This window comes from Chiloscyllium plagiosum, unplaced genomic scaffold (assembly GCF_037043375.1).
Source record: "Chiloscyllium plagiosum isolate Xiang-an unplaced genomic scaffold, Cpla_swu_hap1 HiC_scaffold_16, whole genome shotgun sequence".
NCBI classification, from domain to species: Eukaryota; Metazoa; Chordata; class Chondrichthyes; order Orectolobiformes; family Hemiscylliidae; genus Chiloscyllium; species Chiloscyllium plagiosum.
Window position 1 is genome coordinate 37,539,958 of NW_028270154.1, and position 131,064 is coordinate 37,671,021.

Genomic DNA, 131,064 nt, shown 5'->3' on the forward strand with positions numbered 1-131,064 from the left:
CCTTTCACATTTGCCTTTGAACTAAATGGCTTGCTCAGCACTTTTAGAAGGTAATTAAGAGTTAATACTTTGCCACATATTAGTCATATTGGGTACATACTCCCGTCACCAAAGGAAATTTAGACAATAGACAATAGGTGCAGGAGTAGGCCATTCTGCCCTTCAAGCCTGCACCACCATTCAATATGATCATGGCTGATCATCCTTCATCAGTATCCTGTTCCTGCCTTATCTCCATAACCCTTGATTCCACAATCCTTGAGAGCTCTATCCAACTCTTTCTTAAATGAATCCAGAGCCTGAGCCTCCACTGCCCTCTGGGGCAGAGCATTCCACACAGCCACCACTCTCTGGGTGAAGAAGTTTCTCCTCATCTCTGTCCTAAATGGTCTACCCCGTATTTTTAAACTGTGTCCTCTTGTTCGGCACTCACCCATCAGTGGAAACATGTTTCCTGCCTCGAGTGTCCAATCCTTTAATAATCTTATATGTCTCAATCAGATCCCCTCTCAGTCTTCTAAACTCAAGGGTATTCAAGCCCAGTCGCTCTAGTCTTTCAGTTTTGCCATTCCAGGAATTGACCTCGTGAACCTACGCTATACTCCTTCAATAGCCAGAATGTCTTTCCTCAAATTTGGAGACCAGAACTGCACACAGTACTCCAGGTGTGGTCTCACCAGGGCCCTGTACAGCTGCAGAAGAACCTCTTTGCTTCTATACTCAATCCCTCTTGTTATGAAGGCCAGCATGCTATTAGCCTTCTTCACTACCTGCTGTACCTGCATGCTTACCTTCTTTGACTGGTGTACAAGAACAACCAGATCTCTCTGTACTGCCCCTTTACCTAAATTGATTCCATTTAGGTAGTAATCTACCTTCCTGTTCTTGCCACCAAAGTGGATAACCAAACATTTATCCACATTAAACTGCATCTGCCATGCATCTGACCACTCACCTAACTTGTCCAGGTCACCCTGTAATCTCCTAACATCCTCATCACATTTCACCCTGCCACCCAGCTTAGTATCATCAGCAAATTTGCTAATGTTATTTCTAATACCATCTTCTATATCATTAACATATATTGTAAAAAGCTGCGGTCCCAGTACTGATCCCTGCGGTACCCCACTGGTCACTGCCTGCCATTCTGAAATGGAGCTTTTATCACTGCTCTTTGTTTCCTATCAGCCAGCCAACTTTCAATCCAAGTTAGTACTTTGCCCCCAATACCATGCGCCCTAATTTTGCTCACTAACCTTCTATGTGGGACTTTATCAAAAGCTTTCTGAAAGTCCAGGTACACTACATCTACTGGATCTCCCTCGTCCATCTTCAGAGTTACATCCTCAAAAAATTCCAGAAGATTAGTCAAGCATGATTTCCCCTTCATAAATCCATGCTGACTCTGACCTATCCTGTTACTACTATCCAGATGTGTCGTAATTTCATCCTTCATAATAGACTCCAGCATTTTTCCCACCACTGAGGTCAGACTAACTGGTCTATAATTTCCTGCTTTCTCTCTCCCACCTTTCTTAAAAAGTGGTACAACATTAGCCACCCTCTAATCCGCAGGAACTGATCCCAAATCTATCGAACTCTGGAAAATAATCACCAATGCATCCACGATTTCTCGAGCCACCTCCTTCAGTACCCTGGGATGTAGACCATCAGGCCCCGGGGACTTATCAACCTTCAGACCTAACAGTCTCTCCAACACCAATTCCTGGCAAATATAAATTCCCTTCAATTCAGGTCCTTCAGCCACTGTTACCTCAGGGAGATTGCTTGTGTCTTCCCCAGTGAACACCAATCTGAAGTACCAGTTCTTCTGCCATTTCTTTGTTCCCCATAATATATTCCCCTGTTTCTGTCTTCAAGGGCCCAATTTTAGTCTTAACCATTTTTTTGCCTTTCACATACTTAAAAAAACTTTTACTGTCCTCCTTTATATTATTGGCCAGTTTACCTTCGTACCTCATTTTTTCTCTGCGTATTTCCTTCTTAGTAATCCTCTGTTTTTCTTTAAAAGCTTCCCAGTCCTCCGTTTTCCCACTTATCTTTGCTATGTTATACTTTTTCTCTTTTAACTTTATATATTTCTTAACTTCCCTCGTCAGCCACAGCCACCCATGCCTCCTCCTAGGATCTTTCTTCCTTTTTGGAATGAACTGATCCTGCATCTTCTGCATTATACACAGAAATATCCACCATTGTTCCACCACTGTCATCCCTGCTAAGGTTTTGCACCATTGAACTTTGGCCAGCTCCTCCCTCATAGTTCCATAGTTCCCTTTATTCAACAGAAATATTGTCACTTCCAATTGTACCCTCTCCCTCTCATATTGCAGATTGAAGCTTATTGTATTATGGTCACTACTTCCCAATGGCTCCTTCACTTCGAGGTACCTGACCAATTCTGGTTCGTTGCACAATACCAGATCCAGAATTGCCTTCTCCCTGGTCGGCTCCAGCACCAGCTGTTCTAAGAATCCATCTCTGAGGCACTCCACAAAGTCTCTTTCTTGAGGTCTAATACCATCTTGATTCTCCCAGACTACCTGCATATTGAAATCCCCCATAACAACTGTAGTAACATCTTTGCGACAGGCCAATTTCAGCTCCTGATTTAACTTACATCCGACATCCAGACTACTGTTTGGGGGCCTGTAGATAACTCCCAGGAGGGTCTTTTTACCCTTAGTATTTCTCAGCTCTATCCACACTGACTCTACATCCCCTGATTCTAGGTCCCCCCGCGCAAGGGACTGAATATCATCCCTTACCAACATGGCCACCCCAACCCCTCTGCCCATCAGTCTGTCCTTACGATAGCACGTGTAGCCTTGAATATTCATTTCCCAGGCCCTGTCCACTTGAAGCCACGTCTCATTTATCCCCACAATATCGTATCTGCCAATTTCCAAAAGAGCCTCAAGCTCATCCATCTTATTTCTAATGCTTCGTGCTTTCATGTATAGTATTTTTAATTTGTTACTGCCCTCACCCTTCCCATCAACTCCTATTTCACTCAACTTTACAGCATGATCCCTTTCTGAGTTTTCTGCCTGATTGATACAGTTGTCTTTCTTGACTTCCCTTGTTCTAACTTTCCCTCCAATTTCCTTCTGAAACATCCAGTTTGTCCCCTCCGCTACTTAGTTTAAACGTAGCTGTGTTGCAGTAGCAAACCTGCCTGCCAGAATGCTGGTCCCTAACCTATTAAGGTGCAAACTGTCTCTCTTGTAGAATTTATGCTTACCACAAAAAATACCCTAGTGATCCAAGAATTTAAATCCTTGCTTCCTGCACCAGTTCCCCAGCCACACGTTCAAGTGCATTATCTCCCTGTTTCTGGCCTCACCAGCCTGAGGAACTGGAAGCAAACTGGAGATAACCACCTTGGACGTCCTGCTTTTCAGCCTTCTTCCTAGTTCTCCGAAGTCCCGCTGTAGTATGTTCATCCTCTTCTTCCTGACATCATTTGTGCCGACATGTACCACCACCTCTGGCTCTTCACCTTCGTCCTTGAGGATTTCCTGCACTCTGTCTGTGATGTCTTTAACCCTGGCACCAGGAAGGCAACACACCATCCTTAAGTCTCGCCTGCTGCCACAAAAACCCCGGTCAGTTCCTCTCACTACGGAGTCCCCTATTACCACGGCTCTGTGCGATGTCCGACTCTTCCGCTCTGTCTCCACGTCAACTTTTGATTGACAGACCTGGCCTCCTCGCGGACTGGCAGTGTCATCTGTCTCTACTGTTTCCAAAAGATTCAACTTGTTCCTGACAGGTACTTCCCCCGGGGTCTCTTGCACCTGTCTCTTCTCTGCCTTCCTCATCGTCTGCTCTCTTCTGGTACGATTGGTGTAATAACCTCGCTGAAGGTTTTGTCCAGAAAGATCTCGTTCTCTCGGATGAGCCTAAGGTCCTCGAGTTCTTTCATCAGTGCTGCAATATGCTCTGTCAGTAGCTGAATGTGCACACACTTTCCACACTTATACGAGCCAGACACACCAGACACACCTCCCACATCAAGCACGCAGCGCACTGAACTAGCTTGGCAGTCATGTCTTCACCCTCTTCAACTGTGACGTAATCACTTCACTCAACCTCCTTGTCAAAGACTCCTGAGCTAAAGCCTCACTCTTCAATCCACAGGAACTTCCTTGGACCCTCTTTTTGGGGCAAGTCTGTGGACTTTTAATTTAGGTTAGAGGAGGAGGAAGGGAGGGAGGCCCTACTTTGTAGGACCTGGGGTCTAGAACACACCCAATCAAATAACAATCACTTACCTTCCCGACCAGCTTTGCGCTCTGCCTTCACTTTCGCCCAGCTCCCGCTGCTCTCTGATGCGAAAATGTATTTCTTTTACCAAGAACTTTGGGAATAGTTCACTGATGGCAAGCTCCATCTGGGTAAGGATACACAAACGGGCAGATTTCCAGATGCTTAGTTTTTGCTATCTCTGGTTGAGCACCACCTTCTCCTGCAGAGTGAGAAGTGTGTCAGCAAGTGTGTGTGCAATGTGTTTTATGTCTGTAATGGTTGAATACCTGGCATTGTGTGCAAACTACGAGATGTGAGTGGAAGACTTGAACACTGCCAAATGTGTCAAAGCGAGGTGAACGTGTGAACTTTAGGTTTGAGTTATGACTGGTAAAGATTGTTGGTAATAAGTGATAGGTCAATAGAATCATAGAGCCATAAAGATGTACAGCACGGAAACAGACCCTTTAGTCCAACGCGTCCATGCTGACCAGATATCCCAACCCAATCTAATCCCACCTGCCAGAACCTGGCCCATATCCCAATAAACCCTTCCTATTCATATACCCATCCAGATGCCTTTTAAATGTTGTAATTGTACTAACCTCCATAACTTCCTCTGGCAGTTCATTCCATACGCATACCACCCTCTGAGTGTAAAAGTTGTCCCTCAGGTGTCTTATATCTTTTCCCTCTCACCCTAAACTTATGCCCTCTAATTCTGGACTCCCCCACCCCAGCAAAGAGACTTAGTCTATTTATCCTATCCATCCCCCTCATGATTTTATAAACCTCTATAAGGTCACCCCTCAGCCTCCGACACTCCAAGGAAAACAGCCCTAGCCTATTCAACCTCTCCCTATAGCTCAAAACCACCAACCCTGGCAACATCCTTGTAAATCTTTTCTGAACCATTTCAAGTTTCACAATATCCTTCCGATAGGAAGGAAACCAGAATTGCGCGCAATATTCCAAAAGTGGCCAAACCAATGTCCTGTACAGCCGCAACATGACCTCCTAACTCCTGTACACGATACTCTGACCAATAAAGGAAAGCATACCAAATACCTTCTTCAATATCCTCTACTTTCGAGGAGCTATGAACCTGCACCTTAAGGTCTCTATGTTCAGTAAAACTCCATAGCACCTTACCATTAAGTGTATAAGTCCTGCTAAGATTTGCTTTCCCAAAATGCAGCCCATTACATTTATCTAAATTAATTTACCACTTCTCAGCCCATTGGCCCATTTGATCAAGATGCCATTGTAATCTGAGGTAACCTTCTTCGCTGTCCACTACACCTCCAATTTTGGTGTCACCTGCAAACTTACTAATTATACCTCTTATGCTCCCATCCAAATCATTTATATAAATGACGAAAAGTAGTGGAACCAGCACTGATCCTTGTGGCATTCCATTGGTCACAGGCCTCCAGTCTGAAAAACAACCCACCGCCATCGTCCTGTCTTCTACCTTTGAGCCAGTTCTGTATCCAAGTAGCTAGTTCTCCCTGTATTCCATGAGATCTAACCTTGCTAAACAGTCTCCCATGGAGAACCTTGCCGAATGTCTTATGGAAGTCCATATAGATCACATCCACAGCTCTGCCCTCATTGATCCTCATTGTTACTTCTTCAAAAAACTCATTCAAGTTTGTGAGACATGATTTCCCACGCACAAACCCATGTTGACTATCCCTAATCAGTCCTTGCCTTTCCAAATACATGTACATCCTGTCCCTCAGGATTCTCTCCAACAAATTGCCCACCACCAATGTCAGACTCACTGGTCTATAGTTCCCTGGCTTGTCTTTACAACCCTTCTTAAACAGTGGCACTACGTTAGCCAACCTCCAGTCACCCGGCACCTTACCTGTGACTATTGATGATACAAATATTTCAGTTAGATTCCCAGCAATCATTTCCCTAGCTTCCCACAGAGTTCTAGGATACATCTGATCAGGTCCTGGGGATTTATCCACCTTTATGCATTTCAAGACATCCAGCACTTCCTCCTCTGTAATATGGACATTTTTCAAGATGTCACCATCTATTTCCCTACAGTCTATATCTTCCATGTCCTTTTCTACAGTAAATACTGATGCAAAATACTCATTTAGTATCTCCCCCATTTTCTGCGGCTCCACACAAAGGCCGCTTTCCTGATCTTTGAGGGGCCTTATTATCTCCCTTGTTACCCTTTTGTCCTTTATGTATTTGTGAAACCCCTTTGGATTCTCCTTAACTGTATTTGCCAAAGCTATCTCATGTCCCCTTTTTTCCCTCCTGATTTCCCTCTTAAATATAGTCCTACGCCCTTTATACTCTTCCAAGCATTCATTTGATCTATCTTATCCATACCTGACATATGCTTCCTTCTTTTTCTGAACCAACCCTCAATTTCTTTAGTCATCCAGCATTCCCTATGCCTACCAGTCTTTCCTTTCACCCTAACAGTGCCTGGACTCTTGTTATCTCATTTCTGAAGGCTTCCCATTTTCCAGCTGTCCCTTTACCTGCGAACATCTGCCCCCAATCAGCTTTTGAAAGTTCTTGCTAAATACCCCATCAAAATTAGCCTTCTTCCAATTTAGAACTTCAACTTTTAGACCTGGTCGATCATTTTCCATCACTATTTTAAAACTAATAGAATTATGGCCACTGGCCCCAAAGTGCTCCCCCACTGACACCTCAGTCACCTGCCCTGCCTTATTTCCAAAGTAGGTCAAGCTTTGCACCTTCTCTAGTGGGTACATCCACATACTGAATCAGAAAATTTTCTTGTACACACTTAACAAATTCTTCTCCATGTAAACCTATAATACTATGGCAGTCCCAGTTGATATTTGGAAAGTTAAGATCTCCTACCATAACCACCCTATTAATCTTACAGATAACTGAGATCTCCTTACAAATCTGTTCTCAATTTTCCTCTGACTATTAGGATGTCTATAATACAATCCCAATAAGGTGATCATCCGTTTCTTATTTCTCAGATCAACCCCAATAACTTCTCTGGATGTATTTCCGGGAATATCCTCCCTCAGCACAGCTGTAATGCTATCCCTTATCAAAAACGCTCCCCCCTCCCACCCCACCTTCCTTTCTGTCCTTCCTATAGCATTTGTATCCTGGAACATCAAACTGCCAGTCCTAGGTAAAAGCAATGACTGCAGATGCTGGAAATCAGCTTCTGGATTAGAGTGGTGCTGGAAAAGCGCAGCAGTTCAGGCAGTATCCGAGGAGCAGGAAAATTGACGTTTCGGGCAAATGCCCTTCATCAGGGCATTTGCCCGAACACAGGAGTAATCCAGATATTACTACTCTCGAGGATCTCCTTTTCAAATTCCTGCCCAACTCTCTATATTCTCCTTTCCGAATCTCATCCTTTTGTCTTCCTATGTTGTTGGTTCCAATGTGTACAATGACCTCCTGCTGCTCCCTCTCCCCCTTGAGAACATTCTGCACCCTCTCTGAGACATCCTTGATCCTGCCACCAGGAAGGCAACACACCATTCTGACTGACTGAGCCAGTCTTGATATCAGAAACTTGGCTATTCTTGCTACATTCCCCTGAGAATCCATCACACCCTCCCCCCCCCCCCCCCGAAATTTTCCAAAACAGCATATTTGTTTGAAATGGGGTAGCCACCAAAGACTCCTGCACTACCTGCCTATCTCTCTTACCTTTCCTGGAGTTAACCCATCTATGTGACTGTATTTGTGACTTTTCTCCCTTCCTATAATTACCATCCATCACATCCCCTTGCTCTTGTAAATTCATCGTTGCCTCTAACTGTCTCTCCAACCGATCCATTCGATCTGATAGGATTCGCAACCAACGGCATTTATTGCAGATATAATCCACAGTAACATGTAAGCTCTCCCTAAAGTCCCACATCTGACAAGAAGAGCATATCACTCTACTAAGGGCCAGTTTTGCTTCTTCCAATCTACAGACCCAGAAAATAGCACTGTCTTATTTCTCTACAAAACACTGCTCCAGGCTAACTTAATACTTATGGCTTATATTTTTAAGTTTAATCAGGAGACATATCTCAATAAAACATATGGTCAAGAAAGAACCCACTCTAATGCTGCAGACTTACAGCAAAGCCACACTTAAAACAATTCACCTATCTGTTTCTGTGCTGTGATCTCTCCCAAACAGGTTCCTCCAAGATTAGTTGTGAATTTCACTGTTTGTTAATTTTCCCAGATGCACTCCGATGTCCAGTAATACATGAATTCAAACAGCAAAGGCAGTAACTGCGCAGGTTCACTGCTGTGTCAGTTAGCAGTGTGGGTTTCTTGCTCGCTCTCTCTCTCCCTCTCTTTCTCCCCTGCACTGACCTCACCATGTGCTGCCTTTATCTGTTCCTTTCCCTTTAAAAAGTGCAGTTGTATTGACTTTTTTTTTCTGCAAATTTCCAAAACGATGCAACAGCATATAAAACAATAATTGTTGCTTCTGGAATTCGAGGAAATCACCTCCAAAATCTAAAATACCTCAAAAAAGGAGGAGCCTGTTCTAGCCAGAAAATTTTCCCATCCTCCATCTTGGATTACTCAGAATTTGAACAATGTCTGAAGCTTGTAGATTATTTATGAGAATGTGGTATTGACCACGACCATATGTGTCAGATCATTTAATTTGTTTTAGTGTGGCAGCCGTGTCCTTGGGTTTCACTACTGACTTTGACCTCAACAGTATTTGCTCCCACTGTCTTCAAGTATCTGTCCAGAGAGCCTCCTGAGCCAGTGTACACAGAGCATTTCTCTTGTCCTTTCCAATCCTGGCTCAAAGACTACCAGAGCTGCTCTGAAAAACCTTGGAGCACACTCTATGCATTGTTGTGCCACTTTTCAATGTTCTTTCATCCTGGCCACTCTCTCCCAATCACTTCCAACAGCTACTCCAGTCAAAACCCTCTCCCTTCTTAAAAAGTGTAGACCAGCATTAAGTGGGACAAAGTTTTTGGGACAATTTTGCATCCTGTTATTGGGCATGCAAACTGTAAACACAATGTTGGTTATACTCTGCAGTCTTGTAATGAGCTGCAGCATAAAATTTCTATGCTGTCTGCACGGGAGGGAAGGAAGGCAGGTTTTTTGCATATAGCAATCCTTTAATTTGGTCCTAATATAATGTTGTGTCAAATGAGTTTAATGAGTGGTTTGATTGAATTATTTAAAGAATGAAAAACAATTATAGATTTGATAAGGACCAGCTCTTCCTTTTATTATGGAAACCCAAAACAGGAAGCCATAATATTATGCACAGTTGGTCACAATGAAAGGAAATATTTATTAAGTTGATACAAGACAGAAGTTGTTACTTTTGTAGTTTACATCTAAGTCAATGAACTATAAAAACTTTTGTTGAGTATAACACTATTTGCAAGATAGTCTAAGACAGAATATCCTTTGGGAACCTAACATACTTGAGTCCCCGTTCTGTTTCTCCTGCCATCACTGATGATGTAGTCTATTAATTACCAGTTTTATCCCAGGACAGTCCAAATTCTTGTTGTGATTCCAAATCAATTAAACTGTTTAAAATGAATACACTTGGGAAGTAAGGACATCAATGGTGATGGCAAAACAAAGCAGAGAACCAGGGTTAAAAAGATAGATTGATCGTAGCTAGTGCAGCAGGTTCAGTGGAATGTATGGTCCACTGGTGTTCCTTTCATTAGTTGGACACACTCCTTGCAAAGCTTGTGAATTATCAATAGTCAAAACCCTGTTTCTAGGCTCTGTGTTTCAGAAATTATGAAACTCATTCATCAGGAAATATCCTGAGATTTTCCACATCCACTTATTCAGAAATGTTACAGCTGTTGTAAAGAAAGTAAAATGCTCGCTAATTTTGAACTTTCACTGTCATTGAGGTTATATAGCCTGCTTATATGTCTATGATGTCCTCTCAGTATGCTAAACATGTCGATCTTGTTCTCCTTCAAACTGATTTGGGCAATTAAACCAATGTCAGTTAGTTTGTTCCTATTTTAAGGCACTGAGTGCTGCAATTTTTTGACTAATCTCCAAAACATCAATCTTTACTCTATTATTGCACACAATGACCCAGAATTTGCTGGATCAAGACATCTTACATTAAGGACCATTTATTAAATTTTTCCTTCACCCTTCAGCTTGGAAGATATTCATATGGTGAATTGCTAGAAGTGTTACTCATAAACTTATGAGGTCACTGGGGCATCTGGAACCTCGGTGAGTGATGGGAACAGCAGTTTATCTCTGACTTTCCTGCTCCTTGGATGCTGCCTGAACTGCTGTGCTTTTCCAGCATCACGCTTTTTGACTCTGACTCTCCAGCATCTGCAGTCCTCACTTTCTCCTAAGATCTAAGTCAGACTGTGAACAGAGAAACCATACAGAAGAAAGTAAGGGCTGAACCAGATGGGTGGGGATGGTGTTACTGATTAGAATCACAGAATCATAGAACTTTACAGTACAGAAAGAGGCCGTTTAACCCATTATATCTATACCAGCTCCTGAAAGAGCTATCCAGCTAGTAGCATTCTCCAACTCTACCTTCTTAACCCCATAAATAAATCACATTCAAATGTGCATCCAGTTTCTTTTGAAACCTCCAATGAAATCCACCTGCACCACTCTCTCAGGCAGTGCATTCCAAATCCAAACAACTCTCTGACTCAAGAAGTTTCTCCTCATCTCACTTCTAGCTCTGTTGCTGACAAGCTTGAAATTGTAACCTCTAGTTACTGACATACCAACTGATGCACAAAGAATATTGTTCTTTACCCTGTCAAAATTGTTCATAATTTGGAACATCTCAATAAAGTCACGTCCTAGACTTGTCTGCCCCAAGCAGAACAAGCCCAATCTCTCTAATCTTTCCCTGTATCTAAAATCCTTCATTCCTGGTTTCATTCTACTAAATCTCCTTTGAACTCTCTGCAGCATGTTAACATCTCTCCTTAAGTAAGGTTCCCAGAACTGAACACAATGCTCCAAATGTGATCTGACCAAATGTGATGTGTAGAGGTGTAGCATCATTTGGAGACAGAGTTATACAGCACAGAAACCGACCCTTCAGTGCAACACATCTGTCCCAACCAGATATCCTGAACTGGTTCAGTCCCATTTCCCTGCATTTGGTCCATATCCCTCTAAATCCTTCCCATTGACGTATCCATCCAGATGCCTTTTATAAATTTTATAATTATACCGACTTCCACCACCTCCTCTGGCAGCTCATTCCATACACATACAATGCTCTACATGAAAAAGCTACACATAAAGTCCCTTTTAAATCGTTCCCCTCTCACCTTAAACATTAAACTTCCTTGCTTTTATACTCCATACCTCTACCTATAACCCAAGAATCCTTTAAACCTTTTTAACAGCTATTTTAACCTACCTGGCCACCTTCAAAAAATCGTGCACCTGAACCCTGAGGACACTCTGCTCTTCTACTCCCCTCGACCCTGTACAGCTGAGATGGTACTCGCTCTCCATGTTGCTTCTAACAAAATGCATCACCTCACATTTTTCTGCAATGACTTTCATCTGCCAGCTGTTTGTCCATTTGGCCAACTTGTCTATATCCCTCTGAAGTCTGTAAAAAATCTGGAACATCAATGAAGCCTGCCTTAAATACGCAAAATTTCAATCTTAATGGAGGAAGAACAATAGGCAGGCAAACTATGCACTTTTGGGAAACAAGCTGGTCAGACACTAATGACAATGATAGTCCATGTCTTAATTTTAACAGTCAATATTTACAACCACAGGCAGCTGGGATACTTGAACCCTCGAAATGGACAGCTAAAAGGAATTGAGAGAGACTGAATCCATGAGGCAAATGTTTTGGTAACACTGCGGACCAGATGGAGCATGTCCTTTGTTGAGACTAAATATTTACCCAATAAACTGCTTCAAACCTTCACGTATAATAAACTACTCATTTGTCTATCAATGGATGACACTAATCTCCATCTGGTTTTGTTGCAAAATTAATAAAACTCAAATTTAGGAGCAAGTCAATCAAATTTAGAAGCTATCAATCAAAATTATCGAACCAAAAGCTTTTGGGAGGGGTAGTGTGACATTGACTCTAACTGCGGCACTTGACCACGCTGTCTCTCCCCGAATAACAGGTACAGCAGTTTTTATACTCTAGATGATGTGTACAACAAAAAGCCACTAAAGACAGTTTCTTGTGTTCTGCTCATGTGTGCAGAGATCGCTGTTTCCAGGAATGGTGTACCACGCCGTTGTGTTCTGTGCGTGCACGCAGAGATCGCTGTTTCCAGGAATGGTGTACCACGCTGTTGTGTTCTGTGCGTGCACGCAGAGATCGCTGTTTCTGGGAATGGCGTATCATGCCGTTGTGTTTTGGGCATGCGTGCAGAGATCGCTGTTTCTGGGAATGGTGTACAATGTCGTTGTGTTCTTTGCGTGCACGCAGAGATCGCTGTTTCTGGGAATGGCGTATCATGATGTTGTGTTCTGTGCATGCGCGCAGAGATCACTGTTTCCAGGAATGGTGTACCACGCCGTTGTGTTCTGTGCGTGCGCGCAGAGATCACTGTTTCCAGGAATGGTGTACCACGCCGTTGTGTTCTGTGCGTGCACGCAGCGATCGCTGTTTCAGGGAATGGTGTACAATGCTGTTGTGTTCTTTGCGTGCACGCAGAGATCGCTGTTTCCAGGAATGGTGTACCACGCCATTGTGTTCTGTGTGTGCGCACAGAGATCGCTGTTTCTGGGAATGGTGTACCACGCCGTTGTGTTCTTTGCGTGCACGCAGAGATCGCTGTTTCTGGGAATGGTGTACAATGCCGTTGTGTTCTTTGCGTGCGCGCAGAGATCGCTGTTTCTGGGAATGGCGTATCATGCGGATGTGTTTTGTGCGTGCACGCAGAGATCGCTGTTTCTGGGAATGGTGTACAATGCCGTTGTGTTCTGTGCGTGCACGCAGAAATCGCTGTTTCTGGGAATGGCGTATCATGCCGTTGCATTCCGCTCAGGCGCACACAGAGATCGCTGTTTCTGGGAATGGTGTACCATGATGTTGTGTCATGCGCAGGCACACAGAGATCACTGTTTCTGGGAATGGTGTGCCACGCCGTTGTGTTCTGTGCGTGCACGCAGAAATCGCTGTTTCTGGGAATGGTGTACCATGCTGTTGCATTCCGCTCAGGCGCACACAGAGATCGCTGTTTCTGGGAATGGTGTACCATGATGTTGTGTCATGCGCAGGCACACAGAGATCACTGTTTCTGGGAATGGTGTGCCACGCCGTTGTGTTCTGTGCGTGCACGCAGAAATCGCTGTTTCCAGGAATGGTGTACCACGCTGTTGTGTTCTGTGCGTGCACGCAGAGATCGCTGTTTCTGGGAATGGCGTATCATGCCGTTGTGTTTTGTGCATGCGTGCAGAGATCGCTGTTTCTGGGAATGGTGTACAATGCCGTTGTGTTCTTTGCGTGCACGCAGAGATCGCTGTTTCTGGGAATGGCGTATCATGATGTTGTGTTCTGTGCGTGCACGCAGAGATCGCTGTTTCTGGGAATGGCGTATCATGATGTTGTGTTCTGTGCGTGCGTGCAGAGATCGCTGTTTCTGGGAATGGTGTACAATGCCGTTGTGTTCTTTGCGTGCACGCAGAGATCGCTGTTTCTGGGAATGGCGTACAATGCCGTTGTGTTCTTTGCGTGCACGCAGAGATCGCTGTTTCTGGGAATGGCGTATCATGATGTTGTGTTCTGTGCGTGCACGCAGAGATCGCTGTTTCTGGGAATGGCGTATCATGATGTTGTGTTCTGTGCGTGCGTGCAGAGATCGCTGTTTCTGGGAATGGCGTATCATGCCGTTGCATTCCGCGCAGGCGCACACAGAGATCGCTGTTTCTGGGAATGGTGTACCATGATGTTGTGTCGTGCGCAGGCACACAGAGATCACTGTTTCTGGGAATGGTGTGCCACGCCGTTGTGTTCTGTGCGTGCGTGCAGAGATCGCTGTTTCTGGGAATGACGTACCATGTTGTTGTGTTCTGCGCATGCCCACGCAGGGATCACTGTTTCCAGGAGTAGCGTAACATGCCGTTTTGTTCTCCAACTTAGTTTCTGTTTTCACTTTCTCTGAACTGCCATGAAGTTCCCCAGAGCCAGGATCCTTGGGGCACTGTGTGACCTGCTTACAGAAATCCCAAGATAACTAATAGACACCACCCACAAACAGGAGCTCTAGGGTATTCCATGCATCCTTGCTTGGTGCCGCCCCCCCTCTCCCCCCCACCCCCCCAATTAGTACCTTTCCCCAACATGATCCCTGCTCCTACAGTCTCCTTCAATACAAGATATACTTACCTACTCTCTTATGCTTTGGTTTTATGAAACAGATTCTATACCTAAAGGTCACCAACCTGTCAATCAGTCTGCCTTTAGACAGGAGGCCCACAGAGAGAAAAAGAAAGTGACAGTGGCCCTGTAGTTTAATGCTGCATAACATTTGGGAAACATGTTTACGAGATCTCTGCCTCCTAATTACTCACAACAGTCATGCACCACCATCATAAAACATTTGCCTTAGACCTAAAATGCACTGTCCAGCATTAAATTAGGTAGAGAAGGAAAATACCCAAAGGTAAAGTAAAATTGGAGAATAAGGGCAAAAGAGAAGGTAGAAAAGAAAACATAGAAAAGTTTAAAACTTAAGCGATGTTTAGTACATATAGGAATAAGAACTAATAATTTCAACTTCTGAGCCAACCAATTTGAGTGACATAACAGGAAAATAAATCTTATTTAAAAATTTCTTACATAAGGAACTACAAGCAGCCAGTTCCTACACCAGTTTAATTCATCTTAATTACAAATGTAACAGAATCTAGAAATGTCCACGTGGTAGGGCAGGGCAGGTGGCCCGTTCTGTTGGAGAAGCCTACATTTGGATGAGGAGTGAAGAAGGCATCATCTGCCTTCTCAGGTGGATGGAAAAAATCTCTTGCCACAACTTTAAGTACAGCAGGCAAGTTCTCCAAGGCTCATGGGCAATATTTACTTTTCAAACAATGTGGTTAAAACAAATTAGCAGGTTGTTGTAACTTGTGGGTCCTTACTGAGTGCACATTATTTTCAAAATTGTCGACATTGCAACATTGGCTACATTTGCATTGGTTGTAAAGTTATTTGTGGAACAAAACAATGTTGTGAGTGTGCTATATGAATGCAACCTTTCTATGATCACATTACTGGGTCCCATCACCTACATTTACCTTGGGTGATCTTTGAACTTCAATTTGCAAGGTACCATTTGAAACTGGACCTTTTACACTGAGAGTATGGATGGCACCATCTTAAAAATTAGGTTTGTCTTGCTTATGTGTTCCTTGCTGGAGGTGCACCTAATGCTATTTGGTTTGTATTGTTTCACCTCCTTAATAAAAGTAAAATATTAAACTGATGCCACATAATTTCTTGTCCTATGATTGAATGTGATGTTTATGTGCACGTAGATTTAGAACACCAGCCTACAGAGCAACCAGTATCACAGGAAAATTGAAAGGTTAACACCTGATGTGGCAAACCTTTGGCACTAGATGGCAGACAAGCATTTGGAAAATTTTATCAACAGATGCCTTCATTCTGTTCGTTAATAGCATTCCTTGTTGCTTTTACTGCAATAAATAATATTTCAGATCTGATTGTGCTTTTTGTTTAAATGCATATCTTAGTCTGATTTGTTTTAATTCATCTTTAAAAATGCTGTAAGCTAGAATGAACATTACACTCATTCAGTAATTCATTCAGCAATCTTTAAGTGAAGTTGTTCAGACAACACAGCAGTTCAGCAAATGAATACAGTACATTTGATTTTGATGCTGGATGATGAGCTGACACAAGTGTCAGGAGCAACATTTCAATCCTCACCCTTTGAAAGAAGAATGATCAGTACCAGTGATAGATAATACTTAATGAGCAGTAATCCTTTAATAACATAATTGACAAGATGAAAATCTCTCGTCTACCAGGGCAACATCCACACAGAGTGAATGGAAGTGTCCAACCTACTCCACAAGTTGAAATAACACACTTACATTCTTTAATCAGCAGACTGAGATTAAGATTTGCTTGAACAAAAGAGAGATGAGCTGCATGGGACTTCACTAAAGCCAGACCAGTGTTCACAAATCCTGGATATGGTAAAATTGAAGAAATTGCCTGGTCTAAAAAATCCAAACACAGTAAGGATGAAAGTATTTGTTTCAAAAGAGAACTTATTTTGCATGAGAGACATTCATGAGATTACAGGTCAAATTATTATAGAAATAATTATCTGTGTCAGTAGTCAAGTGTTCCTCTGTGTATGGAATTCATGAGAGTTCTCCAGATATGGTGACTGACTAACTGTTGGGTTTAGCAGGAACAACATCCTCCATGAAAGCTATCGAAATCATAAAAGATGCTTTTGTGGAAAAGTGATTTGCAAATTATCAGAATCAGGCTCAATAATCCTCATGCCAAATGCCTACTGATTTTCCAAGTTTAAAAATAATGTATTCTGGAAGGACTGTGACACCTCCAAATTGCCTAGATTTGTGAAGTTAGAGATTTGAGCAGATGGAGGTAATGATAAATGTAAAACTGTCTACATACATGAATGTTAACTAGAGTAAAGATAAAGACTTGAGATAAAGATGTTGCAGAAAATATTGAAGTTGAAAAGTCTTCTACAGCACTTACTAGATCATCAATTCTATGCATTGGGATAACCACATAGCAATGCCAACATACCAGTTCACACTCGTTTCCCAACATCTTCTGTCTGGTAGATACCAATCAATAATCAGCACTGGCCAGATTGCCAGTATATATACAGATATTTGTGTAATTATGTGGTGGAGCAGACAACATAAGAAGCAATTGAATTATTAGAATTGAAAGTACTCCCAAAAGTTTATCTGTTACTTTTTGGCCAGAGCCAACGTGAACAGTTGCAATCTGTATTTGCCGAAGATGAGCAACTACAAAAATTGCAAAAGGCCATTATCCAGCAGGGACCTGGCAGGATTAAAAAAGTACCAGGGCAGATTTGTTCATTTTTGGCTAAAAAGAGGCAGATCGGGATGAATTGTCACACTTCCAAAATGTTACATTGAAGTTTGAATTGTTAATCTTGTAAACTCTATTCTTACCTGTTTCTATACAGTCGGTTCTGCTATAACGTGTGTTTCTTCCAGGCGAATTGGCTTTAATGCGATTGGAGAATTTAGATCATTATTTGTAGGACACAAACTCTCCCTACCTGTATTAGCTTTAACACGATTCTGGCCCCATTAGTTTAAATGGTGTGGCTATCATGTGATTTTCTTATAAGGTGAGATCACATGAGAACGGAAGTATCGTGTTATATCACAACCGACTGTAATTATCTGTAAAGATGATCTGTCTATACTTTTGATTACAGACTGAAATGGGACAAAAAAGGATTGTGGAAGGGATTTCTGTACTTTTTATATGTAAGGTACTGAAACTCATTGAAAGAGGTGCATAGGCTGCTGCTTTATTCAGAGCTGAAAAATGTGTTGCTGGAAAACGCGCAGCAGGTCAGGCAGCATCCAAGGAGCAGGAGAATCGATGTTTCGGACATAAGCCCTTCTTCAGGAATCAATGCCCGAAACGTCGATTCTCCTGCTCCTTGCATGCTGCCTGACCTGCTGCGCTTTTCCAGCAACAAATGTTTCAGCTCTGATCTCCAGCATTGGCAGTCCTCACTTTCTCCTAGCTGCTTTATTCAACCAATTGCAAGTAGGGTGACACCAGAGGATGTGTACAAAGAGATATACAACTTGTAAGTGATAGCTTTTGTCATCAACAGCTCCAAGAAGCCATCAACTCGCCAACAACTATATGATTGCGCCTGGATAGCTGAACAATTTGTGGTTGTGAGTAACACTAGCAGAAACTTTCAGAAGTGGTGGTGTGCTTCTCTGCATGAGAAAATACCCAAAGCCTGAAGAAAGCCAGTCATTTGTTTCATAAGTTGCTGTGAGCATTTGCTTTCAATCAAGAAATGAGAAACTTTATCGTTTGTGATGTCTGTGCCTCCTTTGATGAAGAGACAAAAACTAGAAAAAGAGAGCTTGAAGGACCACAGGTCCCAGCAACAAAAAGGTAATCTTTAGCAAACCTTGTTGATAGAAGACATTGAACTGCTTCCCCAGTTTTGTCTCTCCGTCCATAATAGCAATTTTCTTTATAGGATCATAGGAACATAGGAGTAGGCCATTCAGCACCTTGTGCCTGTTCCACCATTCAATGAGATCATGGCTGACCTGTGGCCTAACTCCTTTGGCCCATATCCCTTAATATCTTTGCTTAATGAACGTTTATCTATCTGGGATTTAAAATTAGCAACTGATCCTGCATCCACTGCCATTTGTGGAAGAGTTCCAAACATCTACTACATGTTTTGCATAGAAATGCATGTGTATGCGAGATACTTTTAATAAGGGTTTAGAGTTCCAGTAAAGTTTAGAATTTCTAGTATGTTTGTATGTCATAGTTGTTCATAGTTGTTTCCCTGTTGTACAATCTATTTATTTACCGTAAGAGCATGTCTGCTGACACACTGAAAATGCTCTTATTGTGCTCGTACAAAATGTGCAAGCACAATGCCCCCTCCAGAACTAAACATCAGGTTGTTGGACTATCACCTGGTGTTGTATGATTTTTAACTTTATCCACCCCAGTCCAACACTGGCACCTCCACATCATGCCTGCCAGAACTGACAGTGATGTAATTGTGTCCTATTTGCTCATTTATTTTGCATATTTTGGTGCTGCATTGTTTATTGCTGGCCATGCATTTCACAAAGTGTGCTTGTGCAGAAATTTCCACACGCACCATGTGAACCTTTCAGCACACAGAAAAGAATACATGGACTGTTCCAGCATCACACCCAGATCTTGTTGAATCTCAGATGATAGTAGTCTGCCTTCCTGTTTTTGCCACCGAAGTAGATAACTTCACATGGATCCACATTATATTGCATTTGCCAAGTATTTGCCCACTCAGCCAGCCTGTCTAAGTCACCCTGCAGCTTCTTAGCATGCTCCTCACAGCACACACTGCCACCCAGCTTTGTTATCATCTGCAAATTTGAAGATATTGCATTCACTTCCTTAGTTCAAATCGTTAATGTATATTGTGAACAGTTGGGGTCCCAGCACAACCATGTATATCTGCTTGAGATAATGCTTTATATTTGGAAAAAAAGGGATGTTTGTTACATCTCATAATTAGACTGTCAGTGTAACTTTAAGAGACATGTTCATTATAGCATCACTGTATGTGACCTGAGGGCTAAACTGTCTCATGGCCACTTGAAGCATGATGCACCGATGAAAGCATGTTATCATTTGTAACCAAATAGCCCAATACTAGTCCAGACAGCTTAGTGCCTGTTAATCTTATTTCAAATGTAACAATGAACCAAAATAAATGTTCTATTGGATTCTTCTATATCATTACACCCATATCTATTTCTTATGTTATGAAGTATAACATAAACATTACTGCATCAGACACAGATATATCCGGAGTAACCGACAGTAATTTTGTGGAAGCACTGCTACTCCTCCTGATTTCGCATTAATGTAAGTTAAAAAATGGGTCTGGCACTTTAAGATCAATTAGTTACATCACTGCAGAAGTTGAAAACTTGTGCAAAAGATATTTCAGCAATCTAAATGAATTGAATAAATGGGTCCTGGAATTGAGAGAGGGCTATCATTTTAATACTGAAGCATTTCTGTGAAGTATTCACTCTGCTTAAAAGATGGTCCCACAAGTTTAACCCCAGCCTGAATGCATGAAGAAAATAGGTCCTGGGCAAAGTTTTGTTAAAATTCAACATTTTTTTTCTATTTAATAGCTTTAATAAGTTGAATTTATGTTTTAGTGTCTTTGAACAGTTGAAATAAATTACTTTATTGCTCCATATCAAAGATAAGGAATATATTAAGATCTATTGTGCAGTTGTTTGATTTGTGAGAGAGGTGAACTCACCAGCACTCAGCTTATGCTTTCTGATAAATGTGCGTGTGTGTTCAGCATTTCTAATGGAGATGGCAAGGTGGGGTGGGGGGGAATGCTTAATGAGTTTGTTTGCATACAGATGTTCTACCTGCTGTGGAATTACAGATCTGGCATAAACAGAGCTTTCTGTATTCATACTTGACCAAACTCAATATTCTTCCAGGAAAACCTGGAGAGCAGTTGGACTATTTTGAACAAGAAGGAAAAAAGACCTTCTCCTCCATGTTCATTAAATACCACATTGACATAATCATGTAGAGCATTATTGAAAGCCTCAGTAAATGTAGATATAATTTACTTTAGTAATCCTTTAATTTCTTCTCATCCATTAAGAGTACTTTTGTTAATTCCTGAAGCTTATCCTCCTGCAGTTAATATTCAAGCGAGCTGGAGCTGATGTGAGAAAGATTTAGTAATGTGATGTGGACTCAGGCACATTAAAGATTTAATGTGCATTCTATAGTTACCAATAATTTGTCTCATACATAATGATTGTAAAATGAAAATATGATTACATGATGGAGGGGAGTCAGTAAAATCAGATCTGCAAGTATGTTATAGCTTTTCAAATGGACATGCCGTTATATTTTATTGAAACCAAAAACATATGCAGGTTTAGAAACAATCATGGATTACAGTTCTGCATAACAAAAACAGACCAAGTAGTGAAATCTACAGCTGCCACATTTTAGTTGGGCCATTTTTTAAAATCAATCTGTTAGCTGTTGTATGCACTTCTGTAGCCCTCACACCCTGAGTTGAAATTGGAAGCCAAACTTTCTTGCCCAGAGTTACGAACACTACCACTTTGCCATGAGGTCTCATAAGAGTGTTGAGTAATGTAGTTAGTAGGTTTTCAAACCGAATGGATTTCAAATCTATTGCAGCAACATTCTGCTTGTTGTAAAGTTACTTTCACTCATGAATGGATGTCACATGACACCAGGTTATAGTCCAACAGGTTTATTTGAAATCACAAACTCTTGGAATGATGCTCCTTCATCAGGTGAAGGCTTCATTTGACTATAATCTGTTGTCACTTGACCTCTGACTTGTTCCAACCCAATCCAACACCAGCACCTCTACATCTTGAATGGACGTGAGAGATAAATTCTTCTTTTACACAGATCACATAAGCAAAGTAGTGGCGGTGGAGGATGTTCTAACGTTTCTGAATGGGTGGCATTAGGTTTGGGTTGTGGGGAATTAACTGGGCAACAGTTTTAAATGAATTGGGAAACTGGTTCCAAACTGCCACCTCAGGGTTTAACTGATCCAAGAAGGAGGTTGAAATTTTAAATCTGCCTGTTTGTAGTTTGGATGCTTTGGATTTGATCTGCTTTGTAGACTTAATTGTCATTGGCTGGATATCTGAAGCTGGTAAAGCCCAGCAGTTGCAGTAAGGTGAGAATATGTGAATTTAGGAATTAGGAACATGAGTGGGTCACTAGGCATCCTGAACCTGCCCTGCCGTTCAATATAATCCCAGCTGATTTGATTACTCCACATTTCTGCCTACCTCACAAACACTTCAACTTACCAAGAAATATCTATTTATGACTTAATATACTTCTGACTTAAAAATATTCAAAAGCTCTACTTCCACCATCTGCTGAAGATGGAAGTCCCATAAACTCATGACCCTCAGTCAGAGAAACATTCTCAGTATCTCTGTCTTGTTTAAACAATGACCTTTGGTACTGTAAGAGGAAACATTCATCCCACATCTACCCAGACAAGATTTGTCCTTCAGAAAGCCATGTTGACTTTGCCTGATTATCTTGAACTAGGTACTCTGCAATGACATTTTCAATAATAACTTTATAAGTTTTTCAATGTCATTTGTTAAGTTTAATGGTTTATGGTTTTATGCTTTCTGGTTCCACTGAGGTGGAACAAGTCAGAAGTCACGTGACAACAGATTATAGTCAAGTGAAGCCTTCACCTGATGAAGGAGCAGCACTCGAAGAGCTTGTGATTTCAAATAAACCTGTTGGACTATAACCTGGTGTCATGTGACATCCATTCACAAGTGAAAGAAACTTTACAACAAGCAGAATATTGCTGTCTTAGAAAGCCAACATCATTTGTTAAGTTTAATGGTTTATGGTTTCATGCTTTCTCCCTTTTTGAATAATAGATTTCCCTCTTTTGTACTTTTGGGCCTGCTGTTTGATTTGTCATAACCATGCATTTCTGACTTTTAAATAAAAACAGTTAAAAAACCGTCTCTGGTTTAAAATCTGTAAATTGAAAAAAAAAAGACATATCAAAATTGAATCTCAAAAGCTATTTAAAGTTGAAAGTCACAAGAGACAAATATCTTAGTGATATTTGAGAAGATTTGTAGCTCAGGTTGATGGTAAAACTGTAAGTTAGCTCGCTGAGCTTGAAGGTTTGTTTTCAGGCATTTTGTCACCATACTAGGTAACATCATCAGTGAGAGTCTCCGGTGAAATGCTGGTGGTATGTTCCGCCTCTCTATTTATAGGTCTTGGTTTCTTAAGGTGGGTGATGTCATTTTCAGTTCTTTGTTTCAAGGGAAGGTAGATAGGATGTGTTTATTGATGGAGTTCCGGTTAGAATGCCATGTCTCTAAGAATTCTCGTGCGTGTCTTTGTTTCGCCTGATCTAGGATGTGTGTGTTGTCCCAGTCAAAGTGGTGTCCTTCTTTGTCTGTATGTATTGAAACTAGTGAGAGTGGGTCGTGTCTTTTGATGGCCAGTTGGGGTTCATTTATCCAGGTGGCAGGTTTCCTGCTTGTTTGTCCGATGTAGTGTTTTGCTGGGCTGTGTTATATCTGTATCATTCACAAAGAGAGACATTTAGAACTTAATTAACCATTGGGCAACACTGAAGCTCATTCTAAAGGAGTTTCAAAGTTTCTAGGAGAAAAAGAAACTGGGAAAAGCCTCAATTGTTTTCTTGGTGACGCATTTGCAATGAAAATATTAGCCATTTTGTTTTGGTTGTGTTAAAGACAAGTCATGAAAGTTATTTTGTGTAGAAGCTCCAGGAAGAGCTCTGAGAGACATCATCAGAGAATGTTCTCAGTCTCGGGGAGGTCATGGACAAAGACATGCAGAAATGGATTGCTGTTCTGCCAAACCTACCCAGGTAATCTCCAAATGGTGTAACTGTAGTACTAGTGAAGCTCAGGAAATGTTCTCTTCTCTCAGATCCTGCTAACCTGCTGACTCCACAGATACAGGGAAACAACTATTGGTTTTCTGAAGTCATTGCATCTGTGAATCTAATATCAAGTTTTAACTGTTTTACTTTATAAGGAACATCTTCAAGAACAACGGGCCTGCAATTATCTTAGATCTCAGATGATATTACTTTCATTTTTTGAGTATCTTTTATCATAAACTATTTTTAATCTTTGCTTATGTACTTTTTGTCAATAACCTTAATATTTGTACTTGATTAACTACAGCAGTGCTTTTACATTAAACTAACTTTATCTTGTTTACTGTTAACTAAAGCTTTGATGAATCACTCAAAAACTAAAAGGGAGTTTTATGCAAACTTATCTGACTCTTGGTTGATGGACCACTCGGAGAACACATCTGGTGTGGTCATGACAAGAGATGCAACAGCATTCCAAGATTCCATCCATATTATGCAAATGAGATGTTATAACATCAGCTGCCCCACCCCCCCTCCCCGTTCTGTGAGACTAGATGGTTCAGTCTCCAGTTTGTCCTCTACATCTCCTGATACTTTTCCCAAGTTGAAATAGCCATAATAAGCAAGAACATTTGATAGATCTGTGTGGGTCTTTCCCTTGACAGGTCTTTGTTCATGATGTTTTAGGTTTCATCATTCTGCAGTATGGCTCTTCCCTCACAATATCTCAAGACTCAGCTGGAGGATCTTAAAGGCATACAAGGAATGATCTGAAAGTTCTTTTTAAATGAACTGGATAACAGTATCTGTCTTCAATGCAATTCAATCTTAATTTTTCAGGACACTGACACTTATTATTGCACATTTTCATCAGTACTGTTCACAATGTCAGAGTAGATGTCTCTCTGCATTTCCGTGGCTTAGATTGAATGAGTTCAGCTCCTGAAGTGTTGATCTGCCTGCTGATAGACTGCTTCAGTTCAATGCCCTTCTGTTTTGTGAACTTGTTAATGTTGCATAAACCTCTGTGTGTTGAGTGCTTTCGAGTCTCTTTGATGAGTGATTCTCTTTGTAGGTTTCCTGTTGTTAATGTATTGCGGTTGTGTGACCTCACATTTTCATAACTTGCTTGGGTTTCACTTTTATATTCTTTACAAGGCTGCTCACAGCCACGGGGGCAGTACATTAAAGAATAGTACATAAAACTTTCAGATCGTGAGAATAAGGCAACCGACTGACCTACATTTTCTTTGACTGTCCCATGATTTGAGTTTCTAATCCCACCTTCCAGGAGAGAGCACCATTTGTCCCAAATTCCTCCAGCCATTAATTGTGGTTACTGCTCGAGGTATCGTCTTACTACTGCCTGAGCGTCTTTAGTATCTGTGCAACTATACATGTGCAGACTAGAGCCAGAACACAGGGCACATATGCAGAGATAAGCTGGTAACAATCTCGAGCTGGACATTCACAAGCCTGCACAGACATGAGCACACACAGATGTGAGTACAAACAAACATGAGCACACACATGAGCACACAGAGACATGAGTATTCACAGGCAGGAGCACACACAGACATGAGCACACACAGACATGAGCACACACAGACATGAGCACACACAGACATGAGCACACACTGACATGAGCACACACTGACATGAGCACACACAGACATGAGCACATACGGACATGAGCACACACGGAAATGAGTACACACAAATGTGAGCACGCACAGACGTGAGCACACACAGACATGAGCACACACAGACATGAGCACACACGGACATGAGCACACATGGACATGAGCATTCACAGGCATGAGCACACACTCACGAGCACACACAGACATGAGCACTCACATACATGAGCACACACGGAAATGAGCACACACAGACATGAGCACACAGACGTGAGCACACACAGGTATTAGCATACACAGACATGAGCACACAGACATGAGCATTCACAGACATGAGCACACATGGACATGAGCACGCACAGGCATGAGCAAACACAGACATGAGCACACACAGACATAAGCACACTGGGACATGAGCACACTGGGACATGAGCACACGCGGAAATGAGCACACACAGATATGAGCACACAGACGTGAGCACACATGGACATGAGCACGCACAGGCATGAGCACACACAGGCATTAGCACACACAGACATGAGCACACCTGGACATGAGCACACACAGATGTGAGTACAAACAGACATGAGCACACACAGACATGAGCATTCACAGACATGAGCACACATGGACATGAGCACGCACAGGCATGAGCACACACAGGCATGAGCACACAGACATGAGCACGCGCAGACGTGAGCACGCACAGACGTGAGCACACACAGACATGAGCACACACAGACATGAGCACCCACAGACATGAGCACCCACAGACATGAGCACCCACAGACATGAGCACCCACAGACGTGAGCACCCACAGACATGAGCACACACAGACATGAGCATGCACAGATGTGAGCACGCACAAATGTGAGCATGCACAGACATGAGCACACACATGAGCACGCACAGACGTGAGCACACACAGACATGAGCACACACAGACATGAGCACGCACAGACATGAGCACACACAGACGTGAGCACACACAGACGTGAGCACACACAGACATGAGCACACATGGACATGAGCATTCACAGGCATGAGCACACACTGACATGAGCACACACAGACGTGAGCACACACAGACATGAGCACACATGGACATGAGCACACACTGACATGAGCACGCACAGATGTGAGCACGCACAGACATGAGCACACACAGACGTGAGCACACACAAACGTGAGCACACACAGATATGAGCACACATGGACATGAGCATTCACAGGCATGAGCACACACTGACATGAGCACACATGGACATGAGCATTCACAGGCATGAGCACACACTGACGAGCACACACAGACATGAGCACACACGGAAATGAGCATTCACAGACATGAGCACACAGACGTGAGCACACATGGACATGAGCACGCACAGGCATGAGTGCACACAGGTATTAGCACACACAGACATGAGCACACACAGATATGAGCATTCACAGACATGAGCACGCACAGACATGAGTACACATGGACATGAGCATTCACAGACATGAGCATGCACAGGCATGATCACACATAGACATGAGCACACACAGGCATGAGCACACATGTACATTAGCACAAACAGGCATGAGCACACACGGACATGAACACACATGGACGTGGGCATGCACAGATGTGAGCACTCACAGACATGAGCACGCACAGACATGGGCATCACAGACATGAGCACACACAGACATGAGCACACACAGACATGAGCACACACAGACATGAGCATGCACAGGCATTAGCACACACAGACATGAGCACATAGAGACATGAGTACACACAGACATTAGCACACACAGGATTGAGCACATACAGCCATGAGCACACACACACACATGAGCGCACATGAACGTGAGCATGCACAGATGTGAGCCCACACAGACATGAGCACGCACAGACTTGAGCACACGCACGTGAGCACGCACAGGCATGAGCACACAGACATGAGCACACATGGACATGAGCACGCACAGACATGAGCACACACACACATGAGCACGCACAGACATGAGCACACATGGACATGAGCACACAGACATGTGTGCTCATGTGTGTGGGCGGCACGGTGTTTGTGGGCAGCACGGTGTTTGTGGGCGGCACGGTGGCACAGTGGTTAGCACTGTTGCCTCACAGCGCCAGAGACCCGGGTTCAATTCCCGACTCAGGCGACTGACTGTGTGGAGTTTGCACATTCTCCCCGTGTCTGCGTGGGTTTCCTCCGGGTGCTCCGGTTTCCTCCCACAGTCCAAAGATGTGCAGGTCAGGTGAATTGGCCATGCTAAATTGCCCGTAGTGTTAGGTTAAAGGGGTTAATGTAGGGGTATGGGTGGGTTGCGCTTCGGCGGGTCAGCGTGGACTTGTTGGGCCGAAGGGCCTGTTTCCACACTGTAAGTAATCTAATCTAATCACATGGGCACGCACAGACATGAGCACATACACGTGGGTATGCACAGACATGAGCACACATGGACATGAGCACACTCACGTGAGCATGCACAGACATGAGCACACACGGACATGAGCACATACTTGTGAGCACGCACAGACATGAGCATACATAGACATGAGCACACATGGACATAAGCATGCACAGACACGAGCACACACAGACATAAGCACACACGTGAGCACACACAGACATGAGCATGCACACGTGAGCACGCACAGACATGAGCACACAGACATGAGCATACACAGACACGAGCACATACACGTGAGCACGCACAGACATGAGCACACATAGGCATGAGCACACATGGACGTGAGCATGCACAGACATGAGCACACTCAGACATGACCACACACAGACATGAGCATGCACATGTGAGCACGCACAGACATGAGCATGCACAGATGCGAACATGCACAGCTATGGGACAGCAGGAACACTGGCTGACACTCTCCTTCAGCAGATGAGGGAGTGGGGTGGGTGTGTTTGGTGGAGGTACCTGCTCTGGGCCTCAGTCTATTGGATGATGCCAAAGTAAGCCCCATAGTTTGGGCTGGGGTGTGGTTCTAGGGAGGGGAAGGGAGGATGGTATGTGGTGATTATCTTGACCAGCCTTTAGTTTGCGAGTGGGGATAGTGGTCTCAGAGCAGGCTCGAGAGACTTACACTAGTCATATGGGGGACAGTGTTTCAGTACACTTGAGCTCGTGTTGGGAGAGTGGATTCTGCATAAGTATATGTGGGGAGGGTAGTTGGACAAACAGCAGTGTGTACATGCCTCTGAGTTGGGGAGTGGCAATGAAAATCTCAGAGCAACTTGGCCCTTTGAGGGAGCAGTAAATAAAGCATTAGCAGAGCCAAGGAGATAGACTGTAAATGAACAATTTTATATATAGAATGTTCTGATGGATACAGTCTTGTTACTGAGTAACACATTTAGACCATGTTGACCATAATAATATGGTGCCAGCTCTCTAGCACTGTCTCTGTCAACTCCAATTCTCAGGCCTTGTCAGAACTTCACTGACTTCTTCAGCATTCCACCCCAACTCACCTGGCCCCTTTCAGCATATCACCCCACTCCTGTGGTCTGTGACACCACCACCTCCACCCCCACCCTCTGCCTGCTCCCCCAGCAAAGTCTACCTTTTGTTGCCCCAGAGTTAGTCACCCTGGTTAAGGCACAGCCATAAGAAATCACCAAAAGAAGTCCTCCAGCACTGCAGAATGTTTTGCACAAATTACATGGCAGTAGATTTTGCAGATAGTATGTTACGGAACCAATTTTAGTTGAGGGCAAAAGAATTGCTGCAAGTATCAGGATAATACTGGTTTATGGCACCTATTTCCAAGGTACTGATGCCTGGCTCAAATCCTAAAATCTTTAGGAAGTGTGTGCATACTTCTGACCAGGGCTGAACTACCTGTCATGTTAGGTAAGAACAAGAGGTGTCCCTTATCAATGTTTGCCAATAGTTGGATATTTTCATCTGTAAAGAAGAAGCTTACTGTTTGCTTCTGGTTTCTGCTTTGTGTTGAAACATCTTTGCCATTGATCTCATGCAGTATTCCAACTGAGCTCACTGCAAGCATCAGGGGCAACATCTAATCATTTGTCAAAATATTCTGCAACTTCCTCCTGTTAACATTGACCATGCTTTTGTTATTGGGATGGGACCATTCGCCACAGCAGATTCGCCAGCGACGATTAGCCACTGCCCTTTGACCACCGAGGACGCTTAGCCACCGCCCATTGGCCACTGAAGACGATTCGCCACTGCAAATCAGTCGTATATTTTGAATATTGGTGGTAGCATTTACTTGTTTTAATAACCATTTATTTTTGTTAATAGAATTTAAAAAAAAATTTTTTTAAAAAGTATGCATAGACATATTGCTGCAGTTGGAGCAACTCGCCATTATGCTTTAAACGCAAAAATGATAATTGCTTTGGCTTTTGTGCCACTTACTGACCTTGATACCTCTGTGGAAGCACTCGCAGATTTTTTTGCCTCAAGAACTATAACCAAAACTAGAATGGAACATCTTAGAAGAATAGCGCATAACTATCAAATGAACCGAAATTTCATTGTTTAATATTAATGTGAGATTTTACTGCCATTATAAAGATTTTAAAAATATATTTCCTTTCTCTGGTTAAAGTTTGTAACTCATTTTTATATATAAACCAATAAAATGTATTTATTTTACCTGTTTTTTTAAATCAATATGTAGTATGTAGTTGTATAAATAAAGGGGACTGAGAAGTATGAAAGAACAGGTGGGAGGGAAAACAAGGATGCAATTCCTGACCACAAACCTTTTATCTTGTTGTCAAAATGCTTGGTCACGACTCAGCAAGATGGCGGCGATTCTGTAGAATTGCTGTGGACAGCTCTGCCTAACAGCCAAGGCATACTGGTGTTTTTTGCCATCCCTGGCCAACTCATGGAGTGTAATTATTAGTTTAAAACCTTACAGAGCACATATTTGTTAATATTTGGGAGTGGGAAGGATGCCAAAGGGCAAAGGATTTAGCAAAAAGCAGCAGGGAGGACACTCCCCTGCAGCACTAGGCATACCAGAGACTGCAGCAGCAGCAGCCTCTCCTGAAACCTCCAGGGACCTGAGCAGGAATTGGCTGCGGCGATGGACAGACTTACCTTGAAAGTTGGGGCTGCGATTGAGGAGATCCACGGGGAGATTCGTGCCCAGGTCCAACCTATCTCATCCATGCTGCAGAAGCACGAGCAGGAGATCCAGGACCTCTGGGAGAAGCTGGAGGAGGTGGAGGGTCGAACTAAGGCCTCAGAAGCTGCGATGGAGTCCTCATCCAGTCGAATCCAGGTGCTGGAGTGAGAGGTGCGGGCCTTGTGAGACCATCTCGATGACCTCAAAAATCAAGGTTGGAGAATAAATCTCCGATTTGTTGGGCTTCCTGCAGGTGAGGAAGGTGAGCAGCCAGTCAGCTTCTTTGAAAGCTGGCTGCTGAAGTGCTTGGGCCTTCACATCGAGTCCAGCAGGCTGCAGATTGAAAGGGCTTATCTGGTTACAGTGCATAGGTCAGGCCCAGTGCAGTGCCCCTGCTCGGTCTTAGTGCACTTCCATTCATATGAGGACAAGCAAAAAGTCATAGAAGCTTCCAGATCCCTGGCAAAAGATCCACAGGCACTGCTGTACAAGGGGTCAAAAATCATGTTTTTCCAGGATTTCTCTGCAGCTGTAATTCAAAAGAGGAAGTCCTTTGATGAAGTTAAAAAGCGGCTGAGGAACCTGGGCATCCAGTACTCCATGAGATACCCCGTAGTGCTCCATTTCAGCCACGAGGACTCCGTTTACACATTTGACTCAGTGGATAAAGCTAAAAACTTTGTAGACACTTTAAAATAGATGGATTGGCCTGAAGAATATGGTTAATGTTTGTTCTCTTTTCTATCTTTCCCCATGTTTTCCCTTCCTTTTTTTTAAATTCCTTTCTTTCTCCCTAATAATTTCCTTTTTGGAAAAGGGGGAAAAGACCTTGGAATAAGTTATTCCTTTTCTTTCATAACTGGATTTTCTGATGGGAAATTTTGTGGATGTTCTTTGTTGTCTCTCCCCTTTTTTTGTTTGTTCTGTTTCTCTTTTAGTCACAAATAGGGGTGACATGAAGCCTGGGATGGGTGGAGTGCTCATCCTGACTTGGTCTTTTTTCTGTTGATTTAAGGATTATCTCCTTGTTTTTCTTTCTGGCCTAAGGCTGGGGCACAGTCCGGGTTTGAGGAGCTATGAAGGAGAGGATGGGTAGGGTGAGTGCCCCCTATGGGCAGGGGGGAGAGTCTTCCATTCAAAGTTTTATAGTTGTCTTGTTTTGTCGTTTTTTTTGGTAGTAATCGTTTTTTATAGTTATGATAGAGTAGTTTTTGTATATATAGTTCTTCGACTCTATGAGTCTTTATTTACTTACGCTCGGCACTTTGTAAGCAGGGTTCTCCCTCCCAGGGGTTCAAGGGTCTCTGAAAGGGGATATGGCTGAGTGTCTTATTAAATGATGCATCTGGAACATTAAGGGAAGTCATTCACCTGTTAAAAGGAAAAAAGTTCTTTCTAGCCTTGGGGAAAGGGTTGATATCGCTTTGTTGCAGGAAACCCATCTTGATGATGGGGAACACCTGAAGTTACAACATTGGGGTTATGACCGAGTATTCTTTTCATCCTTTACTACTAAAAGTAGGGGAGTGGCGGTACTTATCCAGAAAAATCTTCCGTTCACATTATTAGAGCAGGTAAAGATGAGCAGGGACGGTTTGTGACACTTAAAACCCTGATACATGGGGAGGAATACGGTATTTTAAATATCTACTGTCCTCTGGTGCATCCCCTCAAATTTTTGATTTGTGCTTTCTCTAAGCTGAGTGCTTTTGGAACATGGCACATTATTATGGGGGGGATTTTAATTGTCTTTTGGATCTGACAGTGGCCAGGGTGCCTTGTGGGCCCCCAACTATTTTTTCTCAGGCCAAACATATGCGAGGAGTTGGGGCTGGTGGATATTTGAAGATGTCTTCACCCTACCGGCAGGGACTTCAGCTTTTTTTCAAACCCACGTAAACGTCACACGAGGACTGACTCTTTCTGGCTCCCTCGGCCCTTCTGGATTTGATTATGGGTTGTAAAATTGGGAATATAGCTATCTCTGATCATGCAGCAGTGTATTTGAAGGTTAAGGCCAAGAGTGAGGGGCTAGGTCTGCAGCACTGGCATTTGGACCCTTTTCTCCTCAAGGATTCCAAATTTGTGGAATACTTTTTAAAGGAGCTTCAGGAATTCTTGACTACCAACTCAGGCACAACTAGTAGTTCATCTATGCTATGGGAGACTGCTAAGGCCTTTGCTAGGGGATTAGCTATTTCCTATTCAGCAAGCCGGAAACGACAGAAGGAGGAACAGCAGAATCTACTTGAGACGTGGTTGAAAGCCGCCAAGGCGGCACATTTTGAGCGGCCTTCGGTGACTAAGCTACAGCAGATCACGGCCCTCTAGGCTGCCTTGAATTCAATACTGACACAAAACGCAAAGAAAGAACTTGCTTTTGATAGACAAAGGCTGTTCGAATATGTGGATAGGCCAGGGAAGTATTTAGCGAATCTGACTAGGAAAAAGCATGCTCCCCAATCCATTACAGCAATCAGAGACAACGCCAGGGTCCTTACATATGATGCCAAAAAGATTAATGAGGCTTTTCAGAGCTTTTACTCTGAATTGTATCGGTCTGAAGGTTGCGAGGACAGGAGGGCTAAGAACCTGGGCCTCCCAGGAGTAACCTTAGAACAGGCCTCTCTCCTTAATCCCTCCTTGACAGTTCAGGAAATACAGGAAACAGCAAGGCAACTTCAGAGTGGAAAGCGTCTAGCCCTGATGGTGTTCCAGGTGAGTTTTATAAGGAGTTTATGGGGATTCTGTCAGGGCCAATGTTGGAGATGTACAATCACTCCTATATGCATGAATGCTTACCACCATCTTTGAGAGAAGCTAATATTTCCCTAATTCTTAAGAAGGGGAAGGTTCCTGAGGATTGTGCCTCATACAGGCCCATCTCTCTATTAAATTCAGATTTCAAGATTCTGTCCAAGATCCTGGCGCTAAGATTGGAAAGGGTGTTGCCCCATATTATTAAAGAGGACCAGACAGGCTTTATAAGGGACTGTAGTTCCTCTAATAATATTAGAAGGTTGCTGAATATGATCCATGCTTGTCAGCAATGATCACTTCAGGGGTTGGTGATCTCCTTAGATGCAGAGAAAGCATTTGACTGGGTGGAATGGCCATATCTTTTTTACGTCTTAGAACAGTCTGGGTGAAGTCTTTGCTAGGTGGGTAGAGGTTTTATATCGCCACCCTTTGGCCACAGTCATCACCAACGGGGTGAAATCTGGGAACTTTAGGATTGGTAGGGGTAGTCGGCAAGGCTGCCCCCTCTCACCGTTGTTGTTTACGTTGGTGATAAAGCCGCTGGCAGAGGCCATTCGTCAGAACATCCACATAACCGCTGCGGAAGTGGGATCGAGGCCACACAAGATTACACTGTATGCGGATGATGTCCTTCTGTTTTTATTGAACCCGATGATGTCCGTACCCCATTTGATACAATGTATCAATTCATTTGGGGCTATTTCAGGATATAAGATCAACTTTGCAAAATCGGAGGCTATGCCTTTGGGGAACCTTAAGGATGTACCAGAAGTTGAAGTTTCCTTTTAAGTGGTCACGGGCAGGTTCCGATACCTAGGCATTTTTATTACCCTCAAGTTTGATCTGTTATTTAGGACTAACTTTGCTCACTTGCTTGACAATATTAGGCGAGATCTCCAGAGATGGGAGGCTCTTTCCATTTCATGGCTGGGCCGAATATCTCTCATTAAGATGAATGTTCTTCCTTGTTTGCTTTATCCCATGCATATGCTCCCTATAATGTTTCCCAGGTCAAGCGGAAGCTTATGGGGTGGTTTAGTTCCTTTGTCTGGCATCGTGGGCGGCCCTTCATCAAACTTACTAAATTGCAGTTGCCTCATGGAGGGGGAGGAGTTCATTTCCCAGACATCAGAAGGTATCAATTGAGTTCCCTGCTGTCCTTTGTCTGTGATTGGGTAGGTAATGATCCAAACTCAATATGGCTGGATATCGAGGCCTCCCAGGCAAAGTGCCCTCTTATTAAACTGTTGTTCATGGATAAGATGAGGACAGTTATGGACCATTGCTGGAACCCCATTGTCATTAGTACAGTCAAGGCATGGAGGGTGATGCTTCAGAGTGAGGGTTGTTTAACCAAGACTTCGCCACTTACACCTATAGTTGGAATGCCAGGGTTCTGACCAGGGACGATGGACTCAGGGTTCAAACTATGGGCAGCGAGAGGAGTTTCTAGTTTGGGAGACTTGTTTGAGGAGGAGGGTATGATGTCTTTTTAGCAACTGAGCCGCAAATACGGGTTGCCCAGCAGAGACCTTTTCGGTTTTTTTCAGGTTAGGGATTTCATCCAGAAGAAGACCATGCTTCTCACTAAGCCTTATAAGCCCGATACAGAGAGGTTGTTGCTACATTCCACAAGCATCCTTTCGGTTAGTGCCCTCTATCACTTGCTGCATTGCAGGGCCTGGCAGGATATTAACCAGTTATGTGAGGTCTGGGAGCAAGAGCTGGGAGTGGCGATCTCTTCTGAAACATGGGAGAACATATGGGAGAATACTCAAAAGATCTCAATCTGTAATAGGACATGCGCTATGCAGTTAAACGTTCTGCACAGGGCTCATCTGGCACCAGACCGTCTGGCGAAGTTTAAAAAGAGGCATCTTCAGTGTGCCCCAAATGTAAAATAAGTGTAGATACTCTTACCCATTGCTTCTGGACATGCCACAGGCTCCGTGTTTATTGGAGGGCTGTGGTGGGAGAGATAGGGAGGGTATTGAGGACTGAAGTCAAAGTAGACCAGATATCTCTCCTCTTAGGTCTACCGACTTTACCATCTTTAGACAGGCATGGGAAGAAACTATTTAATATTCTTGCATACTGTGCACGGAAGAATATTCTGATGAATTGGGTGTCTGAGAACCTGCCGGGCTTGCTGGGATGGCAGAAATTAATTATGGAGCACATTCCCTTGGATTTTTTTTACATAGTGCACCACACAACAGGCAATTTTTATAAGACATGGGAGCCCTACTTGAGTTATTTGGATATAGATTTGTCAGTTATCTTAACTAAGATGTTTGTTTAACCAGGATGGTTAGGTTTGTCAAGCCCTGGGCCCTGGACGGGGTCTCCCGAGTTAATACGGGTATGTATACCCTTTGTTTGGGAGCTTTGCGCCGAGCATAGCTGTTCTGTATTTTGTGGTTTTTTTTGCTTTTTTTTTGGTGTTGCTTTGCGCAGTGTTAGGGTTTGCTTTGTATTATATGGTAGGTTAGTAGTTAGTGGATAGTAGTTGTATTGTAATTTGTATTTTTTTCCTTTTTATTATACTGATATTTGTTATTGATTGTTTCTTTCAACAATTTTATATGTTTGTAAAGTTAACAAAAATTGCTAATAAATATATTTTCAAAAAAAATGCTTGGTCACATTTATGTATTAGGTATTTTGCAAAATATGTGCTCGTTAGACTTGTTTATCAACTTGATTTTCTAATTTTTTTTGCTTATATGTTTTGAAAATGTGAGCTGATGTGACAGTGAAGTCAATAGTGCAGGGAACCTGGTGACAGAGTTAACCAGTGAGATTTCGGGAATAACAGACAAAGGTTAAGAAGGAAGCTGAATTAGACTATTTAAATTCAATCAGATACAGAACAAAAAAGGAAAGGAAGTGCACTAAGACTAAAGGTAAAAAAGAAAGATAAGTAGCAAACAAATTACATTTTAGAGTTAGATCACATTCTCCCCGTGTCTGCGTGCGTTTCCTCCGGGTGCTCCGGTATCCTCCCACAATCCAAAAATGTGCAGATTAGGTGAACTGGCCATGCTAAATTGCCCGTAGTGTTAGGTGAAGGGGTAAATGTAAGGGAATGGGTCTGGGTGGGTTGTGCTTCGGTGGGTCCGTGGGGACTTGTTGGGCCGAAGGGCCTGTTTCCACACTGTAAGTAATCTAATCTAATCTTTGAAATCTAATACAGTGCATTTGCTGAAGGCATGAAATTCCAAATCTTTAATGCTTCACATTCTTTGCAAAAGAGTTTGATTGGCAGCGTTTACAAATTATTGTGCCTTTAAAAGGGTGTAAACATATTTAATTTTTTGACTTAACTGATATGAAATGTTCAATGTGCAATCTATGTAAACCGTAGGTTGAGGTGGAGTTTAACAAGTGAGGAATTGCAATTTAAGAATTATCTCTTCCAAGTAGTTGGCCAATTTCTGCATTGATAACAATTGGCAAAATCTTGTGGAGGTGATGGGGTTCATGATGCCAACTGGAGAGCCAGCAAGACCCATGTTACACAAAGGCCTGAGTGTCGTTTTCCATTTGCATAATTAAAAGGGCAGCATCAAGCCTTTCCGTGTCCAAGGGTAGAAAAGTTGGCAGCTCTTTTGTAGCCAACAATGTCAGTGTTAGAAATACAGGTCACTTTAAGGCTCAATCAGATCAGCTCTAGAATTGATTTGGACTTTGTATTTAAATTTCCTTGATGGTTGGAAACAGAGATTGGTGGTAGATGGTTGTTGTTGAGACTAGAAACCTGTAACCAGTGGTGTGCCATAAGGATCGGTGCTCGGTCCACTGTTGTTCATCACTTATATAAATGATGTGAATGAGAAAATAGCAGGGTAGTAAGGTTTGCGGATGATACCAAAATTGATGGTATTGTGGACAGTGAAGAAGGTAATCAAAAAGTGCAACAAGATCTTGATCAACTGGGCCAGTGGGCTGAGGAATGGCAGATGGAGTTTCATGTAGATAAATGTGTTAGATGTTGCATTTTGCTGAGACAAAATAGGGTAAGACATAAACAATTAATGGAAGGTCCCTGGGGAGTGTTGTCAAACAGAGAGATCTAGGGGTGCAGGTACATAGTTCCTTGAAAGTGGCGTCACAGATAGATAGGGTGGTGATGAAGGCATTTGGCATGTTTGTCTTCAATGATCGTAGTATTGAGTACAAGAGTTGGGATGTCATGTTGTGGCTGTACAAGACATTGGTAAGGCCACATTTGGAGTACAACATACAATTCTGGTTGTCCTGCTGTAGGGAGGATGTTATTAAATTGGAAAGGGTGCAAAAAAGATTGACAAGGATGTTAGTGAGACTGGAAGGGTTGAGTTATAAAGGCGCAGTTGGATAGACTGGGACTTTTGCTCCTGGGGAGTAGGAGGCTAAGGGGTGACCTTATAGAGGTTTATAAAATCATGATGAGCAAAGATAAAGTAAATAGCTAATAGTAAATAGAAAATGTCTTTTCACCAGGGTAGGGGAGAGACTAAAGCTAGAGGGCATAGGTTTAAGGTGAAAGAGGCAAGATTTAAAAGGGACCTGAGGGTCAACTTCTTCACATAGACTGGTGCGTTCATGGAACAAGCTGCCGGAGGAAATGGTAGAGGCAGGTACAATTACAGCATTTAAAAGACATTTGGACAGGTATATGGGTGGGAAACGTTTAGAGGGATTTGGGCCAAGTACAGGCAAATGGAACTAGTTTGGTTTAGGAAATCTGGTCAGCATGGACGAGTTGGGTTGAAGGGCTTGTTTCCATGCTCTATGACTCTATGACTCTCTGACTTTAAGCACTGCATTCTTCGAGGGTCTTGTGGTACTGTGGTAGTATCCCTATCTCTAAATGAGAAAATCTGAATTCAAGTCCCATCTACTTCAGAGATGGGTAACGGCTTTGAACAGCTTGATTTGGAAATATGAAAAAGAGCTGGGCTTTTGTGGGTTCTTGTGGTGAAGTGGTAGCAGTTCTGCCTCTAGCCCAGAGCCCTAGGTTCTAGATTGAAAAATGAAGTGCCGATTTCTTTGTTCAAGGATGCAGTTGGAGAGATGTAGGAAGTCAGGGGATCTCCTCATGGACCTGCTTCTGAATCTGGCGAAAGTAACCAAGACCAGATCCTGGCAGTGGGCTGGGGTCATCATTGCAGCTGTTTTCGTTTTTCATGTGCTTGTGAATCATTAGAGAGGCATCACACAGTGTCCTCCAACACTCTTGAGGCATTTAGAGAGAGAGGGCAACACAGGAGTGCATTTTCTCTTTCTCCAACACGACTATAACTTAGTGCCCTCCCTCTTTCCCTAACCTACCTTCCTTCCTGGAGTATTTGTTCTAGTAACTGGATGTTTGGTTCATTTGTTATTGAATGATTTAGTGATGAGTTTTCAAAAGACAAAAAAGAGCTGAGTTCTTTTGAATTAGGTCTTGATTCTGGACATGGAAAAGATCAAAAAGGGAAAAGTGGAAACTATAGATTTAAAATAAAACATTTGTAAACCTCTGAAGTCTTTTACTGCCTAACTCAACATATGGATATTGGTATATGCAGCAAGCAGCACCACTGAAGAAGGGGTCATAACTACCATTCAAGACCGCACATAGAGGAGGGACCCTGGCACAGCTGAGTGTAGTCTCCATGGTTGTCCATAGACTTTTCTCTTTCAGACATCATTGGGATGGTGGTTACAAGGAGGCCATCCACCCAAATATATGTGACTTCACCCTCAAACTCACCACAGGGCACAAGGTGCTGTCTAATGTGTGTGATTCAGACAACATTTTTTAATCAGACTCTGGCTTGGTTTACTCTCTTTGCTGTAAATTGTTTATTTCTATCTGGTTGATCCAATCAGTGAATATAGCAAAATTATATCCATTGTTACTCCGAGTTCAGTAGCAGTTGGAGTTTTACAGAGGATAAGAATGAGATAGAATGGTGTACATTTGGATTACTCTTTAGCATTCTTCTCATTTTCTGTGGCAATTAGATCAACACACAGGACGTGGGTCCAAACATACTGCATACATGCAATACTTTAAAGATGACCAAGAACTCAAAATCCATCTGGTTTAGGATCCCTGCATGTAATTGAAATTGGCATGAGTTCAAAGTTCTTGTTGCAAAAGATTAGACATCCTGAAGTGTTTAGCCAGGAGCTTCAATCTGGTTGTAATTTACCACAAAAACAAAACACACACTGCTATTTTCACTCAATTTTTAACTGTGTGTTTATAGATAAGAAAAGATATTCAATTTCTGATGAAGTGACCCTCTGATCAGAACTTTTCAGTTCTGAAGTGATTGCTGTGAAACATAAATGAGACTGTAACTCTTTGCAAGTGTAATGTGTCAAATGAGAGGGTTACTGTGACACAGCACAAAGGTGAGGATGTTAGAGTAACAGCTTGAATTCTATTCTTCATATGATGAAAAAAGGAAATAAAACATCAAATGAATTTAATGCAATGTTGAAAATTTAATCAGTCTTTCGTTCAACGATTTTTCCTCGATTTCTTTATTGAGGTTGCAGATTGGAATCAGGGGAGCTGCGTTGGTTGCATTTCTGGGTACTGATGGGATTGTCTACAAACTGGATAATTAGTGGGTAGGGAATGTGCTCATCCACCAAAGCCCTACCCCATTCCCATTCCTAACACGCATCCTACAAATTGGCACAGAGGCTGGAATATGCCAGCAAACCAGTGCTGGGAAATTATGTGCCCATCAACTTCTGTTCCTACACCCCTGGACTTTCAATTTTTTGGCATTTGATCTTCCTAGATTTATAAAGGACGAGTAAATATCCTTGCGTGTCACACAGAATAGATACAGTGGCTCACTGATCATTCTTTTCCCCTGATTTCTTCCTTCCATCAATGAGAAAATCCTGTCCTCTGTGTGATGGCGATAACATAGCTGAAATCATTAAGCTGGTAATTATGGGATAGCAAATCACTATAGTGATTTTCATCATTGCTGGAGAAGGTTATTCAGTTTTACAGATGAACATTTTACCATGTTTCCATGCATACATATTAATTGGATCAAAACTACCACTTAAATTGTATTCAAGAGAGAGCTGCATCTATTCATCACTTTACTTCTGATTACTGGTAACAATAATTTTTGATATGCTAGTGACACTAACTTAGATTGATATTGTACCTTTACATAAGAGAAGCAACTTGTGGTGCTAAGGATGAAATAGTAGTTCAACTAAAGAAGACGCAAGGATGCAAACCAGAAGTTTGGGAGAAGATTTGGAACTTAGCATTATAGAATGATTGAATGGTTACTCAGAGAAGAAGAATCTCTCTGCCAGAGCAAGTGAACTAATCCCACTCCCCCGACCTTTCCCAGTAGCCCTGCAGGACCGCACTCAAGTCCCTTCGGAAGTCCAAATGTACCGCTGCCATCATACTCGCAGTTAATGCAAAGCAGATCCTAACCACTCTGTGTGTAAAAGAAAGGTTTTCTTCATGTGCTTGTTTTTGTGATAATCCATTTAGATCTGTATCCATTAATTCTACACACTTCTGGCAATAGTGGCAGTTTCTCCTTATCTACTCTGCCTGGACCCCTATAAAATTGAGTCTCATAATTTCACTTCCTGAAGGAAATTAATCACAGGTTCTCTAATGTAGTTACATAACAGAAGCCTCTAAGCAATTGGAGGCATTTTTGTAAATCTTTTCTACTTTGACAGCTTTTCTATGATAACTTTCCCATCCTTCTGAACAGAAGGTGTCTAGAATTGTCATAATGCTCTGGTTGTGAAGTGTTATGCTAAGTTTCTTGAAGAATTACTTGCTTTTTTTCTCTTTTTTTGCAAAGCAATATAGATTTTTAAACACTTGCCTAACTTGCCCTGCTACCGACAATTAATACACACACCCAGGTCTCCCAAATAAAATTGTGCCCTTTTGTTTTATGTTGTCCGTTCGTATGCTTTTTACCAAAATGAATCACAGCACTCTTCTCTGAAGCAAACTAGAAGAGGTGCAGAGGAACAGTTGTTCATGTTCACTCCGTCCCACTTCATTTATCAACAACAAGCATAGTAACTCTACCAGTCACATCATTGCTGTACACTCACTGCCTACCACAGCTCTCCACTCTTTCATCGTGCTCGTCACTTCCTGCTCATGGGCCCTGTCTGAACCCTCACCCACTCCTTCCTGAACACTCACCCGCTCTTCCTAAACCCTCACCCTTTCCTTCCTGAACCCTCACGATCTCCTTCCTGACCGCTCACCCTCTCCTTCCTGATCCCTCACCCTCTCCTTCCGGAACACTCACCCCCTCCTTCCTGATGCTTCATCCTCTCCTTCCTGATCCCTCACCCTCTCCTTCCTGATTTCTCACCATCTCTTTCCTGACCCTTCACCCTCTCCTTCCTGAACCCTCACACTCTCCTTCCTGAACCGCCACCCTCTCCTTCCTGAACCCTCACACACACCTTCCTGACCGCTCACCCTCTCCTTCCTGACCCCTCACCCTCTCCTTCCTGAACTTTCACCCTCTCCTTCCTGACCCATCACCCTCTCCTTCCTGATCCCTCACCCTCTCCTTCCTGAACCTTGACACACTCCTTCCTGGCCCATCACCCTCCTTCCTGAACCTTCACACACTCCTTCCTGACCCCTCACCCTCTCCTTCATGACCTCTCACCCTTTCCTTCCTGAATCCTCACACTCTCAATCCGGACCCCTCACCCTCTCCTTCCTGACCCGTCACCCTCTCCTTCCTGAACCCTGATACACTCCTTCCTGACCCATCACCCTCTCCTTCCTGACCCCTAACCCTCTCCTTCCTGAACTCTCACACTATCCTTCCTAATCCCTCACCCTCCTTCCTGAACCCTGACACACTTTCCTGACCTATCACCCTCTCTTTCCTGACCCCTCACCTGCTCCTTCCTGAATCCTCACCCTCTACTTCCTGAACTCTCACCCTCTCCTTCCTGACCCCTCACCCTCTCTTTCCTGATCCCTCACCCTCTCCTTCCTGAAACCTGACCCTCTCCTTCCTGAACCCTGATACACTCCTTCCTGACGCATCACCCTCTCCTTCCTGACCCCTCACCCTCTCCTTTCTGAACTCTCACACTATCCTTCCTGATCCCTCACCCTCTCCTTCCTGAAACCTGACACACTTTCCTGACCTATCACCCTCTCTTTCCTGACCCCTCACCCGCTCCTTCCTGAATCCTCACCCTCTAGTTCCTGAACTCTCACCCTCTCCTTCCTGACTCCTCACCCTCTCCTTCCTGATCCCTCACCCTCTCCTTCCTGAACCCTGACCCTATCCTTCCTGACCCCTCACCCTCTCCTTCCTGAATCCTCACCCACTCATTCCTGACTCCTCACCCTCTCCTTCCTGTCCCCTCACCCTCTCCTTCCTGAACCCTCACCCTCTCCTTCCTGAATCCTCAGCGTCTCCTTCCTGACCGTTCACCCTCTCCTTCCTGAACCCTGACCCTTTCCTTCCTGACCCCTCACCCTCTCCTTCCTGAATCCTCACCCACTCATTCCTAATCCCTCACCCTCTCCTTCCTGAACTCTCACCCACTCCTTCCTCAACCATAACCCTCTCCTTCCTGAACCCTCAGCCTCTCCTTCCTGACCGCTCACTCTCTCCTTCCTGAACCCTCACCCTCTCCTTCCGGAAGACTCACCCTCTCCTCCTGAACCCTGACACACTCCTTCCTGACCCATCACCCTCTCTTTCCTGACCCCTCATCTGCTCCTTCCTGAATCCTCACCCTCTACTTCCTGAACTCTCACCCTCTCCTTCCTGACCCCCCACCATCTCCTTCCTGATCCCTCACCCTCTCCTTCCTGACTGCTCACCATCTCTTTCCTGACCCTTCACCCTCTCCTTCCTGAACCCTCACACTCTCCTTCCTGAACCTTCACCCTCTCCTTCCTGAACCCTGACACACTCCTTCCTGACCCATCACCCTCTCTTTCCTGACCCCTCATCTGCTCCTTCCTGAATCCTCACTCTCTACTTCCTGAACTCTAACCCTCTCCTTCCTGACCTCTCACCATCTCCTTCCTGACCCCTCACCCTCTCCTTCCTGAACCCTGATACACTCCTTCCTGACGCATCACCCTCTCCTTCCTGACCCCTCACCCTCTCCTTTCTGAACTCTCACACTATCCTTCCTGATCCCTCACCCTCTCCTTCCTGAAACCTGACACACTTTCCTGACCTATCACCCTCTCTTTCCTGACCCCTCACCCGCTCCTTCCTGAATCCTCACCCTCTACTTCCTGAACTCTCACCCTCTCCTTCCTGACCCCTCACCATCTCCTTCCTGATCCCTCACTCTCTCCTTCCTGAAACCTGACCCTCTGCTTCCTGACCGCTCACCCTCTCCTTCCTGACCCCTCACCCTCTCCTTCCTGAACTTTCACCCTCTCCTTCCTGACCCATCACCCTCTCATAGAACATAGAAGAATACAGCGCAGTACAGGCCCTTCGGCCCTCGATGTTGCGCCGATCCAAGCCCACCTAACCTACATTAGCCCACTATCCTCCATATGCCTATCCAATGCCCACTTAAATGCCCATAATGAGGGAGAGTCCATCACTGCTACTGGCATTCCATGAACTCACGACTCGCTGAGTAAAGAACCTACCCAGAACTTCTGTCCTATACCTACCCCCCCTTAATTTAAAGCTATGCCCCTTTGTAATAGCTGACTCCATACGTGGAAAAAGATTCTCACTGTCAACCCTATCTAAACCCCTAATCATCTTGTACACCTCTATCAAGTCACCCCTAAACCTTCTTTTCTCCAATGAAAACAACCCCAAGTGCCTCAGCCTTTCCTCACACGATCTTTCTACCATACCAGGCAACATCCTGGTAAACCTCCTCTGCACACATTCCAGTGCCTCCACATCCTTCCTATAGTATGGCGACCAAAACTGCACACAATACTCCAGATTCGGCCGCACCAGAGTCTTATACAACTGCAAAATGACCTCAGTACTCCGGAACTCTCCTTCCTGATTCCTCACCCTCTCCTTCCTGAACCTTGACACACTCCTTCCTGGCCCATCACCCTTCTTCCTGAACCTTCACCCACTCCTTCCTGACCCCTCACCCTCTCCTTCATGACCTCTCACCCTCTCCTTCCTGAATCCTCACACTCTCAATCCGGAACCCTCACCCTCTCCTTCCTGACCCCTCACCCTCTCCTTCCTGAACCCTGATACACTCCTTACTGATGCATCACCCTCTCCTTCCTGACCCCACACCCTCTCCATCCTGAACTCTCACATTATCCTTCCTGATTCCTCACCCTCTCCTTCCTGAACCCTGACACACTTTCCTGACCTATCACCCTCTCTTTCCTGACCCCTCACTCGCTCCTTCCTGAATCCGCACACACTCCTTCCTGACCCCTCACACACTGCTTGCTGACCCCTCACCCTCTCCTTCGTGAATCCTCACCCTCTCCTTCCTGAACCCTCACACACACCTTCCTAACCACTCACCCTCTCCTTCCTGACCCCTCACCCTCTCCTTCCTGAACTTTCACCCTCTCCTTTCTGACCCATCACCCTCTCCTTCCTGATACCTCACCCTCTCCTTCCTGAACCTTGACACACTCCTTCCTGGCCCATCACCCTCCTTCCTGAACCTTCACCCACTCCTTCCTGACCCCTCACCCTCTCCTTCCTGAACTTTCACCCTCTCCTTCCTGACCCATCACCCTCTCCTTCCTGATCCCTCACCCTCTCCTTCCTGAACCTTGACACACTCCTTCCTGACCCATCACCCTCTCCTACCTGACCCCTAACCCTCTCCTTCCTGAACTCTCACACTATCCTTCCTGATCCCTCACCCTCTCCTTCCTGAACCCTGACACACTTTCCTGACCTATCACCCTCTCTTTCCTGACCCCTCACCCGCTCCTTCCTGAATCCTCACCCTCTACTTCCTGAACTCTCACCCTCTCCTTCCTGACTCCTCACCCTCTCCTTCCTGATCCCTCACCCTCTCCTTCCTGAACACTCACCCTCTCCTTCCTGAACCCTGACCCTATCCTTCCTGACCCCTCACCCTCTCCTTCCTGAATCCTCACCCACTCATTCCTGACTCCTCACCCTCTCCTTCCTGTCCCTTCACCCTCTCCTTCCTGAACCCTCACCTTCTCCTTCCTGAATCCTCACTCTCTCCTTCCTGAACTCTCACCCACTCCTTCCTCAACCATAACCCTCTCCTTTCTGAACCCTCAGCCTCTCCTTCCTGACCGCTCACCCTCTCCTTCCTGAACCCTGACCCTTTCCTTCCTGACCCCTCACCCTCTCCTTCCTGAATCCTCACCCACTCATTCCTGATCCCTCACCTCTACTTCCTGTCCCCTCACCCTCTCCTTCCTGAACCCTCACCCTCTCCTTCCTGAATCCTCACCCTCTCCTTCCTGAACTCTCACCCACTCCTTCCTCAACCATATCCCTCTCCTTCCTGATCGCTCACCCTCTCCTTCCTGATCCCTCACCATCTCTTTCCTGACCCTTCACCCTCTCCTTCTTGAAACCTCACACTCTCCTTCCTGAACCCTCACCCTCTCCGTTCCTGAATCCTCACCCTCTCCTTCCTGAACTCTCACCCACTCCTTCCTCAACCATAACCCTCTCCTTCCTGATCGCTCACCCTCTCCTTCCTGACCCCTCACCCTCTCCATCCTGACACCTCACCCTCTCCTTCATGACCCCTCATCCTCTCCATCCTGAATCCTCACACTCTCAATCCTGACCCCTCACCCTCTCCTTCCTGACCCCTCACCCTCTCCTTCCTGAACCCTGACACACTCCTTCCTGACCCATCACCCTCTCTTTCCTGACCCCTCAGCTGCTCCTTCCTGAATCCTCACCCTCTCCTTCCTGAACTCTCACCCTCTCCTTCCTGACCCCTCACCATCTCCTTCCTGATCCCACACCCTCTCCTTCCTGAAACCTGACCCTCTCCTTCCTGACCGCTCACCCTCTCCTTCCTGACCCATCACCCTCTCCTTCCTGATCCCTCACCCTCTCCTTCCTGAACCTTGACACACTCCTTCCTGGCCCATCAATCTTCTTCCTGAACCTTCACCCACTCCTTCCTGACCCCTCACCCTCTCCTTCCTGAACCCTCACACTCTCAATCCGGACCCCTCACCCTCTCCTTCCTGACCCCTCACCCTCTCCTTCCTGAACCCTGATACACTCCTTCCTGACGCATCACCCTCTCCTTCCTGACCCCTCACCCTCTCCTTCCTGAACACTCACACTATCCTTCCTGATCCCTCACCCTCTCCTTCTGAACCCTGACACACGTTCCTGACCTATCACCCTCTCTTTCCTGACCCCTCACCCGCTCCTTCCTGAATCCTCACACACTCCTTCCTGACCCCTCACACACTGCTTGCTGACCCCTCACCCTCTCCTTCCTGAACTTTCACCCTCTCCTTCCTGACCCATCACCCGCTCCTTCCTGATCCCTCACCCTCTCCTTCCTGAACCTTGACACACTCCTTCCTGGCCCATCACCCTCCTTCCTGAACCTTCACCCACTCCTTCCTGACCCCGCACCCTCTCCTTCATGACCTCTCACCCTCTCCTTCCTGAACCCTGATACATTCCTTCCTGACCCATCACCCTCTCCTTACTGACCCCTAACCATCTCCTTCCTGAACTCTCACACTATCCTTCCTGATCCCTCACCCTCTCCTTCCTGAACCCTGACACATTTTCCTGACCTATCACCCTCTCTTTCCTGACCCCTCACCCGCTCCTTCCTGAATCCTCACCCTCTACTTCCTGAACTCTCACCCTCTCCTTCCTGACTCCTCACCCTCTCCTTCCTGATCCCTCACCCTCTCCTTCCTGAATACTCACCCTCTCCTTCCTGCACCCTGACCCTATCCTTCCTGACCCCTCACCCTCTCCTTCCTGAATCCTCACCCACTCATTCCTGACTCCTCACCCTCTCCTTCCTGTCCCCTCGCCCTCTCCTTCCTGAACCCTCACCCTCTCCTTCCTGAATCCTCACCCTCTCCTTCCTGAACTCTCACCCACTCCTTCCTCAACCATAACCCTCTCCTTCCTGAACCCTCAGCCTCTCCTTCGTGACCGCTCACCCTCTCCTTCCTGAACCCTCACCGTCTCCTTCCGGAAGACTCACCCTCTACTTCCTGATCCCTCACCCTCTCCTTCCTGATCCCTCACCATCTCTTTCCTGACCCTTCACCCACTCCTTCCTGAACCCTCACCCTCTCCTTCCTGAACCCTCACACACACCTTCCTGACCGCTCACCCTCTCCTTCCTGAACCCGCACCCTCTCCTTCCTGAACCTTCACCCTCTCCTTCCTGACCCCTCATCCTCTCCATCCTGACACCTCACACTCTCAATCCTGACCCCTCACCCTCTCCTTCCTGACCCCTCACCCTCTCCTTCCTGAACCCTGACACACTCCTTCCTGACCCATCACCCTCTCTTTCCTGACCCCTCATCTGCTCCTTCCTGAATCCTCACCCTCTACTTCCTGAAATCTCACCCTCTCCTTCCTGACCCTTAACCCTCTCCTTCCTGAAACCTGACCCTCTCCTTCCTGACCGCTCACCCTCTCCTTCCTGACCCCTCATCTTCTCCTTCCTGAACTTTCACCCTCTCCTTCCTGACCCATCACCCTCTCCTTCCTGACCCATCACCCTCTCCTTCCTGAACCTTGACACACTCCTTCCTGGCCCATCACCCTCTCCTTCCTGAACCTTGACACACTCCTTCCTGGCCCATCACCCTTCTTCCTGAACCTTCACCCACTCCTTCCTGACCCCTCACCCTCTCCTTCATGACCTCTCACCCTCACCTTCCTGAATCCTCACACTCTCAATCCGGACCCCTCACCCTCTCCTTCTTGACCCCTCACCCTCTCCTTTCTGAACTCTCACACTATCCTTCCTGATCCCTCACCCTCTCCTTCCTGAACCCTGACACACTTTCCTGACCTATCACCCTCTCTTTCCTGACCCCTCACCCGCTCCTTCCTGAATCCTCACCCTCTACTTCCTGAACTCTCACCCTCTCCTTCCTGACCCCTCACCCTCTCCTTCCTGATCCTTCACGCTCTCCTTCCTGAACACTCAGGAGAAAGTGAGGTCTGCAGACGCTGGAGATCAAAGCTGAAACTTTATTGCAGCATAGATGCTGCCTGACCTGCTGTGCTGTTCCAGCAATAAAGTTTCAGCTTCCTGAACACTCACCCTCTCCTTCCTGAACCCTTACCCTATCCTTCCTGACCCCTCACCCTCTCCTTCCTGAATCCTAAGCCACTCATTCCTGACTCCTCACCCTCTCCTTCCTGTCCCCTCACCCTCTCCTTCCTGAACCCTCACCCTCTCCTTCCTGACTCCTCACCCTCTCCTTCCTGTCCCCTCACCCTCTCCTTCCTGATCCTTCACCCTCTCCTTCCTGAACCCTCACCCTCTCCTTCCTGAACCCTCATACTCTCCTTCCTGAACCTGCACCCTCACACACTCCTTCTTGAACCCTCACTCTCTCCTTCCTGAATCCTCACCCTCTCCCTCCTGAACACTCATCCTCTCCTTCCTGACAACTCACCCTCTCCTTCCTGAATCCTCACCCTCTCCTTCCTGACCCCTCACCATCTCCTTCCTGACCCCTCACTCTCTCTTTCCTAACCCATCGCCACTCCATCCTGAACCCTCACACACTCCTTTCTGAACCGTCACCCTCTCCTTCCTGACCCATCACACTCTCCTTCCTGACCCCTCACCCTCTCTTTCCTGACCCCTCATCCGCTCCTTCCTGAATCCTCACCCTCTACTTCCTGAACTCTCACCCTCTCCTTCCTGACCCCTCACCCTCTCCTTCCTGATCCTTCACCCTCTCCTTCCTGAACACTCACCCTCTCCTTCCTGAACACTCACCCTCTCCTTCCTGGACCCTGACCCTATCCTTCCTGACCCCTCACCCTCTCCTTCCTGAATCCTAACCCACTCATTCCTGACTCCTCACCCTCTCCTTCCTGTCCCCTCACCCTCTCCTTCCTGAAACCTCACCCTCTCCTTCCTGACTCCTCACCCTCTCCTTCCTGTCCCCTCACCCTCTCCTTCCTGAATCCTCACCCTCTCCCTCCTGAACACTCATCCTCTCCTTCCTGACCCCTCACTCTCTCTTTCCTAACCCATCGCCCATTCCATCCTGAACCCTCACACACTCCTTCCTGAACCGTAACCCTCTCCTTCCTGACCCATCACTCTCCTTCCTGACCCCTCACCCTCTCCTTCCTGACCCCTCACCCTCTCCTTCCTGAATCCTCCCCCACTCATTCCTGACCCCTCACCCTCTCCTTCATGACCTCTCACCCTCTCCTTCCTGAACCCTGACATACTTTCCTGACCTATCACCCTCTCTTTCCTGACCCCTCACCCGCTCCTTCCTGAATCCTCACCGTCTACTTCCTGAACTCTCACCCTCTCCTTCCTGACCCCTCACCCTCTCCTTCCTGATCCTTCACCCTCTCCTTCCTGAACACTCACCCTCTCCTCCTGAACACTCACCCTCTCCTTCCTGAACCCTGACCCTATCCTTCCTGACTCCTCACCCTCTCCTTCCTGTCCCCTCACCCTCTCCTTCCTGAACCCTCACCCTCTCCTTCCTGACTCCTCACCCTCTCCTTCCTGTCCCCTCACCCTCTCCTTCCTGAACCCTCACCCTCTCCTTCCTGAATCCTCACCCTCTCCTTCCTGACCCCTCACCATCTCCTTCCTCACCCCTCACTCTCTCTTTCCTAACCCATCACCCTCTCCTTCCTGAACCCTCACACACCCCTTCCTGAACACTCACCCTCTGCTTCCTGAACCCTGACCATCTCCTTCCTGACCCTTCACCCTCTCCTTCCTGAATCCTCCCCCATTCATTCCTGACCTCTCACCCTCTCCTTCCTGACCCCTCACCCTCTCCTTCCTGAATCCTTCCCCACTTATTCCTGACCCTTCACCCTCTCCTTCCTGACCCCTCACTCTCTCTTTCCTGAATCCTCACCCTCTCCTCCCTGAATCCTCACCCTGTCTTTCCTCAACCTTCAGCCTCTCCTTCCTGAACCCTCAGCCTTTCCTTACTGACCCCTCACACACTCCTTGCTGACCCCTCACCCTCTCCTTCCTGAACCCTCAGCCTCTCCTTCCTAACCACTCACCGTCTCCTTCCTGAACCGGCACCCTCTCCTTCCTGAACACAATCACACACTCCTTCCTGACTCCTCATCCTCTCCTTTGACCCCCCACTCTCTCCTTCCTGACCCCTCACCCTCTCCTTCCTGACCCCTCGCCCTCTCCTTCCTGATCCCTCACCCTCTCCTTCCTGAACACTCATCCTCTCCTTCCTGACACCTCACCATCTCCTTCCTGAATCCTCACCCACTCCTTCCTGACCCCTCACACACTCCTTGCTGACCCCTCACCCTCTCCTTCGTGAATCCTCACCCTCTCCTTCCTGAACCCTCACCCTCTCCTTCCTGAACCCTCATACTCTCCTTCCTGAACCTTCACCCTCTCCTTCCTGCACCCTCACACACTCCTTCTTGAACCCTCACACTCTCCTTCCTGAATCGTCACACACTCATTCCTAATCCCTCACCCTCTCCTTCCTGTCCCCTCACCCTCTCCTTCCTGAACCCTCACCCTCTCCTTCCTGAATCCTCACCCTCTCCTTCCTGAACTCTCACCCACTCCTTCCTGAACCCTCACCGTCTCCTTCCGGAAGACTCACCCTCTACTTCCTGATCCCTCACCCTCTCCTTCCTGATCCCTCACCATCTCTTTCCTGACCCTTCACCCACTCCTTCCTGAACCCTCACCCTCTCCTTCCTGAACCCTCACACACACCTTCCTGACCGCTCACCCTCTCCTTCCTGAACCCGCACCCTCTCCTTCCTGAACCTTCACCCTCTCCTTCCTGACCCCTCATCCTCTCCATCCTGACACCTCACACTCTCAATCCTGACCCCTCACCCTCTCCTTCCTGACCCCTCACCCTCTCCTTCCTGAACCCTGACACACTCCTTCCTGACCCATCACCCTCTCTTTCCTGACCCCTCATCTGCTCCTTCCTGAATCCTCACCCTCTACTTCCTGAAATCTCACCCTCTCCTTCCTGACCACTCACCCTCTCCTTCCTGAGACCTGACCCTCTCCTTCCTGACCGCTCACCCTCTCCTTCCTGACCCCTCATCTTCTCCTTCCTGAACTTTCACCCTCTCCTTCCTGACCCATCACCCTCTCCTTCCTGACCCATCACCCTCTCCTTCCTGAACCTTGACACACTCCTTCCTGGCCCATCACCCTCTCCTTCCTGAACCTTGACACACTCCTTCCTGGCCCATCACCCTTCTTCCTGAACCTTCACCCACTCCTTCCTGACCCCTCACCCTCTCCTTCATGACCTCTCACCCTCTCCTTCCTGAATCCTCACACTCTCAATCCGGACCCCTCACCCTCTCCTTCTTGACCCCTCACCCTCTCCTTTCTGAACTCTCACACTATCCTTCCTGATACCTCACCTTCCTGAACCCTGACACACTTTCCTGACCTATCACCCTCTCTTTCCTGACCCCTCACCCGCTCCTTCCTGAATCCTCACCCTCTACTTCCTGAACTCTCACCCTCTCCTTCCTGACCCCTCACCCTCTCCTTCCTGATCCTTCACCCTCTCCTTCCTGAACACTCAGGAGAAAGTGAGGTCTGCAGACGCTGGAGATCAAAGCTGAAACTTTATTGCAGCATAGATGCTGCCTGACCTGCTGTGCTGTTCCAGCAATAAAGTTTCAGCTTCCTGAACACTCACCCTCTCCTTCCTGAACACTCACCCTCTCCTTCCTGAACCCTTACCCTATCCTTCCTGATCCTTCACCCTCTCCTTCCTGAACACTCACCCTCTCCTTCCTAAACACTCACCCTCTCCTTCCTGAACCCTGACCCTATCCTTCCTGACCCCTCACCCTCTCCTTCCTGAATCCTAAGCCACTCATTCCTGACTCCTCACCCTCTCCTTCCTGTCCCCTCACCCTCTCCTTCCTGACTCCTCACCCTCTCCTTCCTGACTCCTCACCCTCTCCTTCCTGTCCCCTCACCCTCTCCTTCCTGATCCTTCACCCTCTCCTTCCTGAACACTCACCCTCTCCTTCCTGAACCCTGACCCTATCCTTCCTGACCCCTCACCCTCTCTTTCCTGAATCCTAACCCACTCATTCCTGATTCCTCACCCTCTCCTTCCTGAACCCTCACCCTCTCCTTCCTGACTCCTCACCCTCTCCTTCCTGAACTCTCACCCACTCCTTCCTCAACCATAACCCTCTCCTTCCTGAACCCTCAGCCTCTCCTTCCTGACCGCTCACCCTCTCCTTCCTAAACCCTGACACTTTCCTTCCTGACCCCTCACCCTCTCCTTCCTGAATCCTCACACACTCCTTCCTGACCCCTCACACACTCCTTGCTGACCCCTCACCCTCTCCTTCGTGAATCCTCACCCTCTCCTTCCTGAACCCTCACCCTCTCCTTCCTGAACCCTCATACTCTCCTTCCTGAACCTGCACCCTCACACACTCCTTCTTGATCCCTCACCCTCTCCTTCCTGAATCCTCACCCTCTCCCTCCTGAACACTCATCCTCTCCTTCCTGACAACTCACCCTCTCCTTCCTGAATCCTCACCCTCTCCTTCCTGACCCCTCACCATCTCCTTCCTGACCCCTCACTCTCTCTTTCCTAACCCATCGCCACTCCATCCTGAACCCTCACACACTCCTTCTTGAACCGTCACCCTCTCCTTCCTGACCCATCACACTCTCCTTCCTGACCCCTCACCCTCTCTTTCCTGACCCCTCACCCGCTCCTTCCTGAATCCTCACCCTCTACTTCCTGAACTCTCACCCTCTCCTTCCTGACCCCTCACCCTCTCCTTCCTGATCCTTCACCCTCTCCTTCCTGAACACTCACCCTCTCCTTCCTGAACACTCACCCTCTCCTTCCTGGACCCTGACCCTATCCTTCCTGACCCCTCACCCTCTCCTTCCTGAATCCTAAACCACTCATTCCTGACTCCTCACCCTCTCCTTCCTGTCCCCTCACCCTCTCCTTCCTGAAACCTCACCCTCTCCTTCCTGACTCCTCACCCTCTCCTTCCTGTCCCCTCACCCTCTCCTTCCTGAATCCTCACCCTCTCCCTCCTGAACACTCATCCTCTCCTTCCTGACCCCTCACTCTCTCTTTCCTAACCCATCGCCCATTCCATCCTGAACCCTCACACACTCCTTCCTGAACCGTCACCCTCTCCTTCCTGACCCATCACTCTCCTTCCTGACCCCTCACCCTCTCCTTCCTGACCCCTCACCCTCTCCTTCCTGAATCCTCCCCCACTCATTCCTGACCCCTCACCCTCTCCTTCATGACCTCTCACCCTCTCCTTCCTGAACCCTGACATACTTTCCTGACCTATCACCCTCTCTTTCCTGACCCCTCACCCGCTCCTTCCTGAATCCTCACCGTCTACTTCCTGAACTCTCACCCTCTCCTTCCTGACCCCTCACCCTCTCCTTCCTGATCCTTCACCCTCTCCTTCCTGAACACTCACCCTCTCCTCCTGAACACTCACCCTCTCCTTCCTGAACCCTGACCCTATCCTTCCTGACTCCTCACCCTCTCCTTCCTGTCCCCTCACCCTCTCCTTCCTGAACCCTCACCCTCTCGTTCCTGACTCCTCACCCTCTCCTTCCTGTCCCCTCACCCTCTCCTTCCTGAACCCTCACCCTCTCCTTCCTGAATCCTCACCCTCTCCTTCCTGACCCCTCACCATCTCCTTCCTCACCCCTCACTCTCTCTTTCCTAACCCATCACCCTCTCCTTCCTGAACCCTCACACACCCCTTCCTGAACACTCACCCTCTGCTTCCTGAACCCTGACCATCTCCTTCCTGACCCCTCACCCTCTCCTTCCTGAATCCTCCCCCATTCATTCCTGACCTCTCACCCTCTCCTTCCTGACCCCTCACCCTCTCCTTCCTGAATCCTTCCCCACTTATTCCTGACCCTTCACCCTCTCCTTCCTGACCCCTCACTCTCTCTTTCCTGAATCCTCACCCTCTCCTCCCTGAATCCTCACCCTGTCTTTCCTCAACCTTCAGCCTCTCCTTCCTGAACCCTCAGCCTTTCCTTACTGACCCCTCACACACTCCTTGCTGACCCCTCACCCTCTCCTTCCTGAACCCTCAGCCTCTCCTTCCTAACCACTCACCGTCTCCTTCCTGAACCGGCACCCTCTCCTTCCTGAACACAATCACACACTCCTTCCTGACTCCTCATCCTCTCCTTTGACCCCCCACTCTCTCCTTCCTGACCCCTCACCCTCTCCTTCCTGACCCCTCGCCCTCTCCTTCCTGATCCCTCACCCTCTCCTTCCTGAACACTCATCCTCTCCTTCCTGACACCTCACCATCTCCTTCCTGAATCCTCACCCACTCCTTCCTGACCCCTCACACACTCCTTGCTGACCCCTCACCCTCTCCTTCGTGAATCCTCACCCTCTCCTTCCTGAACCCTCACCCTCTCCTTCCTGAACCCTCATACTCTCCTTCCTGAACCTTCACCCTCTCCTTCCTGCACCCTCACACACTCCTTCTTGAACCCTCACCCTCCCCTTCCTGAATCGTCACACACTCATTCCTAATCCCTCACCCTCTCCTTCCTGTCCCCTCACCCTCTCCTTCCTGAACCCTCACCCTCTCCTTCCTGAATCCTCACCCTCTCCTTCCTGAACTCTCACCCACTCCTTCCTGAACCCTCACCGTCTCCTTCCGGAAGACTCACCCTCTACTTCCTGATCCCTCACCCTCTCCTTCCTGATCCCTCACCATCTCTTTCCTGACCCTTCACCCACTCCTTCCTGAACCCTCACCCTCTCCTTCCTGAACCCTCACACACACCTTCCTGACCGCTCACCCTCTCCTTCCTGAACCCGCACCCTCTCCTTCCTGAACCTTCACCCTCTCCTTCCTGACCCCTCATCCTCTCCATCCTGACACCTCACACTCTCAATCCTGACCCCTCACCCTCTCCTTCCTGACCCCTCACCCTCTCCTTCCTGAACCCTGACACACTCCTTCCTGACCCATCACCCTCTCTTTCCTGACCCCTCATCTGCTCCTTCCTGAATCCTCACCCTCTACTTCCTGAAATCTCACCCTCTCCTTCCTGACCACTCACCCTCTCCTTCCTGAGACCTGACCCTCTCCTTCCTGACCGCTCACCCTCTCCTTCCTGACCCCTCATCTTCTCCTTCCTGAACTTTCACCCTCTCCTTCCTGACCCATCACCCTCTCCTTCCTGACCCATCACCCTCTCCTTCCTGAACCTTGACACACTCCTTCCTGGCCCATCACCCTCTCCTTCCTGAGCCTTGACACACTCCTTCCTGGCCCATCACCCTTCTTCCTGAACCTTCACCCACTCCTTCCTGACCCCTCACCCTCTCCTTCATGACCTCTCACCCTCTCCTTCCTGAATCCTCACACTCTCAATCCGGACCCCTCACCCTCTCCTTCTTGACCCCTCACCCTCTCCTTTCTGAACTCTCACATTATCCTTCCTGATACCTCACCCTCTCCTTCCTGAACCCTGACACACTTTCCTGACCTATCACCCTCTCTTTCCTGACCCCTCACCCGCTCCTTCCTGAATCCTCACCCTCTACTTCCTGAACTCTCACCCTCTCCTTCCTGACCCCTCACCCTCTCCTTCCTGATCCTTCACCCTCTCCTTCCTGAACACTCAGGAGAAAGTGAGGTCTGCAGACGCTGGAGATCAAAGCTGAAACTTTATTGCAGCATAGATGCTGCCTGACCTGCTGTGCTGTTCCAGCAATAAAGTTTCAGCTTCCTGAACACTCACCCTCTCCTTCCTGAACACTCACCCTCTCCTTCCTGAACCCTTACCCTATCCTTCCTGATCCTTCACCCTCTCCTTCCTGAACACTCACCCTCTCCTTCCTAAACACTCACCCTCTCCTTCCTGAACCCTGACCCTATCCTTCCTGACCCCTCACCCTCTCCTTCCTGAATCCTAAGCCACTCATTCCTGACTCCTCACCCTCTCCTTCCTGTCCCCTCACCCTCTCCTTCCTGACTCCTCACCCTCTCCTTCCTGACTCCTCACCCTCTCCTTCCTGTCCCCTCACCCTCTCCTTCCTGATCCTTCACCCTCTCCTTCCTGAACACTCACCCTCTCCTTCCTGAACCCTGACCCTATCCTTCCTGACCCCTCACCCTCTCTTTCCTGAATCCTAACCCACTCATTCCTGATTCCTCACCCTCTCCTTCCTGAACCCTCACCCTCTCCTTCCTGACTCCTCACCCTCTCCTTCCTGAACTCTCACCCACTCCTTCCTCAACCATAACCCTCTCCTTCCTGAACCCTCAGCCTCTCCTTCCTGACCGCTCACCCTCTCCTTCCTAAACCCTGACACTTTCCTTCCTGACCCCTCACCCTCTCCTTCCTGAATCCTCACACACTCCTTCCTGACCCCTCACACACTCCTTGCTGACCCCTCACCCTCTCCTTCGTGAATCCTCACCCTCTCCTTCCTGAACCCTCACCCTCTCCTTCCTGAACCCTCATACTCTCCTTCCTGAACCTGCACCCTCACACACTCCTTCTTGATCCCTCACCCTCTCCTTCCTGAATCCTCACCCTCTCCCTCCTGAACACTCATCCTCTCCTTCCTGACAACTCACCCTCTCCTTCCTGAATCCTCACCCTCTCCTTCCTGACCCCTCACCATCTCCTTCCTGACCCCTCACTCTCTCTTTCCTAACCCATCGCCACTCCATCCTGAACCCTCACACACTCCTTCTTGAACCGTCACCCTCTCCTTCCTGACCCATCACACTCTCCTTCCTGACCCCTCACCCTCTCTTTCCTGACCCCTCACCCGCTCCTTCCTGAATCCTCACCCTCTACTTCCTGAACTCTCACCCTCTCCTTCCTGACCCCTCACCCTCTCCTTCCTGATCCTTCACCCTCTCCTTCCTGAACACTCACCCTCTCCTTCCTGAACACTCACCCTCTCCTTCCTGAACCCTGACCCTATCCTTCCTGACCCCTCACCCTCTCCTTCCTGAATCCTAACCCACTCATTCCTGACTCCTCACCCTCTCCTTCCTGTCCCCTCACCCTCTCCTTCCTGAAACCTCACCCTCTCCTTCCTGACTCCTCACCCTCTCCTTCCTGTCCCCTCACCCTCTCCTTCCTGAATCCTCACCCTCTCCCTCCTGAACACTCATCCTCTCCTTCCTGACAACTCACCCTCTCCTTCCTGAATCCTCACCCTCTCCTTCCTGACCCCTCACCATCTCCTTCCTGACCCCTCACTCTCTCTTTCCTAACCCATCGCCCATTCCATCCTGAACCCTCACACACTCCTTCCTGAACCGTCACCCTCTCCTTCCTGACCCATCACACTCTCCTTCCTGACCCCTCACCCTCTCCTTCCTGACCCCTCACCCTCTCCTTCCTGAATCCTCCCCCACTCATTCCTGACCCCTCACCCTCTCCTTCATGACCTCTCACCCTCTCCTTCCTGAACCCTGACATACTTTCCTGACCTATCACCCTCTCTTTCCTGACCCCTCACCCGCTCCTTCCTGAATCCTGACCGTCTACTTCCTGAACTCTCACCCTCTCCTTCCTGACCCCTCACCCTCTCCTTCCTGATCCTTCACCCTCTCCTTCCTGAACACTCACCCTCTCCTTCCTGAACACTCACCCTCTCCTTCCTGAACCCTGACCCTATCCTTCCTGACCCCTCACCCTCTCCTTCCTGAATCCTAACCCACTCATTCCTGACTCCTCACCCTCTCCTTCCTGTCCCCTCACCCTCTCCTTCCTGAACCCTCACCCTCTCCTTCCTGACTCCTCACCCTCTCCTTCCTGTCCCCTCACCCTCTCCTTCCTGAACCCTCACCCTCTCCTTCCTGAATCCTCACCCTCTCCTTCCTGACCCCTCACCATCTCCTTCCTCACCCCTCACTCTCTCTTTCCTAACCCATCACCCTCTCCTTCCTGAACCCTCACACACCCCTTCCTGAACACTCACCCTCTGCTTCCTGAACCCTGACCATCTCCTTCCTGACCCCTCACCCTCTCCTTCCTGAATCCTTCCCCACTTATTCCTGACCCTTCACCCTCTCCTTCCTGACCCGTCACTCTCTCTTTCCTGAATCCTCACCCTCTCCTCCCTGAATCCTCACCCTGTCTTTCCTCAACCTTCAGCCTCTCCTTCCTGAACCCTCAGCCTTTCCTTCCTGACCCCTCACACACTCCTTGCTGACCCCTCACCCTCTCCTTCCTGAACCCTCAGCCTCTCCTTCCTGACCACTCACCGTCTCCTTCCTGAACCGGCACCCTCTCCTTCCTGAACACAATCACACACTCCTTCCTGACTCCTCATCCTCTCCTTTGACCCCCCACTCTCTCCTTCCTGACCCCTCACCCTCTCCTTCCTGACCCCTCGCCCTCTCCTTCCTGATCCCTCACCCTCTCCTTCCTGAACACTCATCCTCTCCTTCCTGACACCTCACCATCTCCTTCCTGAATCCTCACACACTCCTTCCTGACCCCTCACACACTCCTTGCTGACCCCTCACCCTCTCCTTCGTGAATCCTCAACCTCTCCTTCCTGAACCCTCACCCTCTCCTTCCTGAACCCTCATACTCTCCTTCCTGAACCTTCACCCTCTCCTTCCTGCACCCTCACACACTCCTTCTTGAACCCTCACCCTCTCCTTCCTGAATCCTCCCCCACTCATTCCTGACCCCTCACCCTCTCCTTCCTGACCCCTCACTCTCTCTTTCCTAACCCATCACCCTTTCCTTCCTGAACCCTCACACACTCCTTCCTGAACCCTGACCCTCTCCTTCCTGAACCCTGACCCTCTCCTTCCTGACCCCTCACCCTCTCCTTCCTGAATCCTCCCCCACTCATTCCTGACCCCTCACCCTCTCCTTCCTGACCCCTCACTCTCTCCTTCCTGAATCCTCACCCTCTCCTCCCTGAATCCTCATCCTGTCTTTCCTCAACCTTCAGCCTCTCCTCCCTGAATCCTCACCCTCTCCTTCTTGGACTCTCACCCACTCCTTCCCCAACCCTCACCCTCTCCTTCCTGAAACCTCAGCCTCTCCTTCCTGACCTCTCACCGTCTCCTTCCTGAACCGTCACCCTCTCCTTCCTGAACACACTCACACACTCCTTCCTGACTCCACATCCTCTCCTTTGACCCCCCACTCTCTCCTTCCTGACCCCTCACCCTCTCCTTCCTGATCCCTCACCCTCTCCTTCCTGACCCCTCACACACTCCTTCCTGACCCCTCACCCTTTCCTTCCCGACCCCTCACCCTCTCCTTCTTGAAACCCTACCCTCTCCTGCCTGACCCCTCACCCTCTTCTTCCTGATTGCTCACCCTCTGCCTCCTGAACCCTCACACACTCCTTCCTGAATCCTCACTCTCTCTTTCCTGAATCCTCACCATCTCCTTCCTGAACTCTCACCCAATCCTTCCTCAACCCTCACCCACTCCTTCCTGACCCCTCACCATCTCCTTCCTGAACCCTCACCCTCTGCTTCCGGAACACTCATCCTCTCCTTCCTGATACATCACCCTCTCCTACCTGAATCCTCACCCTGTCCTTCCTGAACCGTCACAATCTCCTTCCTGACCCCTCACCCTCTCATTCCTGAACCCTCACCCACTCCTTCCTGACCCCTCACCTTCTCCTTCTTGACCGCTCACCCTGTCCTTCCTGAACACTCACTCACTCCTTCCTGAATCCTGACCTTCTCCTTCCTGATCCCTCACCCTCTCCATCCTGAACCCTCACACACTCCTTCCTGACCCCTCACCCTCTCCTTCGTGATCCCTCACGCTCTCCTTCCTGAACCCTGACAAACTCCTTCCTGACCCATTAACCTCTCTTTCCTGAAACCTCACCCACTCCTTCCAAACGCCTCACACACTCCTTCCTGACCCCTCACCCTCTCCTTCCTGAATCCTCACCCTCTCCCTCCTGAACACTCATACTCTCCTTCCTGACACCTCACCCTCTCCTTCCTGAATCCTCACCCTCTCCTTCCTGACCCCTCACCATCTCCTTCCTGACCCCTCACCCTTTCCTTCCTGACCCCTCACTCTCTCTTTCCTAACCCATCGCCCACTCCATCCTGAACCCTCACACACTCCTTCCTGAACTGTCACTCTCTCCTTCCTGACTCATCACCCTCTCCTTCCTGAACCCTCATACACTCCTTCCTGACGCTTCACCTTCTCATTCCTGACCCCTCACCCCCTCCTTCCTGACCCCTCACTCTCTCTTTCCTAACCCATCACCCTCTCCATCCTGAACCCTCACACACTCCTTCCTGAACCGACACCCTCTCCTTCCTAACCCATCACCCTTTTCTTCCTGAACCCTCACACACCCTCTCCTTCCTGAACTCTCACCCACTCCTTCCTCAGCCCTCACCCTCTCCTTCCTGAACTCTCAGCCTCTCCTTCCTGACCTCTCGCCCTCTCCTTCCTGAGCCCTCACCCTCTCCTTCCTGAACCGTCACCCTCTCCTTCCTGAACCCTCACACACTCCTTCCTGACTCCTCACTCTCTCCTTTGACCCCTCACTCTCTCCTTCCTGATCCCTCACCCTCTCCTTCCTGAACCCTGACATACTCCCTCCTGGCCCATCACCCCCTCCTTCCTGAACCCTCACCCACTCCTTTCTGACCCCTCACCCTCTCCTTCGTGAATCCTCACCCTCTCCTTCCTGAAACTTCACCCTCTCCTTTCTGAACTCTCACCCTCTCCTTCGTGAATCCTCGCCCTCTCCTTCCTGATCCTTCACCCTCTCCTTCCTGAACACTCATCCTCTCCTTCCTGACACCTCACCATCTCCTTCCTGAATCCTCACACACTCCTTCCTGACCCCTCCCACACTCCTTGCTGACCCCTCACACACTCCTTCCTGAATCCTCACCCTCTCCTTCCTGCACCCTCACACACTCCTTCTTGAACCCTCACCCTCTCCTTCCTGAATCCTCACCCTCTCCCTCCTGAACACTCATCCTCTCCTTCCTGACACCTCACCATCTCCTTCCTGACCCCTCACCCTTTCCTTCCTGACCCCTCAGTCTCTCTTTCCTAACCCATCACCCTCTCCATCCTGAAACCTCACACACTCCTTCCTGAACCGTCACCCTCTCCTTCCTGACCCCTCACCCTCTCCTTCCTGAACCCTCATACACTCCTTCCTGACGCCTCACCTTCTCATTCCTGACCCCTCACCCCTCCTTCCTGATCCCTCACTCTCTCTTTCCTAACCCATCACCCTCTCCATCCTGAACCCTCACACACTCCTTCCTGAACCGTCACCCTCTCCTTCCTAACCCATAACCCTTTCCTTCCTGAACCCTCACACACTCCTTCCTGAACACTCACCCTCTCCTTCCTGAACCCTGACCCTCTCCTTCCTGACCCCTCACCCTCTGCTCCCTGAATCCTCACCCTGTCTTTCCTCAACCTTCAGCCTCTCCTTCCTGAATCCTCACCCTCTCCTTCCTGAACTCTCACCCACTCCTTCCTCAACCCTCACCCTCTCCTTCCTGAACCCTCAGCCTCTCCTTCGTAACCTCTCACTGTCTCCTTCCTGAACCGTCACCCTCTCCTTCCTGAACACACTCACACACTCCTTCCTGACTCCTCATTCTCTCCTTTGACCCCCCACCCTCTCCTTCCTGATCCCTCACACTCTCCTTCCTGAACCCTCACCCTCTCTCTTCCTGACCCCTCACACACTCCTTCCTGACCCTTCACCCTTTCTTTCCTGACCCCTCACCCTCTCCTTCTTGAATCCCTACCCTCTCCTCTTGTCTCCTCACCCTATCCTTCCTGATTGCTCACCCTCTGCCTCCTGAACCCTCACACACTCCTTCCTGAATCCTCACTCTCTCTTTCCTGAATCCTCACTCTCTCTTTCCTGAATCCTCACCATCTCCTTCCTCAACCCTCACCCACTCCTTCCTGACCCCTCACCATCTCCTTCCTGACCCCTCACCCTCTCCTTCCTGAATCCTCCCCCACTCATTCCTGACACATCACCCTCTCCTTCCTGAATCCTCACCATCTCCTTCCTGAACTCTCACCCACTCCTTCCTCAACCCTCACCCACTCCTTCCTGACCCCTCACACACTGAACCCTGACAAACTCCTTCCTGACCCATCACCCTCTCCTGAAACCTCACCCACTCCTTCCTGACCCCTCACCCTCTCCTTCCTGACTCCTCACCCTCTCCTTCCTGAATCCTCACCTCTCCTTCCTGACCCCTCACCCTCTCCTTCCTGACCCCTCACACACTCCTACCTGACCCCTCACCCTCTCCTTCCTGAATCCCTACCCTCTCCTGCCTGACCCTGCACCATCTCCTTTCTGATTGCTCACCCTCTGCTTCCTGAACCCTCACAAACTCCTTCCTGATTCCTCACCCTGTCTTTCCTCAATCCTCACCCTCTCCTTCCTGAATCCTCACCTACTCCTTCCTCAACCCTTACTCTCTCCTTCCTGAACCCTCTCCCTCTCCTTCCTGACCCCTCACCCTCTCCTTCCTGAACCCTCACCCTCTGCTTCCTGAACACTCACCCTCTCCTTCCTGAACCTTCACCCTCTCCTTCCTGAATCCTCACCTACTCCTTCCTCAACCCTCACCCTCTCCTTCCTGAACCCTCAGCCTCTTCTTCCTGACCCCTCACCCTCTCCTTCCTGAACCCTCACCTGCTTCTGGAACACTCACCCTTTCCTTCTTGAACCCTCTCTCTCTCCTTCCTGACCCCTCACCCTCTCCTTCCTGAACCCTCACACTCTCCTTCCTGAACCTTCACCCTCTCCTTCCTGAACCTTAACCCTCTCCTTCCTGAGCCCTCACACATTCTTTCCTGAGCCCTCACCCTCTCCTTCCTGAATCCTCACACATTCCTTCCTGAACCCTCACCCTCTCCTTCATGAATCTTCACCGTCTCCCTCCTGAACCATCACACACTCCTTCTTGAACCCTCACCCTCTCCTTCCTGATCCTCACTCTCTCTTTCCTAATCCATCATCCTCTCCTTCCTGAACCTTCACCCTCTCCTTCCTGTCCCATCACCCTCTCCTTCCTGAATCCTCACCCTGTCCTTCCTGAACCCTCACCCTCTCCTTTCTGACCCCTCTCCCTCTCCTTCCTGACCCCTCATCCTCTCTTTACTGAATTCTCACCCTCTCCTTCGTGAATCCTCACACATTCCTTCCTGAACCCTCACCCTCTCCTTCATGAATCTTCACCGTCTCCTTCCTGACCCCTCACCCTCTCCTTCCTGACCCCTCACACTCTCCTTCCTGAATCCTCACCCTCTCCTTTATGACTCCACACACACTCCTTCCTGTTCCCTCACCCTCTCTTTCCTGAATCCTCACCCTCTCCTTCCTGAATCCTCACCCTGTCTTTCCTCAACCCTCACCCTCTCCTTCCTGAACTCTCACCCACTCCTTCGTGAACCTTCACCCTCTCCTTCTTGTTCCCTCACCCACTCCTTCCTGATCCCTCTCCCACTCCTTCCTGAACTCTAATCCTCTCATTCCTCACCCCTCACCATCTCCTTCCTGAATTCTCACCCACTCTTTTCTCAACCCTCACCCTCTCCTTCCTGAACCCTCAGCCTCTCCTTCCTGACCCCTCACCCTCTCCTTCCTGACCCCTCAATCTTTCCTTCCTGAACTTCCACTCTCTCCTTCCTGACCCCTCGCCCTCTCCAACCTGAACTCATACCCTCTCCTACCTGAACCTTCACCCTCTCCTTCCTGTTCCCTCACCCACTCCTTCCTAAATCCTCACCCTCTCCTTCCTGAACCCTCTCACACACTCTTTCCTGCACCCTCACACACTCCTTCCTGAATGTAGATCTACTTGTCAAAGCAGCAATTGATAGACAAACCGTAGTCATCCCACAGCCAACAAACCAGCTCTAAGCTCTGGCAGTCCTGTCACATTTGTTTGTGAATGGTGTGAGCCAATTCAACAACTCACTTGAGGAGGCAGATCCACAAACATCTCCCTCCTCAGTGATGAAGGAGCCAGCACATTAGTGCAAAAGATAAGGGCAGGGGCACTTACAACAATCTTCAGCTAGAAGTACCAAGTGGATGATCCACCTGGCTTTCTCCAGAGGTGTTAGCATATCAGATGCCACTCTTCAGCCAATTCAAGTCTCTCCACCTGAGATCAGGAAACAATCGGGGCACTACATGCTGTAAAGACTATGGGCACTGATAACATTCCAGCAATATAACTGTAGATTTGTGCTTCAGGATTTGATTGTGGGATCAAGGAGCCTTAGGAAAACTGGAATCAATGGGAATCCTGGGTAAAACTCTCCAATGGTTCAAGTCATTCCTGGTTGTGGTGTTGGCTTCAGCTCTACTACACTTCTACAGGTACTGCTCAGAATAGCATCCTCGGCTCAACTATCTTTAGCTTCTTAATCAATAACCTTCCCTCCATCCTTAGGTCAGGAATAGGAGTGTCCATGATGATTGCACAATGTTCAGCACTATTTATGAATTCTCAAACACTGAAGCAGTCCACATTCAAATCAGGATTTCAACAATACCCAGTTTTTGTCTGACAATAGGCAAGTGATATTTGTGCTATGCAAGTACCAGTTAACGACTTACCAAACAAGAGCGAATCTAACCATCATTCCTTGACATTTACCTGTATTGAATCTCAAAATCCTGGGGATTAATATTGACCAGAAAACTGAACTGAACTAGCAAAATAAATATAGTAGCTACAAGAACAGGTCGGAGGTCAGAGATGTATTGCTGAGACTTTCCAGGGTCTGGTCAGACCGCATTTGGAATATTGTGAGCATTTTTGGGCCACATATCTAAAGTAGGATGTGTTGGCATTGGAGAGAGTCCAGAGGAGGTTTACAAGTATGATCATGGGCATGAAGGGCTTGTCATATGAAGAGTGGTTGAGGACTGTGGGACTGTACTCAGTAGAGTTTAGATGGATAAAGGGGGATTTCATTGGAACTGACAGAATATTGAGAGGCGTAGATAGAATGGACTTGGAAAAGGTATTTCCACTAAAACCTGATGGCACAGTCTCAATGTGAAGGGATGACTCTTTAGAAATTGGATGAGGAGAAATTTCTTCAGCCACAGGGTGATGAATCTGTGGAGCACATTGTTGGAGAAGGCCAAGTGGTGGCCTACTCATTGGGTATATTTAAGACTGAGATAAATAGGTTCTTGATCAGTGAAGGAATAAAGAATTACAAGGAGAAGGGAGGAAAACAGAATTGAGAAACATGTCACCCACTATTAAATGGCTGACTTGATGGGCCGAATGGTCTAATTCTACTTCAAATCTTGTGGTCATTTGGGTTTACGGAATCCTGCAGTGAGTAACCAATGTCCTTACTCCCCAAAGCCTTTCCATTATCTACAAGAGATAAGTCATGAAAGTAATGAAGTATTCCCCACTTGCCTGGATGAGCGCATGTCCAACAACACTCAAGAAGCTTGGCACCATCCAGGACAAAACAGCCAGATGGATTCACTTCCTCTATCACCAATACTTGATAGCAGCATTGTGTAACATGTGAAAGATGCATTGCAGAAATTCACTTAGGCTCCTTAAAGGGCATATTCAAAACCTACAGCTTCCTCCATGGAAGGATGAAAGCAGCAAATTCATGGGAAAACCACCACCTGCAAAATCCCTCCAAGCCACTCACCATCCTGTCTTGGAAATATATCACCATTCCTTCAATTGTCATTGGGTCAAATTCCTCAAACTCTCCCTTACACTATTGTGGATTTACCTAAACCAAATATACTGCAGTGGTTCAAGTAGGTAACTCACCACCATCTTCTAAACAGCTACCACAGAATGACAATAAATGCTCCTCAGTCAGCAGAACCCACATTCTATAAACGATTTTTAAAAGAAGGGCAAAGTTAATAAATAGAATGGTAAGTGGGCAAGGGGTAAGAGAGGGAGACCGTGCTGGAAAAAGCACTGCAGGTCAGGCAGCATCTGAGGAGCAAGTGAATCGACTTTTCGGGCATAACCCTTCTTCAGGATTATCATCTCTAGGACCATCCAAAATTTTATCACCTCAGGTGATCTGCCATCCTCAGCCTCCAACTTCATAGTTCCCCAACCCTGCCCTACCTGGTTCTATTTCTTACACAAAATCCACCAACCTGACTGCCCTCTGCCTCCATGCCAACCTTTCCAATTGTGGACTCCTACCCACTCTCTGAAGACCCCTTCTCTTGCCTTTAACAAACCCCAATTTTTTGGATACCAGGGCCAGACATCTTACTCTCCCTCAATCTCTTCATCCCCAACTGCCATTGCGACATTAATCATCTCAATTTCTCCACCCTTCTCACTCACTCCAACCTCGCAAAGTGCAGCCCTCCACTCCCTCCCAGCCCCCAGCTCATCGTTAAACCAGCCTATAAGGGAGGCGCAGAGGTGGTGTGGCACACTGACCTCTACATCACTGAGGCCAGATGCCAACTTACTGACACCTCCTCATATTGCCCCTTGACCATGACCCCACCTCTCATCACCAAACTGTCATCTCCAAGACCATTCACAACCTCATCACCTCAGGTGATCTCCCAGCGTCAGCCTCTAACCTTATCATTCCCCAACACCGTCCCATCCCACCTGGTTCTATCTCTTAGCCAAAGTCCACAAACCTGACTGCCTGCAGTCCTCACTATCTCCAAAAAGCTAAGCGAGGGACAGGAAGAAGAAGTGTGGTAGCAATATATTGGGAGATTGTGGGAAGTAGGAGAAAAATCAAGCAATAAGGCAAGAAACATGAGAGTAATGGGAGTGGTGCATCAGGGCAGAGTTGATGAGCAATGTGGCGAGGGGTTGACAAACAATTTGGGAAAAGGATGGTCATCAATGGCGTCAAGGATGGAATAATCTGTGCACATACCTGCAGACTGAATGGGTGCTGAGCGGACATACATAACTTCTCCAGTGTAGCAATAACAAATACACTCTAAATGTTATCTACCCATTTCACACCTTCTTGATGTCCATTTCCAACCCTTTGGTACCTCACAGTTCCAAAGGGTTGGAAATGGACATCAAGAAGGTGTGAAATGGGTAGATAACATTTAGAGTGTATTTGTTGTTGCTACACTGGAGAAGTTATGTACCTCACACTTCCAAGTTTTGTGATGTCTACAAATTTTGGATTATGTATTCCTAAGTTTAGATTACTGATTACTGAGCAGTAATTCTCTTGGCTTCTGGTGTCATTGGATAAACAGGGCACAGCCAAGAAGAAGATTCTTCTTTGGGCTAAAGTAGGTATTGCATGGTAATAGAGCTGACTGAAAATCTGAAGTGTCATCAATACTTTGTCTGAAAAGGACAGCATTGGTAATGGACCCTATGGTGTATGAGAAAGTATTAACCTGGAGCTGTTGTTGTTTCAACCGGAGATCTGATAATATTATATATCTGTGGAAGTCTGCCTCCCATCTATATGCATGCATTGGATTTTCAATGGCATGTGGAAGGAGCTGTGACTGCTCGGCTGGGAGGGACATGCTTCACATGTCAGAATATACCACATTTTAGCTACGTCTTCAACTTAAAGAATTTGAAATGTCTTCTAAGGAGTTTTGACTCATTATATTTGCCTCATGACATTTCAAAGAGAGACCCAATCTATTTCGATTGGTCTCTCCAACAGTATTACTATGTTTTGGTATGTTTGCCTGTTTAGGTAAGCTCAGGTTAGTCCTCAAAGTGTTTCTTTAAAAAATGTTTATTAACACTATATACATGATGATTTTGAGGTAAAAATCACTGTCCTTCCTTATTGAACCAGAAACAATTAATCAAGAAAATTCTCCTGAATACACTTCAGGAGATTTTCTCCTTCTCTTTTCTTATATTAGTAATTGAGTCCATATTAGGGAAGCTGAAGTCCCTATTGTCACTACCTTTTATATAATTTCACTTACAAATTTGCACCTCCATGCGTGTCCCGTAAGTGGCTGCTCTGTCGAATATACAGAGTAATGTCATTTTATTGATTCTTAACCCTTTGCAATTAGATTCAGTCGTCAGCCAGCTTCTCCAATACATTGGATTGAATTTAATGCACCCATGGCAGCAAGAAACATGTCATCTGGGCCAACTGAATTCCAAAAGAAGCTCAAGTCAGTCTCCTTGCAACATAAAAACTTCCCCTGTTTAAATAGGAGATAAAAAAAGGGATGATGCAGAACAGCCATTGCTGGGAGATTCAGTGGTGTTTAGGGATTAAATTGGGACTGAACTGCAATCTGATGTTTTATGATGGTCACCCACTAAACCCTACTGGGTTTGACAGCATCTTCCTTGGGAGGGTTCTTTCATAGTCATGAACTATGTGATGATTCGGAGATGCCGGTGTTGGACTGGGGTGTACAAAGTTAAAAATCACATAACACCAGGTTATAGTCCAACAGGTTTAATTGGAAGCACACTGGCTTTCGGAGCGACGTTCCTTAATCACCTGATGAAGGAGCGTCGCTCCGAAAGCTAGTGTGCTTCCAATTAAACCTGTTGGACTATAACCTGGTGTTGTGTGATTTTTAACTATGAACTATGTGGAAATTGAGGGACTGATGTCAGGAAGTGAGGGCCACTGTGCCACATCCTGCCCTTGCTTCTGATACTGTTGCCCTCCTCCCATATAATCCCCATCCTGTCCTCACTCACCTTTGGTCTTGTGTCCCACAATGATCCCAGATTGTGAGATCACCCACTCCTGTGGGTGCATTACCATCAGTTATCACCACTTTTGTTGGCACTGGCACTCTGACCAATGGCTAAGGCCCCCACATTGACTCAACAGAATCCTGGCCATCATTTCTCTCCGTCACTTCATTTGCTCCTTAATTATTACAGCCACGCTTTCCTTATCTTTCTTTCCACACACATCCTAAAAAGCTTGCATGCATTAATCACCCTGTGATGAAGAGTAGGATCAACGTACAAAATTCCAGAGCTTGGGGCCAGAATAACTGAACAAAAACTCTGAAAAATCCACAAATTACTTTGACAGAACAAAGGATCAGATGTCGAATAAAATGAAGAGTCAACACACTCAGCATTCATTCATAATGTAAACTGAAGGATCTGAGTGAACACCACATCTAAATGTGGGATTTACTGCTTTCTAGTGTTTCTACTTACTGCAATAAACCAATGAAAGAAATATTTCACGCTCCTTAGTTGACACAGTGCTAAAGGAATTTTACAATGCCATAGGGAGAAATCTACTGAAAGAGCCATTGTGATATTTATGATTGTGTATATTTATTTGAAGGACAAACCCTATATAATAAATTAGGGAAAAGCTTTTAAAACACTTTAAAATAATGAGACAGAAGTTATTTGAGTTGTGCAGACATGTAGAGGTTTTTATCAACTGGAAAAAATTTAGTCAACCACAGGCTTTCAGTTATAAAACTGACGTATTTCACATTGTAATTCTTAATTCTATTTGATTTCATCCTCTGCACAGAATTCTATTTTCAAAAACCTTCATAGTTCTGTCATGTTATCAATGTAGCATTGTAGGGGAATATTGAAATGAATGTGTAGTTGTGTTAATTTATAAGTTCAGAATATTAATTAAACAATCAAAATGAGAGTAAAATGTTTCTAACAGCATGTCATGAACTCTTGCAAATATTTATAGATTGATAACTTGTTGTAATATTCTCTTTTCTGAAGACAAAGCTGTTAGTACTGGCATGTGAGAATATATTCCTTTATGAATGTTTTGACCAAATGTTTATTTCTTCAAAGTATATTAATTTAATTTTCAATCTTGGTGCATTACTGGAATTCAGGTAGAAGATGTTTAGACCAGTGCATAGTTCCCTGAGCTTTCAGATATTGTAACTTTTTACATACCTGAGATGGGGACAAGGCAGAGTTTGTGGATCTTCTAACAAGCAGGGAAAGCAGGAAAAACTCAGCAGATTAGGTAACATCTGTGGAGAGAGAGGCACAGATAACGTTTCAAATTCAATATGATTTTTCTTCAGAATATGGATCTTTTATCAGTTCAGAAACAGGTACAAGTCAGCTGTCATCTCTGAAATCTGTTCATTTGGCCCTTGAGTTCCACGCAATTTCAGTGCACTTACGTGCAAAGTGGGACACACTTTTGCTGTGACTCGATGAGATGGAACCTCTTTTCCATTCCAAAGTCAATCTTGTTCATTCACCAAATACAAATTTGTCTTTCATATAATCTTCCGACTGTTTTCTGAGAAACTGCATTTAAGTAGTCCTGAATGTCCCTAAGTACATTCAAAGTGCACTAACAGTACATTAGAAAAGGAGATATAAATGCAACTCTTACTAGAGACTAGAAGTGAAGTGTTTTGAGTTTGGAGACTAGTGAAAATATTAGATGGAGTAATGATAGTTTGGAACATTTACTTTGATATTTTGCTATTTGATCTGCTTTTACGTTTAACTTAGCAACGTAAGAACTTCTTCATCTCCACCCACTTGAGATGGTTCAATACTAGCTATTGGTATTCCACTTGGAATCTTTTTCTGGAATATGTGAGATGGCTGATTTGATGGCAACTGTCACTTTCTGAAATGACTGAAAGGCAGTAAGATGTCACCATGGTATGGCCACTATGGTCAAGAAACAAGTATACAGGATTCTGGCTATTCTGCTTCCAGTAGTTAGAAGTTTAACTCATCTAGCCTGGTAGCAATGGGTTGAGGGAGCTTTTAACATGGTACATTCAATTTTACAGACTGTTCCCTTGTAAATCTTGCTGCTGACGATTTGGATTTCACTAATGAGACAACCTACCCCATTGTCATGCGTGGATTTGGGAGGACGACATGGAGCTGACTCTGAAGGGTCTGTTGTATGAAAGTCATCAGAATGATGAGTAGAAACCAACGTGAGTTAACAAATTATTATCTTTCAACAGAAACCCTGTTGGCCTTTTTTTAAATTGCAAAACATACTGATAACATTCAGGACACTGTGACAATATTGCATTTCAATGCTATTAAATAAAAATGTCAGCCCATTTAGAGGGAGAAATCAATGTTTGAACAAAGCAATAAAAATCAATAGTAATGATAACACACACCACAAGCAGCACTACATATGAATTCCATTATAACTAATTGCATTCATTCCACTAAACTGGTATTTGGAATTGCATCCACTGGATTCAGTATCCAGGCTACTGGTGGATGTGAGCTCCTTCCTGAGAAGCAGCCAGTGTTCCTCTAAATGGGCTCTCCCATCCTGACTTTTTAGCCAGCTGATGGGGAAATGGCACTTCATATAATTCAGCCCCATGAATGACAATGCACCCTGAAACCAGCCAGTATAGTAATTTCAAACGAAGAAGTTATTGAAGTGAGTACACTGAATGCACCACGTATTAGAATTGTGCGGCTAAGATAAGCAGGTGGAATAATGACACGTCAAAATGCATGAGGATTGAATTTTACTACAACTGTGAATAAACAGATATTATTCAGTTCATAATAGCATGAACTGCTCTAGGAGCTTATTATTGCAATATCAAGTATTCACTCCTGCAAAGTGTATTGGGACACTTTCTAAAGTCACTATGAAATGCAAGCTGTTCTTATTTAAAAGGGAGATGGAAACTCATTGAAAAATAAGAAGTCCAAGCATGGTCAATATGTTTAATCGCCTATTATTAATAAACCTTTGATTTGATTCTTAAAAGTGATTATTCCAATGCTCTGATGAATATTTTGATGACAGTTTAATAATACGAATAGAGGTCACATTATATAGTTTATCACCTGTTCATACTTGTGGCATTGCCCTTTGAGCCATCAGAGATTCACCCCCATGTCAGCTTGTTAGAGTTGGGGTACATTTTTAACTTGCCATCCTGATGTAAATGCAAAGCATTTTTTTTTCATTCCAGAGAGATTAACTCAATGGTGATCAAGTTCAGCAGTGCCACAGCAGACAACGAATCCATGACGCCGGTTTTACATTCAAATTTCAAGTTGGTGTTTCACAATAAAACTGAACTTTTAAAATTGGGTTTGGAGGTTTTCAACCAGTCGGGAGTTACCTTAAATTTTATATCCATCACCCTCAGCAGCAGACTGACAAGCGTAGTGGTGGGACAGTGGGGGGATGCGTAAAATTGAGTGACTTGGTGGGGTAGTGACATACCCATGGTCTACTTGACTCCACCAGAGTTTAAAAGTGGCATGTATGGGTGTTCTCGTTTAGCATTACTAGTTAACATGCAGAAGAATGCCTCTTGGATGAGTTTGCTAATTAATGATTAAAAATCAAAATCCAATTTTATTTCCCCTCTTCTGTTGATCTGTCTCAGGTTTGCTGACTCAGCATAGACCAACCATCAATGCTGGGATCTTTCTGTACTTTTTGGCTTAGTGAGTCACCACAAATATTTGGATATACTGAGTCATTGTAGAACATCACTGTTTCCACTTTGCAACACATCGTCAAAATGGGATGGTCAAAGCCATTAACTTAACATCTTTTTGTGTAAAAACAACTAATAAACCAGCACACTCATGGCTTCTTTTCATCTGTTGTTCAATCAGTTAATGTGTCCATGATCTGAAACTTCACAATAGTGTACTCAAGTGATATTTACAAATGTAGGAGATATTTGCTGTTGTGTCACAATATCCAAATTAATACTGTTGTTTCTTTCTAAGCCACGATATAGAGGAGGTGCCATTGTATTTCTCTTGAAAGAAGCTTAAAAATCTTCTATAAATATTTTTAAATCATATTAATTAAGTAATATTTCAATTATCTGTCTAAAGTGCATTTGATGTTTGTGCCAAAACACATGAATGATTGCCCACTTTTGAAATTCTTCCTGCATCACTGGCAGTATTACTTATTAAATGTATGTTTAAACCTAAACACTTTTGATGCACTGACACAGATAAATGCTGAGGGTAGTTTGCAGCATCATAGCCTGCTTATTGTCTAGTCAGCAATGCAATCTCTCGTTCGTTTGGCACACATAAGTAACTGTTAAACATTTTCCTGGAACGTCTGACTTTAGTACAAGATTACTGAATAGTTAATTCATTAGTTTAATTTTCTTTTGGCCATCGTTAGAAAGTGTTCATGTTTTGCTTTTGCTCTGTGTCTATGTGTATGGTATATGTCTGACACTGTCTGTAACATTATTATGGACTTAATATTGTCATAAAATTATGTATTTGGGGCTGCACAAAGGTTACTTCCAAGTAGGATTTGCTGTATATTGTCTAAGATTGCACCATAATTATTACAACTAACAATTTACCTGGAGTGTTTTTGACTTCAAGATCAAAGTTTGCAGAAGTTACTGTGCACCATCGACATTAATTTACAGCAGGTCAACTCTTTTCAACTGGTTAACCAACCATTATTGGTATTCTTAATCAGAAAATTTATATTATAGATCTTTTGTATGAACAGTCACTCCACAAAACATCTGTCATTAACTACAGCATTGCACACATATATTAAGGGCTTCATTATTATGGACAATATTAATACACAAAAACAGTAAAATAAAAATGTACATCTATGTAGCACTTTTGATAATACTCTGGTGTCTTGAAATGCTTTACAACCAATGAAATAATACCTGAAGTGTGGTCGCTGTCGTGATGTAGGAAGATTGTGCACATTGTTTTAAGAAGTGAAATGAAACTTACCATGTCTGTGTCAGTGTATGTATACCTAACAGTTCCCTTCTTACTATAATCAGTGCCAGATGTTGCATGGGGTTCAATAACTCCAAAGATCTGTGAAATCTGGGATGAATTATCATGAGAGGGAAATCACTTTCTAAGAGTATTCGAATGTATATATTATTTAAAGCCCAGCTTGTGTTTCCGTAAGACTGTTAACTGAAATTTCTAGTTTGTAGGTATTTTAAAGAACTAATATGAAGACAGTAGATAATGGGAAAGAGAAATACAATGTTCCTTCCCTGCCCCTTCCCCCCATTCCATCACATGTATATCATTCAGGATTAACATGGGTAACTGCTTCCATTGCGTGAATAGAAAGTTTTTAAAATTCTCTCGATGGGATGTTGATTTCACAGGCAAGGTCAGTATTGATGCTTAACAATAACTCTCTTTAAACTGAATGGTTTTATTAGGTCATTTCAAAAGGCAGTGGACCACGTTACTGTGAGTCTGGGGTCATATGTAGGCCAGACCATGTAAGGACAGAAAGTTTCCCTAAGGGACATTAAGCAACCAAATGATAATTTCATGATCACCATCACTGAGGCTGGGTTTAATATTCCAAACTTAATAATTACTTTAAAATTCTGTCAGCTGCTGTGGTAGGGATTTGAACCCATATCCTCAAAGCATTAAAATAAAACAAAAATAGAAATTGCTTGCTAAAGTCAGCGGGTGTGTTAGCATCTGTAAAGAGAAAACAGAGTTAATGTTTTGAGCCCAATGATCCTTCTTCAAAATGGGTTTGTCAGGATTTTGAATCTCCAACAATTTCATTTAGGTCCCCAGGCTTCTGGACTATCTGCTACCATCTCCCAATGCATTTTTCATTTTAAATCAAAAAATTAATTACAAATACAATATTAAGTCTGCTGGCTATTTTGAACATTCCATAAAACTGTACACAGCCAATTTACTCATCAATTTGCTGATCTTAGCTAAAGTTAGGGCAGTCAGCTTTTGGCAGCTTATTAACATGTAGTGAACTTTGTGCTTAGATTCTGATTGCAACTGCAAGCATATTAGAGAGGAAGTTGCTAAATGAGATTTTCTGTTTAACTGTTGAACACATTCATTAGCAATTTTTTTGTTTTCGTTATCCACCCATATAACAGGAAAATTGCAGCTGTGAGAACTGCACTTCACAAAATGAAGATTGAATTCTCCTGAGGTCATACTTCCATTCACCATTAAGTTCACCCCGAAATACCAAGTTTCAAATTAGCCTAAACTTAATCAAGCATTGATCTCATTCTGCTTCTGATTTAGAAGGATGGATATTTATTAATTTTACATCATGGGATTTCCCAAACAAATTTCACACTCCACTCATGCTTTATTTCAGCAATTATTAGTTGCCATCTATTACTTCAGCTTTTTATCAGCCAGATCTGCTGTTTTCAACCATGTTCTGCATACACAATGTCAAACATAAATATAAATTCCACAAGTGCACTTCATGTATATGTGGATTTTTACGTGCAATTATTAATACCACTGAATTATCCAGCAGAATAGTTCAAATTCATTTATACTGTACTGTGATGAATAGTGAGGAGTTAGTGAATATGTATTGCATTGGCTCAAAATGTGGCATGTAAGTGTCAGAAATGAGAAGACAATACAGTGCATTGAAAGTTAAAGTGAAAGAGAGGAGTACACAGACAAACTGAAAGGCCTGAAACAATAGATTGGGGACTGAAGAAAAATACCAGATGGCAACCAGTCATTATCAAGCTGTTGCTTCAATCTCTGCACTCATTCCCCATTCTGATAAGGGATGTTAGTTAAAATGCAGCCTTATGTTAACAAGGGTTTTGTTCAGCTATTCTACAACAAAGATGTTTGCATTGATAATATATTCCTCAGTAGACAGCACATTGATCTGCAGGTTATTTCTAAGCAAAGGCAACTAGAGGATGTAGAAGCATCTTCTGATGGTGTTTGCATAACTGCTTGAAGCAATCAACACTCTACAGGTCATGTACCTTCACTGCAGCAAGCTGTCCTTCACGTTATGGGTCTGAACACTTCAATCTGTGGCCTGAAGCATTTAGGTAATTGATTTGGGAAAGTTTGGGGAATTGTTTAGTATTGGCATAAAGAAGCTATCTTCAATGGTTGACATAAGTCAGTTTATGAGCAGTTCAACATCAATAACCCCTGAAGAAGGAAATAATTTTCAAGGTTCTATAACTTAGAAGTTGCTAAGGTAATGATACATCAGAGGGCGCGAGACACTTAAAATTATAAAAGTCCTCCCTGGCACCCTGTTGATAGCTGGCATTGTCTGCCAATTTATTCCACAATGACACTGATCAAATGAGATTAAGGACAGCTGTAAAGATGTGTCCTGAGTAGTGAAATAAGATTGTTAATATGGATGATAGAGTTAGTGTTGTACCTGATCTGGACAGCCATGTGCAAGATATGAATTGAGAGAGTGAGGCACTGTTTCTCTTTTTCCTGTATAGGGTAAAGCTTTATAATATCTGTCTGGAAGAAAGACATTAGAAAAAAAACATACTTGTATAGTGAGGCAATTTGAGTCAGAGTCATTTCTGCTTCATATGCATCTTTAAAATACTTGTCATAGAACTTCCTGGGACATTTTGAACCATCCCATAATCTAAGGTCAGGTCACAATTGTGTCCCTTTCTCAATCGAGAGAGAGAGAGAGACAACTTGTGGTGAGTTTGACCTGAGGGTCACCTCGCCTCAGGGAAGGTTGAAAAGATGGAATTTTCATGGTGACACCAGCTAGTTCAGGAATTGAACCCATAGCTGTTGGTATCATTCTGCGTTATAAAATCAAGCATTCAGCCAGCTGAGCTATCACAGATCAACTAATCTAGCTTCCAAATGACAGGTTGTCAAACTCTATCATACAGTAGTCACTTTCTGGATTTTATGCACTATTGCCCTGAGGATAAATTATACTGAAAATGTTAGAGAAGTAGCATCCACATGTATCAGCTCATTAGAACAGAAGTAAAGAGTTTTGAAGAGTTTGTAAGGCCAAGTTATTTTGACTTCGTCTTCTTTTTTAATGTCTCACAACTGAGATTTACACATCATTTTAACTACTTCCTATTGACTAACCAAAGGCTTTCTAACTCCTGACCCCCATTTCCCCTCCCTCCACAATTAGAGAAACCTAGGAGTAGGTTTCTTGGGCATAATGGACTGCCCTGTGATGTAACTCTATCATCTATTTTGACAATCTTATAATGGTCTGTCCTGTGATTACAGAGAAAAGAGCAGAACATTGGAGAAAGGGAAAAATCAAGCAATGGCTGCAGACTCAGGCCATCAGACATTAGTAAGCGCATACTCCTCAGTCCTATTACCTATTCCTCACTCCAAAAACAAATTACAGATGGACAGCATCAGTGACATCCTTTCTGAGGAGCTACAATATGGCATGAGGATCTTAAGCCATATTGAGTCAGCATAGGGTCTTCAATGTTTAGGTAACCACAGCCTCAGATTTATGGTTCCAGCTCCTGGAATTATTTCAGTATCTCTTCAGCACAAACCAGGGAATCTGTGCAATAAGCTAGGCTAGGTCTGCAGTAAGCAAGGGAATAGTACAGGCATGTATGTGGCAGATCGCTAATGCCTTTTATAGCAAAACTGCCTGCTTCCTAAGCTTTGACATGTTACTTTGCGCAAACATTTTACTGGCTGTCTGTGCCATGCAGCATAAACATCAAATAGTTTCTACTAAAATAATACAGACTTTGCTACACCACAAACGATTTGCTGTTCTGCCAGAATATGGTAGCCACCATTAATGAGACAGCAACAGTCTATCAGTAAAGAAATGCCACAATGTGGTATACAGAGTACAGAGCAGACATCTGGAAATCATTTAACAGAGGGGGAAGTCAGGACGGGCTGTGTGAGGGTGCAATTCTTACAATCCTCTGTGGATTGGTTCTGCCCAGTGGGATTTGCTGCTTTGAAAGAAAGCCTTAAAAGGATAAAATACCGGATGTGCATGCTCAGGAATAAAATGGTTTCTTAAGGTCAACTTGGCTAAGAGAGGAAGAGGAGAAGCATAAAGACTCTTTACCATATTAACTGGCAGTTGAAAGTATTCTACTCTAGCAATCAAAATATATAATTTTAAATAACAAATGAGAATGCATTTCACTTATAGTTTAAAACTAATTAATGTGAACCTTAAAGTGACTTCATTATCTGTAAGATTCCAAAAAGCCAACTTATGTTTTAATTTAATTACATTTTATAAACTGCCTGCTGAGAAATTCCAGACTTCTTGCAATTGACTTACAGTTTGTTAACCTGCACTTTGCAAAAAAAATCTCAATAAACAATACTGCATTCATTATCAAAATTACACGCTTAGTCTTTCTAATCAGTGGAAATTTGAGCCAAGTAATTTATAACACTTTGCTGTCAAAGAATTGATCCTTTAAAAATTACCAGATTTAACACAAATAGTTGCTAATGTTATTCTATATTTATCACCATGAACAGGTTCAAAATATATTAGTGTTTCAGATTGAGACAACCGATCCTCCTCTGTTAGACTGTTGTCTCTGAAACTGGTGGGAATATGAAGGAAATGAGTGGATAATTTAAAATATTAGCTCTACTTCAGAAAGATAGGGAGTGAGCAACCCTTTGAGAATTACAGGTGTAAAAATCTAACTGTTAAACATCATTTAGGAGCAAATTGTACCGATGTAAGAATTTGAATTATACTTCCATTGTTGGATTTTTGGCAGACAATCCAACAATTTGCAAATGGACAACTGGCACATGAGTCAGAGAATGTCCCCTTTTACCGATGCTTGAAGGTAGCTAAGTTTAATAAAGTGAAGTAACTGCACAGAGGCTGGTATGCCGTCACCAAGTCACCCTTTATTCACGTGCATACAGTTCATGGGCTCTGACCAACCAGTTCAAAGCCAGTGTCTAGACTGAGGAGACCTTCTGAATCCCCTGTTCATATCTGTCAGCCAGGGCTCCCTGATCGGCCCAGGTTAACAAACCCAATCAATGATCTCATAGTCAACATGATCCATCTGGCCCTGGTTACAATCATGTTCCTCCCCAACTAAGTCCAGGTATGTAGGACTGTTCTTCTCTTGTGGCTTCTCTTGGGATGGCTCTTCGGACTCGGACTCAGATATGGGCAGCGTGTACCGGACCATAGCACACCTCTTACACTGGAGCAACTCGGGATAGTTTCTTCTTCTTCTTCCAGTGGTAGCAGTGTTGAAGCTGTATCCACCTCGGACTCTGAGGTTTCCTCAATGCTAGACAGAGGAGGAGAACCCCAGATTCCTGACAGGCCTTTCTGGCTGTTCTGAGAGGCCTGATATGTCTTGCTCCTGCCCAGTTTGCATGGTAACAGCTTTCAGCTGATCCACATGTTTGTTCAGCACTGCCTCGTCTCCCCAAACCTTGTATGTCACAGGACCTTCCCTCACATCGAACTCACCTCATACCCATGCCAGGCCATTTCAGTGGTTCCAGCACCAAACTTCACTCCCTGAAGAAAACTGTCTCTTTTGCTCAGAGGAGGCATGTGGCTGGCCGGCCGGCATTCCTGCTGCCATTTCACCACCCCCATCCTGAGTTCTGGAAATATCAAGTTTAACCTGGTGCAAAGCCTTCTCCCCAACACTGCTGGAGTTATCCCTATAGTTGTGTGAGGGGGAGAGGGGGTGGGACATGTCCTATAATCAAACAGGAACCAGGATACTTTGGTATCAAGTGAAGCTGTAGGCTATTTCTTTAAGTCTGCCTTCAATGTCTGGACTGCTTTAGATTAGATTACTTACAGTGTGGAAACAGGCCCTTCGGCCCAACAAGTCCACACCGCCCCACCGAAGCACAACCCACCCATACCCCTACATTTACCCCTTACCTAACACTACGGGCAATTTAGCATGGCCAATTCACCTGACCTGCACATTTTTGGACTGTGGGAGGAAACCGGAGCACCCGGAGGAAACCCACGCAGACACGGGGAGAACGTGCAAACTCCACACAGTCAGTCGCCTGAGGCGGGAACTGAACCCGGGTCTCTGGCGCTGTGAGGCAGCAGTGCTAACCACTGTGCCACCGTGCCGCTGTGCTCTTTCTGCCGGACCATTGGACGATGGATGCTATGGAGCTGTCTGAACATGCCGAATGTCATTCGACTTAAGGAAGTATTTCAGTTCCCTGCTGGTAAATGACATCCCATTGTCTGTGACCAATACTTCTGGGAGTCCACTCATTGCAAACAATGCTCGTAACTTTTCAGTTGACATCCTGGAGTTTGCCGAATGAACCCTATGCATGCCCAACAAATTTGAATGGACATCCAGAATAACCAGGAACATTGAGCCCATGAAAGGTCTGGCATAGTTCGATGTGTAGCCATTCCCACAAATACAAGGGGACTGCCAGCAGTAACTGTTGCCACTGAGGGCACTGCCCCACCAATGCAACAATGTCAGCATCCAGTCCTGGCCACCAGATATAACATCACGCTAACATCTTCATTTTGGAAACCCATGGATGACTCTGGTGGTGTTCAGTGAGTATCTGGCAGCGACCTTTACTCGGGACAATCATTCTTGCTCCCAATGGTAATATATTGTCCTCCAGGGTGATCTGGTCTCGCTGAGTCCAGAAAGGTTTTAATCCTGATTGTAATGGCCTTTCTATTTCCCCCATTACTACCAGCTGTTTTAGTTTTGCCAAGACCCCTGATTGGCCCAGGTTAACGCAATGATATTCAAGGATTTTGTAGTCACTGAGATCCACCTGGCTCTGGTTCCACTGACTACCTCAAGCTTGTTATTGTCGTCTCTCATTGGACAATAGATCTTACTACATGGTTACAATGGTGACCAGACAGACTAATTGGAGATAAGAGGCATGAAGTGCCTGAAGTGGAACCCATTATCAATACAGTACACTGAGAATTCTAACCACAGAAATGGCAGTATGACCCAAGAGAAGCCCAGCAACTACTGTGAGGGTCACTTGTGACAAACACTGAACCATAGAGAGGGAAAGGTTGCACAAAACTGACAGTAGTGTTGGAAGAACTATGACAGGTAATGCGGCAAGCTACAAGAAAATCATTCCCATATGTAATAACTTCCTGTCAGTGGAAATCTTTACTGGAAGGGAAAACGCCACAAAAAAGAGGAACCCCTTTAATCCAAAAAGAAAATGTGAGAATTGAAATTGTAATATAAGCTTTCTAACCTTTTGCCATTTAACAAATAATTTACACACCTGTTCTTCCTACTAATCTTGCAAACCTCATATTTTTCCACATTATATTCCATCTGCGATATTTTTTCCACTCAAAAATATGTCCAAAACCTCTTGAAGCCCCTTTGCACACAGCACACATTCTCTATTTTGTGTTGCTCTTGTTTAAGATCCAGAAAACTATCATAGAGGAAGAAATTTTTGGTAATGACAGAAATCACCTACAAGATGATAAATAGGATGTACATTTATGTTTTAATGAAATTCCAGGGAAGTTCTTTTCTAAGGACAAGCAGCTCACGCTGATTTAATTCTAGATCTGACACCATTACCTATACAATGTGGTCTTCTTATTCCAGAAGAGGTAAGGAAATCCTAATCCATCATCTCTATTCTGCTCTTTATCCTTCTTTTCATTTACCAGATTTACCCATGCCTTAGAGTGTGCCACAGGGAGGGAGAATCTCAGTCTGTTATCTCCCTCTTCGAGGATTGGTTGCAATTCAGAAAACTAGAGGGTTGTCTCTTCAATTAGTTTTTCCTTGATTGGTTTTCACTGTTGGAGAGACTAGAAGCCAGCTAGAGAGAGATGTTGTAATCAAATTACTTGCAATCCTGTTATTGCCTTTCAAAACGATGATAATTGACTACAAAAAAAAAAACAGAAATTGCTGGATAAACTCTATGAGTTTGGTAGCATTTGTGGAAAGAAATCAGAGGGTGGCATGGTGGTACAGTGGTTAGTGTGGCACGGTGGCAAAGTGGTTAGCACTGCTGCCTCACAGCGCCAGAGACCTGGGTTTAATTCCCGCGTCAGGCATCTGTCTGTGTGGAGTTTGCACATTCTCCTTGTGTCTGCATGGACTTCCTCTGGATGCTCCAGTTTCCTCCTGCAGTCCAAAGATGTGCAGGTTAGGTGAATTGGCCATGCTAAATTGCCCGTAGAGTTAGGTGAAGGGGCAAACGTAGGGGAATGGGTCTGGGTGGGTTGCTCTTCGGAGAGTTGGTGTGGACTTGTTGGGCCGAAGGACCTGTTTCCATACTGTAAGTAATCTAATCAGTTAACATTTCAAGTCCAGGGACACTTCTTCAGAACTCAGTGGACCACATTTGTCCTTCTTTCTTAGTAGGGATGTGTGTGTCCCTACACTAAAAGGCTGCTATTGTTCAAGAAGATCACCTTTTTGTGGGCAATAAGGATGGACAATAAATGCTTGTCCAGTCATTGATGCCCCAACCATAAATAAATAAAACAAAATGCTGCCCTTGCCATTAATTCCTGACAGTTTTTTAATAAAATTATAACGTTGCTTTTTATGTATATGCTCAGTTGCTATACACATCTTTAGCTGTACCAAAATCAGAATCTTGCCAAGGATGACCTAAAACAATAACATGTAATTCAAAGTCGAACAATAATAAGTGAGAAGGATATAGGGAATGATGCCAGCTTTCTCATACATTAGAGTAAAGCTTATAAGAACAAAATGGCTTTGATAATATTAGACATTTTCTGGACAGAGTAGATATATCATGGAGTAATTTGCACAAATTAATCAAAGCTAGGTTAATTGCATTGGCAGAAAAGTTCAAGTCAGAGTTACAAGCACGGGCTCAAAAAGCAGATGTAATTGGAGATGATAGCCCCAGTATTGGAAATTGGAAGGAAAAGGCAATACTGATAGTAATCCAGTTGAATTAGGTAGAATTCAATTTCTGATAAAGCAGCTTCTAATACAAAAGGAAAAAGAAATGCAAAAAATGAACAGGAAAGAAAATTAGAATCTGCTCTGCCATTCAATGACATTCTGTCTGATCTAATAATCTTCAACTCCACTTTTCTTCCTCTTCCATAAGATTCCCTTGATTCCCTTACCAATTAAATGGGTATCCATCTTAGCCTTGAACTTACTTAATGACTCAACCTTGTCAGCCTTTTGAGGTGAAGAATTCCATTGGTTTACTGCCCTCTGGGAGAAGAAATCTCTCCCCATCTCTCTTTTAAATGGGTGACCCCTTATTCTGGGATTATGCCCTCTACACGTAGACTCTCCCACAATTGAAAATAACCAATCTGCCTCTAATCTGTGAAGTTCGCTAAGAATCTTGAATGATTCAATAACGTCATCTCTCATTCTTCTAAATTCCAATAAATACAGGACAGACCTAATCAACCACTCCTCATAAGACAGTCACTTCATACTCAGGTTCAGCCTCACGATTCTTCTCTGGATTGCCTCCAATGTTGGGATAACTGTCCTTAGACAAGGTGCCTGAAACTTTCATGGTATTCTAGCTGTGTTCTAATGAGAGCTTTGTATAGTTTCAGCAGGGCTCCCTACTTTTATGTTCTGTTCCTTTTGAAATGAAGATCAACTTTCAATTTGCCTTCCCTCTCAATTGTCTCCAAGTCTTCCCAGGATGCCTCTATTGGTTCTGAAATTTCTTCCTGTAAACATCACAGACCAATTCATAAGCATGAAGAATAACCTTTTTTGTCATCTCAAAATCTGTTGGAACTTGCTTAGAAAGCATGGCATACACATCACCAGCTTTGTCAAACACCCTGCTTTTTATCATCAGTGTAAATTTTCTTTATCCACCTCATCAGTTTAGCTACCTTGTTAAAAGGTACATCTCTTTCAGTAAACTTCAGAAGGGCTTGCACAAACTCAAATAACTTCCTGCTGAGTCTTGGGTTAGAATCAGAAGTTTGTTGTAAGTTTCATCAGAGTCTGAGCCATCTTGTTTTCAGTTCCAATATTTTAAGCAAATATTTTCTTTCTTGTTCCCTTGCTCTTTCCTGCCTCTCTTCCCTTCACCGTTATTCTTTCCATTGCAATTCTAGTTCCTATTTCTTAAATGCTCTTTTTTCTTTTCTCTCGCTGAAGCGTTCCTATCTTTGAGTTCAGTTTTTCTCACTTTAATTTTCTTTCCTGTTCATTTTTTTGGATTTCTTTTTCCTTTTGTATTAGAAACTGCTTTATCGGAAATTGAATTCTACCTAATTCAACTGGATTACTATCTGTATTGCCTTTTCCTTCCAACTATATGGCAATTCACATATATTAGGCATAGGGTAGATAAATCCATCAACCAGACTTTTAAAAATAAAACAAAATTATTAATTTACTATAGAAACAAGACTTAGTTGACAAAATGAAAAGTTGATTAACATAGAGTTTGAAATATGAAAGTATAAATATTTATCCCACCAAATAACCCAATGTAAATTCACACCACTCACTCATTAATGAAAAAAAGGAAGTAACGTTTTGAGCAGAGATTAACTTTGGAAATAAAAAATAAATCTTGCTTGTTCTTAAAAAATGGTTAGATATGAAATGTTGCAGATTTTAGTCTGGCTTCCTGGTACATGTAGATTGGTCATTAGGCAAAAATAATTGTTACTATGATCCTTTCAAATGAAATTAATTCAGGAGATGTCAAGAGGACATCTTCAAAAAGTTTCTCAGAGAGAATAGCTGTTTTAGTTTTCCAACTCTCCCATGGGATTCTCAGAAAGGGTTTCTTTGGAAGGTGATAAACGTGCAGCTGGGTTGGTTGGCAGTGGTAGGGGTGGGGGGAGGGGGGGCAGGTATAATTTTTTTTTCCAGGCTGCATCCTAACTGAAATCCAAAACAGTATCAAAAAGCCAAAGTCCTGACAGCCATGAACACAGACATCTGAGTTCCAGTAAGTCTAAGCAATTCCCTGATGATATGTGACTTCCAGTAAAAAGGTTTAATCAGTTACCTTACCTAAATTCTAAGAAACATCTTTTACAAAAAAGTGCACTACAGTGTCCTTTCAATGTTATTTTAAAACTTTGAATGAAACAACTTTCACAATCCTCCAGACATGGCAGTCTTTAGAGTAAATATGAACAACAAAAGCTCCATCATAACAATGGTGCAAAACGTGATACAGGCAGCAGTATTTTGCATGAATTCAGTTTTAGGGAGATTTGGAGGAAGAGGGAGGCGCAAAGAATACGAGGCTGGCATCTGCCACCAACCTACTATAGCTTCCTTTCAGAACTCTAATTCCAGAAAACCATCTTATATTTGCTTAACGTTGTGAGTTGAGGAAATTTGGGATGACAACTTATCAGGGATATACAACAATGCAGAGTTGAGGTTAAAATCAGATCAGCCATGATCTTATTGAATGGTGCAGCAGGCGCAAAGGGCCAAGTGGCCTGCTCTTCATCAGAGTTGAGAGTGTGGTGCTGGAAAAGCACAGCAGGTCAGGTGGCATCCGAGGAGCAGGAGAATCGACCTTTCGGGCAACAGCCCTTCATCACCAAGGTCTCCCCCCTTGGCTCACAAGCCTCATTCCTCATGAACTGTCAACTCCCCTGCTCCTCGGATGCTGCCTGACCTGCTGTGCTTTTCCAGCACCACACTCTCGACTCTGATCTCCAGCATCTGCAGTCCTCACTTTTGCCTTGCTCTTGATCCTTGTTCATATGTTTATATGAATCTGACTAAGTCTTAGATTCATCAATTTTCACAGAGGCATCACAACTTAAAGAACATAGGTGAAGTATGGACTTGTTTTCAAGAAATATGATTTACGATAGTTTTATTTAAATTCTGCTGGTGCCTGTCACCAGCATACAGCAGTCAAAAAGAGGAATAATGTGGATAAAGCCAAAGGATTCTATTTGACTAGAAAACACCATAGTGTTATATTAGATAAGAGGAATAAGAAGGACAAAGAAAGAATATGAAGCATGTATATAAAAGCAAAAATTATGGTGAATAAATTGGTGCACAACAAATACAAAATACATATGTGAATGTAATACAGTGACAATTGCAAAACCATGCCTTAAATTAGTGACAACCCAGCACTTTATATACAAGCATATGAAGTGTTTAGGAATGATATTGAAAGGGAAGAAAAAGAGGTGTGGTGGCAGTAATGATTAGCAAAGACATGGTAGCCTTGGCAAAAGAGGCTATCCCTGAATGGGTCTGAAAAGTTCCCTGTTACCTCAGATTATCCTGTCAGGGTAAGAGATCTCTAATGAACAATAGGTGACGCTAGCTATTTCACACTGCTGCAGCTCTGCAGTAGCAACATAACAGGCATTCACCACTAACAGGATGCTACCAAGAAGCCAAATTGATCTCCTGCCTGTCACACAAATGAGTAATGTGTTAAATGAATTTCAATGCTAGTCTGATGCTAGATATGTATGAATTATGTGAGAGTGATGGTGTAGGAGTATTGTTGCAGAACTACTAATCTGGAGACCCAGATAATGTTCTGGGGACTTAGATTTGAATCCCACCATTGCAGATTATGAAACATAATTCAATAATAAATATGAAATTCAAATATGATTGTTAAACCTATATGAATGCTCAGATTAAAAAAATCTAGTTCTCAAATGTACATTAGGAAAGGGCATGTTTTTATTCATCAGACCTATGTGAGACCTCAGACCCACAACAATATGGTTGACTCTTTACTGCCCTCTGAAAGAACATTGCAAACTACTCAGTTCTATTAAAACCATAGAAGAGTCTCAAAGGAATAAAAGCAGATGGACCACCTAGCTCCAGAAAGGACAATATCAAATTTGGGCCTGTCAAATCTGAAAGGTCCTCCTTACAAACTTTTGGGGGGCTAGTGAAAAAAAAAATTGAGAGAGATTTCTAACAGTTCAGCAACAGCCTGGCATAGCCATCCTCAGCATCATACCTTGCAGACAATGTCCAAGACAGCTATCATGAATAGCCCTCCTGATGAAAGGCTTATGCCTGAAACATCGATTCTCTTGCTCCTCAGATGCTGCCTGATCTGCTGTGCTTTTCCAGCACCACACTCTTCAACCTTGAGTAGGTCATATTCCACTAGCAGGACTGATCCAGCAGTGGTTGTGGCACGGTGGTAGCCAGTCAGGAGGGGGAATACGCTGGGAGTCTTCCACATTAATTCCAGACCCCATTAAGCCTTGTGGCATCAGGTCAAACATTAGGGCAAGGAAATCTTCAGCTGATGAATCAGTACTCTACACCATATTCAACACAACTTGGAAGATGTGTTGGGGGTTGGTAAAGGTATAGAATATGCACTGGGTGGGGGACTTCAATGCCCATCACCAACAGTGGCTCGGTAGTATCATGGCAGGTGGTTGAGTCCTAAACATAGCTGTTGATCTGCAGCAAAAATGGCAGAGGGCTGGCGATGTATACAGGGAGGTGACAGAGAGGGGAACAAGGGTAAGACCCAAAGTCAAAATTGGAAATAAGAAAAGGGGTGGGTAGAGAAATTAAGCCATTGTGCAAAATAATGTGAACAGGCTAAAAATGTTAACTGCAAGAAAGAAAAAATATTCAAATCTGCCTTGCCAATTGGTTTGATGCATCTGTCATGACAGGATTGATAAGAGCAACCACCACACAGTCCTTGTGGAGACAAAATTCAGTCTTCACACTGAGGATTTTCCTTATTTATTCCATGCCACTATCACCATGCTAAATGCTAAATTCAAGGGTTCCTGTTCACAGGTTTTCTGAGATGATTGTTGTGCTGATCAGAACGCTGGATTCTCTGTCTATCAGATGAATATGTGGCTGAAGAGATGGTGCATGGTTTCAGATTTCTGAGGCATTGGAACTGGTTCCAATGCCTCAGAAGTGGGGTGTGGGCTGATGGGGGTTATGGACCTGATGAGGGAGTCGCAGAGAGAATGGTCTCTCTGGAACGCTCATAGGGGTGGGAAGGGAAATATGTCTTTGGTGGTGGAGTCCGTTTGGAGGTGTGGAAGTGGTGGAAGATGATGCAATGTATGCAGAGATTGGTGGGCTGGACGGTGAGTGATTTCAAGAAGGAGACAGATATAGTTCTTAGAGTTAAAAGGATCAAAGGGAATGGGACAAAAGCAAGGATAGAGGATTGAGTTGGATGATCAACCATGGTCATTCTGAATGTTAGAGTTCACTCAATAAGCTGAATTATCGATTTCTTTTTGCTGAATTTCTATGTTTCTATGTTTCTTTCTCTGGATGCTTTCACTGACTTATTGTTTAAAAGTCACATTTTACAGCAACTACTCCAGGGAAATTAAACTGATTTTAGATTATTAGATTAGATTACTTTAGGTTTCTTCAGGTTTAAAGTGTTTTTTACTGTAGTGTACAGAGAGACCTCCTGAACTTTGAGATCTGATGGCTTCTGCTTATCTTGTTCATTGTTGCCAGGCAGTAGACTTTTGTCATTGTCATCTGGTCACTAGTCCATAGACCAATCAGCTATTTGTTGCCAGCTGAATCTCCACTGCACACCTTTAGCTTCAGCTTGGCTACACTTTCTGTTACTACTGCTTGAATCAGCAATTGTGTAAACAGCACTTACAATGAGTGTCAAGTTACCTACTTTAAAAATAATCATTAGTAATCTATCTACAATCCTTAGTTTGAATATGATCATTTCCTCATTTCAGTCCACAATCAGAAACACAGAAAAACGAAAAGGCAGGTATTTATTAGTGGATGCAGTGGCTCACCATCAGCAGCAGAATTATGTTCAATCGCAATTTTAAACCTTGTGGTCTGGCATAACCCTGACTTTCCCATTACCAACAAGCTGAGGGATCAATTCTCGTTCAATGGAGAATGCAGGAGGGAGTAGCACAAGGTATACCTAAAATAAGATGTCAACTTGATGAAACTACAACACAGGACCACTTGTGTGCTAAACAGCATAAGCAGCAAATGACAGAGCTAAGTGACATCACACTGTGTGGATCGGAGCTAAATTCGGCAGTCTTGCCACATCCAGTTATGAATGGCAGTGGGCAAGTCAATAATACACTCAAGGAGGAGATTCCACAAATACCCCATCCTCAATGATGGAAGAGCCCAGTATTCCAATGGAAAAGAAAGCTGAAGTGTTTGCAATAATCTGTAGCCAGAAGTATTGAGTGGATGATCCGTCTTGACCTTCTCCAATGGTTCCCATCATCACAGAGGCCAGTCTTCAGCCAATGTGATTCACTCCATGTTTTATCGAGAAACAGCTGAGGGGACTGGATTACTGGATTTGTGGGTTCTGGCAACATTCCGGTAATAATATTGAAGACTTGTGCATGAGAATTTCATCTGCACTGAGCCAAGCTGTTCCAGTACATCTACAATGTGGAAAATTACCCTGGTACACCATGTATACAGAAAAGCAGGACAAATCCAACCCGACCAGTTGATATCTCATCAGTTGACTCTCGATCATCTGTACAGTGATGAAAGTTATCATTAACATTGCTAAAACCTTACACTTGCTGAGCAATAACCTGCACACTCACACTGTGTTTGGTTCTGCCTGAGCCACTCTACTGTTAACCTCATTATAGAGTTAGTCTACACATGGGCAAAAAAGCTAAACTCCACAGGTGAGTTGCCATGATATCAAGGCCGCATTTGACTAAGGGTGGCAAAATACAGTGCCAGAAAATGACCATCTCCAAAAAGAGAATCTAATAATTCCTATTGACTTTCAATGGCATGACCATCACTGAATCCCCCAATATTAACATCCTAGGAGTTGCCATTGACCAGAAGCTCAACTAGATTGGCCACATAAATACTATGGCTACAAAAGGAAGTCAGAGGCAAGCAATCCTTCAATTAATAACTCACCTCTTGACTCCCCAAAGCCTGTCTACCTACAAAGCACAGGTCAGGAATATGATAAAATACTTGTTCTTTAACAGTTCAACTCTAAAAGCCTTCAGGAATGCCATCATGGACAAAGCAACCTGCTTTGATTGGCGCCACATTCAAAATATTCAGTTCCACTACCACTGACACACAGTAGCAGCAGGGTGAACCATCTACAAGATGCCCATAAAAATTTAGCAAGGCTCCTTATTCATTACTTTCCAAATCTATGTCCACTACCATCTAGAAAAACCAGGACAGTGCTTACATGAACACATCATCACCTGTAAATTCCTTTTCAAACCACACATCAGCCTGATGTGTAAAAAATCACCATTCCTTTAGTGTTGAGGAGTCAAAATCCTGAAACTCCCCCATTGCATTGTGAATGTATCTACATCAAATGAACTGCAGCAATTCTAAATTCACACAGTCATACAGAATGGAAGCAAACCCTTTGGCCCAACTTGTCCGTACTGATCAGGTTTTCTAAACTAAACTATTCCCATTTGCCTGCATTTGGCTCAAATCCCTCTAAAACCTTCCAACATGTACCTGTCCAAATGCCTTTTATATGGTGTCATTGTACTCATCTCCACCACTTCTTCTGGCAGCTCATTCCATATGTGCAACACCTTCTGTGTGAAAAAGTTGCCCTTCATGCTTTTTTAAACCTTTCCCATCTCACCCTAAACCTATGCTCTCTAGTTTTGGGCTCCCCTACCCTTGGGAAAAGACCTTGGCAATTCACCTTATCAATGCTCCCCATGATTTTATAAACCTCTATAAGGTCACCCCTCAGCCTCTTATGTTCCAGGGAAAAAGTCCCAGCCTATCCAGCCTCTCCTTCATAACTCAAACATTCCAGTCTCGGTAACACCCTTGTAAGTCTTTTTTGCACTCTTTCCAGTTTAATAACACCCTTCCTATAGCAGGGAAACCAGAAATGTACGCAGTACTCCAAATGTGACCTTACCAATGTCTTGTACAGCCACAACATGACCTCCCAACTCCTGTACTCAATACTCTGACCAATGAAGGCAAGCATACCATATACCTTCTTCACCACTCTGTCTACCTGTGATGCCATTTTCAAGGAACTATGTACCCCCACCCCTAGCTCTCTCTGTTTGACAACAATCTCCAGGGCCCTACTGTCTATGGCCTGTCCTGATTTGTCTGACCTAAATGAAACACCTCACTAAAGAAAATAGGTCACCACCCCCTTCTCAAGGGCAATTAGGGTGTGCAATAAGTGTTGGTTTAGCCAACAAAGTACACAAACATTAACAAATAAAATCCTTTCCTATGTTTTATAACAGAATTTATAACCTTTTATAACAGAATTCTGTAATGCACAGAGAACTTGTAGATGCAGGACCTTCACAACAGCTGCTAGAGTATGATTCATGTATTACTTAACTTTATGCAGTATGCTGGTAAAATAGACTCTCCTCTCCCACCTTCTGCTTTTGATATTAAAGCTAAAATTGCTAATTCCATGCATGCATGATTACCTTTCATATCAGGTCTAATCTCCTGAGTACATGTTTAGAGTGGAAAACCTTGCAGGATCAAACATGTGATTAGACGCCATTGCCATTCTTTCTAAACAAACAGTAAATCTTTTCTGACACTTTGGAATTGGCCCAAAAACATCTCTTGCAAAATATGATAGTAGCATTGCCAGCCAAGGAAAATATCAGACATCATGTTTAATTCTTATAAATCCTTTCCTGTAAGAATGTTTCACTATGAGTCTCTTGTGCAAACATTTCCCTTAAATCCAGGATAGAATGAAATAAACATTTGGATAAAAATAGTAAATGCTTTTTCCTTCTAGCTCACAAATTAATTCACTTCCTAATTCTCAAAGTTATGTGATTTACAATCATCACTGTCCATTTAATGAATAAATAGCATGGAAATTACCATAAAGATGAATCTGCTTTCAAGAAAAATCACCCTGGGAAACAGTTTTCACTGGCTCTGCTGAAAGGCTTCGCCTGATTGCCAGTGTATATAAAATACTCCAACAGGAAATATGTCCCTAGATGTTAATGTGTTATTCTACTGTAGGAATTAGAATACCTCTTGAGATGAAAACATATTTTTTTCCAGTGATCATCTGGTTATTTATGCTGGAAAATGATCTTTGAAGATAATCAAATGGCAAATGTCACATTTATATTGACCTCCCAAACATATAAACACAAAATATCACTGAGGAACACCGGCAGTCCAAAGTCCCTACATAGTCCAACCGCCAGCCTCTGATTTGCCTCATTTGAGCATCCTGGACAGAATTTTGGGAGCCAGGATTTTCCCCGCCCACTTCATTACGTATGCAGCAGGTTCAGACTTTGCTCCATCCCTCAGCGGGAGCCCTGGGATTCCCAGCAAAATAGTAAAAGTGTTGGGTCTCAAAAATGTGACCTTCACCCCATTATTTTCTGATCTTTACACCGTGTCTCAAACTACTCCAGTGACATTGACCTTGTTTGAGGTGGGGGACATTATAAACCAATGCCTTAGTAAAAGCTTAGATGCAAGTTTAGGATCTCTGTGTCTAGTCCTGGCATAATTTGAGTTAAACCAGTGTGCATAAAATGTTCAGATTCACAAAAGAAATTAAGGTAATAATGCCAGACAATTGATGTCCTGATTTCAGTGTTATCGTAAAGAGATGATTCAAAAAGGAATCTGTGTTCCTTCTCACGGGGCAAAACAGTAAAAGGAAAACCTCACTGCTTTTCCTTTATGTACTTCCTCTAGGCTAGCTCATTGTAATATCAGCAGATATGTGCATCAGAAAATAGATGCATAACACAAGCAATAATTTGGAAAAACAGATAGACTCATTCAGTGACACCAAAATTTTACATGAATGATCTTTCATAACTACCTTTCATTCCATTCTGATTTATGTCTGCATTGATATAGTCTATCCAGTAATTTACAATGCATATGGAGTAGGCATGCTGCCTGAAGACTAGTTTAGCTAACCTTTGCGATTGATTTAAGAGCGATGATTTTAAACATATTTAATCTAGCACTTTGCCTTGAATTCCTTCAGTGTCTGGGTTCTCTGGACTACTTCAGATTCTGATTATGTTGCTTATGGTAATTCCACATAGCTGCAGGGATGCATCCCACTAATTAAGACTTAAGTCATATTCCAAGAAACATTAAAGCCTCTCAGTGACTCATTACTGCTAACACTTCATACAATATGCTGTAACTAAATATGGAAATCAATCTGTAACTGACTCTGAATGTCTTATACACACTGGTTTGATTTTTCTTTCCCAGGTGACAAATATCAGCATGAAGCAATAACATGGTAAAAAAAGAGCTTTTCAGTAGACTTCCTGAATTCATAATTCACTGTTTAAAACACAGTTTCCTAAAAGCCTCTAATTAGAATCTAATATTTGAAATTCCCTTTCCGTGGATTGTCACCTTACTACTGTGGAAAGGCTCAAAATGTCTGTTGATCCTGAGGGCAATGCTCTCAGGAGTTCTCAGCTGTCAGGAACTGGGTTTCTGCTGATGTGTAACAACATTCCCATATTAAGAGATGTCCTGCACAAATTGTCTATTTTGAGGAGTTCAACCTCCCACCAATCCACACAAACACATCACAAGCCCTGCAGTGATTGGCGAGGGGTGCCAGGGGCAGGATTGGGAGATCTCTAAGTCCCTAGCTTCAGACCAGCATGTAGGTGGTGGAGTTTTGACTAAGTCATTTTACTCTTGGAATAGGAACAGGAGAATGTTTCAGCGGCTTTCTTCACAACTGAGCAGCCCTCTTCAGATACACACTGTTCATCCCACACGAGGAAGGTACAAAAAAGATGCCTTAAACGCTGTCTGTTCCATCATTAACCTACCTGGAAAACCATATCCAATGGGCTCATCTAGCTTAGTCTGAAAACCAAAGTGAAGTATGATCTTAGAATCTGGAATGTTCAAACCCCCATGGATAATGAGTAAAACAATGATCTGTTCTTGTTACTCATGAAATCAGGCACTTCAACATTGATATTGCTGTCTTTCAGGAGTCTTACAGGAGGTGGGGGGCAGCTGAGGGCAGACGATGGTGGTTACCCCTTCTTCTGGAGGGGAAAACCTAAGGATCTACCCAAGATGCACAGAACTGGATTCACATTCAAGAATGAACTTATCAACCAACTCTCAGAGCTCCTTGTTGGCACCAATGATTACCTCATGATTCTCCAGCTGCAATTTGCCACAAACCAGCAGGCAATGGTCGTAAGTGCCTCTGCTCCAACTCTTGATACCACATATGAGTTTAAAGAAGGCTTCTGCTCTCCTCTGGACACCATACTCATCAACATTCCTAAGGAAGATAAAATTAAACTCCTTGGTGACTTCTATATCCAAGTTAGAAAGGATACCCAACCCTGGAAAGGAACTATTGGAAAGGAAAGAATTGGGAATTGCAGCACCACTGAGATTCTCCTGCTCACCAAATGTGCAGAACACCAGCTCATCATCACCAGCGGAACACACTGTTCCATCAAAAAGACAAGTTGAAGACTTCTTGAAGGTATCCACAATCAAAGCAATGGTATTACAACACAGGGTATGATTCTCGCTTGGGGTGCAAGAGGACTCAGGTTCAAATCCTGGACAAGCCTCCAAACTGTTGCAACATGGGGTAAACCCTCCTGCTTTATCTAAACCAGCGATACTGAAAAAATTTATCCCATGCAGTAATCTGTGAAAATTTGAGAGGCCACCAACTATTTAAAGTATAACTTTATTTCTTAAAGTATAACAGAGAATAATTAACTACTACCTATTTACAACTCCTTCATCTAATCTATCCTTTCTTTTCCCTTCTGTAATATTAGTCTGATAAAACCTTCAACTAAGATTTCTTGAAAAGTTCAAATTTCAAAACCAGTCAGCAGTCGAATCTTCTTTTTATTTTCATCTGTAGATTTGCTCTCCAATTTGTTGGTCTTTTGGCAGTTCTCCCTCAACTGTTCAATTTTTCTCCAAAGCATCGGATTGTGTCATCGGCTTTTAATATTGTCAATGTACTCAATATAAACTTGACTGGAGTTGGTATTTTTTGTGGGGTTTAATTTAAACTGATTGGTCTAATTCAAATTTGTTTTTGTCTCCAGGCAACCAGCTACTGGACATGTTACATTGCATCTTATTCAGAACACTTGGTATTGTCAGATAGTTCTGCTAGCTTTTAATTCTAGTAAAGATACAGAACACTCACATCTTCATAGCACATGATTTATCCTGAGACCAAAAGTGTGTCCTCATTACCAAAGCGATCATCAGTGCATACAGACCAACGGCTCATCCACTCCTCAATATCCGTCAAATGCTACAGAAACAGTGGAAGTCAAGGAAACAGTTCAGCAAAATGCTTAACATTGAGTGACTTCAAGAGCCAAGCAGACTAGTGAACTTCCAACTATGTCATCACCAAAATCTCCACAATATTCATTTTCATGAACTGGATGAAATCTGAAAAGAGATGAAGACAGATATCATCTCATTCTGCAAAGAAATCATTAGCTACAAGACCCGGAAAATCTACGACTGGTTTGAGGAGAATATCATATCTTCTAAGACCTCAGCAACAATCATAAGGAAGCTCTGTATGCCTGACAAAACAACATCATCAGCAAGGCAGAACTTACCAAACAGCAAAGGCAGAATTACGATGGCAAATGAGGGAAATCAAGAACCAGTGATGAACTGAGAAAGCTAAGGAGCGACAATGTCTTGCTGATCAGTGCAACACTCAGGGTTTCTTCGGTGCCACCAGGGTAATAGAAAGACCATACACCCTTAACCTCAAATTGGTATAGACCAAGGATGGTGCCCTTTAGAGAGATAGAGGGCCTACAATGGAGACAACACTTAAAGAAGAACTCCTGAACCATGATATTGTTGTCAATGAGGATATGTTTGAGGAAATCCCCCAAGTCACCACCAAACAGGATCTTCGATTCCAACCTGGTGTGGCAAAAGTCAAAGCCTCCATTAGGCACATGAAGAATGGAAAATCTGCAGGAGTAGACATGATTCCAACAAAGACTTTCAAACTTGGACAGGCAGCACTTAACCATCACCTCCATCAACTGTTCCTTAAAATCCAGGACAAAGAAGGAATTCCTGCCCATGTTAGGGATGCTGATATTATCATGGTCTTCAGGAAGGGAGACAAAGTGGAATGTGGGAAACACTGAGGAATCTCCTTACTCTTCATTGACAGGAAGATCATCATGTGAAGCCTTACTGGGCACCTTCTTCTATTGTCTGAGGAAATCCTTCTTGAAAGCCAGTATAGTTTCTAACAAAACTGTGGAACCATGGACATGATTTTCACTGCTTGGCAACTCCAGGAGAAATGCCAGGAACAACATTAATCCAGTCTACATGGCCTTCATCAATCTGACCAAGGCTTTTGACTGAGTTAATCAGGAAGTGAGATGGAAGACCCTGTCAAATGCTATCTGTTGAGTAAAATTAATCAACATCTTCTGTCTCCTCTATGAGAAAATGTGGGCAATGGTCCTCACAGACAGTAATAAGACAGAATCCTTTGAGGTCAAGACAATGGTCAAACTGCAATGTGTCATTTTCTCCATAGTTGTAACTACCATTCTCCATCTTCAAGATCAAACTTCCCAGTGGTACAGACATTGTGTACAGCATGGATGGAGTGATTACCAAAAACAATTTGAAATTCAGGCTAAAAAAACCTTCTGTAAAGATGACAGAACAAGTGGATCAGGCTTTTCAAAAAAAAAAACAAGATCCTTTGTTTTCAGGATAGAGGCATAAATTCAAAATTAAGCACACAAAGTTCTGGAGTTGGGATCTCCAAAGCTGTATGGTTTCATGGAACTCATTGAATCTTAACAGATATGAGGCTTTATTAAATTCTTTAATTTTTTAAAGAGTAGACATGGCCTTACTTGGCTGGCCTTTCAGGCCTGACTCCTGCTTCAAACATGTCGGTGATAAGATATGAAATACAATGCAGTTTAAACACTTTGCTATCACAAATCTTTCTGTCTACCCCATTCTCACAAATCTCCTTTTACCATTCTCTCACTATTTTCATTACTATACAACCTCACACCCTGCTGTCACTCTGCAATTACAATAATTTACAAGCTTCAAAATGGGCTCCCAGTGAGGAAACATTGATGTAACACTGTCCTAAACTACAATAAATCTTTAGCTGGGTCTCAGGTAGAGCTCTTTTATTCAATTCTAGTGTCTATATTTTCAGAAAGGTGTCAAGTTTTTTGCGTAGTGTGCAAAGGTGATTTACAAGGAATGGTATGAAGTCTTCAGTTATGAAAAAAGACCAGAGAAGCTGAATTTGTTCTTTTTAGAGCTGCGAAAATTCAGAGACATTTAAAACAGTTGTTCAAAAGCATAAAGGATCTTAATTATTCAGAGAGATTGTTTTCATAGTCACCTAATTTTCAAATCAAGATTTCATGATTGAATTTAAATTCAATCAGGTGTCACATTGGGTTTTGTTCCCATATTCCCACAGCTTTAGCCTGGGCCCTTGGCCATTAGTTCAGTAACATTACTGCTATGCTATCGTTAAGTGAAAATTGGATAAATAATTGCAAGGGAGGAAATAATTGTGCTATTGGAGGGAAACGGCCATAGGGGCAATTGGATATCTTTTTCAAGGAGCAAGCATAGTCACGCTGGGCCAAATGTCCACTTTGTCCTGTAAGATTCTATGATTCTATCCATATAGCATTGCAAAATATTAAAAGCATCAATACTTCCAATCAGAACTGAGGTAAAATAGTAAATGTAATCACATGAAGCAATATGTTGGGAGTTGTGCTTCTATCTTTCAATTATATTCTACTCCATTAATTTTTTTCCCCATTAGCTTGAAATATATAGCCCCGAGAGTAAGTAATTTAAAGTTACATTTCAGGCCTGTGCCAGCTAATAATTATATGTCAGCTCACCTCCTTGAAGCTAAGACCAAATGTTATGCAAACTTGATATTTTAATTATCGATTTAAAATTTCAATTCCAAATGCTTTTATTATCGAAAAGAATTTATTGGTACAACAGGATTTCAATAATCACGTAAGTCTGTAATATGTTTAAAATGTTGGGTTGGGCATTTGATTAAATGCTTGCTGCTGGCCAAAAGGTTTAGATTCAAATACTGGCAACGTTTGATCTGTCTTTCATTGTACTGAGATGCATCAGATGAATACAAAGTGTGACAGCAGAGAGCAATGTATGATCCAAACATTTTTATATTATAATATTGTGGCATCTCCTGTTTGAAACTCATTAGATGGATTGTCGTCTTTTCCAATGGAAACATCATTCCTTATCAAGTTAAAACTTTTATTGCTCATCTTGCTGTCTGTCTTCCTCTGTTGTATACTTTGGTTAATTTCTTGAGTATTCTGACTGTATTGACAAAGAGGCTTATGGAACTGCTTACCCAACATGAGCTCTGGGATTGAATATAGAAGAAAAATATTTATATAATGAGGTTCACTGGAAAGCTAACATTTACTGCCCGTCCCAAAGTGCCTTGAAATGGTGGTGATGAGCCATCTTCTTAAATGTAGCCGTCCTCAGGTACATCCACAATGCTGTTCGAGAGTTCCAGGATCTTGACCTAGCAATAGTGAATGCACAGGAATAGAGTTCCAAGTCAGGATGATGTGTGACTTGCAGGTGGATATTGCAGGTCATAATGCTCCCTTGTGGCATCTGCTCTTGTCCTTGTAGGTGGTAGAGGTTGTGAGTTTGCAAAGTGTTGTCACCAGAACTCTGGAGAGTTGCAACAGTGCATCTTACATGCAATATCCCCTGTTGCTATGTTGTGCTATGATGGAGGGAGTCAATGTGAGAGGTGATGTATGGGAGGGTCAATCATGTGGACTGCTTTGTCTTGAAGAGTGACAACCTTCTTGAGTATTGGGGGGCTACAGTCATCCTGTCAAGTGAAGAGTATTTCATCACTCAGTGGTTTGCAGGGGCATGTTAATGAAAAGAAAAACGGAAATCCTCTTTTCACCCATGTGATACATCGGGCAAGGTTTACACCAAGACAGAAATTCTCCACAGACATTTTTAAATGTCAGCTAGGATCTGGGTATGCCCCTACTTCTGACAGATGCCTTTTTTTTGGTATTTTTAAAGGGGTGGAGGAACACATATAATATGAACACAGTTGGGTCATTTGGACTTTCAAATAAACCATTTATTCGATTGTACAAAGGACTTAACCCACAACACAGGAGTCACAAATTGATGGGTAAACATTTTATTTCATAGATCGTGGAAAAGCAGTGTACCTTTAAGACAGTTAGATGGTAGACAAACCTAAAGAAACTATCAACAACACATTGCTAGATGAGGGACACAGGTTCAAAGGCATTGTGGTGGGTCAGCAGCATTTTTGTATGCTTTTCTTCAGGACAACTTTTGTAGCCATCTAGAGGGCAAGTAAAACTTTCAATCTTTTTTCCTTTTTCAGAAATGTTGGTAAGGCCAATGTTTGTTGCTTCTCCTAACTGATCTTGAGTTGAGTGGCTTGTGAGGCCTTTTTAGAATTAACTATATTCTCATAGGTCTAGAATCAGACACCAAAAGGTTTTCTTGCCTATTGAACATTAATGAACCAGATGGGTTTGTTTTAAAACAACAATTGACAATGGTTTCACAATCATCGTGACTGTAACTAGCTTTTAATTCCAGACCTATTTGAATTGAAAATTCCCAGCTTCTGTTTTGCTTGCTTGGGATTATGAATCCAGAACCCTTGGGTAGATCTTGAATTTCTAGATAGCTATTCTAGTGATTTCACCAATACACGATAATCTTCCCACTAATATTGGATATACTCAGCTCATCCAACAAGAAGTGTCCAGTATTTCACGGCATATGCAAGCTATGATCTGTAAGAGGGAAAAAAATGAGGACTGCAGATGCTGGAGATCAGAGTCAAAAGTGTGGTGCTGGAAAAGTACAGCAAATCAGGCAGCATCCGGGGAGCATGAGAGTCGAAGTTTTGAGCATTCCTAATGAAGAGCTTATGCTTGAAACATCAATTCTCCTGCTCCTCGGATGCTGCCTGACCGGCTATGCTTTTCCAGCACCACATTTTTTGACTATGATCTGCAAAAGTATATTAAACTAAAATGTACAAATTCAATGGTCAGAGAAACTCAAAGTGCAACACAAAACTCCACAACAGCATGAGAGAAAGAGGAATAATATCAGGGACATTTGCAAATCTTCATTCATGGCATACAAGCACATCAATGAAATTCAAAAGGTATCTGCAACTACACAGCTTACAGACTCTAGTCACAGTACACACAGTCAGCTTGGCACACCACATGGATACTGTCAGAAAACTGAAGTTTTTACCTCAATCTAAGTGATATATCCCTACATCAATGACTTAAATGAGAAAATTAGGGGGGTTGTAGTTAAATTTTCAGATGACACAAAAATAGGCAGGAAAATATGTTATCAAGAGGATTTGTGGAGTGAATAGATTGGCATTGGTAGGTAGACTGATTGGGCAGAAATCTGAGGTATAATACGGGAAAATGTGAAGCTGTTCATTTTGGCAGAAATAATTATAAAAAGCTTTTATTTTCTGATTCTATTTCTGCTTAAAATTATCTAAATTTTGTTTGCCTTTTTCTCTGAGAGGAATTCCTATTATACTATAATTAAAGTTAAATTACATTATAGACATAATTACTACATATGTTTCTCTAATGTCAATTTGACCAATTAACACATGACATAAAAACATTCAGTCTACTCAGTACAGATTTTACAATATAAGACAACCTGTGAGCATTTCAACAGTACTTCAGAGAAAGCCTTGACAAGATTCTTGATTGAAGTTTTATTGTTACGAGTTCGACAAGTTGCTGAGATAGATTTTTATAATTTGTGTCAATCTGGAAGTTGTTGCTTCAAGAAAATATATTAAAAAGTCTGAGAAAAGGTAGTGAATTGCAAATTTGTAATACAATATAAGTTTGGACTTGGCTTTCTAAGTATTTGTATTATTGTTCACTCATCTGCTGAGATTGAATTATTATTTATTATGTTCTCAAGGAAATTATCATCATTATCACTTCACAAAGGTTTCCTTTGTCTATGTTTAGGCCAGTATTAGAAACATCTTCTCAGAAAGGATGTCTTGTCCCCTCAACCCAAATAGACATTCAGAAGATCAGTGTTGGTGTTCTTGTATTCAAGAATGAGGTAGATATAGCTCTTGTGCCTAAATGGATCAAGGGTTATGGTGGGGGTGGGGGGGGGGGGGGGGGGGGGGGGTTGGGTGTAAGAAGGGTATTGAGTTCAATGATCAGTTATGATTGTATTGAAAGGTGGAGCAGGCTCAAAGGGTTGAATGGCCTACTCCTGCTCATATCTTCTATGCTTGTGGCATAGTGATAGTGTCCTTTAACTGAACCAGGTGGCCTGACAACAATTCACACCCTCTCTGGATGTTTGTAATAACACCTTTGAACAGATTGGATAGGAAAGTATTTATAAATTAGAGTGTCCTTTGTAAGCAATTTCCCAATAGGAGCAGGCATAAATAATGAAACCAATTTAAAAGTGCAATGACAAATGTCATCCTGATTGGATAATTATTAGGGACTCCTCCAGAAAAATAATTGGGCATGTTCTGACTTTTGGATAGCATTAAACAACCGCAAGTTTCAACCTGTTCAAGATCTTTCTCAACTTTTATTTATTGAAGTCAATCAAAATAATAGTTGGAAGTGAAGTAAAACTGGTTGCTGTCTCACAATCACATGTTTCACATTATTGTTCAAAGTCAAAATCCAGCTCACTGAGCGAGTAACTTCAAATTCCCACATCTACTCTGGGGTTCGACCTAGCTAACAGGAAACCTTCTCCATGAGGAAGGAGGAAAAACCCCTTGGCTACAATTCCTTGCTCCTACCACACAGCTGCAGAGCAGCATTGCCAAAGGCCTCCCACCCAGTTGGAATGAGTGCAGAGAGCAAAATCAAATATGATGGATGGTTATGGTTCATGTTGTAACCACCCACATTCGAATGTGAATCAAGTTCATTTAGAATTGGATTACAATGCGAAGTGAAAATCATCAACAGCTGCAAACGAATCATAGATATTCTAAGTTTTGGTAACTAAATACATATATACACCACACAAGCTTTGTAGTACAGATGAAACCATTTATTTTGCTTTTTGTACTCTGCTCTTGCAATTGCGTTCATTATGAAATGCTGTCTGGGGAAATGTTTGGACTAATACCAGAATATGGTGGGCAGGAAGTGCATGCACACTTACAGCTGCAGTATGTCACCCGACAAATTGGTTAATTGAGATTGTATTTGTAGTCCATATGAGATCTACATTTTTGTCAATGTACTGCACTAGGCTTTACTGAACCTTACATACAGAGCATTGTTGGACTCCTATAGACTCACGCTCCAGTTGCATGAGTCTGATGTCACTATGATCTAGCTTCTTTCACAAATGTAAAATAAAACATTAAAGTCATTATATTGTCACCAGACCATAGGGTTGCTTCTTCATTACAGAGAGACAACTGGCTGTGGTTTCACCTGACGGTCATCATGCCTCAGGCAAAGGGAGAGGTTGAGAAGGAGAATCCTTCATATTAGCACCAGCCAATGCAGGAATTAAAACCACGCTGTTAGCATCACAAGTCAGCTGTCCAACCAACTGAGCTAACACCGTGAAGTAAGTCACCTGAAGTGAGTAATCCTACCGGACTATACAGCTGCTTTCTCATTAGAGAGATGGCTGCTGGTTTAACCTAAGTGTCACCACACCTCAGGCAAGGGGAAAGGTTGAAAATGAGGATCCTTCACAGTAACCTCAAGCTGTACAGGAATTAAACCCATCTATTGGGACCACACTGCACCTCACACCAGCTGCCCATCCAAGTGAGCTAAGATACAATTCCTTTTACTCCTTTTCCTATTATTTGATGGACCTTTTATGTGGACAATGGAACCACACTGATTTAAATTTAGCAACGATTTGAAGGCATGATAGAGGGCTCAGAAATTAATGAGAATTGTTGCAGGGAGGAGGAATTTCAGTTACATAGATAGATTGTAGAGTTTGGGACAGTTCAAAACGGAGAAACGAAGGTTGAAAGGAGATTTGATAAAGGTATTCACAATCATTAGCATTTGGATAAAATAGTTCAAACAAACTGTTTTCGTTTGTGAGAGGACAAGAACCAGATGGTACAGATTAAAGTTAATTGGCAAAAAATACAAAGATGGCATGTGGAAAAGCATTCTTTGCAGCAAGTATCTTAGATCTGTAATATATTGCTGAAACTGTGCTGAAGGCATATTCAATTGAGGTATTCAAGAGGGAATTACATGATTATCTGAAAGGAAGTATGGGCAGGGCTACAGGCAAGGGCAGATGAGTGATCAGCATGGATCTAATGGACCAAAGGGCTTCATTCTGTCATGTAACCATTCCCTGATTCAATGAGGATAAGACAGAAACCCCCAGAAATGTGCGAAGTAAGCTTGCAGCACTTTTGTGTCATGATTTCTACATTTTTATGTCTTATTGTGCTTCACTCACCACATGCTCATGATATTCAGCACAAAGTGACACACACCGGGAATGATTCCTTGCTGGAGGTATATAAAGGTATTATGCTCAGCCTAAACTCCAATGTAACTTTGAAACAGGGCTTTCAGAGCTGGTGGGGCTACATTATGGATATGACCTTAAATGAGGTCTTCTCTGGCAGAATATTTCTTTTCTGTATTTTGAAGAAACGTGGGATGCTATATGCTGTGGTCATGTTCACTGGAACTATTTGTATGTCTTGCATAGGTTTTTTAGCACCAATCCATCTTCCTGGTATTATTCTGCCAACAACAACTGGGGAAAGGTGCCCACACAGAGTATTCAGCATAAGAAAGACTTCATTTTGACAAACAGGTATATTATAGAATACATAATAGCTAGTTACATTCCACCGAGATATTTGAATGTCCTTCATTCAATCTTGGGCTGTACTTAAGAGTAAGTACGCATTATTGCTGCTAAAGTATTCGGATACACAACTTAAAGAAAACTGAACAGCAGCATTCACTCTAAGCTGTATTTCAGTACGGCTGTGCAGCCACTCCAAAGTTCCTCTGCCAACACATTGACTACCAGTTTCAGAAGATACTGCCATGCACAGACCTTGGAGGTCTATAGAGGAAACAAAATTAAAGGGAGCATTACTGAACAAGAGCTTAACTTCTCAAAGGAATAACTCTTTCTATCCTAATGGACCAAACATTCCTCATGATATGAGTTTACCCTTTCAGATCTTAACTGTTACATAGAGTTTTCCACAGAATCTTAGCCAATATATGTCCATCAAACAACATTTGATCATTGTCACATTTCTGCTTAGGGACATTGTTGGATACAAATTTGTTGTTGTATTTTCTGCAGTTTAGAAATGTTTACAGAAGGGCTGAGACATCCACTTTTCTCTTTTAACTGCAGTAAGTGCAAAACGTTTGATATGCTTTCCTTTATTGGTCAGAGTATTAAGTATAGGAGTTCGGAGGTCATGTTGCGGCTGTACAGGACATTGGTTAGGCCCCTGCTGGAATATTGCGTGCACTTCTGGTCTCCTTCCTATCGGAAAGATGTTGTGAAACTTGAAAGGGTTCAGAAAAGATTTACAAGGATGTTGCCAGGGTTGGAGGATCTGAGCTATAGGGAGAGGCTGAACAGGCTGGGACTGTTTTCCCTGGAGCTTTGGAGGCTGAGGGGGGACCTTATAGAGGTTTACAAAATTATGAGGGGCATGAATAGGGTAAATAGGCAAAGTCTTTTTCCTGGGGTTGGGGAGTCCAGAACTAGAGGGCATAGGTTTAGGGTGAGAAGGGAAAGATATAAAAGACCTAAAGGGCAACGTTTTCACACAGAGGTGGTATGTGTATGGAATGAGCTACCAGAGGAAGTGGTGGAGGCTGGTACAATTGCAACATTTAAAAGGCATTTGGACGGGTATAAGAATAGGAAGGGTTTGGAGGGATATGGACCGGGTGCTGACAGGTGGGACTAGATTGGGTTGGGATATCTGGTCGGCATGGATGGGTTGGATCAAAGGGTCTGTTTCCATGCTGTACATCTCTATGACTCTATGACTCTAAAACTGCACAGGAAGTCTTCCTACTACTGCAGGTGAAAAAGGTCCACTGGACCTGTGCCTATCAGACACTTCAGTAGTCAAATGGTGGGATTTTCACAGGAATATATCCTTTGCAAGCTTGGTCCTGACCCATCTGAAGGCTGGCAACCACTGTAATCTATAGCATCACTGAAGAGACCAAAGCTGCTGGTCTCACAGCAATGCAGATCCCCAGGAGCAATAGGTATAGGAGGTAATTTTTCAGAGGAGGCATATGGGGAGGGCTATATCAGGAGGGTGCTTTTTGCATCATACTTCTGACCCCTGCCACTCCCCATATCCATGTCCTTGATCATCACCAGATTAGAACAGGCTAAAGTCCCACACCTCAAGCCAGCTGGCAGATCTCCCTGCCTTGCCAGCTACTAATCCATGGTGCTGGCATGTGGATGCTATTAACTGACTACTCAAAGGTCACAGTTGGTGCAATGGCTTGCAAGATCTTCAGGACCAGAACATAATTGTTGTGGTAGCAGGAAGGTGACAGGTATTTCTCCCAGATTAATCTTCCTGATTTCCTTCTCCTACTATTACCTTCCCTGCTGCTTCCCTGCTTTAATTGGAAATAAAGCTCTTTGGTCATTCTATGATTATGAAAGGTGTTTTGTAAATGCCAGTTCATGCCCTTCTTTCTTATGAGCATCTTCATACAGTGAGGTCAGGTCCTGAGGGCGATGTTAGTGGCACTGACCCTGCCATACACCTTTGACTAGAATAGCTGGATTGTTGCCTTTAGGATGCCCCTACAGGTGCTGAGAAACAGTGCATCTTCCGTGCACTACTTTCTTGGACAAAGACCTCCAAGGAGGTAATCTCTGCATATTCAATGAATCACTTTCCTAATAGTCCATCATGCAGCCATATATCAGTGAAATCCAGATATCTGAGAGTGTAACCTCACTTCAAGAGACACATTGCTGCTTTAAATAGGTCTCGAGAGGTCTGCCAGACATTACTTGAAGAAAATGAACAGGCTACCCATTTCCTGATGCATCAGTTGAGCAGACATCAGTCATACTAATATGAGGCTCCAGATATTATGCTAGGAATGTCATAAAGAGTGCTTTCCTTGTTTTCCCATACATTCAATTCTCCCCAGAGCTCCAGCTCATATCATTGAGCTCAGTAAAACATCAGCAGCTGCCAAATGGATGAATTTAACTCAGCTGCTGTGTTAAAAAAAATCAATGTAACCTTGTTTTGATTAATAGTTATTTCCAAGTCCTAGAAAATGAAGGTCCTTCCAATCAATGTTTGCTCGCTTCCACCTCACAGCATGTGATGCCAGTTTCAGAAATTCACTTCTTATTGTCTTTCAATCAATAGAATGAATCGATTTCAGAATCGGTGAGGAACAAATGATCAATTCTGGCCTTTCAAATGTATTTCCTCCCTTCTTGCTTTCTATAAAGTGCATCATTCAGGGTCAAAGGGCAAGTTAATCTCAACCCCCTACCATTGTCATTCTCTAGCAAGCCATTCTGACAATAGAATAGCACACATGCTCATTTCCCTTCCTTTACTTCCCTCTTATAGCATCTTACCTCTATGTGGCAAATCTACACAGATCTATAATAGAAATTAGGAACTTGGCGGTGGAATCTTGTGCCCTTCCCCACAGTGAATTTGGTAGCAGGGGACACTTAATTGGATGGCAGGGTGCAGGTGGCATTCTTGCCAACTTCCCATCTCCACTCATGGCTGGCCTTCTCAGGACACTGACAATTCAGAACTTTAAATGTGTTATCAATGCCCACTTAAGGTCTGCTCATCCCACCACTACTAGTATTAACCCAGTAGTGTGTTTAGGTTCTAGGACAAAGTGAGGACTGCAGATGCTGGAGATCAGAGCTGAAAAATGTGTTGCTGGAAAAGCGCAGCAGGTCCAACAGCATCCAAGGAGCAGGAGAATCGACATTTCGGGCATATGTCCAAAACATCGATTCTCCTGCTCCTTGGATGCTGCCTGACCTGGTGTGTTATGTTCAGAGAGCATGAGACGTTTGCTGGTTTGTGAGATCCCAGGGCATGGGTATCCTTTCCAAAGGGAGTCAGTACTTTATTGAAGGAACTGGCATCAGGACAGAATGTGTACACCTTCAGGTGGGTGTAGTACCAGCTCTGGCCACCACCTTCCCAGTAATGTTCAGCGGCTCTCCAACCAAGAGCCTGTCACCTCCACAAGATGCCACCCTATGTTTGCAAATCCATGTCCTACAATTCTGCGGGGCAATGAACAATATGGTGTAAACATGGAGTTATCTGGAAAAAAATAACCGAATGTGAACGTCTCCTCACAATCTCTGTCAAAACATGTGAAAGAAGCTGTTGGGGCAGCTGTGGAAAATTCCAAAAAGTGTAAAGAGGGATGAAAGGGTAAATCAAGCCAAGGATGCTCATGAGTGCTCCTTGTGATTAGCTAAAATACACCAAAAGGCAAAGTGCTGGAAGCATATCTTGGATTGAAAAGATTGTGATGCAGAGCAATCTAGAGAAGACAGCAAATATAAGTGGAGAAAGTGAGGACTGCAGATGCTGGAGATCAGAGCTGAAAATGTGTTGCTGGAAAAGCGCAGCAGGTCAGGCAGCATCCAAGGAACAGGAGAATCGACGTTTCGGGCATTAGCCCTTCTTCAGGAATGAGGAAAGTTTGTCCAGCAGGCTAAGATAAAAGGTAGGGAGGAGGGACTTGGGGGAGGGGCGTCGGAAATGTGATAGGTGGAAAGAGGTCAAGGTGAGGGTGATAGGTCAGACTGGGGTGGGGGCGGAGAGGTCAGGAAGAAGATAGCAGGTTAGGAAGGTGGTGCTGAATTCGATGGATTTGACTGAGACAAGATGGGGGGAGGGGAAATGAGGAAACTGGTGAAATCCGAGTTCATCCCTTGTGGTTGGAGGGTTCCTAGGCAGAAGATGAGGCGTTCTTCCTCCAGCCGTCGTTTTGTTGTGGTCTGGCGATGGAGGAGTCCAAAGACCTGCATATCCTTGGTGGAGTGGGAGGGGGAGTTGAAGTGTTGAGCCACAGGGTGGTTGGGTTGGTTGGTCCGGGTGTCCCAGAGGTGTTCTCTGAAACGCTCCGCAAGTAGGTGGCCTGTCTCCCCAATATAGAGGAGGCCACATCGGGTGCAGAGGATGCAATAGATGATGTGTGTGGAGGTGCAGGTGAATCTGTGGCGGATATGGAAGTTTCCTTTGGGGCCTTGGAGGGAGGTGAGGGGGGAGGTGTGGGCACAAGTCTTGCACCTCCTGCGGTTGCAGGGGAAGGTGCCGGGAGTGGAGGTTGGGTTGGTGGGGGGTGTGGATCTGACGAGGGAGTCACGGAGGGAGTGGTCTTTACGGAATGCTGATAGGGGAGGGGAGGGAAATATATCCTTGGTGGTGGGGTCCGTTTGGAGATGGCGGAAATGACGGCGGATGATGCGCTGTACATGGAGATTGGTGGGGTGGTAGGTGAGGACCAGTGGGGTTCTGTCCTGGTGGCGGTTGGAGGGGCGGGGCTCAAGGGCGGAGGAGCAGGAAGTGGAAGAGATGCGGTGGAGGGCATCGTCGACCACGTCGGGGGGGGGGAGGAAATTGCGGTCCTTGAAGAAGGAGGCCATCTGGGTTGTACGTTTTTGGAACTGGTCCTCCTGGGAGCAGATGCGGCGGAGTCGAAGGAGTGGTAGATGTGGATGGATTAAAGTTCCCGAAAATATATATAAAAGGAGCCATACTGTATCTTGCAAACTTCCATAATGGTACCACTTGAAACACTATATTTTTCGCGAAAATGAACACACTTGTACTGGCATGTCCATTCTTAAAGGTGTATAACCTTTAGATTTGTATGTAATAGTGAAACAGTTGTTTATAAAGCTCTTTGACTTTATTGGTTTGAATTTTTGCTCTTTTGTCGTTCACTGCTGATTTTTTTTTCTTTTTTAATCTGTCTCCAACAACATTTAGGGTAATCCCATGCTGAATGAAAAACAGTAACAGCTGCAATGGAATACAACAGGAACATCATCTGCCTTCATGGAGCTAAGGACTGCCCATTGTGTTAAGGCTGAAGAATGAGGCGGTCTGAGTGACACGTCTTCAACCCAATGAGACAGGTGTACACAACATTTACTTTGCATGCAAAAGCAGCTCTGGCTTCATCACTTAGGTGTTTTTGTGGTCATAGTCATGGAATTTTCCAGTGACTAGGCAGCTTTGCATTTGGCAGCAAGGGTTACTGTTGCCTTTCTGCTGGCTTCCTTTAAATTACTTTGGATGACATTATGACATTCAGCCATACTGCATATGTCATTATATTCTCTAGTATTGTCTAAATTGTTGATTCAACCAAATGAAGAAACAAATATCTAAGAACACAAAGATACTTTTAATGTTAGCTTTAAGGTAGTGGAGTGCTGTAGATAGGAAAGACTTGGGATTTGAGCAGTTAATAGGGCTTACAATGTCTTTATTCTTGACAACAGGTGTTGAAACAAGATTCAGAAATGAAGTCTGAGGTAAGTATGCAGATATCTGACAATCTTAACAAAGAAGTCTGCACATGAGCAAAACGATCATTGACTGAAAGCAGGGCAACAAGGCGATTATGTGAATCAGCAGTGAAATGCTGATTTAACACCAGTGTTGCCATTGTCTAACTCAGCATTTTGCCCATTTAACCGTGCACAGCTGAACACAACATGAACAAGAAATTAAAGATGCCCTAACCAGTGTTATTTAAAGTTATTACTAAGTACTTATAGAATACTTTTCTTTTTGCAAATGATGTAATTGTGTGCATTTTCAAAAACCTTTATACTTAAATAAAGTTCATGATTGTACAGGGAGTATTGTGGTTGGCACTGCAGTACCTTTTTGTCATATGAAATATAGTGCTGAAATAAGTTGCTTCTTATCACAAATGGCGCTTTGTCTGGAAAATAAACTTTCCTGGGAGAATAAGGAGAGGCTTATGGAGCATGACAAGTTGCTAGAAGAAGGAGAAGAGGGAGAAGGTTGTCTGCTGGCAACCATTTCTATTAAGGAACGTCTGTGAGAAAATTCTCTTACCTATGCTTTAGAGAAGATTCTTTCACCAAATGATCACAAAGGCTACTGTTGCACAAGAGAGCTCATTGAGGCTCTTTATGCAAAGAGTAAAAACGTTTCTACTTGAGAAAGATGAGAAAGAAAACAAGGAAATATAGCCAGTTAGCCTGCTATCAGTATTGCAACAATGCTTGCATGTATTATCAGAGTATAGTAACATGGTACTTAAAAATATTAAAATATAATTAGAGAAGTCAACAAAGATTTATGAAAGGGAAATCACATTTGGTAAATCTGTTCAAGTTTTTGACAGTGTAATTGCCAGAATAATTAAGGGAGAAACAGTGGATGGAGAGGACTTAGATTTTTAAAAACCATTTGTTAAGATGTCACACAGGATATTATTGCACAAAATTTGATCTAATATGATTAGGTAATATTAAGTGAGGATTAGTTGATGCATTTTGGGAAAGCAAATTTTAGCAGGACTTATACACTTAATGGTAAGGTCCTCTGGAGTGTTGCTGAACAAAGAGACCGTGGAGTGCAGGTTCATAGCTCCTTGAAAGTGGAGTCGCAGGTAGATAGGATAGTGAAGAAGGCATTTGGAATGTTTTCCTTTATTGGCCACAGCATTGAGTATAGGAGTTGGGAGGTCATGTTGTGGCTATACAGGATATTGGTTAGGCCACTGTTAGAATATTGCATGTAATTCTGGTCTCCTTTCTATTGGAAAGATGTTGTGAATTTTGAAAGGGTTCAGCGAACATTGACAAGGATGTTGCCAGGGTTGGAGGATTTGAGATATAGGGAGAGGCTGAACAGGCTGGGGCTGTTTTCCCTGGAGCTTTGGAGGCTGAGGTTTTATAGAGGTTTATAAAATCATGAGGGGCATGGATAGTTCTGGACTCTCCTAGGGTGGGAGAGTCCAGAACTAGAGGGCAAAGGTTTAGGGTGAGAGGGGAAAGATATAAAAGAGATCTAAGGGGCAACATTTTCACGCAGAGGGTGGTACGTGTATGGAATAAGCTGCCAGAGGAAGTGGTGGAAGCTGGTACAATTGCAAATTTAAAAGGCTTCTGGATTGGTATATGAATAGGAAGGGTTTGGAGGGATATGGGCCAGGTTATAGCAGTTGGGACTAGATTGGGTTGGGATATCTGGTCGGCATGGATGAGTTGGACCGAAGGGTCTGTTTCCATGCTGTACATCTCTATGACTCTATGACAAAAACAGAAGTAGGAAGAAATGAGTTACTTTGGGGTTAGCAATCTATAGCTAGTATAGTACCACAAGGATCAGTGTCTGGAGGTTTGCTATTTATAAATTATAGCAGTGACTTCGAGAGAGACACTGAGTGCAGCCTATTCAAATTTGCAGAATATACAAAGGTAGGTAGGAAAGTAAGCTGTGATGAAAATGCGAAAAGTCTGTGAAAAGACCTCGGCAGTTCACAGCAGCAAGCAAGAACATGGCAAAATAATATAATCTGGAGAAATTGAAGTTATCTGCTTTCATGGGAAAAAGGGAAAGACATAAGATAGTATAAAAGGTGAGAGAATGGAAAATGTTGGTATTCACAGGACCTGAGTGTCCGAGCATCCAGGTTAGAGAATGTTAACATGCAAGTTCTGAAAGCTAAGACTTGGTTAGATTTTAGAATGTAAGAGTAAAGAAGTCTCACTGTAATTACATCGGGCATTGGTGAGACCATATGTATCATACTGTGTACTGTTCTGACTTCCTTACTTGAGGAAGGATACACTTGCCGAAAAGAGAGTCAACAAAGATTCAGTGGATCTATTCCTGGGAATAGGGATTATCTCATGAGGACGTATTCAGTAGACTAGGTTTATATTTCATAGCATTTAGGAATGAGATATATAAAGTTCCTAAGGGGCTTGAATGAGGAAATGTTCAGTGGATGTTACCCCTAGCTGATGAATCTAGAATTAAGAATTGGCTATTAGTGCTGAGCTGAGCAAACATTTCTTCATTGAATTCTTTGGAATCCTCTACCACAGGGAACAATGAATGCCCAGACTTTGAGTTATATTCATGTCAGGGATTGGTAATTTTCAAGGAATGAAAGGATGTGCAGATAGGGCAGAATGATGGAATTAATGTAGAAGGTAGAAAGCAATGATAAAGCTAGAGTGTGGGGTTAGTGTGAATACTGTCATCTGAGAGAGGATTGATGAGTGTATTTCAATGCTGCCATTATCACTTTCCTGGGATGTCACAGACAATACTAATAACTTATTGAAAAACAGATTGATGGATTGCTGTGATGCTCTGGGACTCCCTTTCGACAATGGTATTTAGACCCAGGATGACAGCAGTCTGTGATCCAGCTGTGGTACACAGACCAGTGATGTAAACAATTTGTATTGCAATGGAAGCTGCAATATTGACCATCAGGGACACTATTGCGGTGATTCCCAGAAGAATGTTGATAGAAGTAATAATCACCTCACATTGGAAAGGATGGCTCTTAACTTTGTACAATACTTTGGGCTAATCCATCTAGACTCTTAAAATCATGCTGGATTTTATCAGACTTCTAGGGCGGGCCAGGAAGTGAAGTTGGGGCTGATAAAATGGAAAAGGAAGGAACACCTCCCATCATCTTTCTGCTGGCATGGCTTTTTGGCAACAGTGGGCAAGGTGAAGGATGATTGATTTTGCCAATTAAGGGTGTTTCAGTGGCACTTTGTCAATGTCCCTGCAGGATTGAAAGGGAAGAGAGCCTCCTAATCTGGGATTCTGAGACCCACAGAAGACCTTCTTTGGAAACAATAATCACTACCCACATCAATCATATAACTCCTCCCATTACTCCTAAGCCCGAGCAACACATCACCCCACATGCTTTGCTGTGATGGAATTAAGCATTTAATGACGACCATGAAACCAGTGTTGATTGTTGGAAAAAGCCATCTGACTCATTAATGTTGTTGAGGGAAGGAAATTACCATCCTCACTTGACTAGCCTACATGTGACTCCAGAGTCGCAGCAATGTGGTTAACTCTTAACTGCCCTCTCAAAAATTAGGAATAGACTCCAAATTCTGGCCAAACCAGCAATGCCGACATCCTGTGAATGAATAAATATGGTGTCTGTATTGCATCCTCTGGCTGGGTGCAGTTCCAGTAGTATTCACTATTTGTTCTTAAATTAGATTACCTACAGTGTAGAAACAGGCCCTTCAGCCCAACAAGTCCACACCGACCCTTCGAAGAGAAACCCACCCCCCTATATTTACCCCTGACTGATCCACTTAACACTACAGGCAATTTAACATGGACACTTCACCTAACCTGCAAATCTTTGGACTGTGGGAGAAAACCAGAACACCCAGAGGAAACCCATGCAGACACGGGGAGAATGTGCAAACTCCACACAGACAGTCCCTGGCACTGTGAGGCAGCAATGCTAACCACTGAGCCACATGCCGCCCCATTTCCATTGACTTTGACTGAAGACTGCCAGCAGCCCTCTGATTAACCACAAATTTTAGAGGCAGCTTCTCATCCTTTGAAAGGCAAAAAAAAATTAGATAGCAGCACATTAAAAACTGTAAAATTAGTGTAAAATGCTAATGGCTAAAGTCAGGTTGCTCCCAGCTTTCTGGCCCTTCATTGGGGCCCTTGCCACTGAAATAAATTCAGCCTATTATTATGTTCAGGACAGACTTAGCAGAGGTGGCAGGAAAGTGGTAAATAATTCAAAGAGGGTTGCCTTTGGTCCTCAACATTGATTGCAGACTTCATGGGGTCCCACTGGTTCCCACATCCACCTGCCTTTAGCTAATAAATTTGTGTTCCTCCATTTTGAATGCCATTTGGAGGAAGCACTGAGAGTGTTAAGGGCTCAGAATGTAATATTGGTGAGGGACTTCAATGTCCATTACCAAAATTAGCTCAGTGGCACCACTACTGAATGATGTGGTCAAGTCTGAAGTGAGATGCCTGCAAATGATTGGTAGCAAGGGAGCCAACAAATGGTAGAAACTACTTGACTACATCCTCAACAATCTGCCTGCTGCAGATGCATCTGTACATGACAGCGTCAGTACAAGATACTGCTGCTCAGTCCTTGTGGAAACAAAGTCATATCTTCATATTGAGGATGCCCTTCATTGTGTAGACTCTACCAGTATGCTAAATAGATTAGATTTTGAACAGATCTAGCAACTCGAGTTTGGGCATTCATGAAGTGCTATGGAACCTGAGTCATAGATTTATTACAATAAAATAAACTAAAAATAAAAATTATTACAATAAAATAAAATAAAAATACAATAAAATAGTACAATAGAATTAAACAAACTCTGCAACCTCATGACCAGGCATATCCCATACACTACCATTATGATCAAACACAGGATGTACTCTGAATCAAAGAAGAGTGTAAGGGGGCATTCCAGGAGCTGCACCAGACATTCCTAAAAATGAGGTGTCAACCTGATGAAGCCGCCAGACAAGAGTCATACAGGTTAAGCAGGAAGTCATGGGCACAGCTAAATGATTTCATAATGAACATGTCAGATCAAAGCTCTACAATCCAATCATGAATGGTGGTGGATAATTTAGCAACTCACTGGAAGAAGTGGCTCCACAAATTAATGCCCATTCTCAATGATGGGTCAACTCAGAACATCAATGCAAAGAATAAGGCTGGAGTATTCACAACCATCGTCAGCCAAATTCCTGACTGGATACTCTATTTCTGCCTCCTCTTGATTAAAAATTAGTTATTGTAGGTTTGAGTTTGGATCTTGAGTTAAGGTAATTAAAAGGGAAGCAATGGATGGAGTGGACTTGGATTTTTAAGAAGCACTTGGTAATGTGCCACACAGGAATTTAATGCACAAAATTGTGATAATATAATTGGGGTAATATTAAGTGAGGATTTTCCATTTGTCTCAAGTAAACAATTAACTTGGAAGTATTTCCATAGCCTTGGCAATTTATTTTAAAACACTTTTTGAAGCCTGGATTCAGAGTGAATTGGCTTGTGTGCACCACTAATAGGTTTTTTTGTCTAGAGAAGACAATATGGTAAATATTGGGGACTCACATTTGTAACTTGTGTTCGTTAAGCTGAAGGAAATGCTCATAACTGAGAGCTGAAGACTTTTAGGTTCACTATTGACTTTGAGTGAAGCAGTCCTGTGAAGTCCTTGGGATAGAATGAGTAGAAAAGTGCTGCCCAGATGGGTAGAATATGCAATAAACTTGAGGAGTTGGTTAGCGTGGGTGGCTGGTTTGCCATATAGAATCATGGCATCAATGTAGGTTCAATTCCTGAAGCAGCTGAGGTTGCTATGAAGGTGCTGCCTTCCCAACCTCTCCCCTTGCCTGAGGCATGGTGGCCCTCAGGTTAAACCCACTGTCAGTTATCTCTCTCTAAACAGACAGCAATACTATGATCCTCTGGGACCAAGACAACTTTACCTATATTAGAAACTAGTTCAACTCTGAATGAAGAATTAGCATTAGTCCCAGACCAGAAGTGTTGGGATAAAACTCAAGTGTAATAGTCCCAGGAAGAAATTATCTGCAATTTTAGTCTAAATATTTAAGTAACAAAAGACTTGAACATACTGAAGGATTAAATACAAGATTCTGCTGTTACTATTGTACTAGTGATGTTTTGGCACAGAGCAAATGATGTTTTGTTTCTTTTCTGTTTGAAAAGGAGCGTTTAGGGATTAATGAGATTATATTTTTTACTGTGTGTTTAAAAATTTTTAAAACTTCACTTTACCTTCATTTCTGTCATTGATATGTCAGTTTTTATTGTTAAAGCAAAATCTGCAGCATTGTGGGCTTATATTTATGCTTATGTTTCTGTTACAATGAAAACAAAACAAAATGTTATCAATTAAGCCATTTGAGACCTGATTTGTCTAGTAATGACAGCAGCTGGGATCATAACAACAGTACTTTGACTTTATCATTGTATGATTTTGATTGATTGTTGCATCTTGAACAACCTGGCTCAATGACAGAGTGAGAACTTAGGAGAAAGGGAGATGGACCAGCCATCTGTCTCACTGGATAGGAAAGAAAGAAGAGTCTGACGGAGATGCTGGGAGATTCAGCACCAATGGTCCACTGGTGATCTTGGGTTGCAGAGAATGAAGTGTTTTCTAGTGTATTCAGAATGGTTCCTGGAAATTGAAACCCAGAAGATTCCGGCCAAACTACTTGCCTGACCACCATGAAAATTTGGCAATTTTTCTGTGTATGAATATGTAATAAACATAAAAGAACCTAATCATGTGAGAAAACCCATTCCATCCCTGGGCAGAAGGAAGGACCTCCCATATTTCAACCTGCTCCTCAACTTAATCTGAAAAGCAGAAAAGTTTGCTCATGGTACAGTATGAGTTGTAGATTTTTTTAAATTATAGAATCCCTACAGTATGGAAACATGTAATGACATAATTGGAGAAGATCACGCGTGTTAGTTTGAATAGAATTGGACAGCGTAGTTATATGTACTAACTTGGATTGCGAGTTATGAAACCCGTTTTGGTGAAGATAGGAATGAGTAGGTTTGTTAACCTTGGATTGGAGAATATTATTTGTAATAAAAATTGATCGGAAGCCTATTATCTATCAAAATTGTACAAAGCTTTTGCCTCTGTCATAAATCTGAGCTGTATTCCATTATGTACATCTCTCATGCATATACTAATAAACATTTAAAGAAAGAAACCTGAGTCTTTGTCCGGTCTAAGAGGAAATAAAGGGTTAAACTCACCCATTCACCTTGCTTCACCTTTGTGTGATTTGTCCTCTCAGTCAGAGCTAGCAGGCTCATATTACTGCAATCATGCTGTGATATTTATTGCAGACACATAGACGATATGCTTGTCACAGTTGTCAACCGACCTCAGTCAAGTCAAGTCAAGAGGGATAATCTTCGCCCAGGGGTTCTTGGCACAGCAGCTAACTAAGTGATAATGAGGACTAAGAGTAGAAGACAATGGGTAAGCTGTGCTGAAGGCAACCCATGTACAGGGTAATGTGATACTAGGACTGAGGCTGCATGTGAATAGATTGGCTGTGCTGAAATCAACCATGTCCTAACAGGGTGTGAGGCAGGTAAAAAAAGACACGAAAGGATGTAATTAGGCTAGAAAATTATTTAACTTAGTGTTGATTTCTGGAGATAGTTTTTAAGGATTGATTCAATGAATGACTCTATAGGAAACAAGGGATGCGGTGATCATGTAGGAAAGTGTATTTGAGGTTAAAGATTAACTAAGTTCCTAATGAATGTTGGAACAAGCACAAGGGGCTGCAAGAACTATTGCTTCACTTATTTCTAATGCTGTTATATTCTTATGAAATCCTGGAAATTAGTGAAAAAATTGCCAATATGTAACTAAACAATGATGATTTGTCTTTCAGTTTTCTCTCCATATCCCTCTGCGTAAGCATTTCAAAGGCCTTCACACTCTGCCAGTAACTTCTCCATCAGACTTTGAATATGACAAGACATATTGAGGGGATGGTTAACAAGCATCTAGCATCTTCATCTTCATAAATAGAAGAATTGTATGCAAAACAAAAATCTGAGAAGTCAGACCAAGCATTTATAAAGTGCTGGTTAGCCCCAAACTAGTATTGTGTCCAGTTGTGGTTACCAGACTGTGAAGAAATGCAAAGGTAATTGAGAGGGTGCAGAATAGATTTACCACAATGGTTTCAGAAATGGGGAACTCTAGCTACAAGGTTAGGTTGAAGAGCTAATTAACATAGAAATGTAGAAGATAGAAGCAGGACGAGGCCATTTGGCCCTTCGAGCCTGCTCTGCCATTCATCACAATCATGGCTGATTGACCAACTCAATAGCCTACTCCTGCTTTCTCCCCATAACCTGTGATTACATTCACCCCAAGTGCTATATCTAGTCCCCCCTTGAATACATTCAATGTTTTGGCATTAACTACTTTCTCTGGCAATGAATTCCACAGGCTCACATCTCTGTGGTGAAGAATTGTCCCCTTATCTCCATCCTAAATCTCCATCCCCGAATCATCAGACTGTGATGCCTGGTTCTGGATGCACACACCATCGGGAACATCCTCTCTGCATCTACCCTGTCTATTCCTGTTAGAATTTTCAAAGTCTCTACAAGATGCCCCTCCCACCTCATTCATCTGAACTCCAGTGAAAGCAATCCTAATCTAGTCAATCTGTCCTCATCAGTCAGTCCTGCCATCCCCAGAATCAGCCTGGTAAACCTTCACTGCACTCCCTTGAAAGCGAGAGCATCCTTCTTCAAAAAAGCAAACCAAAATTGCATACAATATTCTATGATGTGAAGGTGTTGGTGTTGAACTAGGGTGGACAAAGTCAAATTCACACAACACCATGTTATAGTCTAACAGGTTTATTTGGAAGTACTAGCTTTCGGAGCGCTGCTCCTTCATCAGGTAGTTGTGCAATCGGACCATAAGACACAGAATTTATAGCGAAAGATCAGTGTCATGCAACTGATACAATATATTGAACAAACTGAGATTGCTGTTTAATCTTTCATCTTTTAGAATGGGTTGCAGGTTTCAGTTCGTTAATATGTAAATTCTAGAACTTCTTTCCAGTCACATTCCTGAGATAACTTAAGTTTTTATTTAAAAAAGGTGACATCTCAGCTCAGACAATGCACTAAAGGTGTGAGGTTGGAGTCTGTCTGTTTCCCAATCTTGAGTCAGACTAGTTCTATTTATAAAATGTTACATGGATTGACTACCTGCATTGACTGCCGACAGATTGTGTGTTTTATGAACAAAATAGAATGTATCTGCAAATACAATTCTGAAAATGCAAATTCACCCCATAGACTTATGTGTGTGTGTGGGAGAGAGAGAGAGAGACAGAGAGAGCGCGTGCATGCATGTGAATGTGAGTGCACGTGAGAGACTGTGTGTTTGTGTGTGTGCATGCTTGGTAAAGTGTGTGCGTGGGTGATGGAGTAAAAACCTGTGAGAGGGTGCGTGCATAAGTGTGAGTGTGGGGAGTGTATGTGTGAGTGCCTGAGAGAGAGCTGTGTCTGGGTTCGGGTCTGCGTGAGTGTGTGTGTGTGTGCATGCGTGTATATAGTGTAGTGAGGTCACCTGTCATGTGACGTGAACCCAAGGTCCCGGTTGAGGTCATCCTTTTGCCTCTGCTTGGCGACTCTGCGTTGTTGCAGATTCTGAAGTCCGCCTTGAAGGATGGTCACCCAAAGATCCAAGGCTGCATGTCCTTGACCACAGAAGTGTTCTCCGACTGGGAGGGAACATCCCTGTCTGGCGATTGTTGCGCAGTGTCCATTAATCCGTTGTCGTAGTGTCTGCTTGGTCTCGCCATTGTACCATGCTTCGGGGCATCCTTGCCTGCAGCATATGAGATAGACAATGTTGGCCAAGTCAAAAGAGTATCTGACACGTAGATGATGGGTGGTGCTCCCATGTGTAATGGTGGTATCCATGTCTACCCTCTGACACATGTTGCAGTGGTTGCCATGCTAGGGTTGTATGGTGTTGTGGTCAATGTTGTCCTGAAGGCTGGGCAATTTGCTGCAAACAATGGTCTGTTTAAGGTTTAGTCAAGAGTGTGGTGCTGGAAAAGCACAGCAGGTCAGGCAGCATCCGAGGAGCAAGAAAATCAACGTTTTGGGCATTCCTGATGAAGGGCTTTTCCCTGAAACGTTAATTTTCCTGCTTCTTGGATGCTGCCTAACCTGCTGTGCTTTTCCAGCACCACACTCTTGACTCTGATCTCCAGTATCTGCAGTACTCACTTTTGCTTGTTTAAGGTTTGGTGGTAGTTTAAAGGCGAGAAGTGGAGGCATAGGGAAGGTCTTGGTGCTCATCCTCATTGACAATGTATTGCAGGCTGTGAAGGACATGACATAGTTTCTCTGCTCCCAGAAAGTACTGGACAACGAAGGGTACCCTATTGGTTGCATCGCTTGTCTGTCTCCTGAGGAGGTCATTATGGTTTCTCACTGGTCTTACGAGGGTGTCCTTCAGCACTTTCAGGTGTCCATCATGTTTGTCCTCATCTGAACAGATCCTGTGTATGATTAGGGCTTGTCCATACGGGATGGCTGTTTTAATATGTTTCGGTGGAAGCTTCAGAACTGCAGCATCATGAGGTTATCCGTGGGTTTGCAGTAGAGTGAGGTACTGAGATGCCCATCCTTGATGGAGATGCGTGTGTCCAAGAATATGACAGATACTAAAGAGTAGTCCATGGTAAGTTTGATGGTGGGATGAAACTTGTTGAAATCACTGTGTAGTTGTTTCGCCAGGGGTCCAGAGAAAGAAAATGCCATCAATATGTGTTATGTATAGTGCTGGTTGGAGGCCCTGTGCAGCAAAGGAGTCTTGTTCAAACTTGTGCATGAAAATGTTAGCATATTGGGGTGCAAATTTGGTCCTCAGGGCTGTTCTGTGTGTCTGAATGAAGAACTGGTTGTCAAAGATGGAAATTTTATGGTTAAGGATTAAGTGGATGAGTTGTAGGATGGTGCTTGGAGTTTAGCAGTTGTTGGTATTGAGTGCTGAGGCTGTTGCAATCATGCCGTTATCGTGGGGGATGCTGATGTAGAGTGCTGAAACATGCATTGTGAAGAGAAATGTTCCCAGTTTGACTAGTCCATGGGTGCTGAGTTTCTGAAAGAAATCTGTAACATTGCAACAGAAGCTAGGGGCCCCCTGTACAATGGAACAGCCAGGTGTATCTTCGGAAGGCAGTAGAAGTCCCCAACGCGAGATGTATGGTGTTGGGCACTCTGAGGGATTGTATCAAAAGTCTTGATCAATGTGTTTAGTTCACAGGTGTGTTCTTTGGTTGAATTGGCTGGTAGTTGCCTGTAGTGTTCCTGGTTATTTGATTGTCAGTACACTTCCTTGAAGCAGTCTGTTCTATTCTGAATGATGATGGCTCCTCCTTTATTTGCTGGTTTTATGACAATGTTGCAATTAGTTTTGAGAGCACGGATGGCATTTCTTTATGATCGGGTGATATTTTGCTCTACCTTATGAGTATGGCTGATGAATCTGGCATTTATACATTTCCTGATGGTTTGAGTGTACATGTCAAGCTCAGGGCAGCGACCCTCTGGATGGATCCAAACTATTCTTTCTTTGGTCACTCCGCTACGGATCTCTCTGATGACTGTTTTGGCTCATCGGTTATCTCATTGGGATCGCTGCTGACATCTTAGAAGAATTCTTGGAATATCATTCATCTGATTAGTTCCTCCATGTCTGCTGCAAGACCAATGGGTCCAATTTGCTTGTGGGATAGAAACTGAGCCCTCTGTTGAGAACTTCAATCTATTCCGGTTGAAGGGTGTTGTCCGATAAGTTGATGATTGATTTCCTTGTGGTGATAATGTTTTCAACTGTGATGCCAGGGGAGGCTTGGCAACTGCTAGTGGTGATGCCAAGTTTCTCCAGTTTCTTGTTCTTGGTGTGGCCTTACCAAGGCCCTGTATAACTGCAACAACACACCCCTGCTCCTGCACGCGAAACTTCTCAATGAAGGCTAACCTGCCATTTGCCTTCTTTACTGTCTGCTGCACCTACGTGCTTTACAGGAAACCTAGGTCCCACTGCACACTCCCCTCTCCCAATTTACAGGCATTCAGGTAGTAATCTGCCTTCTTGTTTTTGCTTCCAAAGTGAATAACCTCGCCTTTACCCAAATTATACTTGATTTGCTCACTCACCAACCTGTCCAGATCATGGTGAAGGATCGCTGCATCCTCATCACAGTTCATCTTCCCAAACTTGGTATCACCTGCAAACTTAGAGATGGTTTGTTTTCTTCCCTCATCCAAATCATTAATATATATTGTGAATAGCACAGATCCCTGTGGCATACTGCTAGTTCCTGCCTGCCAATTTGAAAAGGACCCATTAATTGCTACTTTTTATTTCCTCTCTGCCAACCAGTTTTCTATCCATCTCAATACACTTTCCCCAATCCCATGCGATTTAATCTTGCACAATAATCTCTTATGTAGGACTTTGTCAAACACCTTCTGAAAGTCCATATATACCAAATCGACTGGCTCCCCCTTGTCAACTTTACTAGTTATATTTTATAGAATTCCAACATATTTGTCAAGCATGATTTCCCCTTCATATATCAATGCTGACTCTGCCTGATCCTGCCACTGCTTTCTAAATGCTCTAGTATAAAGGGGCAGCACGGTGGCTCAGTGGTTAGCACTGCTGCCTCACAGCATCAGAGACTAGGGTTCAATTCCCGCCTCGGGCAATTGTCTGTGTGGAGTTTGCATGTTCTCCCCGTGTCTGCGTGGGTTTCCTCCGGGTGCTCCGGTTTCCTCCCACAGTCCAAAGATGTGCAGGTTAGGTGAATTGGCCATGCTAAATTGCCGATAGTGTTAGGTGCATTAGTCAGGGGTGAATGTAGTGGAATGAGTCTGGGTGGGTTGCTCTTCAGAGGGTCGGTGTGGACTTGTTGGGCCAAAAGACCTGTTTCCACACTAATCTAATCTAAAGTCCTTGATCATGGACTTGAGAATTTTCCCCATTGCTGATGTTAGGCTCACTGGTCCATAATTCCCTGTTTTCTCTATACCTCCCTTTTTGAATACTGGAGTAACATTAGCTACTCTCCAATCTGCAGGGACTCTTCCAGAGTCTATAGAATTCTAGAAGATAACCATCAATGCATCCACTATTTCTAGAGCCACTTACTGTTTTTCCCTTAGATCAGAGGAGAATCAGGGGAGATTTGGTTGAGGTACACAAGTTTATGATGTGTTTAACCAAAGTAGACATTGAAAAAAACTGTTCCCCTTAGCTAATGGAACAAGAATGGGGTGGGGTCGGCGGTAGGTAGGTTTAAGATTTTGAGCAAGAGATGCAGAGAGAATATGAGGAGGACGCTTTCGTAAGCAGCAAGTGGTTATAACCTGGACGCCACTGCCCACGAGTGGTGCTAGCAGTGGAGATATTAAATAATGTCAAAAGGAATTTGGACATTTGGAATGTGGACCTTGTCTTGCAATGGTGGTCTTGTAGCAAAACACGCACCACAGTTACAGAAAGATGAACTTTGTGCAAGGGACAGAAGTGACTCAAAGATCCACTCCAAGATTTTACTTATGATTCAGAATGTTTTAAGGCCCACACAGTGTCACTGATTGAAGGTAGAAATGAAAGATATGTTTCCACATCATGCATGTCCAATGTGTCAATATCTTCAGAGGACTTTCTGTTGTTGTTTGCCACCACCCTGATCGTGAAAGCTTGTAGGGCTAGTGAGAAGTTAGCCAATGAAATCAGGCAATTTTCCAGATTCCTGTCCAGTATTGTCTACCATCAGTAACATGGAGGTGGCCAATCAGCTTCCCTGCAGGACAAGAGATGAAAGATGAATTGTTGTGCTGGCAGGGGTAGAACATAACATTAGCCTTTCATTTGGCAATGCTAATTGACTGAAATTATCAATACATTTTTTTCTAAGTAACATCATAGTTACTTAGAAGTTTGAACTCACCCTCCTCAATATTTGTATATTTGCAACAAATACTTGATACCTTAAAAGGAGCTGAAAGTCTGTCTGATTCTTCCTTGTTTAGTTAAGATAGTTAGATCATCACTATTCTCAATGAGATCAACTACCTCAATAAAGCTGAGAATTCAGCTTGGAATGTTCATGGCTTCTTGCCTTATTTAGTGTCACATGACAACATTGCAAACTTAGTCCCATTACATTATAAAAAATCTTGCTCTTTGATGTCAATACAATGATCGACAGCCAATGTCAAGGATTTGTGTAATTATTCTCCTTTTTTGAAGTTGTATCCTACAGAGTATAATTGTCTGCAACTCTATCTTTTGTGAAGAAATTCAAACTGATTGTTAGTTATCACTTGCAGGATTGCACAAGCATACTATACCCTGTGGGACATCAGTTAAGTACAGTGTGCAATTGCTGTTTTAAATTATGATTATAAATCCTAAAATGAAATCACTTCTGTACTTCCATTATTCAAATATAACAGATCTCCCATGACATTCCTCACAATATTGTTTCTCTTTACATCAGAGGTATTAAACAATACAAATGCATGAATATGCTGCAAGAGTGGGTTTTTAAACTGGCCCATTTCCACCACTTTGATCAGAGTTTTATCAATGATGCCACAGGCAACTAGGCGGGTGGGGTTCCTGTATGGTTTCCCAGGTGACCATCAAACTGCTCTCCCATCCACTCCAAACCAAAGTTCAATTTTACAGAGAAGGAGTGAGTTCTGGGCTGGTCCATTTGCCCATGTCATAACTGGTATCCTTAAGTTACTGACACTTGAAATCTGCTTCCCTTGATTTTGAGAGGGCATGCTGCAGGGACGGGGGTGGGCATGAGATGGTGGAATCCTGGCTAATTAGCCTACTCAGTCCTTAAGTGGACAAAGGTTGTGGGTAACATTCCCTCTATGCCATGTGGCTGCACAGCAATGCAGCCTCCCAAGGTTCCACACATACCGCCTACACAGTGACTTCCAGTTCCGGAAGGTACTTCCACGCATGAACCTCAGAGGCCCGTGCAACGGCTGGAAAAATTGCAGTGAACATAGGTTAGGTATCCTCAGTCACTGTTCCCCTTTCTCCATTGGGAAACCCATAAGTACAGTTCTCTCAGCTGCTCCCTTGGCGCTGCCTATCCATGAAGACATCCATCTTCAGCCCCATGACCTCTTCTCTCATCCCACAGCAATATTACTCACATGTCCTCCATCCTGAGTCTGGCACATTGCCTCATCTGACTGCCTGTATGGGTCATTCTGCTATAACATGGCAGTTGTGTTCCTCTACAACCTTGTGCTGTAGAAAATCACAAAAGAAAATTGTGCGGTAGAAGATAGCTATTGAAAATCGCTATACCCATTCAGTAGGAGGTTCGCGTTATCCAAATACTGTCCGCAATTCGGCAATCACGTTACAGCCAATTCTTGTTGACGAAATGTGCATTATACCAGAATGCCCTGTAGTCCAGGCAGAAGCCACTGGTAACCCTTAAAAGAAAGCAATCTCCATGACAGCAAGGGAAAGAAAACTGAGAGAAGCTACTCCACTTTTTAATACTTTTACTGTAACAAACAAAGGAAAATTAACCTCAATGAATCATTAATTAACAGGCAAAGGATATTTCTAATAAAAAAGGTAAAATTCAGATTAAATAGTTAATGTCATAAAGATACGTCTCATAGTCAAAATCACTTGCATTACTTTCAGCACTAATGTAGAATGACATGCAGTTCAACAGTATTTCTACATTGTCTCCATCGTGTAGGGTCTCTCACTTCCCATACAAGCATTTCAGCCCTCGACTCACATTCATTAACAGTCATCTTCCTTCCAAAGTCCCCAGGCCCAGTTAATACTGACAAGGTACATGTCTATAAATCCTCTCTTCCTCTGGTTATGACAGCTGCGGTGGTGTAGCTATGCAGACCTGCCTTTTAACTGACCACCAAATCTGGTTCCCAGGTCGGTTCTCATACAAATATTCAGCTTGTTCACACATTGCCTCACCAAGAACATCTGAGTTGTATTTTCTTCTTACTTCCAAAATCTGAACTGAACTGTTTGGAAAGAGTTTGGCTTGCTCCCCTCACTGGCTCCCCTCGACACCATTGCAGTTAGCTGACTATTCACTTTTTGCTTTACCTTTCATCCCTCAGGTCATGTGGATATTTCATAACCAGCTAAATCATAACCAGGAAACTAATTATTCCTTTTTCAGAATATTCCCCAGTTTCATTTTACTTTTAGAGTGGGTTTGCAAAAAAAAAGAAACTATGGTCTTTCTCGAAAGCAAACATTGACGTGGGCACAATCTTTGTACACGCAGAAGATACAAAACTTGGACACACTGAGAAATGTGAGTAAGATAGTGATAGGTTTCAAGAAGTTAAAGGCTAATGGAATGGGTGGACATATGTGAAATTTATTTTAGAAAGATGTGAAGTAATATTTTTTGTCAGGCAAAATTAGGAAAGGCAATGGAAGCTAAAAGATGAAATTCTAAAAAGGGGGCAGGATGAGAAAGACCCAGGAAGATATATATAAGAAAAAATTGAAGATGGCAGAATATTTAAAAAGTTTTTGTGTTCCTAGACATAAATAAAATCCAAAAGACAGAAGCAATGATGAATCTGTATATTGTATAGACTAGTTCATCTTAACAGGACTACTCTATTTTATTCTAAGTACACAGAAACATAGAAACTCAGAACAGGAGTGGGACATTCAACTCTACAAGAATGCTCCACCATTCAACTTGATCATGGCTGACTCTTTAACTGCATACCATATTCCCTCTTTCTTCCCATTTTCTTTGATTCCTTTAAAATGTAAAAGTTTATTCATCTCTTTTTTGAAAACATTCAGCACTTTGCTTCCAAAGCCTTCTGCAGTGGTAAATTCCACAGGTTAACTAACATTTGAGTGAAGAAATCCTTCCTAATCTCAGTGCTAAATGGTCTATCCCATATTCTCAGATTGTATCCCATGATTCAAAACTCCTGTCCAAGGAAAACATTCTCTCTGCATCTTGACTGTCCAGTCCTTTAAGAATGCTATGCATTTCAATTAAATCCCCTCTAGTAAATACTGACATTCACCTGATGAAGGGACAGTGCTACAAATGCTTGTCAGTTCAAATAAACTTGTTGGGCTATAAGCTGGTGTCATGTAACCTCTGACTTTAACCATTTAAATAATGCCTTTTCTTTCTGCTTTTCACACTAAACGTTATAACTTCACCTTTAGTCACGTTATACTACCATGTGTTTGCCTACTCACTCAACTTAGCCAAGCAGGGGGCTGGAAGAACAAAGCAAGCTCGGCAGCCTCAGGAGGTGGAGAAGTCAATGTTTCAGGTGAAACCCTTTTTCACGACTGGGGGTGGGTGTAAGGGGGAGCTGCAGATAAAGGTGGGGGAGGGTTTTGGGTGGGAAGAAGGGCAGAGTGGTAAGGCAAAGATAGGTGAGCACAGGTAGGGGGTACAACCTGGTTGGTCAATGGGAGGAATGAATCTGGTTGGTAGCTGGAAGGAAGGGTCAATCAGAGGAATGGGGGGGGGGGGGGGGTAGAGAAAGGGAGTCGGGGGAAGGAAAGTGGGTTATTTGAATTTGGAGAACTCACTCAACTTGTCTAAATCACCTTGAAACTTCTTTGCATTTTCCTCACAACCTCGTGTAGCTTTGAGTCATCTGCAAACTTGGAAATGCTATTTTTGGCTCCCTCAGCCAGTTCATTTTACATATATAGGATACACACACACACACACACACTAGCGAGGACCTAAGTACTGATGTTTGTATAACCCCATTAGTCACTTACTACCACTTGGAAAAAGAGCCATTTAATCCCATTTTCTGCTTCTTGTCTGTCAACCGGTTCTCATTCCATGTCAATATATTATTGCCAATCCCATATGTTTTAACTTTGCACATTAAACTGTTATGAGTGACCTTATAAAAGACTTCTACATATCCAAATATACCATATACATTGGATTTCCTTTATCTATTCTACTAGTTACACTATCAAAACAAAACTCCAGTAGACTTGTTAAGCATGGTTTGCATTTCATAAACCCAAGCTGGCATTCTCCAATCCCATTAAAGCTTTTCAAATGTTTTATTATCACATCCCTTATAGTAGATTTCAGTATTTCTACTATTCATTTTAGATTAACCGGTCTGTAACTCTGTTATTTTTTTCTTCCGCCCTTTTTTAATTGTAGAGTTATGTTTTTCACCCTCCAATCTGCAGCACCTGCTCCAGAGTCTACAGAATTTTGGACAATGACCACCAAGGCACCCAATGTTTCTAGGATCACTTCCTTTGGAAGTTTGGGATTGAATTATCGGGCCCTGGTAATTTGTCAGCCTTTAACCCTACAAATTTCCCCAATATTATTTTCTTACAAATTTTGATTTCCTTTGGTTCCACCTTCTGACTAGATCCCTGGCTCCTGAACATTTCTGGGAAGCTTTTTGTGACCTCATTTGTGAAAATATATCAAAATATGTGTTAATTTCTTCTGTCTTTTCTTTATGGAGAAACTGAGGACAGCAGATGCTGGAGATCAGAGTCGAGAGTGTGTTGCTGGAAAAGCACAGCAGGTCAGGCAGCATCTGAGGAGCAGGAGAATTGACGTTTTGGGCAAAAGCCCTTCACCAGGAATGAGGCTTCTGAGCCGAGGGGGTAGAGAGATAAATGGGAGGGGAGTGGGGCTGGGGGGAAGGTAGCTGACAGTGTGATAGGTAGATGGAAGTAGGGATAATAGTGAGAGGTTGGAGAGGAGGATGGAGCTTATAAGTGGGAAGGAAGATGGACAGGTGGGACAGGTCATGAGGGTGGTGCAGAGTTGGAAGGTTGGAGCTGGGGTAAGGTGAGGGGAGGGGAATTGAGGAAACTGGTGAAGTCTACATTGATGCCATTGAGTTGGAGGGTACCAAGGCGGAAGGTGAGGCGTTCTTCCTCCTAGCGTCAAACACGCAAGTCCTGTTAATGGCTGAAACAGTGTGAAAGTTGAAATGAGATCAAGGATGATGATGTGGCGAAGCTGGTGGTTTGTTGATGGGTGGACAAAGGGTGCAGGAGAATAGTGTCCATGGAGGATGCAGGGATGCAGGGATGAAGAGGGTTACATGAGAACCCAGAGAAACAAGTGGTGATCCTGTGTTGCTGGGTAACTACTTTGACTTTCATGTCAGAACTTGGCACCAGCTAATTTCTAAAGGTAGCAGAGGAGAATTGGGAGCAGCATTGAGATGAGGCAGGTTGGGCTAATACTGAGTTGCAAATTCGTGGAAATAAGGTAGTTGATACTCATGAACAAGACTTTGACCTCACTGTTTAAATGTTAAGGGGACATTTAGAACTTTATTTCTTGACATCAGAATCCTGATTTTTTTTCATTTTCACCATGTTTTCACAGCTGTCACCATTGGTAACACTGTTCAAGGGATTAGAAAATTCTGCCCATTGACTGAGTTTTTATGATGGCTGGAGGAAGACTTTTATGCAATGCTGGAAAGAACAAAAACTCTTGCTTCACAATTAAATTTAGAATTTCCTTTAAACCCATTGACCAAAATTTTTGCTCTTCAAGTTTCCATATTTCTCTACAATGGCACCTCAATATGGAACCTTTAATTTCTAAAATGTTTTAAAGTTTCTGAATGGGGATGTTTGCGCAACAATATGCAGCTTTAAAATATCTCCTCCTTTTATAGCAATGGGATTGTGAAAGTTTGGTGGGATAATCCTGAGGCTAACACAGCCTTTCCCTGTCTTAGTGAGTAACAGCAGCTATCATAGACCATTTCTCCTTTTCAACGTGTGCCCTTATAATACAGAGACCCACAAACAGCAAGATGTTGGTTGCTTTTCTGCACAATGTCTGTCTATCTCTGTGAATAAATACTTAATTTTGTTTTTTTCTTAAACTTCTGCCTGGCTAAGTACAAAGTTTGTGCGAAGATTTGTAGCCCGGGTGCTCGTTGCTGTGGTTCTGTTCGCCGAGCTGGAAGTTTTTGTTGCAAACGTTTCGTCCCCTGGCTAGGCGACATCATCATTGCTTGGGAGCCTCCTGCGAAGCCCTTCTTTGATGTTTCCTCCGGTGTTTATAGTGGTCTGTCCCTGCTGCTTCCGGTTGTCAGTTTCAGCTGTCCGCTGTAGTGGTTGGTATATTGGGTCCAGGTCGATGTGTTTGTTGATGGAGTTTGTGGATGAATGCTATGCCTCTAGGAATTCCCTGGCTGTTCTCTGTCTGGCTTGCCCTATGATAGTAGTGTTGTCCCAGTCGAATTCATGTTGCTTGTTGTCTGCGTGTGTGGCTACTAAGGATAGCTGGTCGTGTCGTTTCGTGGCTAGTTGATGTTCATGTATGCGGATTGTTAGCTCTCTTCCTGTTTGTCCTATACAGTGTTTTGTGCAGTCCTTCCATGGTATTTTGTACACTACATTAGTTTTGCTCATGTTGGGTATCGGGTCCTTCGTTCTGGTGTGTTGTTGTCTGAGCGTGGCTGTTGGTTTGTGTGCCGTTATGAGTCCTAGGGGTCGCAGTAGTCTGGCTGTCAGTTCCGAGATGCTCCTGATGTACGATAGTGTTGCTAGTCCTTTTGGTTGTGGTATGTCCTCATTCCGTGGTCTTTCTCTTAGGCATCTGTTGATGAAGTTGCGCGGGTATCCGTTTTTGGCGAATACCTTGTATAGGTGTTCCTCTTCTTCTTTTTGCAGTTCTGGTGTACTGCAGTGTGTTGTGGCCCTTTTGAATAGTGTCCTGATGCAGCTTCGTTTGTGTGTGTTGGGGTGGTTACTTTCATAGTTTAGGACTTGGTCTGTGTGTGTGGCTTTCCTGTATACCCTTGCAGTGAATTCTCCGTTGGGTATTCTCTGTACCATCACGTCTAGGAATGGGAGTTGGCTATCCTTTTCTTCTTCTCTCGTGAATCGGATTCCTGTGAGTGTGGCGTTGATGATCCGGTGTGTTTTTTCTATTTCCATGTTTTTAATGATTACAAACGTGTCATCGACATATCTGACCCAGAGTTTAGGTTGAATTTGTGGTAGGACTGTTTGTTCTAACCTTTGCATAACTGCCTCTGCTATGAGTCCCGAGATTGGTGATCCCATGGGTGTTCCGTTGATTTGTTCATATATCTGGTTGTTGAATGTGAAGTGTGTTGTGAGGCACAAGTCCAGTAGTTTAAGTATGCCGTCTTTGTTGATAGGTTCAGCGTTCTGTTTTCTG

General features: G+C 43.9%; 1 long non-coding RNA gene across 2 annotated transcripts; it reads left to right on the forward strand.

The window, feature by feature from the left end:
* Positions 1-19,879: 19,879 nt before the first annotated feature.
* On the forward strand, positions 19,880-110,000 carry LOC148147518 (uncharacterized). 2 transcript variants are annotated; one of them, XR_015759726.1, is made up of 4 exons: positions 19,880-19,921; positions 71,019-71,171; positions 109,162-109,310; positions 109,680-110,000. It is a non-coding gene; the product is annotated as an uncharacterized LOC148147518 (long non-coding RNA). The 2 variants fall into 2 exon arrangements; XR_015759725.1 differs by having other exon boundaries at positions 109,162-110,000.
* The last annotated feature ends 21,064 nt before the right edge of the window (positions 110,001-131,064 follow it).